Source organism: Chlamydotis macqueenii, chromosome Z, assembly GCF_036417535.1.
Source record: "Chlamydotis macqueenii isolate bChlMac1 chromosome Z, bChlMac1.mat, whole genome shotgun sequence".
In the NCBI taxonomy this organism is placed as follows: Eukaryota; Metazoa; Chordata; class Aves; order Otidiformes; family Otididae; genus Chlamydotis; species Chlamydotis macqueenii.
This window is the reverse complement of record NC_141593.1, coordinates 24,892,842-25,036,562: the sequence shown is the minus strand read 5'-3', so window position 1 is coordinate 25,036,562 and position 143,721 is coordinate 24,892,842. Positions and strand designations below refer to the sequence as shown.

The 143,721-nt window shown below is 41.2% G+C and overlaps 3 protein-coding genes across 3 annotated transcripts; 2 read left to right on the top strand and 1 right to left on the bottom strand.

The window, feature by feature from the left end:
* Positions 1–27,142: 27,142 nt before the first annotated feature.
* IQGAP2 (IQ motif containing GTPase activating protein 2) lies at positions 27,143–130,329 on the top strand. Its single transcript, XM_086770617.1, has 35 exons — positions 27,143–27,236; positions 68,254–68,410; positions 69,648–69,725; positions 71,462–71,538; positions 76,604–76,671; positions 77,003–77,116; positions 80,189–80,367; positions 81,018–81,105; positions 84,874–85,037; positions 85,569–85,729; positions 88,049–88,173; positions 90,185–90,348; positions 100,698–100,788; positions 105,222–105,383; positions 106,599–106,741; positions 107,738–107,908; positions 109,493–109,576; positions 110,229–110,300; positions 110,460–110,529; positions 110,867–111,075; positions 111,812–111,961; positions 112,720–112,883; positions 113,567–113,791; positions 114,390–114,530; positions 114,863–114,947; positions 116,174–116,406; positions 117,799–117,931; positions 120,060–120,162; positions 121,067–121,208; positions 124,574–124,661; positions 125,558–125,770; positions 126,836–126,996; positions 127,846–127,989; positions 128,909–129,017; positions 129,466–130,329. The coding sequence occupies exons 1-35, from the start codon at positions 27,172–27,174 to the stop codon at positions 129,577–129,579; spliced, it is 4,647 nt and encodes a 1,548-aa protein (XP_086626743.1). The 5' UTR covers positions 27,143–27,171; the 3' UTR covers positions 129,580–130,329.
* Positions 94,458–98,753, bottom strand: F2RL2 (coagulation factor II thrombin receptor like 2). Its single transcript, XM_010121047.2, has 2 exons — positions 98,546–98,753; positions 94,458–96,864 (listed from the first exon to the last, which is right to left on the bottom strand). Exons 1-2 carry the CDS (start codon positions 98,601–98,603, stop codon positions 95,777–95,779), a joined length of 1,146 nt encoding a protein of 381 aa, XP_010119349.1. The 5' UTR covers positions 98,604–98,753; the 3' UTR covers positions 94,458–95,776.
* A 3,410-nt stretch (positions 130,330–133,739) lies between the features above and the next one.
* On the top strand, positions 133,740–142,102 carry F2R (coagulation factor II thrombin receptor). Its single transcript, XM_086770638.1, has 2 exons — positions 133,740–134,027; positions 140,705–142,102. The coding sequence occupies exons 1-2, from the start codon at positions 133,940–133,942 to the stop codon at positions 141,898–141,900; spliced, it is 1,284 nt and encodes a 427-aa protein (XP_086626764.1). The 5' UTR covers positions 133,740–133,939; the 3' UTR covers positions 141,901–142,102.
* The last annotated feature ends 1,619 nt before the right edge of the window (positions 142,103–143,721 follow it).

Below are 143,721 nucleotides of genomic sequence, written 5' to 3'. Positions count from 1 at the left end.
CCTCGTCACTAACTTAGAAATCATGAGGTTTTACTGACAAAAATGCTGGAGGATATATGACTTTTGGTATTTTCAGGCCGGTATTGGCAGATTTTCCCTCAAAACACAAGGTCTAGAAAGGTTCATTTCCTCAGAACAACTTAAATGCAAGAATTTTAGCACCTTCTTACTTTGTTAGCTGCAGCTTTAAGGCAAACAACAGGAGATTTGCAAGTGGTAGAAAGATCAGAGATTTCTGACATTGAAGTAATTTCTCTAATCATGTTCTTTTTCAGCTGTCAGTGCTATACAAAACCACTCTTTTTTTGCATATTTTAATACCCATCTTCTGGTTTCTTTCTCTAAAATTTTGGCTTAAAGTTATCCACATGTCTGTTTTCCCTCCATCCAATTAACTATTTCTTTTGCTTTTAAAAACTGGGGTTTCAATTTCAAGATAAATAACAACATAATTATTAATTTTTTATTTAGATTGATGCCCAACAGAGCTCACTTGGGAATATTTCCAGCTACCTTGGCTCAGCCTAGCAGCCTGTTTAAAATCTGAGGAACATGTTCCTCTAGACATTGAGTTTCAATATTCAGTGTTGCCTCTAACTGTACACCAGGACAGCTCAGAAGTTAAAATCACTTCCTGAATGGGAAGGAGCCATTGCTATTGAGAGAGAGTGCTTCAGCACTTCTCTTCCAGGTCTCTATCTTACCTGTTGATTCAGTTTGCCACAGTATTTTGAATTTGTGAAATCTCACGTTTCTTTAGGATACTGTGACTGATATAGCTCCGGTCTAGCTTGAGCTTAATATACTTTTAAAATTAGGGTTTCTGCTGTGGCCACAGGCCCTCATTCATTGGAAGGGAAGAGCTGGGAAAAGAAAGGGGAGTGCTGGGTTGCACCGTAGTCTTTCCTGTCCCAGTGCTCAAGACAGGGAGCAGAGGCAAGCAATGTCCCTCGTTTGCTTTTCCTGAGCAGGGACTTACAGGCTCCCCACTGATGCTAGCTGTGGATTTTTTCTGGAGTTTCTGTTGCCAATTATGTGATGATGTATTTGTTTACTTACCTCACAACAGCAAATAATGCATAAGACAAATACTGTGCTGAGGGGGAGGCTGTAACCCAGCCTGGTTCCCAGTGCTGATCCCCACAGCTGATCCCCTTCCCCATAGAGGTGGCCGCTTGCAAGACCCACGGTACACCACAAAGGCAGCCGTGCTGGGGGGGCTCTTCCCAATTTTGTGGTTTTTAACATTGCCTTGAGCGCCTCTTGACCTTTGAGTTGGATGCATAAACACAGCAGTTGCGGCCTTTTCACTGCAATTTATGCAAAATTATTAATCTGGATTCACCTGGCATTCCCGCTGAAATCGTCATCAGCATATAGGGGGTCCAGCTCTGCTACAGCAGCCCCTTTGAGTCACTGTCCCTTCAGCCACCTCTGAGGTCCAGCAGCACTGAGGGGGCCCCCCCACGGGGTCCATCTCACCAATCAGGGAAAGATCTGCTGGCCTCACAGGGAGCATAAAGGATGGCTGGACATTTTTGGTTATAACACACTGCTCTAGGGTCTGCACCAGCGCGACTGTGGCAAGTCCAGCTCATGCTTGTCAGCCTTTAATTAGCTGCACGACTGAAACAATCAAAAAGGTCCTTTTCGTAACTGGGAGCCTACCTGGAGTGAATCTCCTTCTGTATTGTGCTGCACAGATTCAGGCTGACCCACCCAAGGAGCAGCTCTCTGCTCCCACTTACCAGAACGATCTTTCCAGCCCAGGCTTTCTCTCCTGTGAAAATAAAAAGGATATGGTCTTTCTCTGCAATGTCTAATAGGAAAGAAAAATAACCCTCTTTTAAATTAGCAAATGTAGTTTTCCTTTCCGTAGGAAAAATGCAACCAGCCAAGGCATACAATTTACCAACAAAATAAAGGTATTGTCACAGAAAAAGTGACATTAAAGCTGCTATTTCCAACAAAAAGCCTACTGTCTCTAATTACCTGCATGTACTTGCGTCACTGCTACATAAGCCACCCAAGAATTTCAAATATCAATATCCTTTGCCATATAAAATCCCTTTGTACACAACAGGAAACATGAAGTAGCAGAGGCCTCTGCAGTTTTTTTATCCAAGCGCAGGCAATGAGATGTAGGAAGGGTACATTTTCATCCCTCCCTCTTCTCAGTTTTCTGTCAGCATATTTCCCTGTTAGATCTGGAACAGCCCATAGCCACCTCTGAAAATACAGTTGGTATATTTAAATACAGCCCGTTCACCCCAGACTTGCTCCCACGTTCACTCCCTATGCAGGTGTGTTGCTTTGCTCATGGGCAGGTGCGGAGGCTGGAGCTGGACTGTTAGCAAGAATGCAGTGGGAAACACGTTATCCATGGCACTGTGTCCTTGATAATACGGTGAGGACATTGATCTTAAGCTCCATTAAAGGACCCAGAGTGCGAACAGGAAATGTTCACATTCAAACATTTACTCTAGATAGCTGCCTACAATGATTTCTTAAGCGCCTGCTGCCTAGTAACTATAGAAGTGAAGCCCTTGAGTACTTAAAAGATAATATGGTCCGTAGCCTTTAGGTCTGGTGTAGGCTGACTAAAAGCCTGTGCTTGATTTTATATCATTTCCTGCAAACAGATTCCCAAAGATGGTGGGAGAACACACAGTGTGCTGCTTTTCTTGCAGAGAACCACTCTGTCCAGTCAAGCAGGCACTGGGCACAGCTGCGGTGGCAATTTGGAAGGGGAAAAAGGAGGAAGGAGAGAAGGGAGGTGCAAAGGGGCTGCTCCCCCACCTGACGCGCGGCCTGGGGCAGCTTGCAGGGTCATGCTGGCACCCCTCGGCGTGGTTCCTACCAGAGGTGTCTAAATCTTCATGCCACAAACAGCTGACAGAGTTTGCTTTTCAGGCTGGAAAAGAAGACATTAACAAATCTGATGCAAAAGGTTGTGAGCAGACCCACGTGGCTGCTGCTTGTTACTCCAATATTCTTTTACCTGTCTCATCTCCTGCTGAGAGCATTGGGTTCCTGTTGTGCCTATTGTTCTGCGAGCATTACGGCGGTGACCACTGCCAAAAAACCACTCTCACTTCTCCCTACCCTGGCCTTTCATCTCTGCTGCCCCCTGCTCTGTGCTGGCACTCACCTTCAGAAGCAGCTGAGTGAAAGTGATGGAGGAACTGCTGGCCAAAGAAGTAACCCTAGCAAAAGAAAAAAACTTCGTTTTTCAGCTCGTTTCATAGCTGAGTCCCTATGTGGTGACAAAAATGCTAATGCCAGCCCAAGGTAAGGGGAGCCACGGGAGAGGACACGTGTGTGCAGGTACAGAGACTGAGAGACAAAGCCGAACATTTTCTTGGCAGCGATGTCAGTGTACGTGCATGTGACACCATGGCTGCACACACCCTTGTCTTTCCAACCACAGCGCATGAGGGAGCAAGAAAACACACCAGAGACCCACACCATCTCACAAAAATCCTTCAGGGCTTTTCCAGACAGTTCCTTCAGGAGAGAGACTCCCCTGCCACTGCGTCACACCAGGTCTACACGCTCTGTAGACCAGCCGGAGCGCTTTTCAAGAGAGAAGTGTTGTCATTTAAAATGTGTTGCAGCTCTGTCAAAAATAAGCTTTTTCAGGGGGACAAGGCTCTTCAATTTTAATCAGAAAGGATATTTTAAAGAAACCTTTGAAGTGTGTGATTTTGACTAAAGAGTAAAAGAAATTGAGAGAGAAAGTGTTCTTCAACATTTTCTTGACTTAGGCTAAGTATAACAGTATAAAAAGCAGTAAAAATGATCATTTAAAGCAAAGGTAATGTTTTCCATCAACTCAAATGCACTTTAAACTGTGGAAGCCAATGTCTTCATTTCCCTCTCAGGTTTGATCACCCACTTTATGAGAGAAGAAACAAGCAAATGGGTGATTGTTTAAAATTCCAGAAGGCCAAGTGCAGGCTGTGTCTTTGCCAGTGCCTGCATCGCAGATCTTTACAGTAGGTCATCATTCCAGGGCTCCCCTGGCTAAAGGAAAAGAGAGCACAGAAAATCAAGAAAAGTAACAATGTTTCCTATTGGATGTAATTTTTCTACTACAATTTTCAGTCCTTTCCTCTTGAATAATTCATATTTTAATTACTATCAGGAGTGTCTTTCTCCCCTCCCCCAGCACGTTCTCAACCCGTGAGCCATACCCAGCACAGCCAGAGACAGGGAATGAGCAACATGAAGACCTCACAAACAACCTACAGACATCCTCCACCCTATGGAAAACCACAAAGGACACTCTGGAGATCCAGCACTGTTTTATTTTGAAACAGCAATTACTGAAATCTTCCAATCTGCAAGCACCCGTTGAGAGTCACCTGGCCCCTGGCTCTGCGTTCAACCACAAGCACGCACAGGTGCAGAGTGTCCCACAGGCTCCGAGAGGCAGGCTGTGGCTGTGCACAGGCACCGTTTCACCTCCATCTTTCAGCAAAATTCATGTCAGGTGCTTGGAAATCGCTGACTCCTGCCCTATTCTACACCTCCATTTGAGAAACTCCTGCTCATCTCCAGGTGGATTTCAGATGTCACTTGTGGCACGAACCTTTGACCTGTGGATTTGTTGCTCTGCTGTCTGAAATCAAGCCCACTCTGAGGGTATCAGGGCACCCTGCAGGGAAGCCACAAACACAGGCATGTGCCCTGCTCCCTCACAAAACACCTTGGAAAGGGGCACCAACATGGGACTGGCACATGTGGGCACACTGCTCTCCAAAGGTGCCCTGCAGATTGCGGCAGTGGCTTCCTGGCCCAGCAAAGCTGCTGCTTGTGGAGGGTGAGAGTTTTTCAAAAAAGCAAATTTTTTTTTCCTTCTTTTTGCTTTTTCATTTTGGTGCTCCTTTCCTCCCCCCCCCCCCCCCCCCTTTTTTTTTTTCCATTTCTTTTGCTTTTTGGTTATATTTTGCTTTGGGGTTTTTTTTTGTTGTTTGTTTTTCTCTGCTTTTTGGTTTGGGTTTTTTTTTTCTTTTTCTGCTTTTTGATCTGGGTGATTTTAGTTTTTTTGGGGGGGGGGTGTTGTTGTTTTTTTCCTGCTTTTCTATTTGTGGGGTTTTTTTTTCCTTTTCTTTGCCTTTTCTTTTTGGTTTTGTTTTGCTTTCCTTTTCTGGCTTTTCTTTGGTTTTTGATTTGGGGACTTTTTTTCTCTTTTTCTCATTTTTGATTGGGAGGTTTTTTGCTATCTTTTTGCTTTCCATTTTTCGCTTATTTTTCCTTTTTAAATTTTTTCCTTCTTTTTTCTTTTTTTTTTCCCCCTTTGCTTTTCTTTTTGTCTTTGGTTTGAGGATTTTTTTCCCCCTTTTTCTGCTTTTTGATCTGGGCTGCTTTTTTTTTTTTCCCCCTATCTTATTGCCTCTTTTTTTTTCTCTTTCTGGTTCCCCCCCCCGCCCCCCCTTTTTTTTTTTTTTTGTTTCTTTTTCTTCCTTCCCCAGTTTCCTTTGTTTTCCTCCCCTTCTTTTTCCCGTCTCTCGCGCTGGTCCCGGCCGGCGGCGCCCCGCGGCCCCGCGCGGAGCCGCCCCGGGTGGCCCGGGCGCGGCGCGGGGCGGGCGCGGCGCTGGCGGCAGCGAATCAGCGGGGCCCGGGCCGCGCATAAGAAGGGCGGGAGGCGGCGGCTGCCGTCCCTCCGGTGGCGGCGGCGGCAGGATGCACCATGAGGAGCTGGCGCCCCTGCAGCGGCCCCGCTACGGCTGTGAGTGCGGTCGGGGGGGCGGCGGGCGCCTCGGGCCTTTTAATTTTTTTTTTATTTTTTTTCCCGGTCCCCCTCCCTTGCCGGCTTTCTCCGTTTAATATTAAAAGCTGGGCTTGAGGGAAAATAAAACCCCGCCCGGCAGACTGTGTTGCAGCGCGCAGCAGCGCTCCGGCTTGCTCTAGGCTGGAGCTCCGGCTGGGTTTTGAACAAGTTTTTCGTGAGGCTGGGTGTTGTTCTGAAACTTTCTGAATGGATTATAGTTGTAATTCCGCGTTGCAGCTTGGGAGTTTTAGGTCAGAGCTGGAGCTTTGGGTTTTAACTTTATAACTGAGGGTTAGAGGCATCGCTTTTACAACTGCAGTTGTGGCCATGGGTTCGGGTTGTAACTTTGTAACCTTTGGACTATCACCTGGGAATTTCGGATTATAAAATTAAAACTTTCCTTTCGAATTTTATAACTTTGGTTTGGAACTTCCTAACTTTAAATACTAACTGGGGTGAGGCAAGAAACAGTGCGAGTACCAGGCATCTCTTTCCAGAGGAGGTTTATTGACTTCTCAAGCCTCTGTGTAAGAAAAGCCCTGGAGCTCCTTCCCCCTCCTGCTGCAAGGCTCTCAGCGTTGCTGTGCCGAGCTGGGGTCCCGCACCGGGGTGTACTTTCTCCCGTTTCTTCCTCTGCCTCTCTCCGGTGGGCAGAGTAGTGCAAGCCCTTGGCTTTGCCACCCCTGTAAGAAACGCCTCTGGTATTTCAGGCGCTGCAAAATGTGAACATGCAAATCATTTGCAAAGTTCACGACAACCCTGGCATCCTGTGGTCTGGTGAGCTGCTCCCAAGGTCTTAGCACAGCAGCTTTGTTCAAAACGGCTTCTGAAACTTATTTTGTGAAAGAAGCACAAAACCCCTTGACGATGTTAGGGGTTGCCTCACTTCCACCCAGGGTGGACAGGAAAGGTGGTGCTTGGCAGTGAGACCTTCAGCTTGGAGGATGCTGTGCCCCCTGGGCTTTTCCTGTATTGATGCCCACCAGTTGTGGCAGCCTATGGAGCCTGCCTGTAGATTCTGTTTTTCATTAGCACTCTGGTGGATGAGAGACTTTTGAAGATGTGTTTATAGTTGTCAGTACTGATAACACTTTTTGGAGTGGTTACTGCAGACACAGGCTGTATGCCCATGCTAGCATGTCAGCAAAGGTGAATGTTTTGCCTGTGAAGCCCCGCCTCCCAATTTTCTCAGCTTGCTGTGCCATTGCCTGGTGCTCCAGCCCCAGGTTGGTGCTTTACCTACTTGCCTGACATGCAGAAACTTTCCAAATGTGTGTGGTGTGCCTATCAGTCCCTCAGCAATAGGGGTTGTCCTGTGCAGATCTGATCTGGCTATTGTCAGAACATGTGAGTATGGACTTGTGGTACTTACTAGTCTGCCATAAAGTCCAATATGGTCGAAGATGAGGCTCTGATTTAAAGCAAAGGGCTCATCATTTATGCCTTTGTTCCTGCCTGGGCACTAAGGATTATTTACTTCATTGCCAGAGCTGCTCAGAGTAGTTTAAGAATCCCGGGTCTTATTTACTGTGGTGAAAGAGTGACCACATTAAGGATGCTGAATATAGTTCTGAAGAGATGGTCTGTCCTCTCAGTATTTATGCTGTGCTGTGACAGTTCAGAGCTTTTTGCATGGTAACTGGGGAGAAGTTCGTGGTTTGAGTTGCAGCCACTCTCCTGGTGCTTGGTCTCCTGTCCCAGGCACAGGAGTGGATGAGAGCATCCTTCCTGGCTTTTCTGATGCCACCTCCTCTCTGACTGATGCTGCCTGCTTTCTCAGGCTCCAGTGGCTATTCTGTCCTCCCTGAGTGAGAGGCTGTGGCTGCTGTGCTGCACTGAATCTTTTTTTTTCAGGATGGATTTTTTTTTTTGCTGCAGGAACCTCTGAGATAACATTTCTGTCAAGGGCTTGGGCAAATGCTCCTTAAATGTGCCAGGCTGATGCTTATATTTAAAAAAAAATACATTGAAGAACTGCACGGAGAACTCCTCACACCAAAGAACAAACCTTGTCTGTAGTGATCTCACAACTATGGGTGTATGTTTGTTTGGTTTTTTAGCCTGTGTTTTGAAAACCAAATATACTTCATCTGCACTGTATTTCCCTGCCATTTTGGGATGAAGAGAGAAGCAGCATCTTGAAAAGGCTCCCTAACTAGAAAACCTATGCCAGCATTATCTGAGCTCTTATGAAGCCCAACATATGTTGTAGGTTTTTGGTATAACTAAAACTGCGCTTTGTATCACTGGCAAATAGTTCCCTATGTTGAACACCACATGTATGCTGGATTTCCTAGAAAAGTTAGTAAGTTGTCCAATTTAGGCTAGCAAATTAAGACTCCTTGTTTTAGCAGCCTAGTGCTGTTTTAAACATTTAGCTTAACTTGGACTTTTGACTTTGGCTTCAGGCTCCTGGCAGAGCTCCTGTGTTGCTCTGAGGAAGGTTAGCATTTTACTATGACAATTCTCTGCTAGGAAGTATATGAACCAGTGGATGATTATCAGTAACTTTTCATTTGCGTCATTAGAGAGGAAGACATATGAAAAATCTTGGCTACGTTTTGTAGCCTGATGGATACCACTGAGGAAAAGAGTGTGCCTGAGCCTAAGACCTTGTAGCACAAAGTGAGTAATTGGGAAGATGTATCCCTAACATAAAAACTAGCTTTGAATTATAAGTTTTGCTAATCTAGTAGCTCAAAGGTACGCATCAAGAAAAAATTCTTATAGCTGATTCATCTTTAAAGTCAGAAAGTAGCTGAATGAAACCAGACAACAGGATCTCTTTCTGTGTGTGTGCTTGTTTAGGATGAACATAGTTTATGGGAGAAACGAGAGCTCAGAGCAAAGTCTTTGCGCCTTCTCCTAGCCTATTAGGGCCAAAGCCTTGTGGATTCCCAGACTGCTGATTGAAAGGTGCCTCCAACTCTGCGTGCTGTCAATAGCTTAAAGATGAGGAAGAGATTTCTGTTGGTGCAGACTCCATTGAGTCTTTCAGATATGCGTGTCCAGCACGAACTTGTGTGAGATCACGCAAGTACAAGGAAGCAGCTTATACAGCAGAAACTGTGTTAACAGGCTCGCTGCAACTGAATGTACGTAGCTGGTTTACAGTATGGCTGCAACTGTTGCCTGGTTTATTTCTGAATCCCAGCACAGTCAGATGCAGAGGTTCACAGAACTGCAGAGAATTGGAACTTGTGGTATGACTCGAGGCATGAGCCATTTTACAACAAACATGCTTGCTGCTGTTGAAGATTAGAAGAGCAAAAGTGTAAATCTTATATGTGCCTCACAGATAAAATGTGAACATAGGAAGATAGCGAATCAGCCAGCAGCGTATCTTTGAGAACGGCTTTTTCCTAATATGCTCAGGTCCTTTATAGCTAACTCCCCCTGAAACCTGTGTGCTGAAACAAATACTTAAGTTTTCAAGAAATGTCTGAATAGCTTCACCGCACTTCCAGGAATGTAATAAAGCTACAGTGAGTGAGGCCGTGAGTGTCTGGATTTGCAAAGGATTTCAGGCATTTCCACGCTCAGAGTAGCTGAATTAACATACGCCCCAGGTCCCTGTGTACTGAATAGGAGAGAAACTAGGTCCTTCAGCATCAGCAAACACATCTATTGGAGACAAGCAGCTAAAGAAGTCTTAATCTCTCCTGCTGTAGCTGGAAAGCTAGCTTCACTGGGCATAGATGGGTACCTATGGGGGAGACTTGACTTTGGCATCCAGTGACAAGGGCACTGCTTATACTTCTGATCCTGGCTCCCAGGACTGCTTCTGTTTGGCAGGAGGAGTTAAGAGATGAGACAAATAAGTAGCATGAAGCTTTGTGAGGGAGAGCTGCCCTGCCTGTGGAGACAGGCAGGGCAAACCTAAAGCGAAACACAGCCTACACCTCTCTGTGAAACTGAACCTAGCTTCTTTCTTCAGCAGGATGTGAAAGCTTGCAAACTGGTGGCTTTTTGAAAAGCATTTAACTTCAGGAACTATAAATTTGTCTGCATGTCTATTAAGCACAAGGGAACAAATGGCTATTTTTCAATTTAAGAGAGGAGAAAAAAAAATATTTTGGTAAAAGTACCATAGGATTTTTCTAAGTGAAAACAGATGAGTTTTTTTTAAAGCTTAAAAAAAAAAAAAGCTTAACTGTGTCCTATGCATATATATTCTTTTGGGTGTATACTTTCTTGTCGTATTTGTGGCTTATGAGAACACTTTTCTTCTCCTTTTTTATTGCTGAGTGTAATTTGGCAACCAAATACACTGTTTATCTCTTCCACTCTTTTGTAGGTTGCTAATAATTAAACTGCTGAATGAGAACTTGAAAAGTTTAACTGCTTTGTTTAACCAAGCGCACGCAATTCATTTGGTAGGAGTGGTTCTCTGTGTGCTTTTTGTACAAAGCAGGCTCATCTCCACAGAAGTCTCTTGTTAAAGAAAGGACGGAGCTATGTTACAGCATGCTTAAAGCTACTTGAATGCTGTTGAAACAGGAAAATATTCATATTGTGCTGGAAACGGGATTTATAGCACAAGCGAGTGTGCTAGATCAAGCCCAATACTTGAGGTGGGGAATAGGCAGTATGCAGATTTGCAGCTCGCCTCTTCTGTTAAGTGGTGTTTCAGTTACCTAGTTGTTCTGGCTCGATTTGCTTGATAGTGCTGCTGATTCAAGCTGACTATGATTTACTGGGAATAATCTTACATGTAAGGTGGAAAAAAAAAACCCATGCCTGGTAGTGATAGGCAGGACTGGGGGGGTCACATTTCAGTGGGATGATAAGCGAGTGTGCTCTGCTCCTTGCAGGAAATGATTAACCTGCTGTGTTTGCTTCACTTGTTCGGGTTGTTTCGTGGTTTGTTGTTTTTTTTTTTTTTTTTTTTTTTTTTTTTTTTTTTTTTTTTTTTTTTTTTTTTTTTTTTTTTTTTTTTTTGCAACAGGTATCCTTGAACTGCCACATGTTGTGGAACGAAAGTGCAGGTGCTGGTCAGGGGAGAGGCAGTGCCCACTCTGGCTTGGGGAACAGGATCAGGGAGGGCAGGAGCTGGGTGCCTTCACCCTGGGGAGGGGAGGCAAGTGGCAAGGAGTGCCAGCTGCAGGCACCTCATTTGTTGATCCTTGAGGAGCTGGGCTGGGACATGAGCTGGGCCCTGCACGGCTTGTTCATGGGTCAGCACTTTGTGCACCTCTGCACTTGCGCTCACCTTCAGGAAACAACGATGTCCTCTTTAGCCTGGTGCCAGCTGGGCTTTGAAGAGGGTTGTCTGCAGGACCTGCGCTGCCTTATCCTCACAGCTGGGGGGAGAAGGGGGCTGCTGAGCAGTTTGTGTTGGTGTACCACACCTTGCCCCTGGTACTGCTCCAGTTGTGTTTTGCCAGCTGCTGTGGCGCCGGCCAAGGGTACCCTGGTCTGTAGTGGCCATGGGCTGGTGGGGCGGGCAGTGCCTGCAGGGTGCTCAACGATGGCTGAGGGCCTTGGTGGGGTGCCAGGTGGATTGGAAGTCTTTGGAGAGAAGAAAAGGGATGCATTGGTTTGGAGATCAACTTTCCTGCTACCCACCGAGGGAGATACTGGATCAGGTGGTGTTCATACAAACTCTGCATGGTTCCTAAATGCCTTTTGAAATGTGTAAGCAAATAAATACCCATTAAGAAGCTGTCCTGGGGGCAGATCTCAGTGTTAAATTACTGTTTTGTTCAAATGAGTATGCACTAGCAAGAAACACTTACCTGGAGGAATTATGTCAGTTCTTTGTTATCACTTATTGCCCAAGTTAAGAGGTCAGCCAGGTATAAATTCTTCAGGAGTCAGATTCAAGGATCACCTTAGAGCTCTGACTCACAACTGCTGGCAAACCGCTGCCAGCCCCGAAGGACCTGCTGCCTCAAGGCGTGGTGCCTGATCTGCCTGCCACCCAGGCTCCAAAGCTGGCAGAAACTACTGTCCTCATCCCAGCTTCTTCTGTTAGCTTGGATGTATCAGGCTAAGCAGTCTGTAGCTTCTGTTAAAGTTGTGTGATGAAGGATGTGTTTTCTGCCAGTCCTCCTCTGTGGACCCTAACCTCCTTCTTTCCAAGTGCAGTAAAAGCTCTCATGGCATCTAGCAAGGTGTTTAAACTGATTCTTACCAGGCTCCAAAGTCTGACGGGAAATATGTAGTTATGCATGCTCCATCCTCTACTGGCTGTTCCTGCTGAAAACTAAGGGTATCCTCCTGCATTTGTGCTTCATTTGTAAAGCTGCTCAGTACACTGCTTGCAGGATCAGAGCCTCACAGCTACTGGGAGCAGAGCAGATTAATCCAGGGGCCGCTGGAATGAGAAATGCCCAAACTGTACAGAATTGTGCTTCATTAAGGCTATCACTCTTTCACGGGGTTGTAATGTCAAACTATAGACCAGTAAATGTTTTACTTGTGTTTTTAAAGAATGTTTCGAAGGTATTTTGGAGAATCATAGATAAGCACAGGGGATATCTGTGTCTAACAGTCTGGTTGAAGTGATTAGAAACAAGGTAAAAATCTTGAAAACTAAACAAGGACACAGGTTTGCATTGCTGAAAATATGATCCTGTATCTCGAGTTATCCTCTTTCATAAGAGAAGTTGCTGGTTTTAACTGGTGTTAATTACATTGGGATCCCAGCTGCTGCCTTGCTGCAGACAGTTGCAACTGGTGAGGTTTCAGCAGCCTGAACTTACCGAGGTGCCTCCAGCTGCTCTGTCAGGCTGCTGCGGTCTTCACCTCTCACCAGCACTCATAGGATGGTACAGATGCCTAATCTGTCAGGAAGCTAATCTCTCCTTGCAGAGCTACTTTGTGTTGCTGGGTTTGCAGTCTCTTCAGGTCTCTGCAGGGACTGGCTGTAGATCTCACAGCTGTGTCTGCCAACCCAAGGTGGTGGGGAGTCTTCTGGCCAGGTGGGACTGTGGCAGCCAGAACTTAAATGTGTTTAAATTGCCCTGGAACCGCACCCTGAAGCTGTGGTTTCGCATGTGCTTTCAGTCAGCTCTGCTGGTGAAAGAAGCAACCTTGACTCCTTCTATGGGATTGTTTTTGGCTGGATCAGATCCCTGGCCTGGCGCTCAGCACGAACCCACAGGCAGGTCTGCCAACATGATGTTGTAGCTGGAGCAGGGATGAGCAAAGTGGCTGGGGGAACGGCAGCTCGAGTTGATTTGAGTTGTGTTACTGCTGCACACAGAGATGCAGAAAGTGTCTGTGCAGTGGGGCAGCAAAATGTGCAGGCAGCACATGAGTGTGGACCAGAACACGTGGGAAGGAGCAGCGTGCATCACTGTGGTCTCCCCACAGGTGCCTCTGCTGCAGTGCCGCTGCCACCCTGGGGCCCTGCCTGCCTACCAGGGCTGGGACTGCTCTTGGCAATCCTGCTGCCCAGGGAGTCTTGAGTTACAGAAATGTTTTTGAGGGAATTTAGTCTCCAGCGCTGTAGTTTCGTAAATCCGTAGTGTCAGTAAAGGCATGGCAGTGTTTGCCAGGCAGTGCCGCAGGGGTAAGGAAACTGTAAGAAACTGTCTAAATACAAGACTACTTGAACAAGAAAGAAAAATAAATGCTTTTTGTACATAAAGTAAGATTCAATTTTCCAGCCCTTTTCTGCTGGTAAAATTACTCTTGACTTGCAGGGTCTCAAAGTGGTAGGGATGAGATGTGATTTGCGGTGTGTGCTGCTTATTTCTGGGATTTTTAGTTTTTTGAGCCCAACTGATTTACCCAATTAATAGCTGGCTGTCTGCTGTTTGGTGCTAAACAAATCTTAAATTCCATATGTTCTCAATACAGTACAGCAGCATAAATAATACATTGAAATATCAGCATGGCTCTGTGCTGGTGTAAATGAAAAGGAACATGAAGGAGTCCTGGGGACAGCAGGGATTATGTTTAGATGAATCTGGGACACAGCTTTTACTAAAGGAAAATGGTCAGCCATTTTTATAAAACCAGGCACACAGCAACTGTGGTTTCACTACATCTGAGCTTAAAAGTTGTTTTGAGTGCTGCTTTTCAGACTACAGCAGAGCACAGATTTCCTCACTATGATTTAGTGAAGGCTGGGAGATGAACCAGCCTTGGTTTGGCATTTGAAGTTGCCTGGCAGCTGACTACTGAAGGTGGGTAGACATCTTACCTGCAAGGTTTGGATGTGACTGCCTGCTGCTTTGAGTTTACATCACCTCTGACTATGGTAATGATATTTAACAAATGGGTTAGAGTGCTCCAGAAAATGTATAGCTTTTATCACATGTAAAGCAAGCTCCTTGCTTGCGCTTCAATTTCTATTCTTCATACAGATCACGAGAACTAAGGCCACGTGGTTTTGCTGAAGATTTCACTGATGTGAGTTATTTTAGAACAAAATGAGTCAAATTTCTTAGTATTGTGGGTAGTAACAGGCAAAACAAGGGGTGGTGTTTCCTATAACAGTGAACCATGGCAATAACACTCAGTAGTTTCCCCTTTTTTTTTTTGCCACACTTAAACAAAACTAAGTAGCTCCATAAACGTTTACAGAGACTTCTGATAAAAATAGAGGTGGATTTCTGTAACATCCATCTGTATCCTTTTTCCGAAAACTATGGGGGGAAGGTGCTGACTGGCAGGCTGCAAATGCTGCGCATTGACAGGCCTATCTGGACTCCCCAAAAGGATGAAGAGAGGAGAAGTTGAGATTTTGGGGCTCCTGTAGAAGAATTGGTCTCTACTAGCTTCTTGGGCATATTTGAGACGCAAATCTACATCTGATCAAGTTATTTCAGTTAATGTCCTCAAGTTATAAAGTATAGATTTTCTTGGAAGTTGACCATTTGCATGAAAATTGTTACCAATTAGGTGGAAGTGCTTTAGTTTTGCTCTCTCTGGACAGCCTTTAGCGTGCAGGCCGGGAGAAGCAGAAATACTGCTGATGAACAAGGCTTGTTGTGACCCTGGGTCTCTGCAGAAATAGTTCCCATAGAGAACAGGAATGGAGAGACTCGTCTGGGCAAGATATTGCTGACCACAGACTGTGAGCTGGAAACCAGGGTGAAGCTTGGAGGAAGAAGCATTACAAGTCCTAGCAAAAGACTTGATTTTCAAGAAAGGAAACAGACCACAGCTATGCAAAAGATGATGAAAGTCAGAGCACAGCCCTTGAGGATGTGAATTTCCTTGTTTAGTAGAGACTTCAAAACTTGCAAACAAGTAGCTTAATTTGATGTTAAGTTTATGTATCTTGCTTGTACTATGGTTGTCGTAACAGTGATTGAAAGCTAGTTATACTTCCTTTATTTTAGTGGTCGTGGTTTTGCTATTTCAAGCAAAATGCTTGTTTTGAGGTGTTTACACAACGCCTTGGGATGCTTCTGGTATTTTATTAATGATTGATATTTAGCATTGTCACTGCAGGGCTCTCATTAGTGGAAATGGATTCAAGGTGGTGAAGAGGCTGTCCTGTGCTCAGTACTTGCTCCGTTAACCCAAACTTTACTTTTTGGAGTGGACTATGGAGTAGAGACAAGCAAGTAACCTGAAAAATTAAGTTATTCAAGATGAGATTGATAAAGTTTTGTGTCAGTTTAGAGGAAATATGAATTTGGTAGAACTAATGCAGTTACACTTAGAAACTCGTGACTGTATGATTTGAGTGAAAACTTATCTTGTGAGTGCAGCTGTCAGTGACTGCTTCTGGAAGTGGAAGTACTCAGTTTATTGATAAGTTAGGAGGAACATCTGGCTCACTACCTGTCTGATGATTTTGCAGTGATGTGTGCAATGGGAGATGTGTCCTTGCCACTCAGAGTGGTTTTGACTCCCAATATTTAGGTACCTGATGTACTGAGTTAAAGGGTGGAGTTTTGGCTTCTCTTTTCAAACCTTGCTCAAAAGTCTATGATTAGAGACTTAAATATTTCATGCTTTTGTTGTCTCCTGTGGTTCTAGCTCCTGATGAAGAAGAAATTAATTCTTACTACTAGGTAGCTTTGTAAATGGGAAATAAGGGCTGGAGCTGTCCAGAAGCAGCATCTGCCTACCTGTGTGGTGTGCTCCCAAAGTGACCGAGCAGGGAGCACTGGGAGGAGGTTACCCTGGAGCTGGTGGTGCCAGCTCCAGTAACTCTGCAAGCACTTGCCTGCCTACTGTGGGGTAGGCTTCACGTGATAACTGAGGTCATTGCTGACATGGGACTGCCTCTGAGCTGGTTACCTGCGTGGACACACTGAGTTTGCCTTCCTCCTGCAAGAATGCATCATCTCACCCTTAAGGCAGGAGCAGAGAAAGTGCATCTCCATCCTCTGAGTGGACCAGCAAAGCCGAGAGGTTTTAGGGTGAGATCCTAGCTTGTGAGCATCATGTTGAACAACAAAACAAGGACGGAGGTGCCTGCTTGTGCTGGGCCATGACAGCTGCTGAGTGCACAGTAGTTTTTGGGAGCTCTTTCATAAGCAGTTCAGCTGCCTTTGCAGAGGAGCCAGGAATGTCAGAGGGAGGGCAGGAACTGCCGTGGCTCTGTTTGGTCTCTGCCTTTGGGTGCCCAAGGGTCCTGCTCATCATCTAAACTTGCCATACCTGTATATTCATGTTCTGTATCACATAGCATTTCTTTATGTTCTTGTGAATTTCAAGCCATTTTTTTTGTATTAAAATTGTTCAATCTTATTCTATGGGTCTGTAGGTATAAACTAAATTTTCTGATGTATTATCCCTAATGCTTAAGTTTTTTTTCTCCCCATTAAGATTTAAAAAAAGGCATTGTTGAAAGAATTGGAATTGTAAACTTCAAAGATACTGTGATAATTATTTAGGAATGAACAGCAAGGCAGTCAGAGGGAAATGTGTTCTCCAAGTTTAAGGCTGCAAACCTCATGGCATGCACACTTTTGTTTTTTATTCACACGCTTATGTTTGTATTTTGAAGGAAAAATGTGCTGCAACACTTCAGGTGTGTTCTGGAGCTCCTTTCAGAGTATGGAGAGAGTGAAGCAGATTATTTGTTCAGACCTTGGTAAAAGGACTCTACACCGGACTTGCTGGGGAAGGAACAGGGGATGATGAATTACCAAAGGAAGAATTAAGACTAGATGTCAGGGCTGAGGGTTTCTACATGGCAGTCTTTCTCATGGTAATTTCAAATTTACTCAGTGCTTAGGTGACACTCTTGGTTATGGCTTTTCCTAGGCAGGTGTTTCAGTCCTCCTGAGTCTTATGGCTTCAGACCTTGAGACTTATGTAGCTCTTATCAGAGTTACTCAGTGACACTCAGACACAGCTTTCTCCACAGGTTCTCTTTGTCTTTCACTCCAGTTTTCCTGCTTGTCATCCTCCTTTTCTGTTCTTTAAGCTACACCTTAGCACATTTCTTCCAGCTGGTTACTGTACTATGAGTTTGCTGGTAGGAAACTTTTTGATGTCAGCCTCCCACAGATTTGACTATTGAATCCATTTGGCAACTGTTCCCTCCCAAACAGAATAGTGTGCTGGATGTTGTTCAGGAGGTGTGAGGGGCTTTTCCCTTCCCCTCTCTCTTACTCCCCCTCTCCCTGTTGTCTTCCTCCTTCTCACAGCCAAGAGTAGCCCCTCCCGAACCAGCCTCCAGGTAGTAGGGGTTTACTACAAATGAACTATAAATCACTGTTCTGGTCCCAGACTGTAATGTGAACGAGCTTTCTGACACTTTGAAGATTGAAAAAGAAATCAGACAAGGTTCTGTTTTAGCGAAAAATTCTGTGCAGCGTTTGCTAGGTATTATCTTAATTGGTTACTGTGTAAATGCCCATCAGTCTCTTGGATTTCAACCGAAGAATAACAACAGTGGCTGAAAACCTTAGTGTTGTGCACTTCCTTGTGGACTTCAGCTAGTTTGCCCTTTGAAGCATCAGTGGCTCTTGTCAGACATGCTTATCTTCTTAGGTCCCTAGAGTCCCCCTTTGCCGCAGTAAGCCTTGTACTTCATTCTGGTCCTGCGTGTTGGCTAAGATGTATCAAACAACTTAATTAGGGTTGTCTTAGCTGCTGTTTGCACAGCAGAGCATCTAAACTGGCAGCAGTAGAAGCATGATAGAGGTGTGGGTCATCATCAACATGTGCAAACAGATGAGGGCTGGACAAACCTGAATTTGGCTTTCTGGCTGCCACTGTGGTACATCCAGTCTGCACCCTGCCCTCCTCCCAATGGTCTCCAGCCCCTCTTTCCTGTTCTTCCACTCCACTTCTGCAGTGGCTTTCTGCCCTATGCTTGATCCACAAATGTTTACGGGTGGGGTTGCGGCCACAGGCGACGGTGGTGTGACTATATATAATGAAAGATGCCTTTGGGGTTCAGCAGAAGGCTGCAGGCACGTCTCCTTTTGCTGTTAACTTGTGCCTCTGCTTCCAGCTTCCTGCGTAGGGCTGAGTGCCTTTCAGATGAACTTTTTTCATAATCTCCAAAGTATTTTACCCTCTACAGGCCACTTCTCCTTTTATGTATGTGTGCGTAGGCATTTGACTTATTGATATACCTGCAATTCTTCTAAGAGAAAAATGAAATATAAACTTTCTAAGGCTAGAAATAAATTTGGTGTCACTTCTAGGCAGGAGACTTAGCATTTTTCTCCTGACTAAACCCTATTACAGGGTTGATACTGAGGCATGCTGTAGATGCTAACATTTTTCTGTCTTTCATTGTTGAGTAGTGTATTTTACTAGCGTAGCAATATTAAACTGTCCTTTTCATTATTTCATTTACACTCTGCTTGTGCTAAGTTGAACCACGACGAGGTCACAGTAGGTAAAATGTAAGGAAATGGAATCCATATGGTAAAATTTTGACTCTTTTATTGAAGATTGTTAATGTATATTGCTAATAAAAAGCAAACTGGTTAAAGTAATTCCAGTGAAATGAATGGACCAAATGGTAAATGTGTCAAAATACATGGCATTCAAATCACAAGACTTTATTTAAGAAAGCAGTGAATTATAAAGCTGACAGAGGACCCTTTCACACTTTACTATTTGTTTCCTCATGAATTAACCTCTGGAGAAGGAAAGCCTGTTGGAAATTCCTGCTGGAATGCGCAATATTATTTTGAATGCCTCGAGCATCCAATGATGTGCTAATGTGACCAACCAGCCTTTTCAAAAAAAATTGCTTTTTTTAAAGCCCAGATGAAAAAAAGTAATTCTTGCTGTGTGTGGAAACAAAGCAAACCTTCCAACGAGACTGACTGCTTGCCAGTGTAGCCTTTTCCAAGCTTCCTTCAAGCCTGGCCGTGTTAATGGCTTTTGGACTAGGCAAGTGGAGATAGGATGGCCTGTAAGGGAAAGGAATTGGTGTTCACTGCCTCTTCAGGATCCATCAGCCTGAGTGCTTTGTTAGGCCTGCGACTTTTCCAGGAATATAGACTGAGGGTTTGTTAGCAAAGAGTTTTAAGTCACCTGGTTAGAAAGAAGCTAGAATTTTAAAGGTGTTCTTTGAGCACCTAGATCTTGGGGAAACCTATTGTGCCTTGAGGTGACCAGCAAGCAAACTGTGAGAAGATAAACAGTTAGTTTTATTAAGGAGTTACATGAAGTATTGCTGGAAACAGTGAGACTGGAAGTTGAATGTACATGGAAGTGGTTGGGCAACAGGCTGATAAATTGCATTTCATGCTTGTAATTGTAGATGGCAACAATTGAAGCTAACTGAAATTGTTTGGAGTTGGATTTTCAGGTACTTTCTTCAGCTCCCTTACTCTGTCTTCTTGCTCTCCCAAACATGCGAAACAATCATACTGAAGTTAAGATAAAATAAACAGTGTTATTCTTCTGCACAAAGTTAAATGACTCTACTAGAAAAGAGATGGCCATGCTCTGGTACCATTATACAGTAAGATAACGTCAGAACTACTTAATGCCTTTTAATGTATTGCCTCTACTAAAGTCTCACTTGACGGTATTCTGGAAAGCCTGACGTTTAGAAGTGGAGTAAAAGATGTGTATATCTATAAGCTGAAAAATGAATGTTGAATCTTCTGGCAGTCATATGACTAGTTGCTGAAGGCCGAAGCTATCTTGTGTCTATGTAGTTAAATAAAACTTTTCCTAAACTTCATGGAAATTTACGTATCTTGAGATGTGTCTGAGGAGTCCTACAGCCTTCTGCTAGGGTCGGTGCTTGACAGACTGAAATCAAACAGTTTTAACACTTGGTTCTGGGAACATGGGCTGTGGTTGCTGTTGCATCATCGTCCCCTTGGTATGATAGTTCTGAACTCCATATGTTGTAATAGTGCTCAGTGTCTGTAAAAGGTTGTGGTCAGGCTTGCGGTAGCAGATACGTAAGACCGGAATAAGAGCTTTTTCAAGGAAATGAGAGGAGGAGGACTCGGGAGAGTGGATGCACGGGAATGAGGTGTTATGAGAAAGCTCAAGGGAAAGACTGGTTTAGCAAACATTTTTAATTTTACATCAGGATGTTTTTTAACTGGACTTCTGTTGTCAACATGCCCATGCTAATGTTGGTTGTTTGTTCTCCCTGTTTGCACAGTGTCTAGCAGTGAGATCTGGTCCAGAACAGTGACTTTGTAGACCCTGTGTGATTCTGTGAGAGCAGATAATGTTTGTCTGCTGGCCAGAAGATGTGTGTGTATTTTTGCATTAAAATCTGAGCCTGCACGCTTTGGCCAATGTAATAACTAGATTAAGAGAGACATAGATATTTTTAAGGGAGGGGGAGAATAGTTTAATCTTGGAAAGAGTTGAAAAATGCCATATTGAAGAGCCTCATAATTTAATAAATTGTATTAGTCTACTATCTCAAGTGAATCTGCCCCCCAAGTTCACAGCTGTGGGTAGGTTTTTGAGTGCTTGCAGTGTCTGCCTTTCTCCAGAGCCCTTTCTTAGAGCAAATGTTCAGGGAATGGACTGAATTCCCTTAACTGGAGCCATGGAAAAAGGCTCAGGCCATCTGATTTTATTGTTGTGGGACATGTGCTAGCTGCTTGTGTCTGTGCTTTTTGATAGAAAAAGACTATAGAAAGCTGTTTTGATTGGAGCCTTAAAATTTTCATGCAAAGATGAATGTCTTCCAGCATAACAATAGATCTGTAGGTAATAAATACCTTAATCAACACCTGTCATAGGTGTTTGGTGCTGTAAAGGCATTTTTTCTTAGTAGCCTATTATATGATCTCTGTTTACATAGTCAAAGCTGGCATATTTTCTTCTGCATATTCAAAAAAACTGTTGCATTACATACCTGTGAGTCAATATTGGGAGTGGAGGCTCAGGAGGGAACTCCTGCTTCTATAGCTTTGAGCAGGGTTTGTCTAATAATCTGTACATGTAATCCTGTCCATGTGTTTTCTAGCTGCCTGGCAGTGCCCTAAGCTCCTGCCCCACTGCAGTGAGGGCAGCTCAGGTGGCAATGGGTCTGGCTCAGAGCATTGCTGGCTCAGACCTGCTCCAGTTATGGGGGCCGACTTGTGCTGTGTTGGTGTGGTAGCAGCACCTGAATTGCCAACCTAGAAGTGACTGCAGAGCTATACAGCCCTGGGCAGGCGCTCCTGGGGTGCTGGGTAACTGAAAGTACAAATTTCACCAGGAATAAAATCTTGGCCTCTTTCACACTAGGACAAAATAGTTATATGCTCCCATATAACCTAAGGTTTTAAGTCACCTGGACCATCTAAAATGCAACTAGCATATTCTTGAAACTACAGCACTGGAACATGATGGCAAATGGTTCAAGTTAGCAGCTCGTGGTACAGCCAGGCATAACTGGGATGCTGCCCAGAGCCTGTTGTACTGGGCTCAGCTTTCACCAGGGCTGACTATGGCCAGCAAAGTGTCTGTCAGGAGTTTTTGTGCAAGAGGGGCTCGGCTTTTGTTTTTGTGTTTTCGGCTGTTACAGCATGGCTCTGTTAAATGCTTTTCAGTGTGCTAATACTGGGGATGTGGGGATGGGCTCGGGTGGAGGAGGCAGGAAGGTGTAAGGGGGGTGATATGCAGAATTTGCAGAATTTCTCAGCAGTGAACTGGAGCACTGCCTTGCCTACTGCATGGCCAGGATGGCACACAGCTGGGACTGCCCAATGTGGTTTAGCTAATGTTTAATTCAGACACTCTGGTGAAAAACCTTTATTCCAGCATTTCAATATTCACTCATGTATCTCTTTTTTCCCTCAGTTGTGACTTTACAAATTCTTTTCTGTCACCGTAAGAGGATTTTGTTCTCGCCGTCCCCTGTTATGTCCTGTGCATTGAGCTTCCCTGTTGCGGAGCCAAAAGAGCCGCCCTCCTCCTTGCTCACGTCTCACTTTCCATGGGAAAAAGTCTCTGGTGGCAGGAAATTGAGGGGGATTGGCCCTGTGAAATAAAAGCCTCTATTCCGTTCTTTGCCGTCTTCAGTATAACAAGTCTTTCGGTATGTCTGTGGCAAACCCCTTATTAAATGGTCTGCCTGCTAGAAGCAGCCACATGCTGCTCTTGAGCTGTTGCAGAGAGTCTTATGTCTGAGTGCAAATGAATGACCAGGAAGCCTTAAACGCTGCTGTATGTTTTGCAGGGTTTTTTATTTCCATCTTCAGTTTTTTCAAATAACAAAAACTGTCTGTGGGTAATTGTTATCCCTGAATAACTTAGAATTATGTCTTGTAAAGTGTTCCCTAGATTTGCATTCAGAAATTAAAACAAATGTTACTTTTCCTTGCATGCTTTTTGCTTACGTTTTATAGAAGTTTCAAGTTTAGCTTCATTGAAAAATACGATCCATGGATCTATGGGCTCATTTGAAAACTGTTGCAAATTAGACCTGTGAAACACCTCTTTAATGTCAACTCAAATATAAACATACTAACAGGAGAGATCTGGTAGGCTCAGTGTTGATGTGGATTATCTCCTTGACCCTAGGACCTTCAAAATCCTTGCCATGGCTGTGATAAGAGGGTTAACTCTGAACTTGGGCAACACTTGCACAGCCAGCACTTGTTCTTAAAATTCTTGTGTAAATTGAGCATATCTTATGTGAACCTGAAGTTTTCAATTTGTTTTCAGACACTGTTAGTGAGGTCATGGCTCCAGTGGCTCTTCCACACCTCGGCTGATTACTAGTTTCAGTAACTACAATGCAGCTTCAGAAGTGGTGGCCCTATTTCTGAAAACTTACTCAAATCCAGAAGTTTGAAATGCTTTTATGTTGTCTCCTAATGCTGAGTCAGACTTGGTAAATGCTGCTTGTGCCATGTCGACTGTAGGCATACGGAGCATCTTGGGTTGCCTTGGCAGCCCTGCGGTCAGCAGCTGGCAGAGCTGCAAGTATTTGTCAACTACTGGAGTGGCTCTCTTGTATCAAGGCACATCAGAAAGATTTTGCAATCCATAAACAAACTCCAAACATCCACTAGTACGAGCTACTGCCTTGCCTGTTCTTCTCCTTCTTCTGTGGTGGTGGTACACAGGACAAATATTTCAGATGAAGATGATGGTGGATCTAAGTGTGATACGTCAGCTGATGGAAGATGCTCAAGTTTCTCAATTTATGAACGTTCCCCGGTAAACAGACTTATTTTTGTGAGAAATATGTGGAAGGAGAATATGTAGGAAGTTGTGAGTAGAATGTAACTTTATTTCCATTGAATCAGTTGTGGGAAGAATTTTAGACACTTGTTGCATCATTCTGAGTGCCAGAATAAGTCTATTATCATGTTTGTTCAAAATTAGGTGCGGCAATTTAAGCTTTAGTACTGCTTATTGCTCCATGCAGTGTTTCCTAGACACTTTTCCTTTAGTGTTTTTCCATGAAGGAATATCTACGAGGGAACTTGGTATCTTAGTACACATGCTTTGTATGTACTGATGTTGGCTAACAGGGTGGCAACATCTAAAATGAATTGAAATAGAGAGCTTTCAGACTAGCTATACTGGCGTTTTTATTAGCTCTTGTCAGTAGTCTGGACGTACTCTTAACATTCCCTCTTTGAGGAAAGATATTTTTTTCCTCTTAATTCCAAATCAAAAGTCATAAAATTGATTCACTGAATCATAAGATGTTATTTTAGGTGCCCTTTTCCTTTATAGCTTCTACATAGCGTGCATGTGCCTTGTTCTGAGGCATTTGGATCTTTTCAGCTTCAACATTTTGTGTCTGCCTGGATGCTGCTTGGCGTTACCAGGTGAAGTCCAGCCCTTCTTTCTCTGCCCTGTAATATCCTTTATCGCAGTACTCTCTTCCCTTGTGAGTTGAGCACTATCAAGAATTTACTGATACAATAGGGTTGTGTTTATTCTTCCATCAATCTTCCCAGTCTTCTGACTAACGCTTGCCCTGTTACACAGAAAGACTGAGCTTTCTGTCTTCAAGCCAAACTCATTTGTGTGTTGAACTTGGTGTGGCTGGATTGATTGATGGAAGCAGTCATAGGGTATTCGTCTGAAGTTGTGGAAAGCTATATGCCTTTGCCAAAATATATTATAGTAGACTAGACTCTCAGGACTGAAGCCTTCAAAATAGTTTCCTCTGCAGCTCAGTCCTGGGGCCGCCTCTATCCTGTAGGTTGTCATTGCTGTTTCTAAAAGTGTCTGTAACTGCTTATTTGTGATAGGACTGTCGCTTTGAAGTCCATGTGTGCTGGAGGGTCAAAGCGTGTAATCAATCTTATCGGAAGCTGGTGTTGCAAGAGACTCCTCCCAGTAAAAGCACTGTAGGTGTTGGCACTCCCTGTGCTCTGCGTTTTTGGTGCTCAGGTATTCAGCCCAGAAGCAGCCACTTTGGCCCTGGCAGGGAAGAAGCCTAACTTCCTACTTGTGAGCTGCTGATACAGTATCTCTTCTAGAAAGGATCTGAATTTTCCACTTTTTTGTGTCTGCAGAGTTAGCTGTTCTTGCCTCTTGCCCTTTTCCCTCGTTATTGGAGGGTTTCTTAGGCAGAACAACTATTACAATCCCACAATATCTGTCAGTGCCTTCATTCACTCTCTGAATCAATCTTTGCAAATAACTTTAATGAGGGGTTTGAGGCTGACTAGGGCTGCTTGATCTTGGATGTCCTTGTTGAGGATGGGAGGGACCTGTGGATGTGTAGATCCAGAACTAGATTGTAAAGCATTAGTGTTATTCAGGTAAATTCCTAGACTGATACTTATCAAATGGGTTGTGTGGTTTTCTTACCCTTCCTTTCAGATAAGCTGCCTTTTTTGCTGTTTTGCTTATGGCTGTGGTGGGTTGTGTTTGGAGGGCAGGAGTAAATGGCTGTTTAATGAGCTAAGAGGAGCAGGGCATGGGAGCTGTGTCATGTGGGACGAAGGCTTGCTCCTGTGTCGGCTGTCCCATCCTGGCTGACAGGGCCATAGCCCACTAGGATGGTCAACTCGGCTCCTCTAATGGCACTTGTCTTCATCTACAGGGCACTCATAGCTGGGGGAGAGCTATGATGTTATAACTAATGAAGTGATACATTAAATTTCAGTGTGCTGGCTCATCAGTACTTCTCCCTCACTCTGGGGAGCCAGGACCCCCCCTGCATCTGAGGAGCAGTGTCAGGGAGCGGGAGCAGCCGTGCTGAGTGGCATGGGCACGAGCAGCAGTAAAGCAGCCCCCATGGACGGTTTGCTCGGTTGTGTTTTTTACCACCTCCATCTCGTGTTTGTCCCCAAACTGATGTTTTGGTTTGTAGCAAGTGATGACCTGATTACAGTATCGGAGAGCTCATTTTAGAGTGAGTCATGCTTACTGGAGCTACCAGACTTAAAGCGGACTCTCAGCAAGATATGTATTTCTTTTATCTGTATATGAAACTTCTGGGTAATTAGGAAGAGCCATCTTAAAAGCAAGTGAGATGAAAGATAGCGATGCTTGTGGTGATGAAAACTGAAACTGCGATGCTGAAAGCAGCTGTATGATGTTAACGAATGTGTGGTAGCATCAGTCCAAAATGTGGGTGAGTAGCGTGATTTCTTTTGTGTCCTCAGTAAATGCATGTTGGATGGCCTCTGTGTTGGATTTTTTTTTTTTGAGGTATAGCCTTCAAAGTAGACATGTACCTGTAAAGCCCAGTTTCTTTTATTATAGTGCCTTTTTGCTTGAGTTGCCTGTATCAGCTACTAGAAGATGTCTACACACTATGTGAGGCTTCTACCTCAGGGAAAAGCTGAAAACTTGCTTGCGGCATGCACAATCTGTGTGGCAGTTGAACTAAAAAAGCATCTCATAGTGCATTTGAGGAGGAAAGGGCTCCCCCCCCCCTTTTTTTTTTTTTAACTGAGGATGTTCTCAGCTAACCAGCCACAGAAAGTGGCCTGCCCAGCCCTGTGTTTCCGTCCCCTCCCTTGTGCCTGCACCAGCGTGCCTGCAGGTGCGCAGCAGCTCAGATCAGGGACCTGATCTTCCTAGAAGCAGGTCTCTTTGTAGCTATCGCTCCTTGGTGAGAGCTGCCCCTTGCCTGAGGATTGCAGACTCTGACATGAGAGGCGACAGGAGTATGTGGCTGGGAAACACCAGGGAGGGTAGGGCCAGCTCTTTTTGGCAGCCACTAGTGCAAATAGGGTGTCATTTTGGTAACTGGATTTTGCTGAAGGCTGTTTCCAGAAGCCTTGCAGGCTGTGATTGAAACCCAACACTGAACAGCACTACTGTATGGTCCTTCAGATGCATTACTAGAAACATTTGGAATAATTGCAGATTTGCTCACTGTACCCTGCAAAGAGAGGGAGACCAGTCATGCAGTAGTAGTTGTTAATAATCGGGGTCATTTGCAGCAGGAGATGTGCACAGAGTCATCCTTAACAGGATGGGAGAGTGCTTTTATGGGAGGTGATGCGGTTGCAGCAGTAAGTAGAGGTGTGAATACCACAGCTTATTCATTTCACTGCCACCCTCACCAGCCTTATCAGTGGGAGGCAGCTCGGTCTGTCGCAGTCTCACAGGTTGCTGAAGCTGCAGCTGGTTCCCAAGTTGCCCTTGAGGTATGTTTGTAGTGTATTGCTGTCTTAATCTCTACTGCTGAGGCTCTGCTTACACAGGGCTGCTCCTTCCACTGCTTGCTTTAAGCTTCCACATGAGAGTCCTCAAACTTCTCTGAGGATGTGCAAGCTGAAACTGCTGGCTTCCAGCCTCAGCCCGTGTTTGAGTGCTCCATCCTGCCTCTAAACCAGGTGGTGGACAAAGAGCAATACACACTGGTTTTGAACAAGTGAAACTTGAGGAACTCACCATACAGAGAACAGAATCTTCTTGGTGATCTAAATATGTTTGTACACCATGCTATAAAAAGCCTTTTTTGAAGAGGAGGAATGACTATTTTAATTCCTCTTCTGCAGTAATTTGCCTACGTTCTCAGTAAAATTGCTCTAGGAATCACCCTTGACTTGTGTGTAACTGGATACGTGTTTCTTTTTGCAGCTATTGTGGATGATGAAAGGCTTTCAGCAGAGGAAATGGATGAGAGGAGGCGTCAGAACATTGCTTATGAATATTTGTGCCACTTAGAAGAAGCAAAAAGGTAAGTAAATGAAAGCACTGGCTTTTAAATACAAAGTTCAGGCCTATTGTGTTCTTAAGCATTGTCACTTTTAATTCAACTTCTTGAATAACCTGGATTAACTTAATGTTGGAATTTTACAGCATTCAGTATGAGAAACTAATGCCCAGTGTGAACAGTTTAATTCAGAGAAGGATTTAGAAATAATCAAAAACAATCTTCTCAGAGTTACGGCAGTGACCATCTTCAATGAAAGGAGGGGCTGGGTACTAAAACCTAAAGCTGTGGTTTTGTGAGAAGCTGAGTCAGGCCTGTGTGACTAACTGGGGAAAGTCTTTTGTTCCTGTCTGCATGGCCGTGCTCCCTTCTTGCTGCTAGTGCTTGTGGAGCAACTCAGATTGCCAAGATGGCAGAAAATCACCTGGGCTCTTACTGGGTTAATGATCCGTATCATCTCAGAGTTTCAATGTTAAGCACAGGCAGGGCAAGAAGATAACCTGGACTCTGCTCTTCCTTTAGTTCCTCTAACCCACTGCTCAGGAGTACTCATTTCATGAAGCAACAGACTGTCATGAAGCACTGATCTGCAAGTGCGCAGGGATTTTATCACCTTTGTGCAAATGCACTGTGCTGTGTACACTTCATTCTCAAAACAAATATTCAACGATACTTTCATAATTACTGAGCAAGGAAACAAGGTGCAATATCCTTGTGCTTTTGGAGTAGCTTGGAGTGCTGCTATCATCATATGTAAAAGCATATTTTACATTCAGTCTGGCTGGAGTTTTTCAAAGATGCCTGTTGCACTCAATTTACTGCCCTAGGCACCACTGGTAAGTGTCTTGCTTCTGCTCTGCATTTGTTGATGATAGTGTTTTCAGTCCTAAACTTTAGTTGCGTAACTTTCCTAGGAATTTCTGTAAAGAAAAGGAAACTCTGATTAGTAGTGCAAGCTGGGGAAAGCTTAGTGCGATGACAAACCATACGATCTTTAGAGAAGAGTAACCCAGTGTACTTTAGTCAGAAATCAACTGTAAAGCAGTGGCCTGGGCTTTGTTTCCACACCGTTACCCGGGCCATCACTGCATGGCACTGATGGTTACCTATTTAGCAGCTGCAGAGCAGCTAGCTGCCAAAGATCCTGTCCCAGGGGCGTTGTTATAAAAATCATCCGTTCATACTTCCTGTTCACAATGCTGTCACTTTTGCTGTAGCAACCATTGCCTCCTTAACTCTTTCTTCCTCTTTCCGCTGCAGAGCGGTTCCCCATTCACTTATTTAAGATGGCAAGTGTCTTACTGCTGCCAGAGAGGACTGTCCTCCTCTGCACATGCCTGTTGCCTCCATCGTGCAGTTACAAGAGGTTGCCCTTGGTCAGCTGATTCAGCTCGCTATGCTGGCAGGAAATTCATAGCTCTTTTGCTGAGTTAGTTTTCTACTGATTTAGTGAGCTGACTGGTGTGATCAAGGGGTCAGAGGAGAATCAGTGCTGGCAAGAGGAAGGGGACTTGGGTTGTTGCAACTCGCCCACCTGCTGGCTTCTGGCAAGATAGGAATAACAATTAGTCTCCAAATCCAGACTTTTCTCTTCTATTATTATTATTACTAATTTATTTTCCTGTCTTTTTCCACCCTGCTCCCTTCCCAGGACTACCTGTCACTTTGAACTCAAGTTCTATAGTTTGTTTGAAGCATTTCCCTTGATATGTCACAAGGAAATGTGAAGTTTTTACAATTGATGACTTAAGTAAGCACCTGCTATGAGTAACTCCATCTTCTTTGTATTTGTTTTCATACTGGTTCATGCCATTAGCAGTTTTCTAGAAGAAATACTCCCTTAGGTCTGCCAGTGGATGATGCCGACTTTGCAGTTGGAACAGTCACGCCCAGGACTGTTAGGTACCTGGAAGCATTTCTGGATCTCAAATTGGAAAATTGGAATTTACTGGTAATGTTCAAGGCCAGTGCTTGCCACTGCATGAGGTGGGGATGAGTGCTGTGGTGTAAGGAGCCTTGTGTTTCCCCCACCAAGGGGTTGGGTTGCCATGGGTGGAGCTGATGGGGCAGCCCAGTGCTGCTGAATGTCATCCTCCTGTGCCTCAGTGCAGTGGCCCTAGCACTCCTGAGGGTGGTGATGGTGGGGGTGGTGAAGGCTCTGGGAGTGCTCTTGGGAGGACAGAGCTGCTGTGATGGGGAAAAGAGAGGGCAAGGGGAACTTCTCCCTTCACAGCAAACTGTTGGGATAACTCAGTTGTATCGTGAGACTTTGCCCTGAGACAGACTCTTGCTAATGTGAGAACAACCCCAGCAATGAACACGTACAAAAAAAAAACTTGCAGAAACAAGCAGAAATGCCTGTGCCTCATAGCTGTGCAGCCCCTAGCCTGACTTCCTCAGGAGGTGAGTAATGCCATCTGTGGGGAGCAGGCTGGTGGCAGGGATGGGCTGGGGTGGTGAAGATGCACAGCTGTGTTCTCCCCAGCCCTGACCTAGTGAAACAGTAGCATGAGAAGATGCTGTATCTCTTCTCGCTGCATGTTTATTGCCCTCTCTGTGTACTTGATTAGAAGTTAAACATGTTGACATGTGGCTTCTGTTCTGGGATTGCACAGTTACAGCATTTGCTTTGTCACAACAGAGCCTGAACAAAGCTGGGTACTCTGGAAAGCAAGATAGCGACGTCGGAGGGAGCAACAGGGTCATAATTCAAACTACAGCAAAGCTAAAACAGTGCTAGCTTGGGAGGCTTGGGTGTATGTGTAGGCTGCCTTGACAGCATGTGGCAGGTCCTGGCATTTAGCTGTGCTGACGATGCAATTTGGCAGGTGGCACCACCTGATGGATTGGCTTTTGCTGCTGCCGAAAAGGAGGAGTCCCAGCTGGGTGCTCACCCTGGCTCCCTGGAGCTGGAGCACCTGCCTTGGGATGCACAGGGCTTGGTCCTCGGTTATGTGCTTGTGGTGGTGGGGCTGGGTTGGAGGGGGCAGGATGGTGCCTCTGGCAGTTGCAGCATCTGGTGTTGCTGCCAGCTGTGAAACCGCCCAGAGCTGCAGCTGTTGCCTGCTTGGTCTGAGCAGTGCCCTGCTGAGCAGAACCTGAGAGAGTCAACTGCCTCTCTGACATGAAATCATAGAAGAGTTTGAGTTAGAAGGGGCCTTTAAAAGTCATCTGGTCCAACCCCCCTGCAAGGAGCAGGGACATCTCCAATCAGATCAGGTTGCTCAGAGCCCCATCCAACCTGGCCTTGAATGTTTCCAGGGATGGGGCACCTACCACCTCTCTGGGCAACCTGTGCCAGTGCTTCACCAGAACATATTTGATTTCTGTTTACTTTTGCAAGCTTTTTTTTTAATCTATAAAACCTCGGATGCATGGAGAGGTTTTATAGCAATGACAATAAATAGTCTGAAATGAGTAAAGCAAGGTGAGTTTTTCTATTGACTTGGCAGTTGCTGAAATGATAGCAAATACTGTTTCAGCTAATCAGCAGCATGCAAACACAGTGTGTTTTGGCCCATACTGAAGAGTAAGAAATACTGAAATAAGCAATAAATAGCAAAATATTTGGGCCAAGTATGGCTTTATGTACAGTACTGTGGCAGGACTTATGTTTTCTTCTCACCATAGTTGTAATAAAAACATTATTTTATAGCAGCTCTGCATTTTGAAATGCCAGAGTTAATTAAAAGCATGAAGAATGTGTACTTTCAGCTGCTTTTCAGACCACTGTTTCCACACTTGTTTCCTGTAGACCAGCTTTAATAAAACTTTCCAAGTTTTAACATGAAGGAAGAATCCCATCACTGGTACTTGATGCCTTTGCAAATACCTTCTGTGCTAGGCATAGGAAATTTTTTTTTAAACACAGTGAGCAGGTTTGTAATGTCTGCAGAGGTCACTAATGTTGAAATAGGGTGTTATATTTAATAATGGAGAAAGAACATTGTATTCTTTTAAATTACTGGTCCCTTTCCCCCAAAATTGCACATCTGATAAATTGAGTTCTTGGTTGCTCATATGTAATTTGGTTTATTACTTTTGTCTTTAAAGAAAGTTTATTGCATATTGAAAAAAAGGTAGAGAAAAATGGGTAGTCTCCAGTATCCTTGAACTCCTGAGAGGAATAAAATTAAAAATAAGCAACTAGGAGTAGAGACTTACTCACTTCAGGCAATGTAACCATGAGTGTCTCAAACAGAAGCTCTCCAGAGATTACACAAGTAAGTTTCCAGTATCCTTGGGAAATTCTTCCCTTTAAAATAACAAAGGTTTAAGGTGAGCACTAAGAGCTGTGTCACAAGCCCTAATGTCTTACTGGATTAGGTTAATTTTAGTGGATAAAACTTACTACAAAATCCATGTTTCCAAATATTATCTTTGTAATACCCAGAACATCAGATTCTGCTGTGAGTTTGACTGTTGGTGTTGCTTGTCTCTTTGCAAATGTGCAATTAGGTCGCTGTAAATGGTAATATAGATTTGAGGGGTTTTAAAACATGATTGAAGCTTTGGCATATAATGCAAATCAAGTTTACAGTAAATCTGTTGTGGCTGGATAGGGTTATAATCATCCGTGATTAAGCAGGTACTATTTCTCTTTGCTTCTTGGAAATTATACCTTCCTATGCTAAGCTTGAATTTGAACCATGGGAGGCCTCATTTTACTAACCTTGTCTCTCTCTGCATGAAATGGAATAGACTTCGTTTCACAATGTGTATGCTGCAATTTCATAACCGGAACTGCCAGCATTTGTCTTATTTCTTTTTACTTTTCTTACTGGGCCATTCAATAGGACAGGAGCTTGTGTGAGACGCTGGAGCTTTAGTTTCAATGTTTGGACAGTGAAGACACAGTGAAGGAAAACTATCCAGGAAATTTCTTTTTATAAACCATTTTTTACTTTGAAAGTGTAAATCCCTATTCTTTTTAAATTTCTTTGCAATAGAAATCCAAATAATTCATTTTAGGTTCCAAAACGTACCTCCTTCATTGTACTGAGTTGTCTTAAATTGGTTTGCAATGGCCAGTTGTGGTATTGGTCACTGATGAGATCACAATTGGAAGCTGCTTTGTAAAACTGTACATGCAATTCAATATACTTAAAAGGTCAACCCCTGAAGTGCTTAATTGGCTTCAGTTAAAGCTAACAGTTTTGCAGTACCATAGCACCATAGAAAGCTCAAGTTGCTCCAGTTAACAGGTTTGTGGGACCATGGAGGGTTGCTTTGGAGCCTCCCCTGTTCCTGGAGGTGGGTACTGAGGTCTTACAAAGTCTTGGTACAAGTGAATTTGGCAAAGCTGTGTGCTACTGTTTCTCCATGAGCAAAGCTGTGGTAACCATGCAGCCCTGGCAGGTCATGAGTCAATTAATCCTTCTCAAATGCTCTATTTTAAGTTCATTTCTTTCAGGCTACAGGAAATCTTTAAAGCATTGTGCTTAGAGGTAAATGCATAAAATCGTAAGACAGCTCTACAACTAGCTAGCTATAAGGAGAAAATGTTAAGATACTTCTTGGCAATCTGCTTAGTATAGGTTTGTCAAGAAAATAGTTCTGTGAGTGGAGTCTACTGATGCACTGTAAACGATGAACTTGGCCTCGTCTCCCCTCTCTGCCTTCAGCCTGATAAAGCACCCGTGAACATGGCTGACAGCAGATCTGTAAAGCCCAAATAATTGAAATTAAAATGCTTCAAGAGATAAAATTCTTGGAAAAATCCTACTTAGCCAGGATATACTCATACCTGAAGTAGCTCAGTCCACACAGAGGTACTGATCAGCAACGGTACTCATTGTTTCATGTTTTGATCCTCAAGGGTACTTACCTAGCAAGGAGACAGCCAACTATTGAGTTGAACAGGTTTTGTGGTTTTTTTTTGTTTTTTTTTTTTTTTTTTTTGTTCCAGATAGTTATACAATAGTGCAGATAGGCCAGAGTTTTCATATGCAAGTGTCAGTGATATCAATCAATCCAATAATTGCTTGGGTAGTGATATTTGCATGTGAAAAGTCTTAATAGTAAGATCTGAAGGAGAGAGAAACTTTTGTGCTACTATGAGAGAACTGCTGTTTCTGTACAGGATGCATTGACCTGCTCGCTGGGATGTTGAGGTAATTCATGCACATGTTATGGGTCATTGCTCAGTGTGTATAGTTGCCGGATAATGCTGCTGAGTAATGATGGATGTGACCTTTGTTTTTTGGAGACTAAACCATATGGCACTTATCCCATAGCATGCACTGAAACGAACTAAAGAAAACTAAACTAACTAAACTAAGAGCGGCTCTCTTTCCCAAAGTTTTCCACCTTTGTTTTAGGCACCACCCTCTTATAAAAGGACTTGTGAGTTTTTTGTAATAGAGTAACCAAATGTGAAAGTAGTTTATGCTCTGATGCCCTCATATTGGTGTACTTTGTAGGTTCAGCTTCACCAAATGAGCACACTACATTTTCATTTCTCCTTCACGTTCCCCTTTGCAACTTGAATTATTTGTGGTGCATCTCAACAGCCTGTTTGACTTTATACTCCACCTATAAGACTAGCTGTTTGTCAGGTCAAACTGATGGCTTCATTTTGCACCCAGAGTAGCTCCTAGTTAATACTAAGTGTAACCTGAGGTGGCTTCACTAAGGTGTCAGTAGTAGATGGGTCATTATGGTACTATATGGAGCACACCAAGGAGCAGGGAAGGAGGCTGACAGGGATTCTTGCACATCACCAGCCAAAACTTCCACATCTGGAAGGATGGTAAAGGGACACTTGAGACTGAGTTGTGCAAGGAGGAGCACAGCTGTGGGTATTCAAGGTAGCAGATGGACTTGAGGTTTGCACCTTGCCTAAGGTATTCCTATAGAGTTGCTGTTGGGAAGAACCTGTGGCAGTAACTGTGGGATGGAAGGGCACTGTTTTATCCTTTCCTTAGTGCTGAAGGGCTTAACTGTTGCTTTTAACCTTTGGGTCAGTCCTTCTGTACTGCTTGGACTCTAAGTCAGGGTGTAGTTCCTAGTCTTCTGAGAACAGCAAAGGCCTTTGCTTTCCTGTGTGTTATTGATGGAATAAATGACAGCATGTGTGCCTGGGCACATGTGCTGGATGCCCATGCTTTGCATACCGGGCTGCGGGCTGTGACAGTTGCATGCTACACTAATGGTATAGCTGACCATCAAGTGGTGCATGTACCCTGTTGTGCTGTAACCATAGTGTAGCATTCAAAAAGCTTGTTATGTGGTTGTGTGCCTGTTTGCTTTGGACCAGCAGAGGAAATTACCTGGGCTGATGGAATCTGCTTTTTAACAGCTCCCTTGCAGGAGTGTACTTTTCACATGCTGAGATCCTCCTTTCTCAACTGCCATGTCCTGGAGAGCTGTTGATCTTTGGAAGAAGTGTTTATTCAGGCTTTTGCAGAAACTGCTGTGGAGAGATGTGAATGGCTCTTCACAGATCAGGAGAGGTGCGGCAGCAGCTTTACTTAGAGACCTTTATAACACTTATTTGTCTAGACCACTGCTGCTAGTGGGGAGCCCACAAGTATGTGCTGGCCAGACCCCACTGCATTTGAAACAAGAAATTGAGTGTTTGCAAGAAACATACTTCTAGAGCCAGGAGGGTTTTGCTATAGCTTCGTGGATACTAGAAATCCAGGTCTCTACGATTTGCTTAGCTACAGCTTTGGGACTGGAGACTCTAAAATTGGTCCAGTAATTGCTGAGATTTGCAAAAGAACTGATGTGTCTCTATACCTCCAGTTCTGGATTGGAAAAACAACCTAGTGAGTGGAGGGGTCGGTGCACATTGAATGTGTAGGTGTGTTCTGGCTTTTGCCTTCCAGCTACTGCAGGCAGATACTTTATGGGACAAGGCAGCTGCTGAGCGATATAGGTCTGGGTTGCCTTAAAAAAAATAAATTTGGGGCAAATATCTCAACAATTCACTGACTGGAGAAGGAGCACTGTGACAGTTTGTACCTACTATCTTAAGTATGGAGCAATACTAGGAAGTACTTTGGCTGTTGCTCACTACAGACTGTGTGAATCCTGTGTGCTATTGCAAAGCCCACAGTGTTCCCCAGTACGAGATGAGTGTCAGCCCTGTGTGAAGGACTAGGTTGCTGATAGTTATGGCTTTGGAAGATGCTTTTTAAAGCAACATGTGGTCGGACTTAGAAGCGGGTTGGTTAAGTTGTAGAGCTGTGTGGCTCACTGTGCGTTCTGTCTGATGCTGATTGTGGTTGGTCTCAGTGTTTCGCATGCTTTAAGGAAGATGGCTTTCTACTCACCTGCATTTAAATTCAAGGACCTAGCCAGAGGTGGGGTACAGTAGTGTCCCAGGGTTGCTAAGAGCACATACACACCTTGTGGGAGCTTGGATATTTGAGACCTTCTCGTCTTGATGTGGAGCCACTGTCATTTGAAGCTGATAGTGTCTCAGCCTCCCACAGTTGCTGTTGGTATCTTTGTTGATAGATGTAGAGATAGGCATGCGCAGGCTTCTGTGGGGCCAGGTAAAACCCTCAAGCTCACCCCACCTCACTTGAGGTAGGGAGGGCTGTGAAGATGGCTCTTGGTGCTTCATTGTTGGCTTGTTTTCCAGCTGCCCATGATTCTTCCAATTGCTTATGCACTTTCTGTAGTGCAGAGGAGGAGAGATTTCGGGGTAATCTTTTCAACCCCAGATTTAACACTGACAGGTGAAAAGGTTCTTTAAGCCAAGCTAGTCTTTGGAAAATTTGTGATGTATCTGTTTTTCAACTGAGTTCGGGAACTGGCATGCATTCTCAAATTAGTAGAACTTTAACTTATTCAATTACATGTGCAAAGGAATCTTTTCTTTAAACTCAGACAAAAACAATTTCCTTGCCAAGGTTTTTATTTATGACCACCACATGAGGTGGTCAGAGGACCTCTTAAAGACCAGTGCATGTGTAGATGAGAAAACAATCCATTGAGTTACCTGTTTGTTAAAAGAGAAATGATGGTCCAAAACATCCTTGCTGTAGTTGCCCACTACATATATGTGTTCAGAATTAGCATTCTGTTAGCTGCAAGATAAAGAAGTGAGATAGTGGTTGTCTGTTTCTGCAGTGGCAACAGGACACGGCCTTGAACACTTAATGTATTTCACTGTTTCTGCTGCGTGCTAGCATCATTCTTGACAACTAAGGCCTAAAATTGGTTTCAGAAGTAGAGATTGAGAGCTGTGAATGGGTTTTGAGCCTGACAAATTTGAGTCTGGGGGAAGGGCTGCTAATGAATCCTCTCAGATGAATGAATGGAGCTGCTCTTGAGCTTGAAGTGCTAGGATTCACATGGCTTCCAGTGACTATAAATGCCAGGCAAGTCCTGGCTTGGAAGCAGAGACCTCAGCTAGTTGTGAGTGTAACAGCTCTACCAGCTTGAAAGGGAGAGAATCTTGCAGGTTTTTGTTTTCGTTTGAGTTGAGAAGTGTTGACAAGTGAGTTGTTATTGTGGCATTGAGGACAGCTTTATTCTGGCAGGATGATGGTTAACTGCATGCATAATTTTCCAGCTACTCAGAGGACAAGCAGCAGTAAGTCTAAAAGAAACTCTTGTAATGAATGAAATTCCCTTAAAACCAAGGCTTTTCATGACCTCTATCATTCTGCTCCGTAACAGCCTGCCTGTTGCAGGGCCAAAGGCAGAATTTGCATGTGAAGGCAATGGAAGCTGCAGTGGTTCCTGCAGCCAGGCACCCCTCACTGAACAGGAACTGCCCTGCTACAGCGTGGTTATGCTCGGAGCACTGGTGTGCTTGTTTCCCAGTGAGGGGAACAGGGAGGAGCAGCAGGAGCAAGGAAAGGGGAGGAATAGTGCACTTAAATTGTGTGACAAAGTACCACAGACTAGAGGCTTAAAAGTGGTAGAAATTCATGGAGGGCTATTGGCTGCTGCTCCTGGACTGGGAGGCTGGGTGGGTGCATGGAGGATGCTGCTATGTGCCAGCCACGCTTGCCCACAAGGCACCTTGTCACTGGCCTTACAGAAAGTGTCAGAGCGTCAAAAGCATCATAAGTCATGCTCTGTCGCAGGAGTGTCTTTAAAGCCTGGCTGTCAAACAGGCTCCTCCAAGATGGGTAAATAGCATAACTGACATCAAACTTCTGTCTAGATGTTGGGCTAAACCTCTCTCTCTGTTAAAGAAACAAAGCAATGAAATCATGTGGCATTGGTGAATGTTAAAAGTTGGAACGTCTTACTTCCCCAACAGCTTCCAAGCTGCAGATTGCATCACCTCCCTTGTCTTGGCCCAAGGAAAGCTCAGTGCATCTTCCTTGAGCGTGCCTGCGTTTACACGATGCACAGACCTGGTCACGTGGGATTTGCTTTGCAGCATGTTTGAGGGAGTGCCAGCCCTTGGTCTCAGCTGCACTCTTTGCTGGGACAGAGTTCAATAGGATTCATGACTAAAGTCAGGTTTTAGGGCTTCCTGTTTTCCTGATGAGTATTTGCAGAATAGGGAAGAGCCGATTTGATAACACCTAGTAACTCCTGAGCTGCACTTTATTCGGCTGCTTTCAAAAACAAAGAAGTGAAGAGTTTTGATTTCTGTTGAACATGAGCTGTTCAGAGAGCAGGAAAGGTGGGTTTTTTAGAAAGTATTGATGGCACTGAAAGAGCTTCCCCTACTTTTCCTCCACAAAAGTACTGATCTAACTTTGTGATTAACTTAATACTTTATACTTGGGGTGGTTACTATCTTTTTTTTTTTTTTTTTTGAGAGAGGGTTTATACTTTAGTTGAAGTCTTAGTAAATGCAAGAGTAAAGTATGGAATAGTATTGGCATATTTCTCTGTTTAGTTTATAAAGCTGGCAGATACTTTTTTAGTATTCCTGCTGCTTTCTGTCCTCACAGAGAGACCTTGATCTTTTTTAGCTGCTGCTAAATAAATATACTTCTGTTATGAATCCAATTTCAACATTTTCTCTACTTCCTCAAGGTCAAAGTGGCATCACATGATGGTTAGTAGCACATACTGTTTTCTGTAGTGAGAATAGGAGAGAACATACTTTAAAACAGGAATTTATTCCAGAAGGTGTTATTTACTTGTGAGCCTTATGTATTCTTACTAAGCTAAGGGCAAACTGGGAGTAGAGGAAGAGTTGATATTTTTTTCTGGCATCCTGTGTTTCTTTTATAGGTGTTTATCATCAGAGAAGTCTGTAAGAACGATGGGGTCTGCTTGAGTTTTCAGTGCCTGAAACTGGCAGGGACTGACCCATTTGCTGCTGTGGTTACTGGCTGAGATTGCAACAGTATTTTGAATGTCAACAGTAATTATTTTGCTTCTTAGAAAAACATGTTAAATAGTGTTTTCAGACCTTTGTAAAGATGTCACAAAAAAGATTGAACTTGTTCATTGCAGTGCAAAAAGAGACTAGGAAAGCAGGGGCAGCTGGAGGATTTATCAAGATTGACCTTGAGATGCCAAGGAAGAGGCAACAGACTGCAGCTGTTGAATTGAGACCCCCTCTGAAATCTGGAAAGGGGTTCTGATGTACTGAGCATTCACTGGGGTCAGCAAAACTGTTACTTTTATTTACTCGGCTTTCTAAAAGTTAGTCCGAAAAGTTGGCAAAAGATTGTATTTGATACAGGTTTTTGTTTGGATTGTGCTTTAGTGCAGGAAGAATTGGATCTGTCTATCTCTAAAGACTTTTCCTTTATTGTGGCTTCTCATTACATTTAAAAATACACAATTGAACTCTGCTGTTGCTTCACAGGCTTTCTAAAAGCTCTGACACCTACATTGCAGTGCAGAATTTCATTAATCCTGTTGCTTCCAGCAAGTTCAAAGATGGAACATGCATGCTGTACTTCTAACTGAACCTGTGTCGAGATCCGTGTGTTGCAAGAGAAGCCACTTTCGCAGGGCAGAGTTCACAGGTTTCTCCAGTTACTCCATTTCTGTGCTGTCTGTGAACTGAGTGTCACTGGAGGAATCGTATCTTCTGTGAAGATCCTGCTTAGCTGGTACTTTGGTAACATGATTAGATTAATAATTAATGCCGAGTGTGCTGTGTGGCCTTTCATGTAACCCAGGATGTAAATAAGCAGGTGATTGTTATTAAAAATTGTCTCTGCTTGCAGTGTATCAAAGGCTTTGGTTCATTAGCAACCAAAAAAGCAGAACAAGAAATGTGTAGAATGTTTTGTTTTAACCTGAGTCTTTTTCTTGCTTACAGGAATGGCAGGGAGTAGGGTTGAATTGATGAAAATAAAATTGGTATGAAAATGGTTTTCTAGGCTTCCAGAAGCCTTTAAGAACAGTACGCCAAAATAGCCCTTAAAAAAAAAAAAAACACAAACAAAAAGCCAAACAAACAACAACAACAACAACAAAAAACCAAACCAGAAACACTGAGAGTAACAGAATAAGATGAAACAGACATTTAATTTTTGTAAAGTAAATGCTATGACAGCTTCTTGTGCTTTTGGCAGGCATCAAAACCAGTCCAGTTCTTTGAAGAAAAAATTTTGAGCTCTTGGCTGATATCTGTGCTAAAAAGGCACTGGAGGAATGACTTCCACTTGTTGACTTTAAATCTCCCACTTCTTAGTTTCATATTAAGAGGCAGGTAAACAAAGTTCCTGGCCTTTCTCTGCTGGTCACTTTTTTTTTTAGCCATTTGTTTCAGGCCGGGTATTGTGCTGGACATGCAGCAGTACAATAGAGTGAGCATTTTGCAGGAGTGGCATTGGTTTTCTTGAGCATCTAGCAGAGCAGTGGAAGCAGATATAGTAGAAGAAGCTGCAGCTGGGGTTTCCCTCCTGCTACAGAAGAGGAACATCTGCTCTTCTCAAGACTGGCTGAGCAAGGATTTGGGAAAAGGGTGTACAAATTTGTTAGCTGAACTAGGTGTCCAAATATTAAACATGAGACATTCAAGATTTTGAGTACCCCTCTTAAAATAAGCATGTGTCTAGTGTAAAATGGCTATTATCTTGAAGCAGTGAATCCTCTCACATGGCTCCTTACTAGCAAAACTTCTGTCTGGGCAGCATTAGAGCATGCAAGTAAAACAAGAAAACTACTTTGTTTAGAAGTACAGCTTTGGTAATGTCTGATAAAGCACTTTCTAAAATAACAGTTGTTAGAGCTTTTGCACAATACAGCTTTCATCCACGTCTGACATTTAAATGTTGAAATACTATTGAGTCTGTGTTGCAGAATGTTTTTGTGATGACCATATTACTCTGAGGAGTCTGATCAAGGAGCCAAAAAACTGAATAACCTCAGGCACTTTTTCTCCTGCTGCATCATCTGTTGGGAAGTTTCTCTCAAGGAGTACATTCAAAAATTGTGAAGTACCCTGACATAGTATGGAAAGTCTAGAAAATGACTTAATGAGTTTAAAGTGCAATCCTGACTTGAACAGAGGTCATATTTTAAAGGTCAAAAGTGCTTGAGCTGGTGATAAAAATGAGCCTTTGTTGTAATTCACTTGTTACCTATGCTGGCTTATGGGTGCTACAAGTGAACTGCACTGGATTTTCTTAGAGGTAAGGCTGCAAACTACAATTTATTAATTGATATAAACCTATCAAGACAGATTAAAGACTTACTACTTGATCTGAATAAGTGTTTTTTTAACAAGTGCAAAAAATAGGTGAAATAGCTTGAGTTTCATGGTGGATTTTCAAGTTTGAAACTGGAAGAAGTGTTTTGAATTATAAACTTGGCATACCTACATGAGAGTTGAAGATGGACTCCTGCCACTTTCCTGAGCAATACCGTGTGAGAAACCCTCAGCAGGTGCTTTGTAGTGAACCCAACCTGTTCTTCCTGTCGCCTTGGGAAAGTGCCGGGATACATGAGAGGGGACCGATAGCTTTGTTCTGTTTGACTTGTTCATGCATTCAGCAGGCTTGACAGTTTTCCATGATGTGAATGGTAAAGAAACACACACCCAAGTTGCTAAGGAGCCTGTTAACTTTAAAAACGCAGTATCTTAGGCTTTTTACGTGTCCATCTCTGTGCTTGCCCTGCTGAAGTCAGCAGTAGCTCCATTCTTCTGGTGTGGAAGAATTATAGCTGGCAAATCTTTACTCTGATCCTGTGTATTGAAGGGACTAAAATGCTTTTAAAGTTACAGACCTAATGCTAGCTGCCAAGGTATTTCATGATCTTTTTTCTGACACTTCTTTCCTTCCACTCCTATTAGGTCTCATTAGAAAAGTGCTTCACTAATATGGTGTTACAATTGAAGATGCAAGTCTACAGATCAGAAGGGCTAAAGGTTCAGACTTTGACATAGTTAATGCATTGCTTAAATTTGCCTTTTATATAGGTAGTCACATTGAGGCTTGTCTTTATTCTTCTTTTTCTGAGTACTTGAGAAAATACTGCATTCCAGATACCCTGTCTGGCAGTGGTGTGTGCAGCCCTGAACTTTGAGTGACCTAATTGAATAGATTAGGGATGAATACAGGGAATATCCTGTCTCAGTGTCTATAAAAGACATTGCACAGTAAGTGTGGTGCTGCTGTAATGCACATAGCTTTCTGCTAGGCAGCTGGAGAACGAAGACTTTTGAACACGGTGAGGTGCAGATGGCTTAGTGTTGTAATTGTATGTGTCAAAGCGCAAGATCTGGAGAAGGAAATGGCAATATTTAAACTGGATGTACACTGGTAGAAGAAAGAAGCGAAAGATGTTCAGATGTTCTTTCTGATGGTATTGCAACTAAATAGTTTCATCAACAGAGAAGGAGGGAAGAGAAAGATGAAGTGCTTTGTTCTGGGTGTGAGGCTTGATAGGGCTCTTTGGTCGCATCAGCTGGATCTGAGGGTAAGGGACAGAGTCAGGGGTTGCACTTTCCTAGTCACTGCTGGTGAACCCTGTCCCTGAGTTTGAAGAAAGTTTGTCCTGATGTTCATCTGCTTTAGCCTCAGAGTGTGTCCTCTGGTTTTGAGGTGAAAATCAGCTGGCAAAGTTGTTGAATGGTCTTTATGGCAGAAATTAGACAAGGATGATGTCAGACAAACTGAAGCGTGAGCTTAAAGGAGAGGAAACAGATGAAGAGCAGAGGCAAACATGTGGCCTGATGGTGTGTGGGGGTAGAGTTGGCCCACGCAGGGAGGAGAAGAATGGCTCCAGCAAACTCCGCAAGTCTGTCCCAAGAGCCTGTCTCAACAGGATCACAGTCAAGCAGTCCAAGAAGCTGGAAAAGCAGTGAGGGAGTGGCTGGAGGCCTGAGGATGACTTTTCAGAGGCAATAAGCTGCCTTAGAGGATGAAAATAGATTGTTCCTTCACTGCCATAAAAAGGCAGGCGGGAGGGGGATAGACAGGAGTGCAAGGCTGTGCTGTTGAGGAAGGGCTGGTGTTTAGTGTGATTAGACTTGTCATCTTTCTCCACCTGCCATGAAAAGGATGGATAAGAATGTGGAGCGTAACCTGGTGTGCAGGGAGGTGGCAGCCTGGAGGAAGGTCAGGTGAAGCCAGCTTGCCCTTTGGTGGGCTTCTGGTGGCTGCCAGCACATGGTCATATGGGAACCCTCTCTGTCTAGCAGTTGGGGTGAGAATATTTTATGTAATGCTATGAACAGCTATATTAGTCTTGATTTGTTATTTTTTTAAAATTCTTCCCGATTTTGGAAATTTTGAATTGGTGTAGTTTAAGCATCGCTCGTCCCTCAGAACAAGTGCTAATGAGTGCTCGCTTCTGTAGAGATAAGATGATCTTTGTTCTGCTCTATCCAGATATTGAGCTGTACACTTTGTCTGCTCATGCTGTAAACAATAATTTGCATCTAATGATGAACTGCGTAAGCACACTGTGTTCCTTGCTTTTTAAAGGTGGCTTAGATGTGCTTTAACTATCAACATGTCTATGTTAGCTATGCAGCTCTTAGGGAATGCTAGGGAATACTATGTACTTAGCTACAGGCAGCGGAACAAGGTCAGTCCATCCTTGGCAATGGGTCTTTCTCTAGTTTGCACCTCTTGGGGTGCATAAGACCTGATAGTCACTGACCCCTAGATTAAACAACTTCTGAACATGTCAGAACAAACAGTTTCTATAACCAAGATACCTGACAAACAGTAATTTGCTATAGTAATTCTGATGGTTAAAAACAGGATGTTAATATACTTAATGTAAATGTGTTTTCTGGAAGAGTTTTTTTGTATTGAAGATGTACATTACAGTCAAGGATTGAATAGCCAGGACACTCAAAGTGAACAAAACAAAATGTTTACCAAAATAGCACTGGAAATAGACTTGTGCTGCTCATAGGAGCACACTTAAAAAGCCATTAAACCAATGAAGTAGTCTAGGGAATGGGGAGAGAAGACAAAATGGAAGAAGTAATCAGAACTTGGTATGAATGGAGTCTGCTTGGCCAGTAATATCTGTGACCTGTGAATCATCTAAAAGAAAACTCAGCCAGATAAAGCCTCATGTGATGTATTCCATGGGTCAGCTGTTCAGGATCACTCACTGCCTGCTGCTTAACTTTGAATCTACACCTGACTTGCTATTTGTCATCTCTAAGAAGTGAACATGAAACTTATGTTCCAATTCTTGTACTGTGGTTTTTGTCTTCACTTAGTTTGACTTTGCATTGGAGGAAAACTTTTTAGGCTTCCTGTAGGTGTATCTTGTGCAAACTCGCGCAATATTTCCTGAGTAAAACTTAGGAAGTATATGTCTTCTTTCTGATCACAGCAGTTACTCTTTACACTGAGAAGCAGAAATACAATCTGTGCAGGAATATTGAGCATTTCTTTATGATTTTTCTATTTTTCTATGTTTTCATTTTTTTAAGAAAGCCTAAAACCCAAGGGCTCAGTTTCTTACTTGCCATCCCCTGTAAGTACTGCAGTGCCTGCTGTATGCCTACTTCAAAGGCTTTCCCTAGCTGCTGTCTTTCCCATCTGCCTCAAGTTGGTATGCCTGGTCTGAAGCAAGCTAAAAATCTTTGACTATTTGCGAAGTGTCAGCAATATTTTAAAAGCTGCTTGCTAGCCAGCGGCACGCATGAAAATTAGTGTGCTTACGGAAGCAAGGATGCCTCATCAGTGGGAAGGAAGGTGGCTGCAGGGACGAGATCTTGTATTTTTCAACGTCTTGTTCCCAATCCTAGATGAAATCTACCTAGTGTATTTCTATTTCTTTTTTTTTTTTTTTTTTTTTTGAGGGAGATAAAAAGTAAGCCCAAAACATCCTAAAGTTTTCTAACTCCTGTTCTGCCTCCTCATCTTTGGTTTAAGGAAGAAGAGGTTTTCTTCTGGCTGCCCTACTACTATTCTCTCTTACAGCCAAACTCAGTTCTTTCATGCAAATCACGCTCGCTACACCCTAAGCCTCCCTGGCCTAAATAGCTTTCCTCCTCTTTCAGAGCTAAACCCCAGCAACTATGATACCACCTGGGAGAGAGGGGTTGTGGTGCAACCTTGGGAGAGGCTTCCTTCTCCAGGCTCCAACCACTGGGTCCTGGAGAAGGAAGGAGCTGCCATGGCACATCTGCAACTTCTGTGCCGTGCTCCTTGCTGGCTGGTGTTGTTTATCCCTGGAAAAGAGAATCTGTTTGGCTTCAGTCCAGCTGTTCGTTATTTTGCGCAGGGCAGATACTATTGCTGTGATGGTAGCAATGTATTCTGGCAAGGAAAACCCTTGCTGAAGTGAAGAAGGTGTGAGCCATATGTAGGTCTCCTTACAACAGAGATACATGGTAGGTTCACTTCTGTTTGTGCAGTTCCTGTTTCCTCTGTTCCTGCTGTGGGCAGCCTTGTTGAGAAGGGATAAGAGATCTGTTGCTAGTTACCTGGGATTTATTTTTAGCTAAGAAGTCATCCTGAAATGGAAATCCAGAGTCAAATTATATCTGCTCTTTGCTCCAGTGCTCCTTTGTATCTGTTCTGTGGATTATTAATCTGTGCAACACCTTTCGGCCCTACTGTGGGGAGCAGAAGGGAAGTTTTATTGATGACTGATTTTTCAATTGCTGTATTTGAAGGTAGAAACACCAGATACTTTTGGTTCAGCTAGTGATCTCCTCTGATCCTCAAAGGGTGATTTGATGGTAGCCAGATGTTAGTCATTGTTGATCTTCATCCCACATGTTCTAGGCATTAAAACAATGATTGCCTTTTATCCTTGAATTTGGAAGCTATTGCAATATGCTTGGTATTTGAGTTTAGCATTTGATGTTGGAATGGTGAGTGGTGCGATACAGTCAGTATGTTGGGCAGTGAAAAAAAATAGTGCTGGCTCTGGCTTTCATTTCATCTATAAATCAAGCTAACATTCAGTATTTCTAGGTTGTGGTCCCATCCAATCCTCCCCATGAGTGCAAGTATGCTTTAGTCCAAATACTCATCACTGACTTACTAATAACATGTTGTCACAATGAAGTAGGAAGTGTCTAAATAGATCCCAATATTTGGGGCATAGCCTTTCCTACTCATAAGTGATATCTCAAATAATTAAAGGAGCTGTTTGGCTTCTTTTGCTGAGGTAGTCTCTCATACTGTGGAGATCAGTACTAGAAATGGCAGTAGTGAGTCAAAGGTTGTAGTTTGTGGAAAAGCAATAATGAAACTTTATGAGAATAGCTTTCTACTGGATGCCAAGGTTTCTCCCTAGGTACTAATCACTTGCTTGAGGTTATTGCTGCTTCCATCAGGGTACTGATGGAGAGCTGGAGGTATCTCAGCAACCATAGCAAACTGTTCTAGATCAGAACGGGTTATGCTTAATTACTTTAGCTTGGCTGAGTAACCACGCTTGGTTAGAGACAATTGCCAAGCTCCTTTCTATCCAAGATTCATTTCCTCTGATGAAATGGATATATTAGAGAAGCCCTCTGTGTAAGCACTGTTGAGCAGATAAAAATTTATCATGTAGGTGTTGTTTTGAGGCTTTGAAAGGAAGGAAGAAACCCACCCAAGTTCTCCGTTTCAATCTTAAATAATTCCAAAGCATTAGGTTCGGGTTCTTAAGAATATAATTCTTGTTGTTTTAGCATTATTCCCATCCAGTATGCAACTAAATACCACTTGGTTACAATAAAAAAGGTTTAAGTACTGGTTAAGCATAAAAAAAGACATACATCTGGTGTGTTCAGTGATAGCGTTAAGTCATTTTATTGGAAAGCAGCCTTTGCACACCAGTGTGCTTGTCACTTGAAGGGGCAGTGACGGGGGCCACAGCCTTTCTGTACTTGTTCTCCGTGCTAAAGGTGGATGGGTTACACAGCTGTAGCATCTAACTTGCTGTGTCCAGATGGTCAACTTCAGATGCTGTGTTTGTGGCATGACTTTTTGTTGATAAACCAGAAATGGCCCATAAATACTAGGCTAAGAATGTAAACTTACCTTGAGCTGCACAACAGCTTAGCTGGCTCTGGCCGTTTGTGCCTTGAGGGCAGAGTAAGGCATTTCCAGAAGATTATCAGTACCACTGTTCTCAGACTCATGGCAGTGCCTAGGTTTGTAGAGGAGATGCTAATAGCAAGTGCACATAGAACAAGTATTCAAATCCAGTAAAACAGCTGACCTGTGAATGTATCTCCTAAAGAAACACACTGACCCCTTCAACAAAAAGCGAGCATGTAAATCTTCTTGAAGATGTTGGGGTAATGAGCTATAATTTGGTGACAGCCTTTGTTTTCCATGGAGCTGAGGAGCTGTCATCCATTGCGCTAGCCAAAACTGTTGAGCAGCAGCAGCTGAGGAGAGCAACTCAACTCTCCTAAGAATAATTAGACTAGTTCCTCTTAGTCATCTGTACATTCCATGTGAATGCACAGAAAAATGTCTAGACATACTTATTAAAAAAAAAAAACTATTGATTGAATTTCAGCCTGAAGTGGCTCTGTAAGTGCTATTTCAATGCCTTTGGAAGCAATCTTGTAACTTTGAGCCTTCAGTCCTTGGGAACGCTGCTTTTCTTATGCACCATCTGCACGCACCTGTGCGTTCTCAGAGTGCAACTGTTGAAATAAATGACTGTGCTCTCTAACAGCTGTTTGAACAGTGTCCAGTACTGGTTGTGTGCAAAGAATCCTAAATTGTTGTACCTTAAATTTAGGGCTAATAGTACTCATCACTGAAGCTAGCTACAAACCTGCTGCATTTCTTCATGTTCTGGTTATGCCTGTATCCCCAAGTTCTGCGTAGTTCTTATGAGTTGATCCTCTGAAGTAAGTAGTTCAGACAAATGACATTTAAAAAAAAAAAAATTGCTCTGTTAAGTTCTGAGAAATTGAAACTGGAAGACTTTTGAGACTAACTAGTAAGCATATTTGCATATCCTTGTTGAACATGCTGGGGAGCAAAGCGTAGAGCTTGGGATCTGTTGTCCAGCCTGTGTAACTGTCAGTCCAGTTTGTATTCTCTGGCATGCTTCTGATAGTCAGGCTGTTTTTCATAACAAAGTTTGAATTTAACACAAACGTCTCCCATTCAGAAGGCAACCTTTTAGACACAGAACTGGAATTGCGTTGAACTATTCGCTTTGAGTCTCTGGACAGTGTGCCTGCCTTGCCTGCTGTGTCCTGGTGACAGGAGGAAACTGCATTGCATTGGACTTGCTTTGTGAAGTCTGCAGTTAATTTTCACCTTTGGATACCGAGAGCCCAATACGCTTAATCACGATAACAGATCCTTCTCTGAGAGTGACTTAGGAATGTGAAATTAAGATACTTGCTCACATAAGTAGATCAGAACCTGCTCCTAAAAGTAACAGTACCAGATGTAGTCAGACAAAAAGTGCTTTTGTAAGTATTTTGAGAGGGTTTAACAATGCAGGCAGTAGATCTGTCTAGTCCCGTGGTTTGACTTGAGTACTGGACTTCAAGTGTAAGGATAAACAATACATAAAAAACTATGGAACACTTTATTCTCATTGATGAAACCCCCAAAATGATACTTCTGACTAACTTTTATAGATCTCTATTTTTTTTCATCAGAACTACAGTGACTTCCTCTTGTGGTTTTTACTTGTGTGTAGGTATGAGAGATTTGACTGATTAGACTCGACTCACCCAGCTGGGCATTGGTTATTGCTCCTTTTTCAGCTAGCAAGCAACCTGGGGGGCAGTCGCTCTTTAATCAAAGACCTGATCTGCCTAGTAAGAGCAGGAGTGATTGCTGCAACCAGATCCAGGGAGCACAGGAATTAGACAAAGTCATTCCTCCGTTCTGTTCCATTTTAGAAGAGCAGAGAGAAAACGAGCCCTGAATTTGTCTGTCTTGAAGCATTTTGCTTTGAATAATTTGATATAAAATACAGGAACTAGTAGGATTTCCTGGCATTAAAATGATTAATGTTCAGAAATCCTCATTTACATTTCTGTTAAAAGGCAAACGGTGCATTGGTAAGCCTGTTCCTCCCCCTGCATAAAAACACATCATCATGGTTTGGTGCAATAAATCTTTTTTTCTAACATTGAGAAGCAGGGATTTAAAAGCATCTAACTGTGGAACAGCTTAGCTCAGGGAGCCTTCATAGTGACTATTTTTTAAAAGAAATGTACTGCTATGTAGCATTCCACAGGCATAGCAAAATGTTCCCACCCAGAGGTGGAATTGAGGGGTTTTTTTGGTAGTTGAACATGATAAAGGACCCAGAACATGATGAAAGTCTCTGTGCTTCCAGCAACTAAATGTGAAGTGGCGTTAGTAGCCAGTGGGGGATGCTGGGCTGCTGGTCCTGTTGCAATGTGGGAGCTTTGCACTTCTGCAGAGGTTAGAGCTGTGCTGGTATGACAGCTTAGTACATGCGAGTTTTCTCTCGTATAGGTCTAAAGGCACAGATGATGAAGGCCCTCCACTGCTTTTCTGTCAGGGACACAGCTGCAGTGGAGAGGAGAGGTTGAGACTGTCTGAATGATGTCTCAGTGACTGGTGTGGAGTGACTCAGGGTTGGGTGGAGATGGGACAGGACTGAGGTGGCTTAGCACCAGCTTTGCTCTGTACCCTTCTGCTGAGGACTTCTTGGCCCATTGAGGGGATCTGGTACTTGTGTCTGAATACTGATCTAGCACCATCTGTCTGGGAGAAATCAATATGCTCCACAACTGGAACCCAAAATACTTCAGGATGCTGTGCTCTCTGCTAGAATTGAAAGAATATAGTGTAGCTTTGGCCTTTTCTTGACTAGAGGTCAGAGGGTGAAGTAGCAGGTGACTTAAAAGAAAGTGAAGCTCACGATACAGTACTGTAACATGCAGGTGGTTTTTTAAAATTATAATATTTTTCGTTTGTTAACCTCATGAAGAAGAGAATCACCTGCAAAGTACATAAGTTGAATATAAATCATAAAAGATGTGGTTAATTTTTAAGCAGTTGTTAGTACTTTAGTGACCAGAGTTAGAAACGTCTGGAAAAGGCCTGAGTGAAGATGATGTACACGAGCAGCAAACTGTCACAGCATTTCTGGTGTTTTCAGGTATGCCCATTATTTGGGAGGGGAGAGATTGTAGTTCGAGTCTGAAGTGGGGAGACATCAGTACAGCAAACCTGTATCTTCCTCCTGTATGCACCACTGCCTGCAATGACCAGTGCTCATTCTTTCTTGGAGTAGCTGTCCCCTAAAATTCCATAATAAATCCATCATTTCCATAGCTTACCATTTAAAGTGACTGATTCAGCGTGCAGTTGGCCTTCCCAGTTAGTAAGCACTCTGCAGTTGTGCAAGATCAAATGCTTCCAGTATACCTTGAAAGGTGTTAGTGTCAGATCTTACTAAGTTACAAAAATAAAAGCAAAAAGGAAAATAATATATGCTAATGTGCCCCGTCCTTTTATGTACAGACAATGTTTCTAGTGTCTTTGTCAGCTGTGGAGAGGCATTTTAATCTTCTGCCCCCATAGTACCCTGGTTCTCAAACTGTGTCAGACTTTGAAACAAAGATTGGCTTTACAAACAAGATCCAATTAGTGACTGAGGAGGAAACATTCTTCTCGGGGTGGATAAGTGTCTGGATTTGGTGAAGAACTGGAAACATTTCTGTAATAATTAACATTATTCCTCAAGACAGTCTGTGATGAGAAATTGTTTCCATGGTCTTTTAGGTCTCTTTCCATCTATTTCTCAGATTGATTCATTGAAGGGTTGGACGGTTGAGTACAGCAGGCTTGTTGTAGTCCTGTGGCCCGGTGTTGTGTGCAGGATTAGTGTAACTGCTGCTTACAGCTGTGGAAACTCTCAGCTGGCAAATGCAGGTAAAGTAACTTGCACCTCTGTGTGCTCACATACCTGCTATGCATCGACCATTAATAAACCAAGATATGCAAGCATGTGATCACATAACTTCAGTTTTTGGGACTGCACAATTGTATCTGCCTGTTAGCTTCTCGAAGGTGCTCCTTTTCATTTAAGTCAACAGTGAGATTAATTTTAGCTGCTCTTCTGTACTGAGCAGTGACTGAACTTGTGTGGACCCCACGGTACACTAAAACAATAGAAACCTTTGAATTGCGCGTTCTTCCCTAGTGTGGCTCTCCCCTTGTTTTGGAAAGTGACTCACAGGCTAGGCCTGCCATAGTTGCCAGAAAATGATGTAATTTGGATAATGTAATATCCCACTCACAAACCAAAGACTATTTAGAAATTGGACCGACAAGAATAAAAAGGAAATAGCTGCATATCAGATGCATATCTCAATTTTTAAATCAGGATAATTGTGAGTGCACTTATTAAATACAGAGGTAGTTGAAACAGCATAAAGAAAAGCTGCAGTGTTCCTTGAACTGTGATTTCAGATGACTGCAGGGTGGGTAATCCTGATCTCCTGCTGTCTGCCTTGTGCCAGCAGTAGTTCACACAGCCAAGCTGTGTCAGACCAGGGAATTGATCTGGTCAAGCACTAACATATGGATCTTGTAGTGTGGAATTAGTCCTCAGCAGCATCGGTTCGCTGGTGCTACTCTCTCCACAGCCCCTGGGGCACTGGTGTAGCCAAAAAGTGGAGGGAAAACGCAGGCAAGAACAAGCAGTGGAGAACAGGAAGGGGGGAAGCATGTTAACTAGTCCAGTGGCTGTCTATCTGTACCTTAACGTAACGCTAAAATGATAAAATCATAGAATCGTTAGGGTTGGAAGGGACCTTCAAAGGTCATCTAGTCCAACCCCCCTGCAAAGAGCAGGGACATCTTCAACCAGATCAGGTGTTGATGGCCTTAACCTCACTAGAATGGCTTGATGTAATTTCAGATGCAAATGTCTAATGATGGATTTATGAGATCATGAGATGTGTCTTTGTGTCTCCCTCCCCACCCTGTCACATGGTTCGAAAAACTGATGTTTGCTGATGATCCTTGTGCTGTTGGTGGAATGCGGGGAAGGGCTGCACTGGGGAATAGCTTGCCATCCCCAAGATTCCTTTGCTGAAGTGGCTCAGAGTGGCTGAACCCTCACAGAAGGCGTATGGGGCTCCTGGCCAGTGCCTGGCAGAAGCAGGTGAAATGCTGTGAACCTGCATCAAATAAGTCCTTTCCCTTATAAAATGGCAAAGGCAGAAGAGGCCAACAGGTAAGATTTGGTAGGAAAATAAACAGCCTTAAAAGGTCTATCTTTTTCCTTCTCCTTTTGTTCCTCTCCTGTTGCTGGCAGATGTATCAACTTAGAATTATGCTGCTTTGGGAATGTACATGGAATTTCATTTGCTACTAACCATCATGCTTTCAGATGTCTGACCCTGGCCTGGAAATGCAGTATACAGTGTATTCCCAAGATAAATGAACTGAGCAGCGTGTTTCTTATTACTTCATCTCTGTCTCAGTGTTCTGTATTAAAAACTAAACAGTGAATAAAAACTGGCATGTAAACTGACCCACCTGTATTGAGCACAGCCATAAGCAAGACAAGTCTACACGTTCAGCCTGTGCACTTCATTTCCCTGTGTGATACAGTGCTGGCTCTGCCTCTTAGAGCAGCGTGCTTTGGTGCTCTTGCTGCTCCTGATTATTGCAGCCAGAATACAAACAGATGTTCCTAGTAAGACTTAAATATAGCGTTGAACTGAAATTCATCATAATTTAAAACTCTTTCTGAAAGAAGTCTTTGCCCTTTAACTATCCCTACCCCAGAGATCACATCTTGGGCCTGTAACTTACAAGGAGTTAGAGGGGGTCATTGTTCATCCTGATGCAGATAATTGCTCTTCAAATGTAAGAAATGCATTGCCCAAGAGATGTCCACAATCCATGTTTTTAAATAGGTGCTAAAAATACCCACAACATAAATCAAATGTGTTAGGCATTAGGAGAGTAAAGTACTGAACTACTTGATACAGCTTGCCCAGAGAGGTAGTGGATGCCCCACCCCTGGCAACATTCAAGGCCAGGTTGAATGAGCAACCTGATCTAGTTGGAGATCTCCCTGCTCCTTGCAGGGAGGTTGGATTAGATGACTTTTAAAGGTCCCTTCCAGCCCAAACCATTCTGTGATTCTATGAACTTTTGCAAAACTAAAATGGGTTGCAATGCATTCCTCTTCTCAGTCATTTATTTTAAGCCCTGACACTGAGTCGCATCCACATTACTTCAAGATTTGTAGATGCTTTTGAGTGTCAGTAAACATTCTGTTTTCCCTTGACATGTGCAGTCTCCTCTCTGAAAACTCTGGCAATGCAAATTCACATGTGTTGAACAGAGCTGAAACAATTCCAACATTTAGACTGATGCTTCAGAGATTTGTGGATCCCAAACTGGGTAACTGCAGGACTGCTGAGCAGCTTTATGCATGTGCTTGTAAGGATACGTATTACTAATGGAAGTTAACTGCAATAATATAAATTTATTTTTAGTCTTGGTAAGTTAGCAATAGACTGAGTCAAAAATTCTGTAAAAAAAAAAAAAAAAAAAACCAAAAAAACCTAAAACGTTTCTAGCTTTTTGAGAAGATGCAAGTTGAAGGCAGTGGCATTTGCTGAAAAGTAAGAAAGCAAATAGGATTAAGATTTGTTGTGCAGGTATTTTGTTGTAGAAAACTAAGTCCCTTTGACAGAGGACCAAGGAGAGACTGAAAAAGACTTCCTTAAACCAAAGAACTACAATTCTTTACAGGTTAGTTTTTGTTCTTACATACAGTGCTGCTATTTCCTCTAAGTAGCAGAAATGGATACAATACAAATAATGACATAAAGGGAGTGTTTGAGTTTTGGCCACTGTTGAATGGTCGTAACTGGCAATTCAAAGACAGTGTTTCAGTTTTGGTCACTATCATTTTCTAATAAAACTCCTCATAGTAAATGTGTGGTTACTGCTATATAGCAATTACTCTGATGTGTGGTGCTGCCCCTTAAGTAAGCAAATATCTTCATTTTAATTTAAAAAAAAAAGTGCATGTAAAGTTTGTATTTGATTAGGAGCCTCACAGAAATGCTGTGCAAATTTGCATATAGGAAGGTCTAACCATAACATCTCAAGAGACTGAGAGTTGATAATTCGCCAGTAAGCACTGCCAGTAGTAGAATACACATCTAATGAAATTAGTTTTAAAATACAATGCATGGGAAAAAAAAAATGAAAACTTGTTGAAAAATCTAACTTGAGTTTCCTTGACTCTTTCCTGCTCCACACAGTTGGTGTTTCTCTATCCAGCTGTTGTAAATACTTCAGCCTGAGAGGTGGTGTGCTTGTCATACAATGCTGCAGTAGCAGGAGAGTATTTTTTTTCCAAAGCAATCCAGAATGGAGCAGAAAGGCAGTGTTTATGTAAAATAAGCTGTGTGAAAGGAGTATGCTATAATTCAAGAATAACATATATATTTACAAATGTAGAATTAAGTTACTCAGGATTTTGCTAACAAGTTGTTTGTATCTTAGGACTACATCTGCCACCAGAGTGGTATTGAAAAGAACAGCTTATCTTTCATTTAACATGTTTGTAAAAGAATCAACTGGCAACGGAAAAAAAACCCTTATTTCTGAAGGATAAATGCTTACACACTTTCCCTGGCCAGCCATACTGAACACAAGGTGCTTTTGTGCAGATACCTAGAAAAGAGTAATTTCCAACTCTTTGTCTGAGCAAGGGAGATGTCTTTGAGTTAGGATATTATGCTGTGTATTTGCTGGGCACATTCTGCTATTTTTCAGTAAAGTTTAGAAAAGTAAAGACTATGTACTTACAGCAATCATTTGATGGACAAAATAATTTGTCTACGATTTCTGTCAATGCTAGGTTCACTGTCTGTTACTGTGCATAAACGTAATTTACACTTGTCGAATAACATCATAGCTATAAGAGCATTAGTGGAAAAACAGTTGCTGTTAAATACTTCAGTTTCCAGTAGCTGTCAAGTGATTCATCAAACTTGCTGCTCAGGTATAAGTTGTGCATATCTCATCCATCCTACTTATTTCCCATCCCCATTTGGCTCATTAGACTGTATGTATATTTTCCTTTGCTTTCATATGCTTCCCCACACCCCACATTTAACTGTCGCCTTGATGTGCTTGCAGACTGCCTGCTACTCACAGCGGTGCCCAGCAGAGGTATAGTATGAGTGACAGATGATGGTCAGATGTTGAGTCACTGGATGGGCAGCACTTGGGGTTTGCTCAGCTTTTGAATGCTCTTTGTCTAACCACTTGCTTTGCTTGACTGCTGTGCCTCAGATATTTGTGTTGTATGTTGGCGTAAAAATTCCTCAAACGTCTGTAGGTGTATATCTATAAACATCCTTCCCACCTAGATACTGGATTTTCAGTTTATGCTAAAGAATTTGGTAGTGCTGTTTTTGGTTTCTTATGTGTGAATGCTTATTAGTTTCCTTCATGAGGAGCCTATTTCTGACAGATCCATAACAGCTGAAAAGTGGTTTCAATTTATTTTTTTAATGAAGCTTTTAGCGTGCTACTGCATAGTCTCAGTAGGGCTTAATCTAAGTGCAGTTTTGAGGCAGGGCAGGGGAGGGTACAAGGAATGACACATGCAAGCGTCTTCTGAACACAACTTCCGAATTTCAAGGGACTGGACATTTAACACTGGGATAAACCCACAGTCCTTTAAGACCAAATATGTTGAAAGTAGATGAAAGCTTAATTATAAGTTTGTATTCTGTTGCAAAGGTTTGGGTTGTTTGAGAACTTGATGCCTTAAGAGATTTGGTCACTTTGCCTTTTGGCAAGATATGACTTGGCAACCAGATGGAGAACTGCTTTTGTACTTTTGAGCACCTCCCCTTACTGTAGCATGGTGATGAAAACGCTCCACCAACCTAGGCAACCCGGAAATGGCTATCTCAATAAATGTCTCCTGCTTGTAAGCTGGTACTAGAAGCAGCTGAAGTTTTAGTAGCTGACTCTATTATGAAGGAGCAAGAATGGCAAGAGTAGAGAAAAGGTGTTATGAGTTTCTGAATGAGCCTAGTGAGAAAAAAAAATGATTTGCATCTCTGCACAGGAAAAATCTGTATCTGTGAACATGGGACTTCAGCTGGGCTTCAAGTGTCATGCTCATGTTCAAAATTAGGAGCAACGGAGCTATTAAGTTTCTTTGAAAATACATATTAATTTTCCTGGAGAGGAAAATTAATGTAGTATGGAGATATTTTGATTATGTTGCATCTTCATATGGAAAGCTGAAGTAAAATATGCTGTTTAAGGATTTGGCTGGGTATCAAAGTGTGCAGAAGTTCTGCTAAACATACTTTTAAAATCCTAGATGAAGGCAAATGTCTAAAGATGAAGGCATTCTGTGTCAGATTTAGTACTGTGTATTCCTTAGTTTCAAGTTGTATCTGTTAATGTAATTGTGCACAAACTCCAACGCTCTATTTTGGGCTCTTCCTTTTTTTTTCATAAGAATTTCTTCAGCAATTTTAGATTCCATATTTCAGCAAATTCTACTCTGACCACAGGCAACTCCCCTCCCTTGGTCAAGCACCTCTTCCCATGCCCATATCCAGACTTCTGTTCAGTTGATCTGACTGTATGGATCTTGTGCATTCCTTGTATTTGGGCAAATCTTCCTTTTGCTGGGGTAGTGCTGCATCCTGTTCTTGACCTGGCCTAAGGGACACCACCCTTTCACAGCCCCTTTCAGACCTCTGTCAACATCGTCTACCGGACTTTCTCTTCCCCACTGTAAATCTTACTATCCTGGCATCCGTCCTGCTGGTCCCTCTCATCTGGCTGCTGCTGTGGTTGGCTCTTCCTGCCCATTTCTCTTGTTGACAGGAACTGTGTGGCACAGTGACAGTTGCACTCCTCTTCCTCTCCCTCATGGCAGTTGCTTTCCCAGCACTGGTGGATGACTAGTATCTCTACACTCTCCGTTGCCACCTTGCTTGCCACCCCACAGGCTGGCTGATTAGTTACTTGTGTTGTTTTTTTTTTTTAAATATTCTTGGCTAAACTTTCAGCATGCTGCAGAAGAGGTTGCTGTGAAAGCTGGTAGCATCTCTGTGGCCCTCTTTTAGAGGAGGACTCGTACTACCCATGGTTGTCAGGCTCTGCAGGCTGCAGCTACCAGTAGCTCAAAATATGCAAGCCCTCCTAAAACCATACAAGAACTATACAAAAACATGCCCTACAAATGATAGGAGGAAGTGGGGATCCAATTGTAGGGTTGTGTGGCCTTCGGTTGTAACTGCAGCAGCATTACCCCAGCCTCCATGGTGAGCATTGTGCAAGCACTGTACTCAGTTTGAAGGAAGTGTGGAGAAATGGGAAGAGAAAAAGGAGGAACAAATTCACAGGTGAAAATAGTAACCTAAGTCACTTAAGGTCTCAGTGTAGGGTTGAGAGTTAACAAGCTGTGATTGTTTGCTGATTAACTTGATCGAAGTATCTAGGTCATTAACAGGCTTGGCAGCAGGGTAAATTTTAATGTTTGTTCTCTCTTGATCTATTAATTTCCACTTCAGTAAATATGGTTGCACTAAGTGTCTTTGTAGGAGTCTCAGTATAATAGTGATGTGTCATCTTTTTAGTGTGAAATTGCATGGTAGCCCCTTATGTCTTTTTAAGATAGAGTAATCTTTTTGTGGCAACTGTAAAGTGAGCTTTACCAGCCTAAAAATTAGTTTCCTAATGAAAGGGGCCTGATGAGGATGCCTGAGTGCCTGTCCTCTATAGAGGTTTTCATATTAATTCCTGTGTCTGAAAGCACTTGGAAGATCTTGGGGGATGTGGTACAGGAGTTTTTCCAAATAGAGCACTGTGGTGTTGGAAGCAGTTTGCACCAAGTTTTTTTTTTTTCCATTGGGCCTCTCTGTAGTTTTTGATTTTTCATAAAAATTACTTCTATAGTAATAAATGAGCCAACCGTTCTCTAGGGCTCATGCACCTAAAGGTGTGCTAGATGGTTAGAGCAAGCTGAAGTATCTCTGGAAACACAGTTGTTGTAGTACATAAGCTCCATAACTAGTTTGAAATAGTTTCCAAAACTCGTCAAGCTGCTTCTTCTGATTTCAAATTTCTTATTTCTATAAAAATATTTCTTCTTCATGCATGAACAAGGAAACAAAGGAGCACTTTGTTTTACTTTTACCATTTCACGTAAACCACTGAAGTTTTCCGTAAATAGCCTTAAACACCCAAAAGTGGATTTAATAAGACCTTTCATGCATATGGCATCTTGTGTTTAAACATGGTGACCAGTAATAGCTACAGCAATCTGGCTGGGATTGTGCAGCCCCTGTGTGCAATGCTGTTGGCTTGGGGTACCACTGGCAAGGAGTTGCCTGCCTTTTTGCTTTTCTGCTGGTGGTTGACAGGATGACACTGAACATCCAGAGACATTCACAGCTTGCTCTTAGTGGCAGCCACAGCAGGAATGGTGTTACAGGGCAGCAGAGCCTGGGTCAGCCATGGACGAGCGGTGGTTGTGTTACAGGGTGAGTCAGCCCATGCACTCTGCCTGGGGGAGTCAGACAATGGCTGATAGCTAGTTTGCCCATTCAAATTAATGAAAAATTTATTTTTTTTTTGGTGGGATAGAAGACAGTATTTTTATGCAGCTGTACTTTAAGTCATGCAATAGTGGGGTTCTTGGTTGGTGCTAGATGCCATAAGCCAGACTTGATGTACCATTGACCTGCTTGTTGCCTTTAAATCAAGTTGTGTACCAGTCGCTTACTTTCGCAGGACCTAGTATCTTGTCTGGTGACTAGCAGGCTCTTGGCTGATTAAGTATTTCTTAAACCTCTCTTACTTTCTTGAGTAACTTGAATACTGGGGCATAGATGGTAGATTTTTACCACTTGGTGGCTTCTCAGATTTGGCTACCGTTTATTTGTGGAGGTGAGATTGTCTTGTGTGTGCAGACGCTGGGAAAACTGATCTCAAAACCCTTAAGCTGAAGTGCTGTCACCAGATACTGGGTATTTGTTACAGGAGATACTATTAATTACACTGTTAAATTTTTACCATGCTGATTGCAATCAGTTTTTTTCTTCCTAGCCTAGTCTTTGAACTACAGCTTTGCTTTCACTCTGTCCTGTTGCTACCTAAGTGCATTAATATAAGCTGTTCCAAGGGAGTATTGTAGAGTTTTGCAGCTAAATCAGTTTCTTCTAACACTTGGTCTCTCAGATCCATTTTCTTAAAGAAGTGGTTTTATTCCTGACTTTTAAATACTGTCTAGCAAGATGTTGGAGATGTCCATGACTATTTTATGCAGCTTTTAGTCATATGTTCTCAATAAAAATTCCAACTTGCACTGACAAAATTATAGCCAGGTCTTCACCAAGAGCTTGTGTCTACATGTTGAATAAAAATCTTGGATATTGCACTTGGTGTAAATCAGTGTTAACTGGTTGCCTCAGCTCTATGTAGAAAACACTATGTAGTTCTGAAAGTGGGATAATTATATGGTCCTCGAGGATCCAAAGCTTTTTTCAACAATTCTTAGTTTATGTTCTGCTGATAAAGGTCAGGCTGCAGAGCACTTGTGAATTTTTTTTCCTGTTTTCTGTTATAGAACGACTGCTTATCTTCACCAGCATAAAGCAATACCATTAATTTCTTGGGTTTTCATTTCTTTGTGGATTATTAAAAGCTGTTATACTGCTGCCTACATTTTTCTTCCTTACTGCAAGTCTGATTTGTATGCATATGCTTATCAAAATTGTATAGGTTGTTACTGAGTAGGAAGGGGAATACTATCTCACCAGCCACTGAAAGTGGAAATGATGGAGCAGAGCATTGCTTGCATAACTGTGGAAAGAAAACAGAAAAAAAGTAACTGTAGGTGCTCTACATGGAGTTTCTCACCTAAATGCCTTGGTTTTAACTTTGTTCCTCTGTTTTGTGTTTCTTTTTGACATGGGACAAAATTTAAACTTTGCAAACTCCCTCTTGTTGCTGTTTTACAGTGTTTACATAACATTAAATGCTTTTAACAACAGTTCAGCCTTTCAGAAGCTGGCTCTTTCAGTCTTTTCACTACTTTAACATCTTGTTCTCTCATCCACGTCTTTTAATTCTTGCTTGGCTGCTGTCCTGCACCTTTCTTTAAGAGTCCCAGCTGCCTGTCTAGTTGTTGTACTTCTTGGGTCCTTTTTATGGTTTCTGTACCTACATGCTTGCTGCTAGTTGCTTTCACAAAAGTAACTTTTGTCAGATGTTGGACAGTAAAACACAAATACCCTGAATCTGATCCAGTGGATTTGAAGTGGTCAAAGAGTCAGAACAGCACCCTGCCTCCTGCCGTGCTTGAGTCTGGTTTCTTGCTCTGCCATAGGCTTCTGGTGTGGCCTGAACATGCTCTTTAGTCTGCATCTCCTTTGGGGGTTTCTGCTGATCCAGCTGCATCTGTTGCCAAGTAAATACGCAGGTCTGCAGGTCGAGCTGTGTCTTTCTGTTGTTGGTCTTTAATCATGGACTTGGCTTTAACACCCGCACGACATACAAGCTTTTATGCTGAATCTGCACTAGAGGTGCTTCCCTGGGTCATTTTTCTACCGAAGAAAAGTGTGTCAATTATAGACATGGTGGTAATGTTTACACTTGTCATCTTACTTACAAAGAAAGGTAATAGCATACTCTTCTTGACAGCTGAGAACTAATATTTGCATGGAAGGCACTGTGTAGGTGTAACAGGCAAACACATAAAATACCAGATCTCGGTGTAAAAATTACTGCGTCATTCTGATGTTTCTTTAGCTGTTCTTCCATGTATGGCTGCTAGAAACAGCTGCTAGAAACAGCACATCTGGTGATGCACTGGAGTTTGGGAGAGGGTGAACAAAAGACGCAGGTTCCCGGATGGACAGGCTTGGCTCAGTTTGGAAGTTGCTTGGTCAAAGTCACTGTTGGATAGATAAGTCACTTCGTAGAGACTGCAGCTCTGTTTTCTGTGGGTTTGAACACTAATTACTGTGGTGGCAGGGTGTAGACTTTGGGTAAAGCCTTACTGTAACTGTGACTTAAGGTTAGTAGGACTGTTGCCTGACAGAAGTGTGAAGGTCATCTGAAGGTTATTTTACTGTAACTTTTTTGTGGCTTGCCAAGGGCATGTATCTTCTGCTACTCTTCCGCTCAAGTGGGTTGCTTGGAGGACTATTAGATTATGCCAGGCCAGAACCCTTTAAATTGGTAAATCTGAAGTACTATATGCTGGGGTTTTTTTGAGAGGGTGCCTCAAATTGTGTTGCTGTACCACAGCTGTATAAGACATAATAGAGCAAAGAGTATTGCAGTAGCATGTAGCAAGACAGTATAATGTGCAGGCCTAAACTATGATCTTGGAATCTGCAATCAGTGTTTTTCTAAAGCAAACATTGTGTGTTTGGGGGAATAACTTGTTTTGAAACATTTCCACACCAACAAATGCTATTCTGTATAAAAATGCTTTTATTGTTGTGTCTGCTTCTGTATATGAAATCAATGTCTATATGGACTGGTGACATACTAAATTTAGATAAATTCACATGCCAAATTTGGCTTCCCTTCTTCTCAGATAGAAGCATTATTTGATTTGTAGGATTTTGAGGGAAACCCTTTGTGCTTGCATGTGGGACTTGCTACGGAGCTCGAGTCTGCACTACCTGGAATTTCGTTAGTGGTTTGAGTCTGTCATCTGTCTGAAATTATGCTTTCCAGAGGCCAGTGAGCCACCACTGTGAGACTAACACAGGAAAGACTTGTTTCTGCTGCTGTGGTCTCTGCTGCTGTTGGAGAGAGGGCTGTTAAAACAGGTCTGGACTCTGTGGCTGGGTGATGCAGGTCAATCTGAATCCTGTTAACTTAGTCACCCAGAGTTTGCAAGGTGTTTAGGACAGAATTGATCTGTTTCATCCTTTTTCCCCTTTTCAACCAAAGGAGAAATCAATTCTTCTTGTAAAAAGGGATACTTCGCCTCACATTTTTCCCCAGATACTTCTGAACACAGACTTAATATTTCCACCTCATTTGCTCAGGTCACCTGTTGGGTACTCTTCTTTCTGCTGAGAAGATTTAGGTGAGGTTTCTCAGGGAGAAATTCTCACTGTGACAGCATCGAGCAGTGCAGCCAGCTCCCTTCCTGGTGCCGTGTTCTCCCCGGCCTCCTTGGCGTTTGTTCCCAGCCCCTGGCAGCTTGAAGCTAGGCCAAGAGCAGGGGTATGAGGTGAGGCATCCCTGTAACCATCGGCCTGGGCTTTGTTAGCCTTGGCCCCGGCTCAGCCCACCATCTCACAGAGCGGTTGTCGAGTTTGCGGTTGATAAATCTTTGTGTCTCTGCAAACAGAGAAGACAGCGAAGCAAAGCCTGTTCTGACTGCAAAGGCCGGGGGCCTGTCACGAAATGCAGGCGGGTCTGCTGCTCTTGCCTGTAGTGGTGTTGGTGGAGAGTTTCTAACTATTTTTTTTTTCCCCCACCTTAGAAGTGCTGAATAAACAGGAGTTGGCTGCTGCCAGGTGCCCAGCAGCCTGTGACGACCGCGGGGCCATCAGAGCAGGTTTCCTGTGCAGCACCTTGCCTTGTGGACTTTAATCACTGATTAACCCACATAAGGGACGCCCAGAATAAAACAGATTAAAACAACAACTGGTATCTGTGCTGCCATCTTGTGAACCAGAACTTTATAACACCTTTAAGGTTATTTTGTAAATAATGGCAGCATTGCCATGGCAGCAGAAATCTGGTGTGGAAAAATGCTGCTGAAATGATTTATTGCTGGTTTAGTGCACTGCATGGGGTGGGAAAGTTGTCACTGCTGCTTACTTCTGCTCATTTACATTGAATATGAAATGCATCAGAAGGGCTTTGATTAGGGAAATAAATGTTGCAACAAACTTCATGCAGGTGTCCACAACAAAACAAAATGCAGTAATGAGCAGTTAGATCCATATTACTTGAATACTCATGCGTGAAGAATCCATATGTGAATGTTTCTTTGGTTTTGGCGCAGCTCTTACTGAAAGTCAGTATCTGTCCTGGTGAAATCATAATCATAAAAGTAAGTTGAGATGCTGCTAAATCTAACACTTGCTGGAGAACTAGAGATCTGCAACTTCAAATTTGAACAGACTTATGGAAGGGTAAAAAAATAAGAGCACTGTAAGTTAATCCAAAATCTCTTGCTAAAGGATTCAATACTCATTATACATGCTGAAGGTCTGAGATCTTACGCAGCCGAGTCAGTTATGGTGTCTTTCACAATGCTATCTTCACGTTACCTCTTGTATACAATGTAAGAGAAGTGGTGACTGGCATGACCTGTATTCCACCTTCCTTCCCCATGCTGCTCCAGTGACCCATGATCACAAAATGCTGTCCTCTTTCAGACAAAGTATGTTTTTAGGATGGATAAAACTTGAGATTCAGTAGAGACTGTCCCTGGAGTATGAATCTAAAGCCTCAGATTTAGAAGATGTTTCCAGGGTGTTTGGCTCTGGGAGTAAGTTGGCAGCAGAAGGCTGTAGCTCAAACTTGAGCCACGGCTCCCAACTGTAAGGAAGATTTGGGGCTGAATTCACCAGAACGTGAGAAAAAAGGTCTGAAGAAAGTAGTTTTTCTCAGCTGCCTGCTCTGTCACTGCTCTCCACAGCCTCTAAGTGGAGCCTCCAAGTGTGTGCAGTTTTTTCATTCAACTCATACTTCTTGCTATGATGGTATTCAAATTGTCTGTATCTATTTTCATGGAATGGCTAGAAATTTTGCATGCTTTTGCTCTGGAAGTAGCATGCAGCTGTTTGAAACAACCCCTTCCTAAGGTATCTGGTTTAGGAGATGTATTGTGCTAAAGCTTGTAGTCTAATGAGAACAAATTCCAAAGTTAACATGCTGTCTTTCCTTATAAACAAATCAATGCTGCCACCACCACCACTCTTCCTCAGCCAAGCCATACACCTAGCTTGCTTCTACTGCTCTCGCCCTTCTTTTTAAAAGCCCTGTTTATGGGACTCTTGGTGGAAAAAATGTATATCTCTTTTGCATTGAAAAACAGAAGCAAATGGAAGATTAAGAACTGTGATTTCTTAACAAGTTTTTCGATTCAGAAACTAGAGACGTAATAATATGGAACACTAACTGGTGAGTTCCCATGCTTAAGACTATTGTATATTTCTAAGTATCTTCAAATAAAGGTTTTGATTTTAAAATTATCTCCTCACTTCAGGCATTTAGAGTTACAATATAACATTTTGCTTTGGCACTGATTGTTATTGTTATTTTCTAGCAAGAGGATTTTTTCACCGTTTGTTTGGAATGAGATGGCTGTATTGTAATCTCTAGGTCAACAGTCTGTTTCACTTCCTCACAGTGTGCGTGTCCTGAACGAGACTGAAAGGCTGTGGTTGTGAGCCAGGGAGGTAGTAAATGGGTGGTAACTTATCTTTACCTTGTCTTCACTATACCTTTTTCATAGTAGCATCCAGTGTTCTGAGTTTTGGCTCTGCTTCTCCAAAGTTCTGCTTCCCAGGAGGTAAAAACTTCATACCCTTGGATCCACATCTTCCAGCATAAATCTGAAGCAACAGGGGCAGCGCAAGTATGAAGTTTGCTGCAATATCCAGTATGTGCTAAAAGTGATGGGCTTTGGGTGGGTTATACAATGTATTCTCTCTTCTCTGGCTCCAGCATTTCCAGTTCCTTAGCCAGTAGCATATGCTTCGCTGATCACAGGCTGTCAATGACAACTTTATAACTGGTTAAGTTCATAGTGCAGCACTGGTGCCTCCGGTTCCCTTGACCCTTGCTTTGAATGAGATTCAGAAGTTAGGGGTTTTTTTTGCTTTTAAAGTGCAAGCCTGAGCTCATTATACTGCTGTTGGTTTGCGTGGTCAGATGTGGAAACTGGAATCTCTTGGTGAGTAGCGTGCTGTTTACTGCTTGTGGGTCTGGCACAGAAGTCATCATTGTTATCTTGCCAGAAATTCGCTGCTGAACAGCTCTGCCTCAGATTGCCAAGAGTCAAAACAGAATTGAGCAAAGCAGAAGGAAACTGTACCTCAATACTTGCTCCTGGCAGATTTTCCAGTACTAGGTATTGGGATTAAAGTTTGGGAGATTTATTTCCATTGATCAGGTCTGGGTTTGGGTTTTTGTCTAAGGCAAATCAAAAAGCAGTCTCTGTGCTGACAACTACTGCAATATCACGAAAATAAAGGCAGATTGTATTTATGCATACTAGTATATGATCCTAGGTATCTTTCTTCAGGAAAACGTCTGTTTATGCATGCTTGAACCCATATGATAAGACTAAAACTGGCATGGGTAGCTCTGCAGGGCTGTTACAATGATAGATAATAATAGATAATTTTTGACAGTGCTACCCAGGACTTCAGGGACATTGCATGTTTTGGTCCCTCCATAAGGGAGTGGGATTTGGGCTTAGCTTAAGAGCAACCAAGTCAATCGTGTTCACCACTGTGGCTGTTTTTCATGGCATACCTCTATCAGTAAGTTAAGGTTTTTAAAAACACAGTATTAGTTATGGGATTGCATTGTAGAAAAAGAAATGGCAGAAATGCACATGCACATTTTATAGCTGTAATAGTGTTATTCCACAAGCTTCATCCTTAAGAGAAACATACTGTCTAATGTTGAATTATAGGCCCTTCCTTTTCTATAGCCACAGTATTCACTAATTTTTGTGAGGAACAGCTTCTGCAACAGACTTAAATCTGGTGCTGATGCTGCAGTACTGTGTGCTCAGGAAAACAGTGGGTGAGCCAAAGGCATGCTGCTTTTTTAGCCTCAAAAAAAAAAAAAATTGCTCCAAAGGTACCTATAAATCCTTACTGTCAAGTGGATATTCTCTGTTTCACTTAAAGAAACAGAAGTAGGAGGATTTCTGTTTTTTCAGTCCAGTCTACTCCTGCTGTCGGCACCATGTTGTATAATAACTTTCATAACCGAACTGTGTCTTAAAAACCAGAACCTCACAACCTTAAAGTAATGCTTCTTTCTGTTTAAAACCACAATTCCCTTTCAACTGGATCAGTGTAAAGGGAACAAAACTACTGCAATTGCAAGCACTGGGGAGGAAAGTGCTACAAATGTCTCAATAAATGCAAGGAGAGAGAGTAACAGAGTTAGGCAGTTTTTTGTGTAACTAAAACTTACGAGGTTGTTTGTATATTTGCAGGATTTCATGCAAATCCTGAGGCTTTTCCTTCCTCTGACTAAACGTGCAAAATGGAGTAAATCCTTTCACAGTAGATCTTGTTGTAGCTAAGTTCTGCAACTTCCTGACTTTGGTAAAACCCGTCTTACGTGTAATAGAGGTGTAGCTGTGTTCTCAGTCTTGAAGAGTGATTCCCAAAAGTTGTAAGTTACAGTTGCCCTACTGCAGACCTGTGAGGCTTTTCTAGAATGGATATCACTTATAGATTTTTAGCTATAAATGGAAACAAACTCTTTGCCTTGTTCAGGTCTGCTCCATTTACTTCTCTCTATTTTTTTTTTTCTTTTTCCACTGCGTTACTAACATTCTCCTTCTAAGAGAGACTTGTTTGCTTGTATGTTTATCTGGACTTGTTGGATTGACAACTGTAGTCTTCATTACCTTTTTTTTGGCTGTTTTATTTGCTTCCTCATATTGTTTCCTCTTTGTGCCAGAAGGGCAAAGAGCAATTTTGAGGGGCACATGTGTGTATTTTCAAAGACTGTTCCAATGTAATCTTTTTTTGGTGCCTCGGACTGAAGAACTCAAAAATATTTTCATAAGAAAATGTGAATTAGAACTGTAAAGGATCCAGTTCCAGGTACCAAATGCTACTCTGGGGGCATATGGTTCATCTCACTGGAGATGTTCCATGGGACAAGAGTCTGCTTCAGCTTCATACCTCCTGTGGCTCAGCAAGCTCTTTCTGCTATGTGTGCAACTCTTTCTAGAGGACCCATCTTAGGATCTAAATTCTATAGAAGAAGCTAACTGACTCAGGTGAAACCCACATTTGCTGGGAGTGCTCTCTGCTTTGAAGAAGACAAATGTTGTGACGTTTTGCCTTAATGTGTATATCCATTTAAGCTATAAAATGTTATTAATAAGAATGACTTTTAGGACCCTTAGCATGGACACATAACACATGAACATGCAACACAGGGACGGAGCGGGGAAACTTGTCAGGGATACGATCCTCCTCGCCAAAGCAGCTTTTATACTGCAAAATACAGTTCTGCTAATGATGCTCCCTCCATGCAGTTCTGTGTAATACTGTCCCAGATTTATGGCTGGTGGTTTCCTGAAGAGCTATTTGGGTCTTCAGTCCTTCAGTGAAACAACTTTCATATGTCCTGTAACAAATCCAAAAGTGTAATGGAGTAGGTCATTTGTCTTGAGTTTTAACGTGACACAAAATGATGTAGTGAGCTTTTTTCTTCTCAGTGGTAGGGGAAAAACTGGCTCATTTTCAACTTGGATCCCAGCTTTCTGGTTTCTGAAGTCACCACTGTGGAGGTGGTGTTAGATTTGTAATGCTGTCTCATGCAGCATACAGCAATGCTGCATTAGTGACAGCGAGTAAAGCAAACTAATACCTTCAGCTTTGTTCTTGTCTATTTGTGATGGTATTAATGTCCTTGTAACAACAGCAGAGATTGCCTAAGCAAAAAAAAAAAAAAAGTTGGGAAAGAACTAAGCAGATTTATAGCTCTTGTAATATGATTTCGCTGCTAGAAATAAGAATAATATCACAGAGCCAAAACATTTAGACCACCAATGTAAGGAACTTCTGGTCCAATGATTAGGACGCTAACTTTTTTCAAGAGTGCTTTGGTAGCAGTTTCTCTTGGCTATCTTATCCAGTAAACATACTGGATAATATGGTTTTATATCTGTTACTGGCCTTCTGAACTTATGTATTGAATAATTACTGGTTTCGGTCTGGTACAGTATCTATCACACCCAAGTATCAAAAACATAATTAGTTCACTACCTTGAAGGATTTAGTCGCTGTTTGACAAAAAGCCATCCCACCTTCATGGGTGACGGGAATGTTTCAGCCAACTCACTGCCAGGCAGACCTCAAATGCATAAAGTACCTTGAGCTGTTTCAACAAAAAGTTTAACTTGTTCCTCCACCACCAGCGCCATGTGTTTCACGGGTGAACATAGCAAGCTGCTGTGGGATGCAGGAGGAGGATGAGCTGCGGGAGCGCTCTGTACCAAGACGAGCATTGTTGCGAGCTTGGGTTGCACAGCACCTAGGCTGTAGGAACCAGTGTTGGCCAGCGCATTGTTGGCCTTGATGCTCTTGTGGTTCAGCCCTGACATAGCTATCACAGAGGTTTTTAAAATGCAAACACCGATAATACAGTGTTCTGTGTTTTCTCCTGGTTTCCGTTTAAATTACTGTCTATTTAAAAGCCTAGTTCTGTTCAAAAGATCTGAGCATTTTCACATAGCAGTTTGAAAACACAAAATAAATAAAACCCCTTAGTGGATATATACTTCAAAGCATGTTGTTTGGTTATTGATGGGTCACGACCGCACAGTGAAGATATGATTCTCTAGTCATTTTGATCTGGCATGTGAATGAATATGAGAATTTTCTCCTTAGCCTGCACTATTTTCTCTTACTGATTATGATTATATTGTGGTAGTGACATTAAAAGTACAATGGCTGTGGGTGAGAGACATAACTTCCATTAAAATCACAAACAATGTTTCTCAAATTATGTCTCTGTAGGTGGATGGAGGTCTGCTTGGAAGAAGAGCTGCCCCCAACTACAGAGCTGGAGGAAGGCTTAAGAAATGGTGTTTACCTTGCCAAGCTCGCAAAATTCTTTGCCCCTAACGTGGTGTCAGACAAAAAGATCTATGATGTGGAGCAGGTGCGCTATAAGGTAATAACTTTTTCAGTTCTTTCACTGACAAGACAGAAAAATGTAATGTCTGTCTTCCAACTTTTAAAGATACCCAAGCATGGTTGGTTAACTTTTTTGTAAGACTGTCAGGACTGGATGGAAGACACACAGTACTAAGAAGCCAGCATAATAACTTAAAAATGTTTTATTCTTAGAAGAACTATGGTAGTGTCATTTAATGTTTTTAAAGCTGAACAAATTACACTTCTGGTTCCAGGGAAAACTTGAGATTTACCATTTATACAATTACTTCTCATTAGGAATAGATGGCAAAAGCAATTCACTAATCAAACTTGGTAACTATTCCAAATTTTCGTAATCTTGTATGGGAGGACATTCACTTCGTTAGACCTGTGTGTTTACTTTACCAAATTTAACACTGAGAAGCAAAAAACAAACTACCAGTAATTAAGTTTAGCTTACTACCTGTAAGAGCTGTTAATTAACTCAAATACCCTTAATAATACAGAAATATATACATGCATATGCAGTAGTCCCACTATGGAATACGTTACCTCAACATGTAGAGGGGGGCAGAAAAAAAAAGTTGAAATTGACATTTTTAGGGTGCGATCACTGGCTGCTGTTTGCGAGTTAAGAAATTAAGCTGTTCTTTGTCCCATATGGTTAACAGAACCATGGTTAAGAATCCTGGTTACATTTAAATGCTTCTTTTGAAAATGTGCAGAACTTGAGTTCAGGCTTCTGTTCCTACTTTACCTTGACTCTTTAAAAATTAAAAAAAAAAATAAAATACTTCAGCACTTTGTTCTTTTAACTGCTGCTTGCATAGGTGGTAGGGGAGGGTCAGCTATTCAGGTAGTTCTGAAAAGTGACTAAGAGCTCCTCATCTGTTCTCCTTCACAGTAGTGCTGAGCAGTGTTACCACTTTTGTATTTTGGAAGTAGTGGTTCCTGGTATTTGACAGCCAGCCTTTATTCCCAAAGACTACTGAGGGGCTGTACAAATGGCAATTTAAGTCACAGTCCACACGGATGGGTACAAATCTGGCTTATGTTACATAAAAGAACGAGCTGGACAGCATGGGACTGTTATGTCTTAAGGTACTTCATTAGTAGGATTGCAGCTGTGACACTTTGGTTTCCAGATTCCAACAAGGGAAAATTCCCTGAACTCGAATTCAGGATATAAAAGGAGGATCAATAATTAGAGAATTTGCAGTCTTTATAATCTTTTCCTTCTATGTTTCCAATAGAGATCTGGCCTTCATTTTCGGCACACTGACAACACTGTGCAGTGGTTAAGAGCAATGGAGTCCATTGGTCTGCCTAAGGTAAGCCTTTACATTTTCAGCAAAGAAGCTGGCTCAAGGCACTGACTCACTGAAATCGTCTGCCTGAGTGTAAATGGTTGCTTACAGTAAGTCAACGGGAAAGGAGTAATTCAGGAAACAAATCCAAAGAGAAGGTAATGCTGCCGGTGTGCGTGGGCTGAGGCTGCTGTGGGTGGAAGTGCTCAGGGTGCTTCTCCCGTGGGAACACAAATGGGGATGCTAACAGTGTTCTAGCTATATCTTATTGCTAGTACTGTCTCCATGGGGGCCTGAAAGGAATATGGTTTAAAACAGAAAACTTAAATATTTGCTTCCTTTAGGTTACTACCTCTCATCGTGTTTCTTGCTGCTTCTTCCTCTTAATGTATGTCCCAGTTTCTCGGCCTCTACCCTGTTTCCAGACTGTCCTTGCACGCTCCAGTGCATCTGTGTAGCTGTGCTGCTGCTCCTCTTCCACCAGCTGCTTTCTTGGGTCACCTCTCATATTTACCCTCCTCCTTGCGGGTCTTCGCTTGTCATCTGCCTCCTCTGCTGCTGTTTCTGGGCACCAGTGAGTCTTTTTTGGATGGAAATCCTTTAAGAAAGGGCTGCATAGAAGCATCTACTCTTATTTTGACATTTTGGCACCCATTTTGGCAAGTAGTCCTTTGCACAGGCTGCCCAGCAGCCACCCTAGGGTGCCTGGCTGTGGGCAGCCCTGGTGCTGCCCTATGTACTGCGGTTGGGCACAGTGGGGATGCTCAGAGGGCTACCTGAAGGGCTGCAGGGACTAGTAGCCAGTCACTGTGAGCAAACTCACTGCAGGTGCCCATAAGCAGAAAAGAGCACCCGTGACTGCCATCAGAAATGCCATAGGGATGGGGAGACTCCTGCCTTTCCAACATCAGGGTCTTTTTTTGTCTAACTTGAGTTCTCCATTCAGCTGGCTTATTTCCACTCTGCCATACCTCCTCTGAAGGGTTTTGCTTCTGTTGCGAAAGATGGTCATGGCCAAAAGCTTTCCCAGGTCTCCTTCCCAAAGTTGTTGTGAGCAAATGATGAAGAGTGCACTGTGCTCCTGGCTTGCTCAGTCTTGTCCTACTAACCATGTGACGGCACAGCCTTGAGTGCCTGGCCTGGGCTAGAAGCACACTGCCAACTCTCACGGTTAGCTAAGTCTTTTATTTTTGTGGAGAAACAGTGTTTAGTGACTGGGAGCAAGGCCAGGAACAAATTAGTGGTAGAACCAGAATTGGAACTTATGATGTGACTTTTTGGCTAAATCACTTAATATTCTTCTCTCTGAATATCTCTCTCTTTAAATGATGTATTCACAAAGTTAGGGGTGCTGGCAATTAGAATTTTGCATTTTTAAACTATACTTGATAGGTTTGGTTCACAATGAGGCTTTGCAAATTGTAACTGCATCCCAGGTTTTAGGTGCCTGTAGGAGGACAAGCCCTACTGGCTGAGCTTGTGCCAAAGGACCTTTTCTAAAAGTCTTGCTGAAATGCTGTCTGCTTATCTTCCTTTTTTTCCACCTCATATCAAGTAGCTTTTATGCTTTATTAAATTCTTCCTTATGAAAACTACTGATAAGTTAAAATAACATCAGAAGAGACTTGATTCATAGCTGTGTAGAAGTAACAGCTGAAATCCTATAAGCTTAAGGTATGGTTCTGCAGAGAGCTCATTTTAACTACTTTTCTGCTCAGCAATATGTCATCTTCTTTAACTGTGTGCTCTTTGTTTTTCAGATCTTTTATCCAGAGACTACAGATGTCTACGATAGGAAAAACATCCCTAGGATGATATATTGCATTCATGCTCTAAGGTAACTGGTGATGGGAGTATAAGTTAAAGTAACTGCCAAATCTAGGAGTGTAAGTCTTGAAATGGCTTTAGAATAACCAGTATATCAAAATATGTCAGAATTTACAATGCATTAATTTAAAGTCAGAGACAAAAGTTCAACTTTGTCAGGACTATTGGCCAAATTATTTTCAAAATATAAATGAATTTAACATAGACATCCCTCTCTCAATGAGTATACTCCCTCACAAAGTGGAGATACCATTACAAAACGCTGCAACAGAAACCAAATAAATGCACAAAAACTTAGCAAAATATTAGTATAACTATGGGGTAGATGTGCTCATCAGAGTGAAAATGATGATGAACTGACATCTTTCTGTCCCAAAAGAGGAATAAGTAATTACTGTATTCTGAAGTCATTCATGTACAAAATAACATTTTCCAAGAATTTAAAGTTCTGAACAATTTGATTTTGAATGTAAGTCAGGAAGGCTTTGACCACACCACTGAAGGTAGAGATTAATTTTTTTTTTATGTCCTGCCTTAAGGATTTTCCTGATGTTTAGCACTAAAAGTAACAAACATCTGCCTCGTGCTGTCCCTGGTGTGAGGGACAGTGGTGGTGGCAGACAGCTCCTCCCTCTTGTGGCTCTCCCAGCTCATTTCCTGCACATGGAGCCTTTTCCTTTCATTACTTTCTTGCAGCTAGGCTTGTAGAGATCATAATTAACTTACGCCCCAAACTCTCTTCTACTTTCCTAGCGGTGTTCAAAGGCACACCAGGTGCTCCAGGGCTATAGGTCAGGAACTATTACACACTGTAATTTAAACTTTTTAAGGTCTAATCCTTGAAATTATGTGCTTGCACTTGCACTCTCTGTGCACTCATTGCCAATAAATAGGGCATACCACCAAAGTTCATCATATTTCTTTCAAATGCTGGATGTTCAGAGTTGGCAGCCCTGGTATTTTTTTCTGTCAACTTTGACAAGTGTTGCCACCTGAAATTACTACACCTGGTGTAATATTAACTGAACAGTATAACCAGCACTGTTTAAGGGTGGCTCTCACCTAAAACTTGGTGGTGTGGTCTGTTGTGTAAGCTTGAAGTTATTTCCTGACATGGATCCATGGGCCTCTGATATTAACCAGCTCAGACTGACATAGTGTGTCCCTCTGGCCACATTATGGTCCAGCTCAGATGTTTTGCAGGAGGTGGAGGAACACAATGAGGTCTTCCAAGTCTTGCTTTCTCATGTATGGAGGAGGAGTTTGTCAACTATAGATTTGAATTCTATGTGAACAATAAGCCCATGAGTTAGATAACTTCTTAAGATCTGCCTGGTCATTGTAATGGCAACAACACTTTTCATCTTGAACTGAATTTTGCAATGGGTTGACTTTTGGTAGAAGTTTTCCTTTCTCCATCTTGATGTGCCCCAGTATTTATGCCAGTATCAGAATTAGTCTGTGTTGTCTCAGCTTTCACTTCCAAGTTTGTCTGGTTTAAAGTACTTTTCCTTGCTGCATATCAACACAAAGCTATAACTCTGTACTTACAAGCTATTATTTTAGAAGCAGACTTCATATCAAATGTCATGCCACACTGAAGGGTAACAGGCCTGCAATGCTTTCACTTATGATACTTTCACATGAAAGCGTAGGGACCTCTGCCTACATCCCAAACAGGACATAAGAAACAATTGTTGAGCTTCATTTATTTCTATGCCTTTTCCTAAAATGCATGTTGTAAGTCCTTCATTGGTGTCTTTCAAATCAAACTCCAGTGTCAGTATTGAATGGCACACAGCATACACAGAAAACAGACAGAATTAAGGACAAGGCACTTGCTTGGCCAGCAGTGTTTGGTTGGGTTGGCACCAGAGGAATGCTGAGCTGCAGGAGCCCATTTCTGTAGCCTTCTGCTGTTGTAACTACAGAGCTGAGTCTGTCCCTCTGGCTCTATGCCGTACACCCCCCTGCTCTGCTCTCTGGGTTCATCAGGGCATCCTCTCCAGGAAATCAGTACAGGGTTCACCAACCCTGGAAAAATTAATGTCCCTGTTGTTCTCAGGGTCCGGTACCACAGCAGTTGCAAGCAGGCTTTTCATCTTCGCATCTGTAGATACGGACATGACCACTACATGAAGAATCACTGTTGGGTTTAAATGCTAAATTCTAATACATCTTGGAGCACATGCTCAAAATTCAGTCTTATAACTTGAGAAAATTGAGCACTTTTTCAGAGAGGTGAGGGGTTGACCTGTTATCAAGTCATTACTCCAAAACCACATGATTCTTGAGCTTTCTAAAAAAAAAAAAACTATGTAAATTTAACATATGATATTTTCTTATTCTCGTTCTTGGAAATACTGAAGCTATTTTTGGTAGAGGTGTTTCCTACATTAATTCATTTATGCATAGCCAGTGTGCATAACAAAAGTGCTTAAAATTTATAATATTTTTAATTGCCCCTTTAAGAAGCGTGGAATAGCCTTAACTGTAGGTAATAAGAGCAAAAATCTCCATCTATCCAAAGGATCTATTTGACATCTGAAATGCTAACATTTCACAGGGAGAGTCTTTGGTTATTTGGGGTTTTGCTGATCTTTGAGCTGCTAGAGGGCTTGAAAATAGACAATGACTATAAGTAAAATTATGTAAATATATTTTTAGGATATGTCCTGGATCAAGTCTGAAATGAAGACCATTGTACTTACACTGTGTGGAACAACTTGCATTGTCAAATACAGCCCTTCTTCAGCTAGGAAGGAGTGATGTAGCAAACAATTTATAGACTCGTGTTGAATATAATTACCCTCTTGCTTTTCTCCTATTGAAACATCAATACTTAAAGCCTGACTTGAAAAATACAAAGGCATAGGTCTCACTTCTTGCACCATTTTTCTTGTAAAAGCTGATCTGGATTTGTTCCTGGTCTAACTGAAGTTAAGAACCACTTCGTTTAAATTACGATGCTAACAGTGATTCTTCATAAATAGTAGTGTTTATGAGATTTTTTTTTTTTGCTTGAAAAATTCAGTTTTCAAATTCTTTGCAAGGAGCTCACTGCTGTATCCTGGACAAACTATCCCTCAAGCAGGACGGCTGCAAAACATTTTCTTAGTAAGCAGCAGAAAAACAAGCACAAATCATTTAAAAAGCACACTATTTTCAGATCTGTTTTTTATGGCTTCTTATACATGAGCTAAGCATGAAACAAGATCCCAGAAATCTCTGCCTGCTATGAACTGTAGTTCTGCATGAGCAATGCAAAGGGAACTTCACCTGGGAACTGCTCTTTCCCCTTTGTTTCTCCCCTGTTCCTGATGCCTCACTTCCAGCTTTCTTAACCCCAAGACCCCCTGCTTTTGATTTTATGTGGGGTCCCTGAGGTTCAGGTTATGCTATAAAAGTGTTAAGCAAGCTGTTTCCAGTGAAGTTACACCTTAATACAGAGTGGAAGTGTCTTTGTGTTCCCTGCGAGACTCAGAGCACATTTCCAGCACCACCTGGTGGTAAATTAAGTTTATCCAAACAAAAGAGCTTGGGAAGTAACATACATGGCTCAATATCCTCCTGGAAGTGCCAAACAGCAAAAATATGAGTCTCCAATGTTCATACTGCTTCTCCCTTCTCTGTCTTTTTATTGTGATGACCTCAGAAAAAGCCAGTGTAGCCCCGTGATGCTGCTAATCTCCATAACTCTTTTTATGACACCCAGCACTTCAGCCAGGACTGTGTCCCTGTCTAAACTTGGAGTAAAATCTCTTTAAAAGCCCACAAGGTAAGACTGTCAGGTAGATCAGGGTAACAGAAGAACTTGGTTCATTACTACAGTCGCATAGGTTTTTTTCTTGCTGTAGCTAACTTGCATTTAAGACTGCTTTGAAAGGTGAGAATCGCAGCAGTAGTGATTTTGAGGGGCTGCAGCAGTCAAAAAAGCGTCAACCTACTTGCGATGTGCTGTTGTGTCCATCTAGGTCGTGACAGGGCAGAACAGTAGCTGTGGTAGCATAAAAGATTAAATGCTGATTCTGTGTGCTTTGAAATAAATGTGACAGCTACAAATACTTGCTTTGAAATATCTTCCTGTAATTTGCTGATTGGGGGGAAAAAAAAAAAAAACCAAACAAAAAACAACCAACCCAAAACCAAAACACAAAAGGAAAGTGTGCCCTCTAGAAACAAAAACTCTAAGCCACACTGCAATGTATGAAGTTGGGGTGAAGTCATTGAAAAAAGAGGTGCAAAATAATCCTTTTGGAGGCATGTGTTATTTAAGTTTGTTTTTTTTTTAAAATTTACCTTTTTGATCCCTGCTTGCAAAACTCACTTCCTTATTGAATTTTGCTGATAAATTACAGAAACACTAGTCTTCTGTAGATAAACACATGCATTGTGTTTGGAAGATTTTGAGAAAATATGGATGTACTCAGCGTTTTTTTCAGATAGCACGCCAGAGCTCTAGGAATAATGAGTATAGATATTTTTCATGCTATATTGAAATAAAAATACATATTATTGGATAGCACTTTAAATTGAGCTTTCTTCATTTTCCAAAAGCTAAACAGCTAGTTACAAATATATTTGAGATGGGCTTGGATGGGCTTACAAGTCCTTGTTCCTCTGCTCTTAGTAAGAAGGGTGTCAGTGATTTGTGTGTCTTCAGCTATCAGTTACAGGGATGCAATAACACAAGTCAAAACAGTACGTAGATCCAAAGCTATAAGCTGTACTGAAGTGCATTCACATCTTGACTTTTTTTTTCCCCAATACCAGCTTTTATTTGTTTAACTGTCTTCCACTAAGGTTTTCTATTTGTTTACACATTCACTGTGATCCGAGATACGCTGAGAGTGCCTCTCTCCTAGAGATGCTTCTTTGAAGCATCAAGTTAAGACTTCTCTTTCTTTGAAACTTAAAAATACAGCATAAGGAAAACTGTAGAGTTAACTTGTCCCATACTGACCATGAAATTCAAGGGTTAAAATACAAGCTTTATAAAAGCCCTTATGTCTTGTGCAGAAAGCAAATACCTCAACCACATGCAGGACATTAAATTCTAATTTTCTTCTTTGCAGTTTGTATCTGTTTAAACTAGGATTAGCACCACAGATCCAGGACCTACTGGGAAAAGTAGACTTCACAGGTAATAAACTGCTTATCGAATCACGTGTTAAATGGTTTCTTGACCCAGTAAATCTGCTAAGATTGTACATATTTTTTATTATGGTCTTTCTCCTCCCGCAAGGTTGTTATGAACACATCCTAATTAAATAGGTGGGAGGCTGCTATTTTTAATGCATGTCAGTCTCTGAAGGACAGAAGGGAGTGAATTTGCATGGAATACTTGCCGTATCTTGGATTCCTGGCCACAAGTGCTTTCAAAAACATTGCAGCCATATTTGTAGGTATGGTGATTCATAATGAAATTTTTATGCTTTTGTTCTGATAACATTTCTCTTTTTTTATGTGAACAGAGGAAGAAATCAGCAACATGCGAAAGGAGCTAGAGAAATATGGTATCCAGATGCCGTCTTTTAGTAAAATTGGTGGGATTCTGGCCAGTGAATTATCAGTGGATGAAGCCGCATGTAAGTGCGGCTTTTGTTCTGTTTTCTACTGGGTAATTTGACAAAATGCTAACAAATTATTTTCTGTGTTTTAATTCACCTAGCTTGCCAGCTCTTAATAAATAACAAGAAAAGCAAGCAACTTTTCACTGACTATGACACTGCACCATTATTACAAGACCTCTTGCAATTTTTCAGTCTGCATTTTTGAGCATCTCCACTGAACCATAGGAGTGCTGCCAGAAATAAAGATTTATTACAATCTTTTGTATGGGTTTAATGTTTTGGTAGCTAGTGCTCCTCTAGAATGACTAACTGAGCTCTGCATGTGCCTCTGCACTGTAGGGGGTACAATGGAGACAGCCGTGGGAACAAGGTGTCTTCTCTGTGCCTCCTTCCAGTGCTGGGCTCTTGCGGTTTTCCTCGAACACCTGGTCAGGTTGCTGTGAGGACAAGGCACTGTTCCACTTAAACAACTCTCTCGCACATGGCGGAGGGAACTGCTTGCATCCATGGGCTGCTTTCAATCTGTCTGACCACTGACTTGTGACCCACAGCATGGTAGGACCCTGCTGCAGGGCACGTCCTGCTGGTGCATCCAAAATAAGCTTTTCCTTTTTAGCGGGATTGATGCACAGTTATGGTCCTTTTGATTCTGTCTTGAACAGCTTCCACTCAAAACGAAAATTAAATGCTTTTTTTTTGCTGCCTAAGCCTATCCATCTGTAAATGTTTTTTGTAGAATCACAGAATGGTTTGGGTTGGAAGGGACCCTTAAAGGTCATCTAGTCCAACCCCCCTGCAAGGAGCAGGAACATCTCCAACCAGATCAGGTTGCTCAGAGCCCTTCAACCTGGCCTTGATGTTTCCAGGGATGGGGCATCTACCACCTCTCTGGGCAACCTGTTCCAGTGTTTCACCACCCTCACTGTAAATAATGTTTTTTCTCCGTTTCATTTTTATGGAATTAAGTGATGTGTTTAAAAAAAAAAAATGCTATGAGATGAAGTGTGTCCACTTAAATCCACACTCGAAGTCTAGTTATTTTGTTCAAAATCCTAGCCTTTTTCAGAGGGGCAGACTGAAGAATGGAACGGCTGGCTTGAGGATGTTCAGTCGTTGATACAAACCAGTATCACAGTAGCACAGACTGTACCCAGGGAGGTGGGAGGAATAAAAGCTGCGTTATAAATAACTTCTATTGCAACTTTGTTATACCTTGCAGAGTAGCATAATTGAAACAAGGTGATTCATGATCTTAGTGTGCTGAAATTTTCAGACCTTAACTTGGAACATACTTCCTCATGTTGATTCACATTGTCTGTGTTGTGTATTTAGGAGCCTCCTACAGCTTAACATGTGCATGCTTTTGCAAAGCTAGCTCTTAAAATGCTACCTTTGGAGGTGAGGGTAGTTTGTCTCCTTCCTTTATTTTTTTATTCTTTTTTTTTTTTTTTTTTTTTTAGCAAATTTTCAGAGATTTAGTGGCTACCAAGCACTTTTCCAGGGAGCCTCTTTCCTTTGCTGAACATGAAAGGACTGCAACTTCCTTCTGAAAGCTTATTATAGTGTGTAGGGTTTCCTTTAACTTCTGAAGTGTTTTCAGTATTCCACAGAAAAGTGGGGTTTCCTGTTGCTGGTTTTGTCCCTTTGGGCAAGGAGTGTGCTGTAGATGATGTGCCCTGCCCCAGATCAGGAAACATCTGCTATGGGAAGCCTCACGTACCACTAGTGAGGCTGGACATGGAGATCCTGCTGGAGGAAAGGGTCTACCACCCTGCTTCCTAAGTGGAGTAAGGAAGAGGAGATGAAGTGAAACAATTGCTGATGACTTCTCCAGCACAGCAGGAGTCAATAGTAGAAATCAGCGTGTAAAGAGTAAGCTTAACTGCTTTTAAAGCAAGCTTATTCTGCACGTAAGCCTCTCTGTTACTCCATACCTCCAGACTACTCTTTCAAGTCCAGTCAGGTTTTTCACTGTTTCTCTTGGTAGATGGGTTCACAACATCCACCAATACCTGTTCACATCTCTCCTAACTTTGAACCTATCTTTTGACTACTTTTTGCTAGCTCTTTTTGTGGCCTGAAAGTCTAGATAAACTAGTTCTAGTGAAAGTCCTTCATCTAGACTGATCTTAGGGCCAAAAGTGTGTAGGGAATGCCTGGGAGGTGTGTGTTAGCCATTACTCTACACCTAATTCAGTGCAAGTGGTTTTGATTTTGTACATTCATGTAAATTTGCTACATGGAAAAACATTTGTGACTCTTAAAATCTTGGAGTCAAGCATTTTTTCAGTAGTTGAGGTTTTCTTGTTTTCTCAAAGAAAAGGTTTAACACTTAAGCTGGTCAATGGCTGTATGAGTCCTATGGCGCTCTTTCCCCTTTTCTTGTTCAATAATGTTTTGGGAATCCAGCAAAGCCCTCTGGTTGTTCTTTCCCTCCATTTAAAGTTTTCTGTTCTGTGGCTTTGCAGGTGACAGAGGTAGGGACCACTGCATCACTGTATCTCTGGTTCCCCAGCTGCTCATGGAGATCCTTAGTTAGGAAAGGAGCCAGTTCGTCCCAGGCAGGCTTAGATGTGGTGTTCAGGACTGCTTCCTGCCTGGGGAGTCTTAACTATGTTTTCTGGAGGACAATTTCATGGAGTGTGAATTTCCTTATTCTTGTGTAGTATCTTTCAGGTATAGTTAGTTTAGACAATACTTTCCTATGTCTTGTATCTTTACGGACACAAAAGCGGCTTTAAGAGGAAAAACCAGCAAAAATGCTTTAGATTCCTGCATGTAATTGCCTTCAAAATGATATAGGACTCGAACAATAAAATGTAACTCATGTTTTATTTTCTGTCAGTAAAATAATAACCCCTAGTTGAGAGAAGGGCAAACGTGGAACAGACAGCAATGTGCCACCTTTAAGCAAATATTGAGTGCTTTTGTTGCTGCAGTCTGGGGGAGATATTAGGAGTGGGATGTTGGAAGGGGAATACGTAAATTGTTGAACATAAACACTTAATTCAATTAAATCAGAAGAAACAGTGACAGTTTTGAATATGTTTTCCTTCCTGAAACTTAGGATTCTGCTTTTAATTACAGTGCATGCAGCAGTAATAGCAATTAACGAAGCTATTCAGAAGGGAATAGCTGAGCAAACCATTGCAACTCTGAGGAACCCAAACGCTATGTTGCTAAACGTGGATGAGGAACTTGCCCAGGACTATCAGAATGAACTCTTTGAAGCTAAAAGGAGAAAAGAATCAAATGCAAGACTTAAGGTAGTAGTATTTTATTAGGACTCCTAGTATACATGTTCCTTCATGTTACTTCTCATGCTGTAGTATTATTGTTTTAAAAATTAAATGAAGTTTAAAAATTAGTACAACTAGGAAAAAACACCTTTAAGCTACATAAGATTAATAATGGTAATACTGACAGCCAATTTTATAAGAATATGATTACTATGAGTATGATGTAGCTTAACTTTGACCAAAGGATAAAATATGAGAAGACTAAACAAAAAAAAAAAAAGTCTGGTTTTCCTCTATCATTCCAGAAAAAAAACAAATTCTATTTTAAATAAGTTGCAAAAAGAATGATACCTTTTTTAAGCATAAAGTATAACTTCTGCGACAGGTCTTTAATGTGAAATTATTTGCTTTGTTTTTTACATGAGGTCTAATACTTTCTGTAATTGAAAAATGCTACATTATATTTACATGTTTGTTTTACGGGAAGCAGAAAATACTTTAAATATTGCTCAGCCAGTACCCACGCAGAGCTAATTTATTTAGTTCATATGGTCAACAAATTCCTTTGCAAATACATCCAGCAAATATTTCATCTGATGCAGTTTTAACTACTCTCGTGAATAGCTTTTCTCTCTGCAAAGTTTTTGTGTGCGCTAGCAATAATTTTGTTTTCCTAGAACGGCACAATCTCTGAAGAAGAGAGAGACGTCTACGAAGAGCTGCTGACACAAGCTGAGATTCAAGGCAATATCAATAAGATAAACAGTAAGCTGGTTTGGATCTTATGGAAGTGTGCACATGACACATGATCTCCCACATTCCAGCTGAATACAACTTGAATCCACTTGAACAAACAAAATATTTCTGTGGAAACTTATGAAATAAGCAGAAGTAGCTAATGTCTGTCTACAACAGTTTTTTCTTGCTGCTCCTTCTCTACTAATCTTTTGGGGGGCTAATGTCTGTGTTTGTGGTTTTTGCTGTAAGGACTCCTCCGTTCAGAATCAAATCATTTATTGCCTGCTCTGTTTCCTAACATTTGAGTTCTTTTGTGTGTAGAATACTGTAAATTTTGACCCCCTCTTCTATATAGAGCCAAAATTCATTCATAATCTTCCAGTTAGCTGTTGTTGAACGGCTCCCACGTAGGCTCGCACAAAGCCAGAGACTCCTATTGTAGGATTGGTCTTGAAATAGGTAATCCTCTGCTGGACAAAGATTGCCAACCCAGCTGGCTTTACAAAAAGTCAGTTGCTGACAGCAACAGACTTATTTTTGAAAAAGCATATTTACTGTTTATAAGCATTGTTTTCATTTCAGTCCACATAGCTTTAGTTCGAGTGAATGAGGCTATTGACCGGCAAGATGAAGTGGCACTGATGGCAGGTTTGAACCATCCTGCTCTGAGCCTACTTGAAGTTCTGCCGCAAAATCCCTCATGGTACCTATTGCAATTGAGTGATTCTAAAGCACAGAAAATGCAGGTAATTGAATGGAACAGGTGCTACACATCAGTTTGCATTTTTTTAGCTGATTTTAATTCAGAGATACATTGCCTTTACTCTGCCTTCAGTATCAATTATGAAAGTTTTGTAAAGGGTTTGAATAATTGATGTACTAATCTACACCAAATTAGCTGCATTTGCTCTAAGAGCATGATGCCCTTATAAGTAGTTACTAAGATATAAGAAGAAAATTTGAGATATAGCATTCAGACCCAAATACTATATTTGCTTTAAAAATGAGTTATAACTTCAGTACAACAAAAGGTGATACTGAATCATTTACAGTAAATGAAAGCCATTTGGGTCTTAAGGAGAAAATCCATCATTTTGAGTCAAATGAAAATCAGAGGGAAAGATTAATGCTGTGTTTACTGTGATGTTGTATTTGATGCACAGGGGATGGTACAATCAAATCCTAGTGTCCTATCAAGGGGTTTTATCCCTTAACTCCCATCAAACTTAAAAGCGTAATTAAATCTTTTTTTTCTGATCTGTTAGATAGCAGGGGTTCCAAATATGCTCGACAAAACTGAAATACAGAGAGAAGTTAGTGTTGCCAATGCGGAAGCTGAGGCTCACAAGCTTAGTGAGTAACTGTTTTAATACTCATTTTTTTTATCATCACCGTTTAATTACGTTAAGCCAATTAATCAAATCCACCATTTCTTGCATGTAAACAAGGTTTCTCAAACTGAAACCATACGCTTTGCATTTTATTTTTGTAACTGTTCTTCTCAGTGTAACAGTTGCCAAGTCACCAATCTGTGCTGCATTGGCTATCCTCTTACCTGAGGTAGCTAACGCTTTTTTTCTTTGAATAGCGTGAGCCACTAGTAAATACATTGGCTAAAACTGAAGACAATGCATGGCTTGATGGCTTGAACAAATATTTATTAGTGCAGTATTGATCCTCAGTTGGGAGCGATGACCATCCTTGTAGAATTAAAACAGAATGATCGCATGGAAGAATATTTTGCAATCAGATCGTAGAAGAAAATTGTTCTCACTTTTAGACACACTTGTCTAAATCTAGCCTGTTCTTAGCCTGCTAAGACCGTCACAAGACAAAAGTTATAGTTTGTAAAAATATAGTTAAGGGGGATCTAAATTTGCAGTGCATGCATTGCTGCTTTTGACTGGAAACTTCTTTGCTAGGAAGTTCAGCTTTGGTTAAACTGCTGTCATTCGTGCTACATTTGGGCATGGCTTAGTGGCTGTTTTGTCTCTGGTATTTCCAATGCTTTGAATCCAGGCTGATTGCTTTTGCAATGTGACTTAAAGGCTGTACTGTGAGGTCAACTTAAGCCACAAGATAAGTTTGACTTGCTGCCTTAGCCTGTTCTATATTGGTTAGGCATGGTGAGCAGTACCTTCTCTAAAAAAGTTGTTCATTGGTAAAGGAAATGAGGAGGGAAAATGTCATGTATGAAAATCAGTAACAGCAATCAGGAGAGCAACTTATTTCTTATGTTTGGTTTGAAAAGGAAAAAGCAGGGAGTTTTGTTACTGGAATGTGAACAATGTAAAGTGTGTTTTGCAAGTTGCATGCTCAGTTCCTGGATTAGAAATCAGTAGCTTGGTTATTGACTACAGAGCTTGTCTAGTCCATTTGTGGAGTCACTCTTTTCCTCTTTGCTCTTATCTCTAAAAAAGCATGCACGCCATAGCTTTGAGAGCCTTTCCTTTTTCTAACCACAGGAATAGCCAATTGAAAGACCCTTCAAGAAGAACATGGCCCCATATGACCATGCTTTAAAGCAATTGAAATGAGAGGTGGAGGGCTTTTTTAGGTACGCCTGGTTACTTAGGAAGGTTTTCAAAGTCTTCGTGTTGGATAATAAGATCTGTGTGTTGCTGCATACATGAGCTGTGGATGGTGTCTGCTGTACAGGCAGTCTTGTTCAGTCAATGCTGACTAAAACCATTCCCTGTATAATGGTATACAGAAAAGCTGTAAGATAAGGTGGAGGAGATGGGGATTATTTTGCTGATGGAAATGACATTTACATAATTGTCATTCTTCACTCTGCCACATGCGCTTTAACTTCCAAGGTTGTTTCCCTTTGTGAAAGACGAGAGCAGTCCCTTGTACAACATTTTCCTGGGTGCGTCCTGGCCTGGGTTTCTTCAGAGTTAGCCCCTCCAGGTGTGCAATTATTATGGTGGCTGTGACTAAGCTAAGGGGTGTTGTAAGGCTTCTGCAGCTGCCCAGGCGGGAAGTGTTTTTCAGCACTTTTCTGCTGGCATTCAAACCTCTGCTGAAGTCTCTTCAGGAAAAAGCAAAACAGATGAGTTTTTCAGGTATCAGAAAGGGTTATGCTCATACTCCTCTGTGGCGGTCTGTTTAATTTGAAATTTGAGCTGTAGAGAAGGGCGTCATTTCTAGAGGGCAGGGCTTGTGAGGACTGATCTTCCACACTGCTAGACAAACGAGCCAATGATGACATGCAGAGAAAGTCCTAGAAGCTGTAGCATCTGGTTTTCCATCAGTTCAGCTACTGAAAACCCCAGCCCCTCAACGTATTTGGCTGATTTCTACCAGGCCTCCTGTAATGGACAATGTCATTGGTGTTGCAGGACAGGTCTGTTCTACCTAGTGGAGTTAGGTCCTGCCGAAAGGAGGAGCTGAGGGAAGAAACAGAGCATGAAGGAAAGGAGCATTTGGGGCAAAGCAAGGCTGAGGCACTGGAGCTGATGTACCCAGCAATATCTGCCACAGCAAACTCAGAAGGTCTTTTTCCTACGATGGGCTCAACTCTTTGTTTTGGGTTAAAGGTACAATAAGGAGTCTCTAATATCCAAAAGTCCAGGAACTTAAGTCCTCCAGTCAATTATTTGCTGCATACCTTTGAACAAAGTTTTGCAACATTCAATGATTGTGTCTTGAAGAATCTCACAAAAATATGTTTTTTTTTCTTTAATGACAGCAAATTATATTCTTTGGAATAACCGAATTGTCATCTACATGGTATAAAGAGCAAATGCCATATGAAAATTAATAGGCTTTTCTTTCCCTGCTGTCCTCTAGAACTTATAGCAGTTGACAATATCAATACTGCAATTCGTAACTGTGATCCTAGTAAAACACTGGTTGCACTGATGAAACCGGAGGCGCAGCTTCCTATTGTTCACTCATTTGCCGCTGCTGTCTATCAGACTGAGCTGTTCAACCTCCAACAACAGAATGCCGTGGTAAGAGTGAAAAGCTTACAACCTGCTCACTGATGTTACATAGTCAAACCATGAAAGAGCACAAACATAGCATGTTGTTGTGTAAAATCAGACTTAATTCTCTTGCCATGGTGTTATGTATTGCATGAATGTTTTTGGTTGAATAGACAATACTGAATCACAGAATTTGTTTCTTGACACACTTTGCTCTGGCTGAGCTCCTGTGTTGCAACAAATCGACTGACATTTTTTTAATTGTTGCATGCTCTTAATGAGTACTAACTGTTTTATATATTGTGTAGAAAAGTAATCCCCTGCTTATAACGGTGAGACCAGATAGATGGGATTATGGGGCAAAAGAAGGAAAGGTTGAAGGGTTGTGTAGCAAACCCAGTACGCTCTACCATCAGTGTTATGTTAATCTGACATGCCTGTGACTAGGAAATTTGCCAGGCTTTTTAAATCAAGTCCATCTCCTTTATGGTATGTGTAACTCAAATATGTTACACTGCTTATTTAGCTTCCTGACTGCAGTACATTATTGTCCTACAGAACTACCTGGCACACGATGAACTGTCTATTGCAGTAGAAATGTTGTCAGCTGTTGTGTTGCTAAACCAGGCCTTGGAAAATAAGGAGATCCTAATGATAAAGAATCATCTCAGAAACCCATGCATTGGCTTCAATAATCTGGAAGAGGAAAACTTTCAACGGTAAAGGTTCATTTTGTCTTGTCTGGATGAGACTTGGCAACTTCTGCAAAAGGATAAGTAGGCATTTTACTAGGTGGGATGTCTTGTGTTGTGGCTATGAAGTTGAAAGAGGTGCAAGATAAACATCTGTGTTCTAAGTCAATAAGGGATAATGTGACAATTGCTGAGCTAGTTGTGTATCTACATATAAGCAATCACACAATCTCAGATGTTTGACGGCAGAGGATGTGTGAGGTGCAGGGAAAATACCCTCAGAAAGCAAACCTGAAAGAATTTTTGTAGATGCTAAAACACGAACCAGCTGTAGCTGGAAACTGTTAACTAGTAACCTCTCTGCAATACTGAAAGCAGATCTTTGGAACAAGGTGGGGTTTAATGCCTTGAGGTCCTGGAGGTCCCTTAAACCACAGCTGACCCCTTTTTTTTGTGTGAGAATTGCAAAGTTCTGAAAAACATAGCACAGTCCTGCTTGCTAAAAAGCTGAGTACAATGCTGTGGCACATGTGCATGTTCAATATTAAATTACAGCTTTCACTCAGCTGCCAGCTGCTTGCACTGCCATGTACTGCTACCTCTGCGCGCCCTCGTGTATCTGTACAAAATGCCAGGCAACACTACAGTTTGTGTGAGACCTGAGCCCCCAGCATGTGGGGGAGAGTGGGGGAGCATGGACTGGTTCTTGCCTCTTGGTCATGGGTAGTAGAAACCTCCATGTGCTACTGGAAGGCATTACTCAGCAAAAGGGACAGCAGTGGGTGAAGATCTTCACCAGGCTGCCAGGGGACAAGAATCGGAGTGACCCTTTCAAAGTGTGTCAAAGCTGGAAGGAGGGCAGTCAGGATAAGAATAAGAGGCCAGTGTTTCAGTTAGAGGGAGAAGAATGCCATAAGGTGGAGCAAAATTAATCTGCCACTTGTCCTTTGCTAATGTGAGGTGGTGCTTTTGGGAAAGAGAAGCAACATTATAAATATACAGAAATAGACCCCAAAGTGTCCAAGTGCAGCATTTTGTGCAGGTGTTACTGTGACCTGATCTTTAGATTAAACTGCCAGTTAATGTAAATGAAACACTGGGAGTCAGTTGGAATAGAAAATAAAATAAAATTTTCTTATGCCATTATGTAAATCTGTGCTGCTTGAATATTGCAAGAAGCTTTGACTGCACACTATAAGAAGGAATACAATAGAGCTAGAAAAAGTTATGTGAGGGAGATGGCGTTCAATGACTTTCTACCAGAAGAAATGAACTTCTTAGGAATGTGTTTCCTAGAAGAAAGAATTTAGGGAAAACATGACATAAGTCTGCAAAAGTGTACATGTTGTGAGGAAGGTTAATAAAAGTTGCTAGCTTCTCTTATAACTTTAGCTTTTATTTTGTTATGAGAATTGGAGTGAGAAAAGATTGGACACTATCAAATATCCAGTTTAAAATTTACATAAGGAACTGCCGTCCCCTTATAGTGGGACTCATTCCTCAAGAATGTAAAAGATTTCAAATTAGGGTAGATAAATCAATGGAGTACAGCATTGTTTGCAACTATTAAAGTGACACGTAGCCTCCAGCTCAGGAAGGCCCTTAAATGCAGGCTGCTGAATGGTGAGAGGCCAAATCAGAGCAGGAAACAATGATCCTCTCCTGTGCCTTTTCTGGCAACCGTTCATTTCTGAGGCTTCTGCTAGAAACAGAAGACAGGTACTTGATCTAACATATTATGGCAGTTGTATGCTTGATTCAGGAATATGAAAAACATTTAATTTATACATGAGTTTACCCTACTGTGAAGGTTTCCAGCTCATCTTGATCCATGAACCCTCTAAGAAGAGTAGACACAGGCTACAGAGCCTGTGCTTGGAGGACCTTGAGTTGTGGGGAGAGGAGCATAATTTTTTATTCCCTTCCTCTGCACTTGGCCCATCATCCTCCACATGGAGGGAGCTTGGAGGCAGCAGGAGGTGCTGCAACCTGATGCTAGGGCAGAAATTGTGGTCCTTGACTTAGTACAACACGAAGCCAAGCATAGCTTCTCCTGAATTTATCTGTAGCACTATACAGCATAGTTTATGTATTACCATCATCCCACATTGCCAAGAAAAGTCCTCTGAGTACAGGACTATTTTTTTCAGATCCTGAAATGCATGCATAGAACCAGCAAGGTAGCTTGCATGTCTGCATAATTTCTAGCAAGAGATGAGTTTGTCTGAAATTCATTCAGTGAAAACAATACTAGGCACTAAGTGATGGATGATACATCTGACTAATTCTTTATGGCAGATTATCTTGTACATGAAATACACTTACGTATTTTATGTCTTCTTATAGTTATGCTGATACACTGTTGTCTATTAAGTCAGAGGCTTCATCTCAAGGCCAAGATTATTTAAGCTGGAATGATATCCAGAACTGCATTTACATGGTTAATATGCAAATTCAAGAAGAAAATGAAAGTAAGTAATTCTTCCTCTACATTGACTGCAGAGATGATAGTCTGGTCCTTGGTACATAAGTTTCTGTGCTGAATGGCCTTGTACAGACACAATTCAAGAAAGAAGAGCATTAAATAATTTTGAACGCCCATTGGTCTTTAAATGTCCTTGAAGTATTCCTGGTTATGTTTTGGCTGGCTGAAAGATATTGTAGAGTTACAAATGCCATGGTTCTGCTCGCTTGGCAGTATCCTTCAGTATTTGTGCTGGATGGTCTCACTTTGCAGATTTTGCAGAAACTGGAAGCAAAGAGCATATTGGGAGATAGGGGAAGAAATTACAGGCAGTGTCCTGTGGAAAAGAGTTTTTTAAATGTTAAATTATTTCCAAGCCCTTATTTTTCACAAGGTGTTGGTAAGAAGTTATGCAGTGCAATTATCTGTCCTGCTTTCTATTTAGGTGACTTAATTGCCTATCTGTGAGTAGTTTCTTATGCCCAATTTTTCTAATATATATGGATTTAGTTTATTTTTGAAGCTGAATGTAACTACATTGTCCTAAAAGGGTGATGTTATATTAAATGTGATATTTGGTCATTTGGGTTCCAAAAACTATAAAGGACCAAGTTTCTCCACTGGAGATGTAAGTGCAGGGTTTTTTGGGGTTTTTTTTTTTTTTCCACTTTGAGACTATGAAGTTATGCCTGATTTGCTGGAGCAAGGAAAGGAGAGGGCAACTTTCAGACTGTTTGCCATTTGGGAAGCAGCCTGGAGTACAGTTTGAGTGCCTTTGTAAGGCGCAGGCTGTTGCCAGGGTGGCACTGACGCATGGTGCACGTGGCCTTCCCATACTGCCATCAGTGTCATGCATGCTACTGTTTCATACTGGTAAGATAAACTTTATATTAGAGAAATACTAAAACTGACTGGATCGTTGCTTCCTAAATCTACTCAAATGGTTGCCATGGACCCTTGTGACTAGCTCACAATGTGTGCCCTCCAGCAGGACAGGATGCTGAGCAGTTCATTTGACTGACATAATCACTTTTTTGTCTGAATGTCTGCAGTCACTAGGAGTTGAAACAGGCGAAAGGTGGTCTTATATTAGAAGAGTCAGTCTTTAGTACTAAAATAGCTGCATTTGGTTTCAGTGACACTGGCCTCTGCCTGGGGATGGTTATTTGGGGCAGAAAGGGGAGGAAGAAGGGTGGCCTCTCTTTCCATAAGCAAGCCTGCAGGTCTGCATGGTATCACCCCAGAAAAATTGGAGTGGGTCATTCTCAAAGATTTATGAGGGCGTGGATCTGTGACCCTGACAGATGAGCTGTGATGCCTCCGGGAGAAACTTGATGAGAGATGATCTGCTGTCAGCAGGTATGCCATCCCTCACAGGTGATGGGGGAGCCCTTCATTGTTGCCCTTCTGAGGTGGCTTTAGGGAGGAAGTACCCAGAGCAATGCATTTCAACACTATTTGGGAACAGGAGGAAATTAATTTTTAAATGTTGAGACCAGCCTGAAGAAAATGAGTTAGAGGTTTTCTTAAATACATGTTACTTGCTGACTGAAGTCCTGAGTGCCACTGGTCTGAACAATTAAGTGATTTCTCATAAGGTTGACATTATCAGATAGACTACTTAAGGTGAAATTTAAAGAAATGAGGTTAAGTTGCTATGTAATGCTGTAGCTGGAAGGTCAGTATGTATGTATTTGTCCAAATCAGGGTTTCAAATAATCTGGTCTGAAGTCACTTGAAAAGAAGTCTTTCAGCACTGTGAGCAGTGAGTAAATTTGATTTTTATGAAGAGGTAGATTCAGATGGATCAGTAACTGTGGCAGAAAAGAAAACTATACAACTTAATAGCTTCACACAAGTATTTGAGCAAAACCAATTTTAAATCAGCTGCTGTTGCTGCCTCTGCTTCTTGTTACTTGATTTTTCTGTTCTTCATGTTATTGCCTTGTTTGTACATGGTATTGGATAAGTTTCAAATTTCTTTGATAACGTATGTCTTTAACTTTTCCGTTTCATAGGAATCATTGCAATTGGCCAAATTAATGAAGCAATTGACCAAGGAAATCCTGAGAAAACTCTAGAAACTCTACTGTTGCCCACAGCCAAGCTGCAAGATGTGAGATCGGTAAATGCAAGACATTATCAGGACGTTTTGCACTACGCCAAAGCACAGAAATGCAAGGTTAGAGCTTTAACAGTTGCTGTTTGTCAGAACTGAAAAGCTAGTTCTTTTCACTTACACATGTGTACCGGTCCTGTTCCCCTGATGTTTGGATTAGCTGTGACAATGGGGTTGTAAATAAGTCAGTAACAACAAATCAACACTAAGTAATTTTTCTCTACAGCTTACTCTAACTGGCAAAGGGGATTAATTCTTAATGTATTAATACTAATTCTGCATGTGTGTCACTACTGACTTGACAGAACCTTGCTTATTTTTAATTCTGCTAGGTTCCTGCAGCTATTACAAAATGTGGGCAGCAGTGGCCCTGGTGTAGTAATGAATTTGTGCAAGGATCTAGTTATAGACTGTGTCAGGCAGGTAGTTACAATATGGATGGGAATTGAGGTTTTTGCCAGAAGGCAGTCACAGTCATGCTCAGGGAGTCATGGTGTTCCTTAACAAACCTCTGGGCAGTGCTTCAAGGAGTCTCCGTTGCTTGAATTATAACAGTGGAGTTTTGTAAGTTTTGTTCGGAGTTTATCGTGCAACAAGCTGGCTGTCTTATATGTGTCTTTAGTTTAAACCTATCTCAGCAGGATATTGCTATCTGCTTCCCAAAACCAGTGCCCTGGTTAGCATCACAGCTCAGGGAAGCATAAACAAAGCTTGCAGGATGTGACTGAACACAAGATTAGCTAAAACTACTAGCACAGCACTTAAAATGTCCAGTGTTTCACATAATGCCTTCCTAAACTAATATGGTCAGCTGGAGAAAGCCCCTGAACTTTGAATTATAAAAGTATCTTATAGATATCTTGCCACCCCACCTGTGATACCTGCTGTGAAATGGTGTGTTTCCGCAATCAAAAGGTGTTTGCACGTCTCAATTGCTTGCATACCCAGGTGAGGGCTGGTTTCATAGAATCATAGAATGGTTAGGGTTGGAAAGGACCTTCAAAGGTCATCTAGTCCAACCCCCCTGCAAGGAGCAGGGACATCCCTGACTAGGTCAGATGCTCAGAGCCTCATCCAGCCTGGCCTTGAACGTTTCCAGAGATGGGGCCTCCACCACCTCTCTGGGCAACCTGTTCCAGAGTTCTATAACTCGCATCGTAAAAAATTTTTTCCTAATTTCTAATCTAAATCTACCCCCCTCTATTTTAAAACCATTACCCCTCGTCCTATCACAACAGGCCCTACTAAACAGCCTTTCCCCATCTTTCTTGTAGGCCCCATTGAGGTACTGGAAGACTGCTATCAGGTCTCCCCGGAGCCTCCTCTTCTGCAGGCTGAACAGCCCCAACTCTCTCAGCCTGTCCTCATAAGAGAGGTGCTCCAGCCCTTTTATCATCTTCGTGGCCCTCCTCTGGACCTTCTCCAACTGGTCCATGTCCTTCTTGTGCTGGGGGCTCTAGAACTGGACACAGCACTCCAGGTGGGGTCTCACCAGGGCAGAGTAGAGGGGGAGAATCACCTCCCTCGACCTGCTGGCCACGCTTCTCTTGATGCAGCCCAGGATGCGGTTGGCCTTCTGAGCCGCAAGGGCGCATTGCCTGCTCATGTTAAACTTCTCATCCACCAGCACTCCCAAGTCCTTCTCCTCAGGGCTGCTCTCAATCCATTCCCCGCCCAGCCTGTATTTGTGCCTGGGATTGCCATGACCCAGGTGCAAGACCTTGCACTTGGCCTGGTTGAACTTCATGAGGTTGGCACGGGCCCACCTCTCCAGCCTGTCAAGGTCCCTCTGGATGGCATCCCTCCCTTCCAGCGTGTCGACGGCACCACACAACTTGGTGTCGTCGGTGAACCTGCTGAGGGTGCACTCTATCCCACTGTCCATGTTGCCGACAAAGATGTTGAACAGGGCTGGGCCCAGCACGGACCCCTGAGGGACGCCACTCGTGACCGGTCTCCACATGGACATTGAGCCGTTGACCACCACTCTCTGAGTGTGGCCATCCAGCCAAGTCCTTATCCACCGAGTGGTCCGTCCATCAAACCCATGTCTCTCTAGTTTAGAGAGAAGGATGTCGTGCGGGACAGTGTCAAAAGCTTTGCACAAGTCCAGGTAGATGATGTCAGTTGCTCGTCCCTTGTCCACCGATGCAGTCACCCCGTCATAGAAGACCACCAACTTGGTCAGGCACGATCTGCCCTTTGTGAAGCCATGTTGGCTGTCACCAACCACCTCCTTGCTCTCCATGTGCCTTAGCATGGTTTCCAGGAGAATCTGCTCCATGACCTTGCCAGGCACAGAGGTGAGGCTGACCGGCCTGTAGTTACCTGGGTCTTCCTTATTCCCCTTTTTAAAAATTGGGGTTATGTTTCCCCTCTTCCAGTCATCGGGGACCTCACCAGACCACCACAACTTCTCAAATATGATGGCCAGTGGCCTGGCAACTTCATCCGCCAGTTCCCTCAGGACCCGCGGATGGATCTCATCAGGACCCATGGACTTGTGCACCTTCAGATTCCTCAGATGATCCCGAAGCTGCTCTTCAAGTACAACGGGCAGTTCTTCATTCTCGCAGTCCCTGCTTGCACCTTCTACAGCTTGGGCGGTGGGACAGGAACTCTTGTCGGTGAAGACTGAGGCAAAAAAGTCATTGAGAACCTCAGCCTTCTCCATGTCCTGGGTAACCAGGACACCAGTTTCCTTCCGGAGGGGGCCTACATTTACCCTGGACTTTCTTTTGTCCCCTACGTACCTATAAAAGCTCTTCCTGTTACATTTTATATCCCTGGCCAGATTCAGTTCTGCCAGGGCTTTGGCCTTCCTTACCTTATCCCTGGCCACTCACGCAGCCTCTTTGTAGTCCTCCCAGGCTACCTGTCCCCACTTCCACCCTCTATAGGCTTCCTTTTTCACTTTCAGTTGGTCCAGGAGCTCCTTGCTCATCCACGCCAGCCTCCTGGCCTTTTTGCCCGACTTGTTTTTCATCGGGATGCACCTCTGAGCATGAGCATGTTTCACTGAGCCCTGGATCTCCTCTCTTGCCATGTGTGCTGAAGAGGGTTTAGTGCGTGCTGACTACTTTTTACCTGTCTTGGAAGGGGCAGGTTTTGTATTTGCAGGCAAAGAGTGTCCATCTGTGCAGCTACTGGCCGTGCAGTGCTGACTTGGGACATGCCAGACCCCTCCTGCAGGTGTGGCAAGCTGGGATGTCCCCAAGGCAGAGACCCCTGGCCCACAGGCTCCCACACGCGGGCATGCAGCAGCCCTGCCCTAGCTCACTCCTGCTGCCACCGCCGCTCCTCAGCCGCAAACCTGGTGCGTGCTCCTGTCCCTGTGTGGACATGCTGATAGGAAACAAATAGGTGTCTCCAGGTGCAGTCTCTTTCAAATCTTCTTGTCCAAAAAGTTGTGATGTTCCTAGAGACTTCTGCTGGCCTTTCTCTCCTGAGGTATTTTGCTTTTGCAGTCCTTAGACAACTACTTAAAACATCTCCTCTGTTGCTCCTGTTTATGAACAGAGCAAGACTCTCTACTATATGTGCTCCCAAAAGAAACTCACATGCATTAATCTGACTTACTGTGCTGGTCAATAGCATGGACATCACCATTCTTTAGGTAAAGATATTATTTAGATTGAACTTTCTTTAAAAGAAAAAATCCAAACAAAATTGAAAAGCTATTGCAATATCTAAAGTTTATCTATTCTTCACTTTTTCTGAGCCCTGCTTATAAAGTAGATCTGCCTTTAATTATATTTAGCATGTTTTAAGAGTGAGCTGTGGTAAAAGGAAGTATTTGATTTACAAGGATCAGATAGGTCTGCCTGTGAACTTCCTGTGTTCCCCGGTGTCTGGAAAAACACACGAGTCAAATCTGCTCGCTTATTCTAACCAGCCCGCTGTCATGTCCCTGTCGCTGTGGTGGTTTGGGGAAGTAGAGTCTGCACACAGATCTCCCAGTACTCGTTACAGGTCACACATACTTGTTTCTTGCTTGAAATTGAAAATGCACACCTGGAATTTATGTATTCTTGTAACCGTAAACCACAGCTTCTAACAATTCTCAAGGCCATTTCAAACCAAGTGTATTCAGGTCCCAGTGAAGAGAAACCCTGTGTTTAGGGAGTGTATTATGGATACCTGGAAAGTTAAGCAGATGTGCCAAACTCTGAAATAGTCCCTGTGCTGCTTTATTTTTTTTGAGTGATAGGCACACAGGTTTTACAGTTAGGTTCACAGTTTTTGTATTTACAATAGTTGTATAACATCTGGATTATTCTAAAGTTATCTTTAAAATCTGTTCTTGTGCATGTTGAGGGAAAGGCATGATTAAAACTTAAATTAAGAGCCAGAAGAAATTGAAGAGAGGGAGTCTTACTAGGCTGCCAATTCCTTGAAGACATTTTCCAGTGCAAATTATTTTATTTAAGTATTTTTTTTTTACAATACTATTATCAAAATTATGTAAAATATTTCTTCTCATCACAGTTAAAACTACAAATGCCAACCACTGAGCTCATTTTGTAGGAACTTATACTCAGTATATATATATCTTTTGAGTTTCTTTAAATGTAAAAGCTGATCCTTTGCTTTATTAATGCAGACAATCAATCATAACTAGCTTCAGTATTTGTAACACTGTAGGTATTTCCTGTGAGGATGTGGAAATAGAGAATACTACAAAATAGCTTCCCTGTTTTGCTTACCAAGCAAGAATGATACATGCCTGGATTCACACTGATAAGGGTTGGCTCCCAGCAATCCCCATGGGCTGTGGAGGAGCATGCACGCTGATGAAGTGGAAGAACAAGTCTCCAGTGCAAAGCTGGTCAAGCAGCCTCGCAGAAACTGCTGCCTTGGAAGCATCAGGCTCCCTGTCTATGACAGTAGATTTACTGTCTCTTGAACCATCAGGGACTCTGGCTCTTTATTTCCAACATCCAGGGCAGTATTTGCTCTTGGCTGTGTGACAGGGAGCTTCCACGAAGCTCGACAGCTCCTGAGCACGTAGAAGGTGCTTTTGCATGTTCCCATTTCCACTGGGCCAAAAACTTGTTTTCACATCACTGTTCCTGCAGTGATTGTGGGCTGAGACCTAATTTGAAGTATTTAGAAATCATGAATGGGCCTAAAAGTGCTGTTCAGATATCAGTTCATCTTCTGGTGTTCAGAGGCTGTGGTGACTGATATTCTGGTTTCTTCTCTGTGGCTGTGAAAGTGATCTTCTCGGAAGGAAATGGAGGTGCACAGCCACTTCCGTGAATCTAGGTACACCAGATGTTGCAATACACGTGACAAACCTGTAGAGCTGGAGAACTGTATTTCTGAAGATATTCCTTGTGTGGTGTGTGGAAGGAAGTAAATTTTACCAAGATTGTGTTTTTAACACTTCTTAGTTTTTTAAGTTTAATTGTTGCACCTGAGGTTTGTTGCCACCTGGGTTAATACTATACAAAATCATAATTCCAGTAATATAAATATAGAACTAAACTTAATTTTCCCTGGATATTTTAACCATTGTTAGATAAATATTGGATTGACTTCTAATTTTTGACATCAGAAAATAAAGGAAAGGATCAAGACAACTATTTAAGCTGCTAAGGCATAAAGCAATTAGATAAAAAGAATACAACCCATCTGTGTTGTGATAGTAATAGTTGATGTGATGGATAATAAGGATAATATTGCTTGGCACAAAGCAAATGGCAAAGATGGTAAGGATCAAAAGGCTGACTTTAACATACCAGAACCATTCATGAGTCTTGAGTGTTTGTATAATTGAGACATAGCAGAAAACGATAGTTGCAAGAGGTATCAAAAACCCGAAGATAGCTAAAGAAACGTAGTAGTAGAACTGGAAGGAAGATAGTGTTTCACAGGCGTTGTGCACATCATGGCAAGTATAGATGTCCAGTTGTTTCACGTAATAGCTTTGCTGCATTATGCAAAGCGGGAGCATGTACAAGAAGACAATGGTCCACACAGCAGCACAGACTGCAATGGCATAGGCACGTTTCGGCAGGCTCTTGTAGGTGAAGGGGTGAACGATGGCCACATAGCGGCTGACACTGATGCACGTGAGCAGCAGAATGGAGCAGTACATGTTGCCATAAAACACCGCAGTGGTAGTTCGACACATCATTTCCCCAAAAATCCAGTTGTTCCCATTGATGTGGTACGCTATTTTGAAGGGCAGCATGATGCAAAAGAGCAGATCCGAAACTGCCAAGTTTGTGTAGAGGATGGCAGTGCACACGGACCGGATCCTGAAGAGCAGCATCCATAAAATGATGGCATTAGATGGTACACCCAATAAAACAGCACTGAGGTAGACAGCGGGTATTAGCTTGGTGCTCAGAGAACTGGTCAGGTACTCCAGTGTGGTGTTGTTCACTTCTGTTAAGGTGGAGTCATTTGACTTTTTTGAAGAGCATTTGTGTTCTCCGATATGGATGGTCGTTGTCTCCCCTTCTATAGCATAAGGGGGGATGTAATCGTAGTCTCTTGCTGAAATTCCACGGAAAGTCTTGATAAGAGACACGGTTTTAATTGCAGAGCCATTGAGAGAAAATTCTGAAGCTTTAAAAAAGGTTTAAAATTGTTAAAAAGGGCAAACTCCTGGATTAGCAATATAATTCACCTTCAGGTACAGAGAAGGGTAAACATCTCCATACGAAAAGCAATGTACATTTAAAAGATTTGGTGGCATTGTCCTTTGCTTTGGCTGTTCATATCAAATGTTCTCAAGGACAATCTTCGCTTTATTTGTCATCTCACACCAAACCTTGAAAATGTAGCATTAATTTAGTGTTAAGCTGACCTTTCTGCATTTTGCATGTTTTCAGTAATCTTTGGTAAAAATTATCAGACACTTGCGTAATGTTTATCACCTGTAGAGGGTTTTTCCCAGTAGTAGCAATGTTGATAAACCATCATGTAAGCAGCAGCCTTGGTCTACGCTTGATCAGAATTTCCAAGGCAAACAGCAATAGTATCCTTGTCACTTCATGGGTGAAATGCATGACTGCAAAAAGCGCTATCTTGTCTAACACAGGCTGAAAATTTCAAAGTAAAAAACTGAAATAACCCTCAATTTTTTGGTCTCACATGTCAAATTAATGTTATTCTTCAATTTCTGACTAAAGCAAACCAGATCTTTTCAGCTTCTCATATGTGAGGAAGGGCAACTAGTCTTGAGAACTGAAAACAAATGCTTGGGCTGATGTTAGATTGAATTTACTGGTAAGTGAATAAAACTTCTCATGGAGTAGGAAAATTTTCAGTAAGTAAGTATTGTTAGCATGTGGGCAAAGCTAATGATGCCACTTCTATTAATGCCTGTTCCTCAGTCTTTATTAGAGAACTTTGTAGAGACACTGACATTTCTAGATGAAGCACAAATGTGTTCAAAATACTTTCCAAAACCATGTGTTGCAAAATAGATTTTGCAAAATAAACAGTTGTGTAATTGTGTCATTTAAAAACTTCCTTAGCTGTGTTTAATGCAAAAAGACTTGGTGTAAAGCTTAGAGCACGCATTTTGAAACTGGAATTCAGAAGCAAACAGGAATTTGGATGAAATCTTGTGGATTTTTCTTTTACCCTTCCATACGGGAATAAAATATGGAAAACAGCTTTATCAGTACTTACTGGTAGAACATTTTGAAATTGTAATTAATAGACTGCATCCCTTTTAGTAATTTTCTGGATGGTTAATCCAGAAAATGAATTTTAGTCACTCTTTAAAAGATGTATATGTGCATGTATATGCATATATTCTTTATGAATATAAAATGACTTTTTAAAATGAGCTTGGTTTGAAAAGCACTTTAATTCTAGTGAGAAAAAAAAGAGATTATTTGATCATTTCCTTTGATTATTTTTGTCATGATAGTTATCTGAGAATTTCCTTCTAATAGCACCATCTGTGAAGCTGTAATTCTGTTGAAAGTTTTAAAGCAGAAAGAACAAGACTCTACAGGTTTAAGATTATCATATCACTACAGAAACACTAGAGACAAGATGCATCTTCAGTAAGCACAGAAAGACCCTTTAAATAAAAGACCTTATAGAAGGTGACTGGGGGAAGGTAAGGTGTCACTGAAATGGAAAAATAAAAATCTACCTTAAGTGAGACTTCCTATAGTTTTCTGTAATGATGCATGTACAATCCATTTAAGCTGGTGAAGTGCTAACATTATTTAAAAAACCCCTGTGTTATTGACTAAAATATGAAATAGATAGAGAAAGGAGGACTCACCTGTTGTGAAAAGACTGGAGGTAAGAGAGAGCAGTCCAGTGAAAACCAGTATCTTCATTGTCGTAGGTGAAATCTAGCTAGCCAAACAGTGATGCTGTTCTAGTTCATCTCAACGGGCGTTTTGTGGGGGATTTTTTCCCCTCTGGAAGGGACTAAAGAACGATTTATCTGTGCTCCAGAAACATCCTGTAGGCATGAGGTTTATGGTAAGGAGCTAGTTTGTTCTTTGTCTACTACAGCAAGAGGGTGTGACGTATCCAAATATGCACACATGACTCAGTTGCAGCCACTGCCCAACACAGAGATAAAATCACTTTACCACAGCAATTTAACCCTTAATTTACCACAAGCCTGAAGCCGACATGGGAGGTTCTACTGGAATTTGTGCATAGAGATATTTGGGGTAAAAAGGTGTTTTCTGGAAAAATCAAATGGTGTGTTTAGTAAATCCTCAAGGGTCTCATCCACAGATCAAAATGTCATGTTGCTGAACTCTGTGATCTCAGTTTAGGAAACACAAAGGTGAAAAGCAAGCCACGTATACAAACCTGCCTTAAGAAAACCGTGCTCTGCTTTGCCTCCTGCCTCCCTACCCACCCACTGTTAGCTGTTGATGCTCCTCCGATCCGGCTGCTGATTCGGCTCAGACGCTTCCCACCCCTTCACAGCCTGCAGCCTCAAAAGCCTTTCCTCTATTTTCATCTGCTGTTTTGTTGATCCCTTCCTTTTTCTCTGCCTGGCTTTTTCTTTTTCCTTTCTTCCCTCAAATGCCAAATAACAATGGCTTGTTTCAGCAGACAAAACTAGTCCAAGTCTTAGTCTGGCTTCCAATGTAGCAGTGAGGCTTGCCATAAGCTGTACTTGGCTCCAAAGCAGTGTTTGTATCTGTTCTTGTATTTAATGTGTAAAAGCTGGACACCAGATAAGGAATTATTTTCAGTTTCTCAATCCTTTTTGCAAAATCATCAGCTGCAGTTTGGGAATTTAGTATACACTCTCTCAAGTGTTAACTCGAAGTTTCTTGTTAGAAAAACTTGCAGTGTGTGTCCACTGCCATGTGATTGCCTGACACTTGATTTTATTTAGATACTGTGATACCTTGTTTACATGTGTGATGCAAACTGAAGAATCTGTCTTTACGGGTTTTTACCCTATTTTCTCTTCGTAATTTCTCTGGATAACAGATTTAGTGTATTTTTTTGCCTGGAGCTGGGCACAAAACCAGGGATATTCATTGCAAAGCTGGTTCTTTGTCCACACTGTTTTAGCTTAAGAGAGTTTTGGGGATTTTTTTCCTGAAATATTTGTGTGTATGTACTCCAAATCTGTATCAAATCAGTACATTCCAGTTTATTTTATCATTAGTCTATTATAGATCTGGCACTCCTATTTCCTCTGTAGAACGAATTTTGTCCCCCACCTATTGGATTAGTTTTTAAATGTCACTTTATCTCCAGAACACTCTTTTCTCAGCTGAAGTGTGGGTTCACCTGTGAACCTGGGCAGCCAGAGCAGGGTTGATCAGTGGGGATGCAGAGCCCCCACTTTTCTGCACCTTCTGTTTTAACTTGGATTTAATACCACACACTGCTAGCCTGTAGAAGTGAGACCTGCTCTGCTGCTTAATTCCTGAAACATTTGCCACCTGAGCTAAGTCATCATTACTAAACCTGAGCTGTCTTTCTATATCAGCTTCTGCTGTTATTTTCTAATGTAATGTGCACTTAGGTGTACACGTGGATCCTTTCCAAATAAGGGATTCTGAAAGAAAGCCAACTTCCTGCAGCTTTCTTCTCTGTGCTCTTTATGCTGCTTTCACAGTGCTGCCTGACAATGTGTGGTTTTATTTGACACTCAGATTATTTTGACTACTTATCATGGAAAGGAAAATGTTTCTAGCTTCACTCAAAATTTTTATTACTCTTTAGCAGCATGGTGTCTTCTGTACATGAAAACTTTCAGAGCTTTATATTTGAACAGGAGTTTATTAAAGTTAGTAAATAGCATATGAACACGTTTTATTGCAGATTTTATGCAGTCATATTATTTTCAGGGTCCAAGGGCAGATTGTGTATCAGAGCTCTATCAGTGTGTTCAGACAACTTTTGTTATAATTCTATTTTTTCAAGACTTTTCTCTATCCTTTTTCCAGGAATCCCAAGATGAATCAGCGCTTCTGTGGCTGGATGAAATACAAAAAGGAATCAGTGATGCTAATAACAATATAAAAGAAGCAGCAATCTGTAAGCATTAACCTGAATCTGCATTGCTCTTGTTTTTCTTAGTCTTGAAAAACTGAAATTAGTAATAGAAGTTTTCCACTTCAGGTAAATGTGGAAGCCCTTTAAATACCTCAAAAGAAACATGCATTTTATTTGTCATACTGAAATTAGGGTGACTTAGATCCGCAGGGTGGTATTTGCTTTATCTAAAGAGGTAATCCTTAATGCTTGACTAATAATTTAGTGGATTTTGTTATACAGGTTAACATCATGACCAAGATTTCTAGTGCCAGTGTATCTTCATACAGCTGTTGAAACAGAAGGATATGTGAATGAGAAGGGATATACTGTTCAGGAGCTTATTTTGCATCAAGATTTTAGTCTTATATAAGCATATTATAAGAGCAAATTCTTATATGCTTACAACTCTGCTTATTTCTCTTTCATTATCGTGCCTTTTATTAAGTGCTAACAAACAAAAAGTAGGAGTATATTAACTTTAAAAGTAGTGCAAAAAGAGCACTCGACCTTTTTGGAGAAGGGTATGCTGTTCCAATCTGTAAAGAGGAGGAAGTCAGTGGGGAAAATGCTGAGGCTTATCCTATCAGAGCTTTGTGTACTGGATGTGCTCAACACCTTCTGTCAAAGTTTGGATTGAACATAGTAATTTTAGAAAAATATTGATAATACATAATAAACTTTGGGAAGTTATGTAGAAGCAAGTGTATGTGGCATACTGGAGAGCACTGTGGCGTTCTCAACCTAATCCATCTCTGCCTGGGGCCAGCACAGACTAGTGAGGCTGTTAGCTTGGCATTGGGTATTGGTTCACCTTCTGCTTGACTTGGCTTCGGGTGAGTCAGTGTTGCCTCCTTTTGCACCCGAAGAGCTTGTGAATACAACTGCTGAAGTCGGTGCATTCCTGCAGTGCTGCACTCAGCCTTGGTTAGGTCAGTGTGGCAGCCCGTTTATTTATTGGCGAGCTATGTCAGTAGGGGAGTTCTGGGTGGAAGAAAACACACAGAGCTAGCTATTACAAAATCTTCCATCCCTGTCACAGAAACATTGCATTTAGTATTATTGATACTTTAGAATTTATTTAATCAATTAATACAGTCTTCATGTAACCAGTTGGATACACTGAAGACACAAAGTATTTTTGTAGGTCACACATCTGCAGTGAAAAGCATGTGTCTTGTATTTTCTGAGACTAGGTCAGACACACACACACTGTCCCAGCAGAGTTCTTGTACTCAGGAGTGCAAAATGGCTTCCCATCAATGCCGCTGAGGCATGAGGAAGCATCTGAGCACAGAGCAGGGAAGGACACACATAGCTTGTAGACAGATATGAGTTAAAGCTAAAAAGTGACTTGAAAAGTTCTCATTTGTGTCCACTGGTGTAAATGCATTAAGAGTATATCTCATAAATGGCCTGCAGAAAAATCAGCATTATCCACGTACCAATACTCTGCAATGTTGCTTATGATAGGCCACTGCTCCATCCATGAACTAGTTGTTGTAGTAGAATCTTTTCATGTAATCTATGTTTGTAGTAAACACATAGCTTTTCACAGTTAAGTATGATCAGCAGAACTGTTTTAACAACTCACTTGTGGAAATAACTACTAATCTCCTGTACTCTGCCCTCTGGGTTAAAAGGAAGCAGTGTCAGCATAGCACATTCTTCAGAAAAGCTCTAAGGTTTTGCAGCTAAAAACTGAGATTTAAAATTTCCCCAAGGCACAGAACTTGATATTTCCTATAACAAACACATCCTGTCTCAGGAAGTTAGCATGTTGTGTTCATGTAGTCTAAACTTAAAGTTCAGCTTGATCTCAACTTGACAAAGAACTTTTATTTTTATCTTCCTCAGAGACGCTATTTTTGAAAGACAAACAACTCCCCACATCTCACTCCAAAACTTTTGCAAGGCAGTCAAAGATTTATTTCTCAGTCAGCACAAAATGTATTTTTGACATTGCTGCAGTAATGGCGATAAAATAAGAAGAAAAATAAGAGAAGGTACTGACAGCTGTACTGAAACAGTCTTGATCCCTTTCAAACTATTTTTTATGCTTTATATAAATATTAAATACTACAGTATTAAAATTTTAAAAGGCTTTTACCAACTGTCTACTCTGTCAGTAAAGGATTCTGTATCTTTTATCTCCATTTAGGAAGACGTGTTCAGTAAATTCTAGTGCGCTTCCTAAATCTTTGTGGTATTTGCTGTGCAGTTTGCATCACCTTGCTTCACTTCTTGAATCAACTCAACCATTGTACTCCTTATCTAAGTGGAGGACAAAATGAGATTTGTCAAATATCAGCTGTGTAGCCTTCAGGAACAGACACTAATACCAATATTAGTCTTGCATGGGAAGAGTCCATCTGTCAAAGCAGGATCTGTCATGAGAGGTTCTATATTACAGGAAAAAGCTGATCTTTGGCCTTGTTTGACAGTTCAGCCTTATCACACCAGACAGCTGCATCGTGGTATATCATAGCTGTTTGAAGGGAGAATGGGTGTGGAAAAGAGCCCTTCACAGGGCTGATCTGGTACTGGCATCCCAACTGCTGCAGGAGCAGACTGGAGCCCACAGTTCTGCTGCAGTTGGGGATGGGGAAGCTCCATTTAGCTTACAGTCTTCAGGGTTCACATGGCCCTTCTTTAGAGCAACAGCCGCAGTGTTAATTGATAGCACTTCAATGGAAAGGAATAATTTATGTTGAATTGGGTTTTTTACCTACTAAATATTTTTATTACATTTTCCTTCAAAAATAAAGGCAGAATTAATTAAAAGATGAGAAAAAGCCAGGCAGCAGGGGACCTACAGAAACAATTCTTAGCTAGGTTGTGTGCTCTTTTGTCTTTATAACAATAGCTTCCAGCACCCATAACTACAGCATGAAAAGGAGGAAGAAAAGCATTCAGGTACTAGTGCCCACAGCTGACAAGGCACATGGACCTGTGTTATGAGTAGGGCCAGTAGCAGCAAGCTGGTAATGTGTGGCTTCCCCGTTTTTCCCCCCTTCCTTGCTGCTGAGGCTGGATGCCTGGGCATCACGATACCACAGCTGTGGTACAAAGTCATCTTCTGTCTCATGGGGAGCACATGTGTGCTTGGCAGGGGTCTGTTTCAAAGCACAAATAGCAGGAATACTATCTGGTAGAAGTCCAGACAGTGGTGGTGTGTGTTCAGTTTGTTTTTCAGCTGGCTGCTAATGTATTTGGAGATTAACCATCTAGCCAAAGCTACCCATTCCACCTTAGTCAAACTAACCACAAAGAAAAACTGTTTCTCTTGAACTGCGATCCTGTTAGCTCAGTTTCATTCAGTGCCTCCTGTAGGTTGGTTCCTGACACTGAGCACCTTTCAGGTCAGCGCTGTGTAGGCAGAGCACCGAGTGTGGGAGGGACCTTTTTTATATTGATCTGGATATACACAAGATGAGGAAAAGCGCTTGGTGTTGCAGCATGAAGTGCAGCTGTGGGATGCAAAGGTAGCCAGGTTCACTTAAGCCAGTCTATAATGTATATGTTCTAGTCGTATGTCTATTCACTTGTCCCTCTGTGCATGGATCTTGAATTTAGATGTGAAGGAGCACCATTAAAGAACAGAGCAGCAGTTTCTAAAGCAGTATATACCTCTAGAGCGTAAGGCACTCTGAAGTGGTGCGTGCTGTCAGGTGTGGTGGTATCAGCTCCTTCGTGATGGTGGGGCCTGCGCAAAGCAAAGGACGCTTAGGAAGTCCTGAATCGGAGTATGGGTAAATCATATAACCACAAAGTTTGAACATGATTCACCGCATCACCTCTCAGGGCACTTATGTGCTCTGGAAGCAAAAGCTGCATCTCTGGCAAACTCAAGGGCATGAATTCACTGCATTGGCTTTAAACAAGCTCCTAGGGGGTGAGGACAAGGAAGGGTCGCTTTGTGATCTTGATTAGGATGCTGCTAGATTTTGCTCAAGGCAATCAGTTTTTATTTCTGTTTTGTACAGTAAAAATTAAATGTAAAGGTTTACATCTTGTAACCTAATGAGTTCATGCATCTCTAGAAGGCTCCCAAGTGACCAGCAGATGATGGCCTATCTGTTAGGGCAGGCTGAGTTTGGGGGGTACCTGCCATCTTTGGCCCCTGCCCTGGTGCCGTCTGGTGTGTCTCTGTTGGGAGAGCAGCTATGCCCTCAGACTGCTCTCAGTTGTGCTATGGCTGCATACCAGCCTGGGCGGAGTGCACGCTTTCTGTCTAATAAGCTTACTGCTCTCTGAAATACTTGTCCTTACAAGCATGAAGGAGGCTGCAAATGGGTGAAGCACTGAGTTGCTGTGTATATCATGCTTTCTGTGTGTGCCAGCCTTAGAAGTCCATTATCAAAGTTGCTGGAGGCTAGAGTGCAGGTACATAGAGTGTAAACCAGTTAATTTTCTATGTCATTATTTTATCCTAGTGGCTGTTGGAGCATCAATGATTAACAAGAGCTTGGAGAAGGGCGATTCACAGCCAATCCTGATGATACTGCAGTCCAAGTTTGGATTACGCGTCATTCCTGAGTGTGCTGAAAACTACTTCAGGAACCTCTCTGAAGCCAAGAACCTGAAAGCTAGAGAAGGTAAAAATCTTCCTGAATAGGACAGTTCCACATGTCTGTATCACTGAGGCAAGTGGAAAACTAGCACAGAAGGCTTACTTAAAATCACTGTAAAGTGAGGAAGACAGTTGCTGGTTTTAAGTCTTTTGAGAAATGTTATACTTGCCCAACTTGATGCTGGACTGTTGCATATATCATCCAGACCCCACAGTACGTGCTGAGAAACAAGTATAGCTATTTCCAGAGTCTAGCCAAGACTTTCTAGAGTATCAAACTGGCCTCTGAGTGAATTTAGGGCACCTTCATTGTGGCTGGTCAATAGACTAAGTCCATCCTCTCAGAAAACCATATTACTCTGATTTTTTTTTTTTTCTTTTTCCCTGTTAGCAGTTGCAGACAAGGGTTAGGCTGCACGTTTCAGCCTTACAATTTACTGTCAAACCAGGCTCTGCTAAACTGTCTGTGGCCCATTTATGGTCCCTTGTGTATTGCCGGAGCAGCAGGGATCAGCAAAAGTTGGGGCTAGAATCTGCCCACAGCAAGACAATGGGATGTTTTGTCATGTTAGAGCTGCAAGCTGGTCATAGCTAATGCAGCCAAGATTAGCTAACAATTAAAAAAAAAATGTTACTATCATTGTAGTACACTTTCTTACAGCAGATGGGCATGCTCTATCCTGCAACATGAGTTTTGAGAGGGCATTTTACACAACTTGACCTTATCGACTTTACCTTGGGGCCTTTTGTCCATGAGGAAATGAGGCTTTTCCTGCCTGTCAGGATACAGCTTTGTTTACCAAAGCACTAAACAAGACAATGATGTGGATGTAGGAAACGTCCTGTGTGAGCTGAGTGTCAATAAGGCCAGCATTTGTCCAGAAGACAAGAGCAACTTATTTTTATAAACACAGTCTCAGTTCCACTTATGGGAGTGATGATGGAAGACAGAGCACACGCTGCTTCAGGAGCAAGCACTAACTTGGCACATTAGGGTCTGGAGAAGCTGGCAGTGGATCTGTACTAACCTCATAGCTGTTTCATTATAGAAGAATGATCTTGATCCACGTAACAGGATATTTTGAAAACATGCTTACTACAAACTGGCCCAAGATACATAGCAACTTTACATGTAAAATGGTTTTGTAACAAATGTTGAGATAGGAAATGGGTAGGGAGAGCTGTAATTTATCAGCGTAACAGGGCACAAATGTGTGCTGATGTTATGTATTGCTTTTAGATTCTAATGAAAGTCCATGGATTATACTTGTGATGAAAAACATGTATGATTATTATTACAATGTGGAAACTGAGGAAGGTACCTGTGTTGCCCCTGAAGGCGTTCTACCAAAAACTTCATGGTTAACTGGTGAAGAAATCCAGGTAGGTGGCTGAAATGTTTGCTTTTATTGCAAATGCAGCATAAACATTGGACAGAGAGATAGCAAGACATGGCAGTATCAAGGGAAGAATGTGCTGGCTGAGACTGAAGATCACTTTAGTTCAGTATCTGCTTCTGATAATAGCAGCAGTTTAAGTCTAAGTGGACAGTGATAGCACAGCCTCCTGTCTGATGTCTGGCAATGATTCAGGAACTTCCTAACTGGAAGTTACAGCATGCCTTTTAACGGCCACCAGCAGATACTGGTGGAGGAAAGTCTGATTGCTTTCATATCCTTTTGTATTTTTTTTGGACTTTGCATTGATGTATGACAAGAATTTCATGATGTATTTGGGGGCAGGGGGAAGCACCGTTTTATGTTTAAATCTAATAATCTTACAGTATTCTTGTATCTTCAGGTTCAATACGGTGAATGTGATACTTAAACTCCCTTGCTGTAGAGGTTTTGCATTAGTGTGAAATATAACTTAAAACTAAGTAGATCACACAGGCTTCTGTCCAATTTGTTTTTTTAATGCTGATGCAGCCCATCTGGGTTACAGGTTTACTCTGCTGCACAAACAGCTTAAGTCACAGTGTAGTTCCTTTTGAAATTCTGACTGGAGGAGTACTTGAGTGTGCTTCTCTGTAGAGAGCTCCCTGATTCCGTTAGTATTTCTAAATTACTTCTACAAAAATATTGTAAGTATTAGGACAGCAGAACTCTTCTAATGTATAAAAAAACCCATTCAAAATAGCATATCTAGCTGAATAACTGAGGCTTGAAAGGAGTTCTGTTGCTCTTCATGTAAAATTCAGTGGTAGCAAAGTAGCTCTTCCTTGATACTGGCTAAAATCTAGGGGTAGGTCAGAGGGGCTTGGACAGGATGAACATAAGCTGTATGGATGATGGGGAGAATACAGACCAAATCCCAAGATGGTTTTGGCTTGAGGTTTTTTTTGCTTTTAAATGACCTTTTTCCATTATTTCTTAACAGAACATTGTTGGGCAAGTTACAGCAGATTACAATCGAGAGCAGCTGTGGCTTGCTAATGAAAATCTGATTGTTCAGCTGCAAGCCCAAGCAAGGGGATTCTTAGTCAGAAAAAATTTTCAGGAGAGGAAAGCATACCTTCAAAACCAGGAGCCATCTGCCATCAAAATACAGGTATTGTTCTAGAATAAGAAGGTAACATAGCCTGGACAACTTTCTGCATGTGACAGGTGATGTGACTGATCACTACCACTGATAAAATTCTCAAATAGGGCTGTCTCCCTGTTTTCATTAGCAGCAGTTCAAACTTCTACACCTGCAAATATGTTCTTGTCCTCATTGGAGTAACTGTGCTTTTAAATAGCAAATACTCAGTTTTAAAAGAATGGATCATATTCACTTGCAGTCTAAGTCACTTCAGTGGGAGAAGCTCAGAAGCCCTGGCTTTATTCTGAGGTACCTGGGCTTTGCGTGGTATACCTAAATATGCACAGTACAAGATCAGAAGATATTTGTTGAGTATCGAAGGAAAAATTCCTTGGCAAAGCATGACTTAAGAAATACATTCCTTTCTAGACTATCCCCACTTCTGCTCCATGAAGTCATAGCTGGGTAGGGAGTGGCAGCTGCCTTGGTATTCTTGGACACGGGCAGTATTTCTTGGATGTCCTCAGTTTCCTGAACTCTGAAAGGAGTATAAAGGAAACTTTCTGCTGAGACTGTGAACACTGACAAATGCATGCACAATGGTTTTAAATGGTGAAATAACCATCTCCTATTAGAAGCAATTTATTCTAGTCTTGAAAAACAATCAATGCCCCTGCTTCAAATTACAGAAAAATGTACAACTGGTTTTTTTCTTTTGGTTTGTGGGGTTTTTTTTGTTTTTTTTTTTTTTTAGTCTATAGTAACTTAATTTAACAATTCATGATTATAAATACCTTTATCACTAGCAGCTACCATTGGAATTGGCTTTTCATTTTCTGGCATGGTATCTGAGGCCAGTAAAGGACTGTATTGTCCTTTAAGGAATTCAGGGTCTGTGAAGAGGTTCAAAAATATGGAGAAACGTAGCTTAAATGAAATTATTCTCTGTTTTCTATGGGCATTGAAATAGAAATTACTTGTGAAAAGACAGCAAGTAAAGGACAAGGCTGGTGTCACTAGCTGGATAGAGATGAAAGGCAAAATATGTTAAAGGGTAATGAGAATATCTCTGTCCCTGTCCTAGGGTTCCTTGTCAAGAGTTTCCTTCTGAACCAGCCAAGGGGGAGCCAAGTGAGGGAACTGAGATTATCTGTGGTACAAGATGATCCCAAGTGATTCTGGAAGACCAGAGACTTGGGAAGGAGGCCAGGCCAAGAATAATAGGGGCCCAGCTAGGTAGGGGCAGCTTTTGGATGTAAAGGGCAAGAGCTCTGAGTCTTCCCTCTGTGGGATGAAGCTAGTGACTGGGACACTAAGGATGTGGGTGTACTGGTGATAAGAGTAAGGATGGCTTCAGGGGAGGGAAGGAAATGGCATTGGACAGTAAAGTGTTTTTGTGCTGAGGTTGGCCAAAATCAACATGACATTTATCAGGCCACCTTAAAAATAAAATGGTAATCTTACTTTCACCTTAGTTAGCTTTTTACCACAATGACAGTTTTTCTTTACAAGATAAACACTGTTATTGATTTTAGTGTGTGTATATATGTAGGTTTTAATAAATATTAGTTTCTTATTAGTAATAATGGTCTCCTGCCTTTTACAAAATAGGCTTTCTGGAAAGGATTCAAACAAAGGAAAAGCTATGTTGACAGATTAAAGGTGCTTCGAGGCAATGTTGCTGCTGTTGTTAAGGTAAGAGCCCACTGTTTTGGGGCCTGAGTATGCTTTGTCCCTTGTCTTGGTCCTCCACCACCTGCTCCAGAAATTTGCATGGTGTTGAAAGTTATCTGACAGCTTAAGTACATTTTTTCTTGAAAGCTCTGTGTTTGACTTGTATCAGGCTTTGCTGAACTTGAGTGGCTCTATAATAGAGATTTCCTTATGCTTCCCTCTCCATAATACTAAATTAGAAAACATTTGAGCTGACATTGTGCTATCATTTCATTAAAAGCTGTCAAACTTATCTGAAAAGTGTTCACTTTTCTGAGATACTAATGGGATACTGTGTCATGAATAGATCATAGATCGCAGATGGGATATTGATCTCCTGTCTCCAAAGGAGAAGGTTTACAACTGAGAGCTGAGACTTGAAGGTGGAAATTACTTCCAAAGATAATGCCACACACGGGCAGTAGAGCCTTGAACTCAACTTGCTATTTCAGTTGAAGCCCATTAATCTGGTCACTCGATTGAATCACTGGTCTCCTACCGTCATCTATGGCTCCAAGCATGTGAGAACAGCATGCCTGCAGAAGACAACTGTCAGAAGCGAGTTTAAAACACACAAACAAAACAGTTCGTGCCATGTGTGTTAAGTTTTTATTTAATTTCATTTAATTTTCAGATTCAGTCATGGGTCAAAATGTGGCTAGCAAAGAGAGCTTACAGGAAACGGCTGCAATACTTCAAGGATCACGTAAGTCCTTTTTCTCCATTTTTAATGTGAAGCATTGAAGTAGGATAATGTGACTATATGGCAGTTTGAGGAATCTCAGGAAAGAAGGTGCAGGTTCTGCATTGTGTTTCTGAGCAGTGTCACAACTAGATTCTTTTGCCTAATCTTGGTCCCTTCCAGAATGACGAAATTGTGAAGATACAAGCATTTCTCAGAGCAAACAAAGCCAGGGAGGACTACAGAACACTAAGTAAGTGGTAACAGTTCAATGTTGTATATTCGGGAAGAAGTGTGTTACTGTGTTCAGTCATTTTTTAATCTTTTTTTTTTTTTTTTTAAAGCTTTCACTGGGGATTTCTCAGTCTCCTATTCACCTTCAAAAGCAGGTGCAAGTGTTGTAAACCAATTGGTTTACAGTTGAAACTATTTTTGATAGCCGTACTTACACAGTATGACAAAAATATTACTCTAGCTGGTATGAAATTTCTCTGCAGTTTCAAAATTTTCTACACAGTGATCAGTTTTCTGAGGGTTTTAGGGGGGTTCAATATTATGTCAACTAATAAGCCTATTTACTTCAACTATAGTTGGTGCTGAAAATCCACCCTTGACTGTCCTGCGCAAATTTGCCTACCTCTTGGACCAAAGTGATTTAGACTTTCAAGAAGAACTAGAAGTAACAAGGTTAAGGGAAGAAGTGGTTACAAAAATTCGATCCAATCAACAACTGGAGAAGGACTTGAACTTAATGGATATAAAGATTGGACTGCTGGTGAAAAACAGAATCACTCTTCAGGTCAGCAGGCTCTGTTCAGGCTCCCTTGGTAGCATGCTCTGAGCACTTCCACATGTTGAAGGAGTTCAGGATTACATGATCACAGCACAGTTAAGGCTGGAAGGGACCTCTGGAGGTCATCTGGTCCAGCCCACATGCTCAAACAGGGCCACCCAGAGCAGGTTGCCCAGGGCCATGCCCAGGTGGCTTTTGAATATCTCCAAGGGTTGAGACTTCACAACCTCTTGGAGCAACCTGTGCCAGCACTTGGTAACCCTCAATTAGTTAAAATACTCCTGGTAAATTAAGCACTTTCTTTGTGTATCTTAAGTAATCTTGTCAAAATACCTTGTGGTAGAGGTTGTTCTGTTGTCCTGAGTGTTATGTCAGTTTGCTACTGAATGCCACTCTGTTTGCTGCTTGCAGACAATAGTAATTGCTTGGCAGATTTTAAGCATCTTTTCTGTGGTAGAATGGAGTAGACTTCTGATTATATTTGAGACCTTGTTGACTGTTAACTAAATGATTAATGAGTCTGAGATCAGGTTTCCCAGACAGTCATCGTTAGCAAGCCATACTGGTGACAAAATAATGATGTTCAAAAGACTAGCTAGTGAATAGAGCAGCAAAATATACAAAGTTGATAATAAAGGCCCTTGGAGGAATATTGCACTTAACATGCCTGGGAAAATGTTAATTTTTCCAATTTGCCTTTTTTGTGAGTATATAATCTAGACTTTTGATGATCTGCCTGCAGGATGTGGTACTACACAGTAAGAAACTTAACAAGAAGAGCAAAAGTCAGTTGGAAGAGATGGTTATGGTTGACAAACAGGGTATCAAAGGTTTGAGTAAAGAGAGAAGAAAAAAACTGGAGGCTTATCAACATTTATTCTATCTTTTACAGGTAAATCTTAAAGTAAAAATCAATGTGGCAGCAAATTGCTAAAGAAAAACTAGAAATATATTGCCTGCTTTTCTTGTAGTGATTACAAAAAGATTTCCATAGTATGCAGACTGCAACAAGTACTATGATCTAATATTTGTAATTGAGAAAACTCTTGCTGTCTTTAAACTATGCAAGAAATATAGCTGGTTTTTTATTGATAATAACTTCAGTCTGTACTAAAGCCAAGTCTTCCTCCATATATCTTTTAGTCCATGTAAACTACTGTCACTATTTCTGTGCATTGTATGTGGTGGAAAGGAAGTTGTCTGCTATGCAGCTGACAGCATATAATGCGTCTGTTCTTGTGCTCGGTTTATCTCATCTCACTGAAGTTTTTCTAGAAGAATGTTAGATCTTCCCAGGGCAGGTGCACTCTGATACTTAAGTGGATATGTAGTATGCAATGTCGCCTTGGTATAGTCATTGTCATTTGGTAAATTGTCACTGTCATCGGATACATAGACCTGACGCACAGAGGTACTATTTGGAGACTGCAAATAAAATCCTTACCAGTGCTACTCACAGATATCTAATTGTACAGTATTCAGTGTTTCTTACGCAGTAGGATTTGGAAAAAAGTAAAACTAGTGTGGAAAAGTAGCCTATATAGGAATGAACATAAATTATTTTGGTATTAACAGAAACGTAGAATGCGCTGCCTCGCAAATGGGGGTAGTTTGTTCTGGACAATAATATTTAAGTCATTTGTTTTGTAGACTAATCCCACATATCTGGCGAAGCTGATTTTCCAGATGCCACAAAACAAATCAACCAAGTTTATGGATACAGTCATCTTCACTCTATACAACTATGCCTCCAATCAACGAGAAGAATATCTGCTTCTCAAACTCTTCAAAACTGCTCTAGAAGAGGAGATAAAGTATGTGCACTCAAAAGAACACTAGTTAATTGTGTTGCAGACAGTTCAATGAATACTTCATACCTAAAGAATTTGATGGTTAATCTTTAAACTGCTGTAAAATTGTATACATATTTTTGTTACTAGAGAAACTTGTTTTCAGGGTAACTTATTTGTGTTAACTAAAGCTATTTCCAATTCAGGCAAGAAAAAAAATCTTTCTAAGGTGGACAATATTTTTGTATTAAAAAACTGTTTGAAAAAAAATAGACACTAGGGTTTCTTGCTTGAGTTTACTTGTGCTTGAATATTTAAGGGTGGCGAAAGTTTTGGGGTTTTTTTTTTGGGTTTTTTTTTTGTTTTTGGGGGTTTTTTTTTGTGTTTTTGTTTTGGTTTTTTTTTTCCCTCTCCTCTGTGTTAGATGTATGTTCTGTAAGTGGAGAGTGGTGGCTTATCCTGAAACAATAAAATCTTGGTATTTGCTGAACAGGTATTTGGGCCTGAATCAGGTATATATTAGCTGTCACTAACTATGCTATGTTCCAGGGACATTATTATATCTTATTTTATATGAAAGCCTAAGAAATAGGAGGTATAAACATGTTTCAACATAGAAATAGGATAATTTTAAGAGCCTGGGTTTTGGAAAGATTGGTAACTGCATACATAAGTCATATCTGAGAACTCTTCTGTTCTTGATACAGCTCTAAGGTAGATCAGATACAGGATATCGTTACTGGAAACCCCACTGTCATTAAGATGGTTGTCAGCTTCAATCGAGGTGCTCGTGGACAGAACACTCTACGCCAGCTCCTGGCCCCAGTGGTGAAGGAGATCATGGAGGACAAGTCCCTTATAATCAACACTAGTCCTGTGGATGTGTACAAGTCATGGGTAAACCAGCTAGAAATGCAGACTGGTGAGGCCAGGTGAGTGAGGAATCTGGACACACTGTACCATTTAAATACTTGAGGGTTCCCTCAGTTCTAGTCTCCCTTTCCTTCTCTGACAAATTGCACTTGTTCCCATCCATCCCTTCCCCATCCTTCTGCAGCACAGTCAGGGTTTTTGGGGAGAGGTGCTTGGAAAACAGGTACTTTAACCTTTTTTGAACAACAAAGGGATCACTTTCCTGGTTATGAACTTTGAAAGTCTATTACTTAATCTTTGAGTGTTTTCTATGCCATGGAAAAATTTATAGCCTGTTTCCCAGGTTTTATAACAGCATGTTGTAGTGTCCCAGGCTTTTGAGGAGCTATGCTGTGACTGCGATGTGGAGATGCATGCCTTAAATTAGGATTCCCTATTTGTAGTTAGGGAAAGGTACATGATGGCATGTGCACTCCCACCTAAACAAACTGCCTTCAAAAAAAGGAAGCTAATGCATCTGAGACTTTTGGTACTTAGCCAACTTCAACTGTATTTGACATTTTTTTCTGTTCACTGATGGCCCTTAAGAAGCAAAAAAAAAAAAGTATTTTCTTCTCAAATACGTTTAGCCTGCTTTAATATCTCTTTGCTTTGCAGCAAGTTGCCATATGATGTAACCACAGAACAAGCATTAACACACACAGAAGTGGTCAACAAACTGGAATCATCGATTCAGAGTCTGCGAGCAGTAACTGACAAAGTTCTCGCGTCCATATTCTCTTCTCTCAATATGATGCCGTAAGTGCTGAGTTAGGACTCTCCAAGCTGCAGTTCATGTGCATGTAAAGTTTCACTTGAAACTCAGCAATGGAGATCCTTTCAAATTACATGCCTTGTAATACGTGCCTCTCGCATGACAGTAGAGGGAGTGGTTTCTCCAGTTCAGCTCTGCTTTAGTAGCCTCGTGAAAGTCTCCCTGTACTCAAAACTTTTTGTATTTTCCATTATCATCTTGTTTTGTGTTTCAAGTGGCTGGGGAAAAAGCCAATAACTTGGTTGACTAGAATGATTGTTTTGTGTTTCATCTAAGTCTTTCCAATATTTTTCCTTTTCATCTGTTCTACGTGTAGTTATGGAATGAGATACATAGCCAAAGTTCTGAAGAGCTCGCTCCATGAGAAATTCCCAGATGCAACAGAAGATGAACTATTAAAGGTAGACTTCTGAGGGCAAACTGCCAGCAGCTTGTTCTTTTAATGGCAAAGGGGATTTTTATTGACGCTAAACATTCTAAGGAACTGAGAACACCAGCATTTACTGAAGGAATTTGGCATTTCTTGGATTGGAAAGGTGTGGTGCAAGGGGATGAGAAGGGAACTCTGTTGCCACAACCTACTTATCTTAATCTAGGTGCTCAGCAATTCTTATGGAAGAAAGTGCTCAGCCTGTTTTGGATAGTAACTCTTCTTAGAAGGTTGGAGTTTATCTGAATCATCTGGGGTTTTGGTTTTGTACTATGGCCCTTACCACAAGCAATCCTTTCAGGCAGAACACTGTGGTCTTTATTTTCACTCCTCTTTCTAGAAGTTGTTAACATAGTAAAAAAAAAAAAAAAAAAGGATATTTTAAATTGTATTAATATTGTAATTTAAATGCAAGATCCAATTAGCCTCAGCTTATGTGACAATACATAAGCTGAGGCGAATTGCAGAAAGAAAAGTCCTGCCTGTTTCTGAGATCAGGAATGATTTGAAGCCGCCATCTGCACAGTGCAAGTTATTGTAACGTTGTAGAAATTGCAGTTTGGAAGATCTGTTCTCCAGTGGTTTAGGGCTGCATGCAGCCCTCATGAGAAACTATGGGTCCCTTCTCAATGAACGGAGAGCCTCTGGAGCTGAATCTTGCAAAATCTAGAAGAAAGAAGAGTTGTATTTGTCTTTATGTTCAACTCAATGTCCTGCATTAGCTGACCTAAAGCCAGCACCAAATTGAAATGTAGTTGTAAAAGTCCATAACTGGTGTTCACAGAGGTGTTTTAAGAGGCACATCTCAAAGACCATTGGCTTTTTCAGTTAGCCACACATGTAACACGTGTGTTTTCTAACACTAGTCTACGGTTCCTACGGTCTAATGCAGAAGTAGAATTGCAGAAACATTAGGATTGGAAGACACCTTTAAAGGTCATCTAGTCCAATCTCCCTGCAAGAAGCAGGGACATCTTCAACTGGATCGGGTTGCTCAGAACCCCATCCAGCCTGGCCTTGAATGTTTCCAGGGATGGGGCATCTACCACCTCTCTGGGCAACGTGTTCCAGTGTTTACTTGCATTTATACTTGCATCATGTCTACTTGCATTAGATCCAAGTAGAAATGATTCATCATGTTTTATAAAATATAATTACTAGATGCAAAGGGAAAATCTCTATTTTTTTTTCTTTTAGATTGTCGGCAACCTACTGTACTATCGCTACATGAATCCTGCCATTGTTGCTCCTGATGGTTTTGATATAATTGATATGACAGCTGGAGGCCAAATTCACCCTGACCAGAGAAGGAACCTAGGTTGTGTGGCAAAAGTCCTTCAGCACGCTGCTTCTAACAAACTCTTTGAAGGAGAGAGCGAACATCTATCATCTATGAATACTTACCTCTCCCAGACATACCAGAAGTTCAGGTATGCAAAGCCCTTACAAACACCTACACAGTAAGAGCTCTCCTCTAGATAAGTAAGGCAGTTGGACTCCTCTTTTATAGGAATTCTCTGCTCAGAGTTAAAAATGTTGAGTGATCTGTCATAGAGAAATTCTCACTGCTGAGGACATTAAAGCGGGAGTAACAGGTTGTATTTCTGCTTGAGCATTACTTTGAGAATTTATCATCTCTGGCTTGGTTGCAGTAAGGCTTCCTTATTGTAAATACAGATTGTGAGAGAAGTGTGGGGTGGTTCATTATCCAGCAGAAACAATGTGTTCTTTGGGTCAGGAGGACAGCTGAATGTTTTATTTGAGGTAAAAGCTTATTGGTCAGGAAAAAGTTGTGGTTTTTGTTTTTATTCTTTCATCTTTGCCAAGACATTCCACCAAGATTTTATTCCTTCATCTCGCACAGTCATAGGAAATTACATGTTTTGCTACACTCTGCGACACAAGTTCTTTGGGATTATTGCCCATCTTTTTGGGTGATTGCTATTATTAACTTGAACCGTTCCTGAGTCTTGCAACAACACTTTCAGAACTTCTATCTTTAGTGTCTGCCCTTCATGAAAGCACATGCATTGCTCACATAATGGGTTTTCACATAATGGGTTTCCTTGAGAGACCAGCCATGAACACAAAGATACTTAAACTCAGTCATTCTGTTTATTGAGGTATTTAAGGGCATGACATAGATATGAAGAAACAATAGGGTGGAAAGCGTTATGGCAAGAATAAAAAATGCTAATGAAAGAGCAGGCCTACTTTAGTTGACCCTTTGATCACTACAAAAGGAAGAATCCTTCTCCTAATTAAGCGAACTTTATACAAAACTGAGTCTCTGGGTGACTGCACTCTGTACTTTAACTAAACCCTCCTTAGACACCAAGGGCAGCTGGTCTCAGCTGCCTGTTCCCATTGTACTCACCAACAACAGCAACTGCAGTATTAGCTATGTTAAAAGCTACCAGCCCTGCCTAGACCTTTTATTGTGCATTTATGACTTTGTGCAGGAATATGTCCAAACTCCTCTTAAACTTTGGAGATCATCTGCCTCCACAATCTCTTTCTGTAGCAATATTTAGAAGTTTGCTACCTGTCAGTTAAAACAGTGCTTCCTTTGATTTATTTGAAATTAATATTTTCCTGCTAGTTTCATTGCATAACCAACCCCTTGTCCCATTATTTTTGGGATTTGATGAATGAATTCTACACCCACTGCAAAAGGTTCCTTCAAACATTAAGTGTTGATTGCAGATGATAAGAGAAACACCATTTATATTGAAGACTTGTGCGGTTTTTTTTTATACAGGCTAACTGAAGTGAGTTTTATAGGGGACAACTATTGAAATATTTCTCTTTTTTTTTCTTAGGAATTTTTTTCAAGCAGCATGTGATGTTCCTGAACCAGAGGAGAAATTCAATATTGATGAATACTCTGACATGGTGACCCTTAGCAAACCTGTCATCTATATCTCCATTGAAGAAATTATCAATACCCATTCAGTAAGTCAATGAAAACATACCTAGTCAACAGATTACAGTGTATTGATTATTAAATACTTGCAACAGTCAGTCTCTGGAGAAGCCTTAGTGTTCGTTCTTCCTTTTGAAATAATTTATTCAGTTCATCTCTGAAATTGCCTGGAACTAAGTATTAGATTGCATTTTTCCTAGAAGACTGCTTCCATGTAAAAGCATCATCTTGAATAGCAATTAGAATATAACACTTTCTGATGGGAGGGAGGAACATTTTTGTTCTTAATCTAGTGTGACATTTCTAAATTATTTACACTTAGAAATACTTTGCTGTCTTGGCTAAGAAAGTGGCACCAGTTTGAAGAAGCTCCTTGACTCTGGGAATAGCGAAAAGTTCAGTGTATTTCGTGACTCTAGCATTCTGTCATGTTTTGTTGGAAGCAGATGCAAATATCTGATCTAGAAGGACTAAAGCTGTGGCATCCTGCCAGTTCTTTATTGTGGATAAAGAACAGATTAACTGTAGTCTGTAGTATGACTCACTAGCGTGTAAGTTAAATGTCTACCACATGGTCCTCCTAAAGCTGGGACATTACTATCTATTTCCTAGCTTGCAAACTGTCCCCTGCCCACCTCACTCCCTCAAAAAAAAAAACAAAAAGCCCCAAAAAACCCCGCACCCCTCAAAAAAAACCCACAGATAAGCTCCACAAATAGCATCAGATACACTAAGGAAAAGGTAGAATACCCAACTTCCAGTACACCACATTATAAGTTAGCTTTATTCAAGTGAAAACAAATAGCCATGTCTGCTAAAATTATATTTGCTGTATTGTCTTTGTGCCTATTCTTTCTTAATTTTTTAAGACCTAAACCTATGCCTGCATGTTTATTGTCAGTGTTTACATTTAAATGCTAGTCTTGGTCAAATATTCCTTTTAGTGGGTCTGTTGCATGTCTAATATGTTATTTGATCCTAATGTGGCAAAATATTAATATGCAATTTTATATTAGCTGATAAAATACTCTACAAAATATGAAGTAATTTAATGCCAGTAAATTGCCAAACAAAGGAGATCAAGTAGATTCTATGATTCTATGATTCTATGTTCTTTTTTGATAATATGACTATGCTCACTTGCCTGCCTAGAGGAAGAAAGCAATTAGGTCTGAAGACTGTACATTATCTGTGTGCAGTATATTTATCAGGTGATCTTCCTTGCCCTGTGCCAGTTTGAATAACAGGAGATGCATAAACATTTTGTCTGCTGTCATGTGTAGCCCACCTGCAGAAAAAATTCTCAAATCTGCCCTCTGTCATCATCTCTCATGGCACTTGCCTAAGCTTAATTTTCATTGCACACCTCTGTAGGATGTAGCTGGAAAGAGGGATCTGTTGCATTCATAAGCTTTGGTTTTTGGTGCTTCCCCATGTATCTCTTGTCTTTGCCCCAAAGTTGTCCTGTGAATATCTTTTTCATTCTCTGCTTGTGCAGCATCAAGCATGGTGTTTTAATCAGGACACACCGTGTTTCTCAGCTGTTCTCACAGTATCATAGTCAACATTACATACAGTGTGAGGTAGCTGCTGCATGTAAGAGAAACTTGTTTTCAACAAGTAATGATTATGGGCTTACAACGCTCACTTCTATCTCCTAAGTATGTCTGAAATGCCTGGACATAGTCTTTTTAGTTGTCAGTAAGTTTCTAGTAACCAGTAATTTTTGACTGATGAACTCGCAGTGTTTAAAATCCTGGAATTTTTGCCTACTCTGTATGCTTTGCTGTAGCTAAATTTCAGTGAAGCTTAGTCCTAAAGGCAAATCTTAAACTTCTGCTCAGCTGTGATGTTCAGCACTCTGGAGACAATTGCTGGAGGAGCACAGCAAGCTGTCTCACAGCAAGAGCAATTCTAAACACATAGCCGAGAACTGAGCGTGTTTCCCCCTCTTGAGTCCTCCATAATCCTGATCACGCTAGGTCTATGTTTTCCAGAATTAGTCTGCAGAATGATTTACAAATATGAAGACACTAAGAATGGTTTGTTGGTTGGTTGTTTTTTTGGTTTGGTTTTGTTTTAGTGTTTTTTTTGTTTGTTTGTTTGGTTTTTTTGGGTTTTTTTTTGGACAATGACTTCATTTACGTTTGTTTATAGCTACTGTTAGAACACCAGGATGCCATCGCCACTGAGCCGAACGACCTGCTGAATGAATTGCTGGAAGGACTGGGACCTGTCCCTGATGTAGAGTCTTTCCTTGGTATGTTGTTCTTCACCTTTATGGTTAACTTCATTCTAGGGGCAGAATTAAATGGGGGCTTGATGTAAATACTCTTGTGTCTCTCAGTGGCAGCTTCTTCATTTACCACAGAATTCTTTTCTGAAGACTTTTTGTAACATCTCTCCTCATAGCTGAGCCTTCTCCTAACTGCAATACTCACTCTAAACATTAGTGATGTGATAAAAAATTCAAACATTAAGAATGTTTCAACCAGAATGAGCCAGTTGTGCTCAAATTTGCAGATAGAAAACAAGTGATTTTTAATAACCTAATCTTAAGATTTGCTAGTGTTGGCTAGAAACTTAGAAAAAGTCCATGGCGAATTCTTAAAACAGACACTTTTTATTTTGACACATAATTATCAAAACAAAAAATGAGCTTTAAAAATTATGTGAATTTATTAGAATGTTAGAAGGAATAAATGTGGCAGATATTTAATTTGCCTTAATTTTATTAAGATGTGAACTGTTTAGAAAGTAGCTAGGATGTTGTGGATAATACCAGCTTCCAAGCAAATAGCCTGTTAAAATAGCTGCTACTCTTTCATTTTTCACTATCGCTGCATGTTAAGGCAAAGGATGCTAAATTGTTTGTGTTGTTGTTTGAGAAGAAGACATGTGAGTCTCTTGAACATCAGTGGCTTGAAAAGCAAGAATTGGTGGCATTTCCAAAATATTCTAACTGAGCTTATAAATAACTTCCTTATGGTTTTGATTGTTCAATGTACAAGAATAGACTGCTTCTGAATAGTAGGAATGGGTGTGCTATTTAACAAACTTAGTATTTCTGATTATTTACAGTGATTTATCTAGGTTCTCGTTTGCTTCACGCATTGAATCACGGGAAAGTTTGCATACTTGAAGTAAAAGATGTTTCCTTACAGGGGAAGGAACTGTTGAACCCAATGACCCCAACAGGGAAAGCACACTGAATCAGCTTGCAAAAACAGAGATTTCACTGTCTTTAACAAGCAAATATGAGTTACGAGAAGGTGAAGATCAGGATCTCAAAAGCCTGATGATAAAGTAAGTTTTGCTCAGAAATCTATATTCTGGCAATGCTTTTGTTTGGTTGGTTGTTTTTGGTTTTTTGGTTGTTTTTTTTTTTTTTAAAAAAGAAGTTGCTGCCATGCCTAAGTGTGGTTTTGAGATGCTCAGTGCGCTTAGTTTTCAAAAGCCAGTTTGTGTTTGGTCCTGCTTAAACTTTTGCAAAAGTCAGAGAAACTGTCAATTCTTCCAGAAGGCTTACAGAAACATAAACATACTGTCATTTGTGTTTTGCACTGTAACTGGATCATTATCTAACCTAGTAAGTGCTTTTACATTAACTTGTAAGTCATTCTGCCTTAAAACACCACAGCCTTGGGAAAACAGAGATGAAAAAGCTGTCTAGCCTTGTAGGGGATGGACAGTATCACACTGCCCTCTCTTCCCCCTCAAAGAAAAACACTTCTGTGACATACTGCCGTCAGGCATTTGAACAGGATGTGACAGTCACTTCAGCAAGAATAGAATAGTGCATGCTTTTATCCAGGGAAAGAAAGAAATGTTTAGTCAGTGAGCAAATTAAGAAATGGCTACTGGGATACAGACTACCTTATAGGTGAAAATATTTTCATAAAAGCACTTAATATAAAATTATTGGCAGCTCTCTTTTGAAGCTATTTCAAGCTGTCCAGAATAAGGATTGACTTATTTAAGATTCTGGTGCTTCCTGAACAAGGAGGAGAATGGGATGCTGCTCTCCTCTATTACTATGTTTATTTTTACCCCACAAGGGTGAAGGTTAGAAGTTGACTTTAAAGGGGAATACAGCATAAGGATTTTACACATTTGCAAGCATTAGCAGTGTAGATACAGGCTGTAATTCAACCCTAATCTGTTAATACTTTTTTTTCCCCAAATAAAAAATCAGTAAACTTTATTTATTATGTAATATGTGAAGTTTTACTTGTGAAGAAATTTCTTAACTAGAATGTCTGTAGTAAGTAGTACAATTTCTACAAAAGCCCTACGTGCCTGTTTAAATTCTGGGGGGAAAAAAATCTAACTTTAAGTGCAAGAAAACTCTTTCCTAAAAGGAAGAGGAGTTTTTCCACTGTAATTGTGCTTATTTTATCTGAATCTTAATCAAGAAATCACTGAAGTTTTTCTGTAACTTGTTATCACATATCATTTGAGATCTAAAGGAAAGAGACTGCAATGACAATATCAAATGAAAACTGTGTTAGTCTCTTGGTATACCAGAGGCTAAGGCTCTAGAGCTGTTCCCAGGCTGATTTTGTAATAAGAGTATGCCTATCATTGTCCCTTAAAAAAAAAAAATCTAAAATGTGCTTCCTGTCTTTTTTCCTCTATGTGGGAGTAAAATGTTACTCCTTAATGGAATCCCTAAGAATATTCAAAATCAAGGCCAAAATAAATTACTTTAATCCCTTAATCCTTTAATAATGGAAATATGTTGAAACAATAGCATGAGAATTCATGAATGAATTTATCTTTTCTGTTGCATAAGAGCATTCAAATGCTTTTTTCATATTTTAAGGAAATTTAGTTAAGTAATCTGACCGAAGAATAACTAGCAACCTGTGATAAAGTGCAGCAATACCAAAAGTTAAAATACTTACCACTACCTTTTGCACAAGAGATGTCTAAATACAGATGATTAGCTTTCTTACCTCAGCTGCAGAGAAGTCTTTTACTACAACTGTGAAATGTTAGGCACCTGGCTAAAATCCATCCCAGCTTATTCACTCACTGTTCCTTGTTTCTCTGCAAGTGACATGCCTCTTCTATAGAAATATCAACATATTTGCTTTTTAAATGGTTTTGTTAAGGCTTCTGTGAAGAATCCTAAGATTTGCTGGTACCCCTGTCTAGAGGATTCTGTAAGGTGCCTGGTCTGTGTGGTTCAAGTGCGCTAGTGCCTCACGCCAAATGCCAGGTGGAGGGGGGGGCACCCAGTCCCAAGTGGGATGTTTCTGGAAACAACCAAGCTAAGCGGGCTTGTTATCCAGGGAGAGGAAGCAGAAAAAAAGCCTTGTGTCATATCAGCACCTGTTTCTAAGGCAGTGCAGAAAATAACGCCATGCCACATATGTTCATGTAGACAGTGGTGTTGACCACCAAAGACTGGCAAAGGTTGTGTGAGAAAGCCACCAATGTGTTGATGTGGCTGAAGTGAATGAGCTTCAGGAAATCTTTCTGGTTTTGTTTTGTTCCTTTTTTTTTCCTGGAAAGCTGGTAGGGATTCCAAGAGAGTTTGTGAAGGAAAAATACATTCAACAGCTTCTGAAGGACTGCTGTTAAATGTGCTGGAACCTCTCAGTGCAGTTAACCCCAGCTCTGAATGACCAAACTAGTTTACAGGAGGCTTAACAGCTTGCATCCGAACACAGAAGGAGCAGTACTTCAGGTATGCCTGAAGTCATTCCTACCTTGCTGCCCCTTCCATGGAAGCTTGGATCACACCCAAATACTCAGTGGTTTTGGACAGTGTTGCCTGCAGATGAGTAAATCTTTAGTCCTATTTCATTCTGTTTTTATGAGAACTTCTGGTCCTGAAAACACCAACAAAACCCTCAACTTTATGTAGGTAAACGATCATTTTAAGCCAAGCCATAAGGTTTTATCACAGAAGCCTTGATCATATTTAAACATTTTCCTGGAAAACTTAAGCTGCATCTTGAAGTTTCTGTTAATTGTTAAGAATAATGAGCTATATCTCATTTGTAACTGTGTCCTCTAAATTAACAGAAGTCTGTAGCAGGATGTTCTTGGAAGTATTATGGATGAAGAGGCAGCAGGAATGAGATAAATTATTAACAAAAAAAGAACTGGTTTACATATCGGGGTGTAGCAGCTTCCCTTTTTCAGCAAGGAAATGCTCCTTGTCCGTTGCCACTAGAGAAATATTTGCCCTTAAGTAGTGTGTCTAAATACAGTGCGTCAGATGTAAAGTTCCTTCAGAAGTTCAGCAGTTTTGAGCACATTTCCACTTTATTAAGTAAATATGACCCTTAATGGAACCATGCATATCTCAGGCTTTGCAAAGATTACATTCCTATCTGCTGTTTTGTCATGATCAGAACTAAAATCCACATGAGTCGTTGCTTGGATTTTTCTTACATTAACAGTAACAGTTTTACTGTTTAACTATTTTTTAAAATAAAAAGGGGAAGTATGCATGTATTTCTCTGTTCAGATCTGTGTAGAAGCCGGATGTTCAACGTTATTAACAGAAGCTCTGAAACATAAAAAGCTAGGAAACATAAACATTACCAAGTATCCATAATAAAAAGGGAGCTTGCTAGTTTTATTGTTGAAGACATGAAATGCACCAGTTAGCCAGTGACAACTGTTTTGTAATATCTATATATCCTTTTCAAAAGGACCAAAAGACTTATTGTGGATGTGATACGAACACAGCCAGGGGATACGCTCTTAGAAATATTAGAAACACCAGCCACTTCACAACAGGTAAGTGTTATACTGCATCCAAATAGGGAAGAAAGTACATATGTTGTTATAGCTATTTGAAAGCCTTAACAGATCTCTGACAGCTTTTTCCACCGCTTTATAACAATGAAATAATTGTTGCTGGGTTTAGACTATTTAGATATAGAGCCTTCAAAATCTGAGACTTGCACATTTTCTTTTACTATATACTTGGTAACAGCTTCAGAGGAAAACAAAAATCTTGCTGTCAACTAGCACAACTAGAATAAAGCTTTTTTCTTTACCTTTTTTTTTTTTTTGTAAACACGGTCTTTTCCTATGTTAAAATATAATCAAATAGCCTGAGATGAATCCTGCAAGATATTTTTTTTTTCCTTCTGATCTTCAGTATCTTAACTCCAGTTCCCTGACACCTAGTTTATTTGCATAAGCAATAAGACCAAATATCTGCCTGGAGAACTGCTGCTATCCTTAGTATGGGAATTGAGTGGGAAGAGCTTCCAGTTGAAGACTTCCCACATGTAGATACAGACACACAAAGCTACACCTCAGTAATGTGCACATTTTAGCTTACCTCGTTGTGTATGTAGGGGACACCTGCAAGATCTGGACAGTCTTCCCATAACTAAGTGAAGGCATTGAGTGATCTGGCTGATCTTAGGCATGTTTTAATTCATCTAAATACATGTCTAGGGTGTTGTGACTAGTTACTTAAAGTTTGTCAAAAGGTATAGTAAATGGAGCACTTTCAGACCATGGAATATATAGATGAATATTTATATTTTATATAAAATATATAAAACCTGTACCTTGATTCTTTCTAATCTCCTTTGAGAATTCAATGTACTTGAATACTTAACTGTTATTCTTGTGAGCTGGAAAATAACTGTTCTGGATTTTATTTTTTTTTCACTCAGGAATCTGAACACTTGAAACTTGTAGAAAAACGTGCCATCTTAGATTCCAAAACTCCAGAGAAAATGAAGCACAGTCAGTCTCTTTTTGAAGATGGGCAGCTACCAATAGAACAAAAGAAAAGGAAAATTCAGAGAAATCTCCGGACATTGGAACAAGCAGGACTAGTGTCTTCAGCAACTAAGTACCAAGAAATTATAAATGAGATCGCTAAGGTAAATGGAATATGCTTCCCTGTATATTTAAGTCTTGTAGGCATCTAGCCTAAATCCTTGGCAGCTACAGATGTACAATATACATTTTCCAGAAAATGCTACACTAAATTGCTGAAGTACTCACATAAGAAAAAAATCATCTTTGCTGACACAATAAGTGAAAGACAGTACTCTCATGCATAACAGTCTGAACTCAATAACATACCACTGTAGACTTTGTTATCCAAACTCAATATTGATGCTGTTTTAACTTCTCCAGTACGATGCATTTCAATTTAGCTTTTTGTATTTTAAATTACCCATCAGTGTTTCAATTAATAATTAATGTCGTCTTGGTAAGGTTTAGAAAGACTTAAACCCAAAACATTCTCTAATTGGTATTGATACTGATCTGTAGTGGTTGTCTAGGTCACAAGGAGAATAGTGTGCCAATGTGGTGCCCATCATGGTGTTGATAAAGCACTGGGCCTGTTGTGTATGATCCGCAAATCCTGTTCTAAATCCACACCTAGTACTGATTGTAAGCATCTTAGTGTACTGGATTATCTTTAATTACTCATGAGTACTGTTGGATTATCCTTACGCGTGAGTAAATTACTCATAGCTCACATGAGTGACTTAGATATTATAAATATGTATTTTTAAAAGTTGCAAATATATTTTAATATATAAATTATATATATCATTTATAATATATTAATATATATTAATATATATAATATTTTAATGTATAAATGAGTTGCTGATGTGAGTTAAGTCTCTAATATAATTAAGTATGTCACGTTTCACCTACTCTGAAGTGCCTTTTTAAAGCCCTGCTTGGTTCAAGTGTCTGCATCTGCTTCTACTTGAGACAAAACCATTCAAAAGCATGTATTCTGTGCCCTATTCTTCTTGATTTCTTATCTGTAAGCCCATATGCTTTGTTTTTAAAATTAACATGACCGTTCATGCTTTCTCCCAATAACTAAGTCAGGTTGTGTAATTACAGATTTGAATGGTAATAAACTGAGACTTTTTAAAATACCAAATTAATAGATCAATTACATTAATAAATTTATTTAGGATATCCGGAATCAAAGAAGATACAGACATCATCGAAAAGCTGAACTCGTGAAACTCCAGCAGACTTTGAATGCACTTAACTCCAAGACAGCATTTTATGAAGAACAAATTAATTATTACAACACCTATATAAAGACTTGTTTAGACAACTTAACAAGAAAGTAAGTTCAGTCATCTTGTCTTTTAATATTTCAGTATGTTTTATCTGGAGGGAGATCAGGTGTTAATCTGTAGTTGAAAGTTTTGATTCGAACAGATTGACAATCCACAGATTAAAAAGTCCATGAGAGTTGTCACTATGACCTGAGTCAAAACCTGGAAAGTAAAGTTCTGCATTTATTTAAAACTGCCGTGCAGAAAGAGGCCTGTGATGTACACAGGTTCTCAGTGTATTTAATTGGTGCTACTTTGCAGATCCATTATGCATGCTTAAGTCAGGCAGCTTTGGGAATTACTTATTTTTTTCTTCCTTCATTAAAAGGACTGGGTTTTGTCTTTAGAATGGAAAAGGGGGAAATAAATGCCTAAAGAATTTTACTTTTCAGGTATGATGCAGTTACTCAAGAGCAAGCCCCACTGCCAATGCCACTGAAGTGTCAAAATGAAAACATTTTACTGGCATGAACAGGAGCTTTCCTAGTGCATACCTCATTGATCCAAAAATGAACTCTAATGGCCAATCCTATTTAACATCTATGTCACTGAATGCTTAGAAATTGCTATTTTGTGATAGTGATGATCGTGGACTCTTTTGGATCAGGGTTGCAATTCACGATAGAGTTCAAAGAAGTGCTAAAAAACATTTATTCAAAATCATTGCCAAAATGTTTAGACTATTCAGTGTGTGCTAAAAATCCCTCTAATTCTTAGATTTGTTCTGAATGTTAATTCTGTTCATTTCTGCTCAAGAAAGCAAAGAGTGAAGGAAAGCTAAATATGGCTAGAAAAGCAGTTGAAGTATAAAAGATTTGGTAGATAATCAAACGCCATTTTTCTTTTTCTCTTCCCAGAAATTCACGGAGGTCAATTAAACTAGATGGAAAAGAGGAGGTGAAGGGAAGCAAAAAACTGAAGCAGGCTTCATTGAAGTACACAGCTGCAAGACTGCATGAAAAAGGTGTCATCCTTGAAATTGAAGATCTTCAAACCAATCAGTAAGTGTGGTATCAAGCAATTCAGAGCATTTTATAATCAACAGCTGTTTAAGGGGCCTGGCTTTTGTTAAAAGAAATCTTTGCAATTTCCTGTGCCCCACCTAAAATTACCTCAGACTTTTACATTCAGAAGAATGAGCCTAATTGTCATAATTAATTTTTTTGTACCTTGCTATATGATTACCTTGGGAAAATATTTGAATATGCCTATTTTGGCATTAGCTTAGATGGAACCAGTATAAGCCTGGCAGCACACTCACTGCGAATGACTGACTTATTAAGCAGTTGTAGCAGTTATTTGTTTCATTTACTGACCGATCACTTTCATGTAACTGAGTAAACACCTGGGTTTCTGCATTTCCTCACTATGGCAAGGTGAAGGGATGTGGTGGTTTAACATCCCTTTCATATCTATCCATTTTGAGGCCACGGTAGTTAAAATCTTCCATCCTCTGCACCCTTCCATCCATCTTTTGCATAGAAAAAAAATTTTCCAAGTTGCAGGTTTGTTTTTTTTTTTCCCAAGTTGGTTCATCAGGCAGAGGAAGCCACCTCAGGCAAACTGAAACCAGAGAAGAATGTGTATGCACTTGCAAGGAAACACTTGGGCATGGCAGAAGGAAAATCTGGCTGCCCTGTTCCTATGCTTTGGAGACTTGGTCATCTTTGTTCCCTGAACTTCCCAGAGCCTATTATTTTTCCAACATAAAAGACTTCAGAGCTCTGTATGCCATACTATATCACCAGAAAGTTTCCAAGAAGACATTGCAGTAGGGATGGAGTGGTTCATTTGACACCATCTACACTGCTTACGGTCAAAGTTCTTTTGTATTTTGCAGACTTTTCCCACCAAAACTGTCTCTGCAGTATATAAAACTGCACAGTATACATAATCAATTACCTTTCTTTTTGTTTCAAGGTTTAAGAATGTGATGTTTGATATCACACCTGGAGAAGAAGTGGGTGACTTTGAAATCAAAGCAAAATTTTTAGGGGTTGAGATGGAAAAAGTGCAGCTCCATTTCCAGGTAGAGTTTGAATTTTGTTACTTTGTTATATAGTCACAGTTGCATTTCCTCTAAATATAAACTATTTCAGATTTTTTAATATGTATTAATGAACTATTCAATCAGCACAGAGCAGCAGATCATGTGGGGAACAACTATATAACTTCCATAGGATGCTGGGCACTGAGTTGGGATAATGTTTATATTAGGGCAACTGCATAAAACCAAAACTAAGAGAAAACAAAAATAGAAAACAGTATTTCTTCTGGTTTGCTGTTACTAACAATCTGCAATTTGGGATCTAGAGGCCATGTAATGTTTTCTACACCTATTTAATAGTTGCTTGTAATTGTTTAAATTGTGAAAGACCTGGAGTTTGAGATGGTTATCATATGATGAAAATGATCCCATCTTGTTGCTGTAAGGTATGGATTCAAATAGAAACTCACTATTTTATTTCTGATTACAGGATTTGCTTCAGATGCAGTACGAAGGTGTGGCTGTAATGAAAATGTTTGATAAAGCTAAAGTGAATGTCAATTTGCTTATATTCTTGTTGAATAAGAAGTTCTATGGAAAATGAGTGTCTTCAGATATCATGGACTGCATCCATCAGTGGGAAGTCTATTCAGTATTTTTTTTGCTTTTGAAGATTTTTTTAAAGTTTGTTGGACACTTTTTAACTTGAAAAAAAAACCCTAAAACACCAAATGTTCAGAGGAATGTACACAGTGCCTTTTTAGCATTGATAATGAAGCGGAAAAATAGGAAATAGATCCATTTAAGCAGTTACAGATTTCAGTGGTGTTGGTACTTTCAGATCAAAATATTGTTTAGGACACTCAGCTATTGTGGTTGTATGGATTTTAAGGTAGGCAGAAATTGACTTTAGTTGAATATGTAAACCTTTTCCTATTAAAACATTTTAAAATGACCTCAGATATATAATATAGTTCTTATTAGACTTTAAGTATTTACCAAAAGAAATCCTAATTTGTTTCTGGGGATAGTTTAGGCAAATATGTAGTTACATACTAAGCCTATTTCCTGGCAGTTGTCAATTGTAAAGCAAACTTATTGTGCAATTCAAAAATTTTTATAGGTAATTATAAAGTGACAATAACGTCTTACTGTACAAAAATATATTTTGTGATTCATTCCTACTAAATGCACTACTGCCTCATGTAAAATGACATTTTCTACTTTCACAGCCTATGGAGTGGCATTGGGGAAATCTAAATAGTGAACAGTCGTTCAGTTTGAAGTATTTGAATGCATAAATTGTGCCTGTCTTTTTTTTTTTTTTTTAAGAAAATAAATGCAACAAAATCAGTATTTAGATTGGTTTTTTTTTTTTTTTTTAAATATTCTTTGGAGATTGTTCTATGTAAAATAAACATTACTTAATTAAACTGGTTTGGTTCCTAAATTTGATTTAAAAGAATCATTAAAGCAGCAATCCAAATGGTAGTGAAAACTTCTTTCAGTACTTTTACAAAATCAAATCTAATTAAGCTTGATTGTCATCACAGTACACTTTGGGAAGGCTGCAGAGCAGTGAAGACTTCATGCCCTTTATGCCACCGAATGTGGTGATGATTTTGCTGATGAACCACCAGTTATATGTACAGAGCAAAAGTGTGTACAGTAGGTAATGTGATAAATACATAAATGAAGAGAAAATACTTCCTACTGTCACTTTCCTCATGACAAACATTTCAAAAGATGAACAGTGAGGCATTCTGGAATGCATTGTAAAAGCAAATATTAAACAAGTATTAATTCTGAAGGTGAAATAAAACAGAGTAAAGTCAGTGGGAGATACATGAACTACAAGCTTAGTTGGCGTACTGACCTGTGGTATTATACAAGCTGAAAAAAATGATTACACTTAATAGAGGTATTTATTTATGTATGGCATTAAATCTGAACACTTTGTTACTTTAAAACAGCCACTATCCCTAATTAAGACAAACAGCTCCTATGTGCTTCCTTTTTTCTTCTAGCTAGTTACGTATAAACCATTTTAATATGATATAAATGCTGCAGTACTAATACCGTAGTTCTCTTAAAATAGCCAGATGGGCAGTCGAAAGCAGCACTTGAATCTTGTTTCCAAAGGAAGGAGTGAATTGTACTGGAATATGAATTAAACTCTCAATCTTTTGTCTCTGTTTTCCTAACAGACTTTAATCCCTATGTATTTTTGACAAATTCTAGCTGAGCAGAATTGAAAGTTGGCATAGGTGCGATGTTGATCCCAAGACCAGACTTTTTGAGACAATGTGCCAAAAGCTTGGAGTTGGGTTGGTGAGACATACCAGAGCCCCACAGACTTTGTGGCAGTCGATCACTCCTGGATATGCTGTTTTGTGTAACACAGCTGGCACATCTAGTGACTGCTTAGTTCTAACGTGAACAGCTTGTTCCTCAGTTATTTCCTGATGTACGCAAGCTTAGGAAAGCTTATTTGGTTCCCAGTAATGACACGTATAAAAGGTCCAGTCTGTGTGCCAGCACTCACCTTTTCCAACCATTTCTTGGGCTTCCTGCTCTTCTAGTGCACATCAGAGTAATTTCCATTTAATTTCTTTAAAACCCTTTAGAAGATTTTTTTTTTTCTTAATTAACTAGTCCCCTTTAGGACCTTGTCACTAAACAAACAATGAACCCTGCTGAACAAGACTGACAACGATGATTCCTACCTAAATATAAGATTGATGGTAGTACCAAGTACCATGCAAATGAGCAAAATAATCTGAGCCCACATACTGCTGTCCTATGCTGCTGACAGCCTACTAAATACAATAAAGAAAGGCTTTTTGGAGGTTACTCCAAAATTTAGGGTCTTGAATAGGGTCTTAGATAGGACTTGATGAAACCAGTTTCATTCATGAAATAGTCTTGTGGAAAGACTTGCATTGCTGGCGCAAAACTTGAGGGAAAAGCCAGTACAGCTGAATAGAGCCTATGTGTCAGTTGTCACCACAAGAGAAAATGCATCTTTCTTTGAAAGACTTGCCTGTCTCTCAATTTTGTCTTCTTTAAAGGGTGGTAGTGAAAAGAAATTATAATAGCCAATAGTCTTACTCTGTTAGCCTCACAGTTAGCATTTTTCTACCGCATGTCTTTAGAGCTGACTAAGAGTGCTTGACAGCTAATTTAGTTTATTTTTTAATTTACCCATTTTTCTGGAGTTCTGAAACTTCAAAACTATACATAAAATTGCGGAACAACATATTTCTGCTGTGACAATCACATCCGATTTAAAAAAGTTTGTAACTAGACAGACAAGCCTCTTCCTGGAGGACTGATTTTTGCACCAGGGTAATGTGTGTTAAACAGCAGAAAGATGGCTTCTTCCCCAAACAGTAATGATGTAGCAATCTTACTAGGTAGCTGTAGGCTTTTTTTTTTGCTAGACCTACTGTGCTTAACTGGAATGAAGTTTTGTCCTGTAATATGCCTCTGCCAAAAAGCTGCAAGAAGCAGAATTATAAAGCAGGAAGTGGTAAAAGCTTTAGAAGTCATGAACTCTTCACCTCTATTACAACCAGTTTATCTAGAGAGAACATAGCAAGCTGACTTGCATAACTACAAGATGTAAAAATTAACATAATTTGGTTCCCATATGCAGCAGAAAAATTTAACAGTTTAATTCACTTGCTATATTCATAGTAATCTAACTTATGAAGATGGAAGGACATAGCCCTATGACTGTTTCTTGTATTCGTAACTAAGGTACTCCTTGCAGATACGATCTGAGTTTCCCATCATATCTTTCACCAGCTCTGTAGACTAGTTTATCCCTCAAGTGTTGGCCCACTGGTTAAGGCTTCTTGAAACTTCAGTAATACAAATACTGAAAATGTATGCTTTTCCAAGGTCTGGCGTAACATTTACAAAAACACATTTATTTTAAGAGAGACTGATATTTAGTTCACTTCTGCTTTGGATTTAGAAATTTTTAAGTGTTATCTTTGGGTATGTTTACAGAGCTGTGAGAGCACAGGAATGCCCAAGAACAGCTTCATTTTTTCTACCAAATAGATGAAAAGAAATTCTCTCTGATCAAGGTATTTTCTAAGTAGATGAAGAATAGTTAATGATTAAGTGTAAGGTGGTCTGTGTGAGTTCCCTTGTGGTTTGGGGGTGACAGAGCTGTAGAAAGGCTGGCCGGTGCTGCCACACGTTCCTGAGTGGTACCACCTCCGACTTGGTAGAGGACTACTACCACTCCCACTTAGACACAAGGACTGGAAAGACGGGAAATGAATCGCTTTTTGGTTGTCCTGTCTTTGTCGAGCAGTTGGTTTACTGAACCCATGCGACCCAAGCAGGCTTTGGCATTGTCTACCTCATACAAAGCAGATCTGCGTATTAAGGAGCTTTTCTGAATAAGCGTGACCTTCCAGTTATGAGTAACGCAGATATTTCAGCTGGCCCTGTAACTGTGCTCCAGTGGGGCACCAGCATCTTGGATTGTGCAAACAAAAAAAAAAAAAAAACAAAAAAACTGGCGAATTTAGCTGAGAATAATTCCTCGAGAATAGCCCTTTGTTCTGCGCCTCCCGCCTTCTCGCCCTGCCCCAGCCCGCCACCCCGTCCCCCTTCTCAGCGGCGTTTTCGGGAGCTGCCAGCTAGGCAGTGGCGGGCGGGGGGCCGTCCCGCCCCTCCCCGTGCTGCCGAGGCCCGGCTCCCCTCCCTTCCCCGCCCCCGGCCGGGCGGCGCGGTGCCGGCGCGCAGCCCCCTCCTCCGCCGGGGCGGCGCGGCAGGAAGCCGCCTCCGCCTCACCTGCTGCCGGAGGAGAAGCCCTGGCCGCCCCGGGGTGGCCTAGCCCCAGCCTACCGGCGGTTGCCAACTGCCACGCTTGGGCTGCGGTTGCGTCCCCCCGCACTGGCCGGCCAGACGGAGGGAGCTCCCCGCACCCCGGCGCGGCAGCCATGGGGCCGGGGGCGCTGCCCGCGCTGCTCTGCGCCCTGGCCGCCCTCGGCTGCCCGCTGCCGCCGCCCGCTGCCGCCGCCCGCCTCGGTGAGTGGCCGGGGAGGGGTGGGCGGGAGGGGCGCCCCTCGCCCCGCCGGGCCTGGGCGCTCCCGTCGCGGGGTTGGTGGGGTGGGGGGGTCCCGGGGAAGCGGTGGGGGGGCGGCCCAGCTCTCTGGCGAGCTGCGGGCACGGCATCGTTGGCCTGCGCGTAGCCAAGGCCCAGGGTCTCCCGCGCTGAAGTTGTAGCTGGAGCTCACGATCGAGTTTCGTTCGGCGTTGTGAAGCAGGGCTGTAGGCTTGTGCTCATAGCAGCGGCAAGAGAACGGGATGAAACACAGAGTTAGCCTGGGTAAAGAAGCGTCAGACAGATACTTTTTGAGAACCGTTTTTTTTTTAATAAGGGAAATGCCATAGATCCGAAATACGCAGATCTGAGAGAGAAGCAATGCCACAGGTGAGGTTGTTGATGGCGAAGAATGGTTTATGTTCTTCCCATGGCAAAGGAGGTGGCCGGGCAATAGCAAGTTAGGATGGAAAGAAGTGACCAGGCTGGCGAGATACGCTGGTGGACTTCCTTAAAAAACTGGCGTTGCCTTTCCTTAACAACTTCAGAAGATAAGAGTGCCAGCTGAATTTGTAGGTAGCGCAAGGCTTGAAAGATCTGCCAACACAAAGTAATTCACCCCAAGTAGAAGACTTTCATCGTTGCTCAGCTAGAAACAGCCCTGACAGCAACATCAGTGCTGTAACTGGTAAGACCATGGATCCGTCGAGCTCCAAGCTTGTCTGACAATGCGGATGCTAAGGGAAGAAGGACATGCATACATGTAACCTCCCAGTTTCTGGTAGAGGTACAACAGTACAGAGGGCAAGTTTACGCATTTAGAGATTAGTAACAGTTTTTTCTTTTTCCTGTAAAATTCAGTTTAACATTTCTTTCAGTCACATAGTGATCTTAGTGCTGCTGTACAAATAACTTAGCCCCATGAGATGCCTGCTGGGAAGACTCAGTCCAAGCTCTACCTACAGAAAAGGGCTGATTAGAGGAACATCTAAGGGGAAATATCAGACTGTGGTGTACTTTGACTACTAAAATGAAGGCTGAAAGGGGACAGAGCTCATGTTTGTAATTGTGCTGGGAGGGAAGTACCAGAGAGAGCAAATAATTTTGGCTAAACAACTTTTTGGCACAGGAACAAGTGGGAATGAAGAGATCACAGTCATGTTTGTATTGGAAGTTTAAGGAAAATGTCCTTAATTAAAAAAAAAAAAGGAGAGAGTTGTAAAAGATAAACTATACAGGTTAACACTAGAAAAAAAGATTGTGCTGTTGGGTGCTATTCTTCTAGTTTATGGAAACATTCAAACTTGTTCTCCTGCCTTTTGCAATTACAGTCTTCTTTAAAGAACACCCTGAATTACACTACGCATTTGCTGCTTCCTTAGGAAATAATGGTTGAAATAGTTACTGTATTACATCACTAGGAAAATAAAAATTCAAAACAAGTTACTTCATGCACAGTAGAACTAATAAAGCCTAGCCATCTTAACATGTCTTCTGCTGTCCTTGTGCTCACTCCCACTGAAATAATATCATTTCCCCACTGTCCTGAATAGCTTTCCCTGTTTCCACCACAATGTACTTAATTCCCATCACCTGAACACTGCTATATCCCCAGGTCTGCCTTGCCCTCACACCTCCAGTTTCTCCCGTGCTTTCCCCTTCGTCCTTCAGTATCCGCAGTTAACCACGTTACAACCTGCGCTGGTCCTGCGGGCAGGTGAGAAAGCGATAGCTTGGCAGTAGGTTGGCACTAGGTGCTGCCCAGGTGGCTGGCTGGGGTCTGAACCTGCCCAGGCTTTTCCTGCGCTGGGACACTGATAGCCAGATAGAGAGATGTTATCATTGCTTGAAGCCAGCAATGGTGAGAGAGACTGAGGAAGGAAAGCAAAAAGGAGCAGACATCCGCTTGCAAGAAAACAATACCTTAGGAAAATGTGTTCACATTGTTACTACATCACTCATGTAATACAGTAACGAATTCTGTATAAATGGAGATGTGGGGTAAATAATTTTTTTTAAAGACAAAGTGTTTATTTTTACAAAAGCAAATAATTGTTGTCTGCCCTATAAGATTGTGTCTTACCTTGTTTATAAAGGTCTCAGGCATGCATTTCACTTTCTGCCTGTGGGTACCTAATTTATAGGTTACTGAGTAATTTACATTATAGAGGCTTATCACTGCAGATTATACAAAAGGCAGATAAGAGAAACCAACTTTTTGTTACAAGTGAGTCGTGTGGCTGCAGCTGTTGTCAGTAATGGCTAGAAATCAGTATTAATTGTTGTCCAACAGCACATAAAGAACATATAATTGCCTTGAGTTGGAGCCTATTCTTTAGTTTTCCACCTCACAAAGATATCCCCTGGGACATGAACATTGCCAGTTTGTAACATCCTGTCCAGATTTATGGGTCTATAAAAGTACTTTGAAATTTTCTTCTGGAGCTCAAGAGTACTTTTTAAGATTGGTTGAAGCTGTTATACTTTTTTCCTCTCTATTTCTTCTTTCACAGAATAGTATATGGAATAGCCCCTTGCTTATGAAAGTAGACGTGAAATTATAAAATAGCTCTGGGTTAAAAAAAAAAAAAAAAAAAAAAGGCAGGCAGCAGTGTCTTTCAGGGTAAGCAGAAGATGTGTATGCTGACTGTGAGACCAACAATATGTAGTACTTGATGGAAAACAGCACAGCAGAGATTGTTTGATTTTAACAATCTCAAACTTAATGCGCTTTCTACATCATGTCTTTATGTTCTTGTTGGATAATCAGAGGAAAGACCAGAGGCAGTAAAAGGCAATTTGAGTATCATACTGATTCTATGTAATTTTTGCCTTTCAAAGTCCTTATTGGCAGCAAAGAAGAGACTACTATTAGTCATAGAAATAGTAATCCACCAGGTTTGACGTATTCCAAAAGGATCAGATGACAGCCTAGCAAAAATAGGATGACTGACCGAACATTTATGATCATTATACCAGCTTTACCTCTGTTTTCCTATCAAATTATTTGTATTATTAAAAATCACTTAGGCTGTAGTGAAATACGTTGTAGACAAATGATATCTACAGCTTTAAAGCAGCTAGCTACAGATGCTGGTATAGCTGTAGCTATGTAAGAGTCGTTTTAAAATCTTTTCTGTAGAGCTACTGAATTGGCTCTCTTGTACTATCTCAGCTTACAGGTAATGCCTGTTTCCCATTACTGCTCTTTATGTTTATTGTCAAGGTTCATTAAGATCTTTTGAAATAATAATGACATAATTTCATCCTCTTCCCTTCTGTGTATAGATGTCTGATCATCTGCTCTTTCAAATAAACACTGACTCGGAAGAGTTCCAGACCCTTAGGGCAGTAACTATCTTCCTTTCTGTTTCAGAAAGCATGAAGTGCGTAATTGTTTTTTCTAATAATACACAGATGCTGTGTCACCCAAATATACAAGCAACTTTGCAAAGGCAAATAAATGATATGTGGCTATCAATCTTTTAAATTAAAATTAAATTTAATTTCATCAAGAAAGTTTAAGTTCTCACTCTCTATATTATCTAGTGGCAAAGAAATAGCAAGTTTGATGTCTCATTCCATTTTTCCTTAGAGCTGGCTTTCACGTAATGCCTGATGTCATCTAAGTTCAAGGTGGAGACATGGACTGAGCACAGGACACAGCATGCAGGTGTTGCTAACAGCATCAAGGTTGAGTTTAACTCTGAACTTAGAAAGCCTTTGCTTATATAAAGAACACATAGTTTTCACCAACTTCAAGTAGTACTCCAGAGGATTTTAACTAAACTAAAACTATTTATGCAATGTTTTTGTCCAAATTATTGTAATAGGATTCTACCTTTAGAAAAGTTTGATAACAGATTAATACAGAGTCTAAATCCTTTCATCTAAAAAAGCTGCCAATAAGTTAGCTCCAAGAATTCAGGATATAATTAAAATTATCAGCAATGTTCAAGTAACTATAAGCAATAGCTAAGACAAAGGTCAGCATATTTTCATACTGTTCTAAGTTAGGAGTCACTGACGAGAAATGGGTCAGGTTACCGCCGAAGGCTTCCACGTTAAGTGACTTAACTTCAGTCATTAAGGGTCAGCAGCTCTGACTGGTTTGTTCACTGATCCTCAAAAAGTGAGGCACTGTAGCAGCACTAGCTCAGGTGAGGCAGCACAGGCAAAACCCTTCAAAGTTCAGGGATACTGGGATGAGAGAGCTGCTTGCTGGAAGCACCTCAGTTACCATGTCATGCAGAGCTCGCCTTGGCAACACAGATCCTGACTGCAGACACAGGTGCACCCTCCCTCTCATCAAGTCCATTTATATTTGTGTTCCCCAAAAACATGCCTTCCTTACATGAAACCATGTCACCTCTTCATATGGTTGTCTACACTATTCTTCAGTGCTGAAGAAACCAAGGACATGTAGACCCTCGGGGACTAGGATCATCAGTGTCTTCTGTTTCACAAATTTTCTGATTTAGAAATGGCATTGGAAGAAGTATATATTCACAGCATTCAAAGTTTTGAATTCATAAAACTTGTCTGTACTGGAAATACCAGAGGTACTGTTCAAGATATTTTGTCACTCTTACTGATGTCTTTACCATGGAGATAAGCCTCTGGGCATAAGAAATCATTTTTTTTTTCATTCAAATATAATTACAATCCTCCCAAAAGAGATGAATATCAGTGGTGTCACTTGTGACAGATTTCTATTGCAATGATCGTTAAATACTGGAAATCATGTGACTATTTGACCTCAGACACAGGCTGGAGTTAGAGGTATTAAATATGACTTGTGCTGCTCCTGAACTGCTGAACTAGGAGCTGACTCCTTGAGCCATCCAACTGCTTGGACTAAACTTTTAAAGTAAAGTTAAAGAATAAGGATCTATAGTTTTACCTTTTGTTAGTGTTCTCTTCTTAGATGGCAGAATAGACTATTTAGTGGGGTTTAGTGCCCTTCTGTGCAAACACTGAATCTCACATACTTTTGTGCATTTGTGTTTCAGTAAAAGTACTAAATTGCTCTTACTGCAGCCTATGCAATAAGCTTCCAGGCTAAAATTTTCATCATCTTTTTTTCTGGCCTGCAGAGGTTGCAGTCTAGGCACTTTGCATATGAAAACTATGATCTCAGACACTTCCCCTCTTTTGTCCCCTCTGCCCCTAGAATGCTGCTGTGACACAGCATGATACGTACAGCACAGCAGCTGTAAAAAAAATCCCCAAATTTCCTTACTGCTGCTCTGATCTCCCCCCACATTCAAGCCTCAATTTCACCAAAATTCAAGCCGAGCAGAGCCCTTCTCACACAGCCTGTGCACAAAGGGAGGTAACTGCCTGTCTAAAGCTGCAGCCACTCCTCTCCTTGCCATCTGTCTCCTTACGATTTTTTGTTCTCATCTGCATTAAAAAAATGGTTTGAATTACTGTAGAACAAATAAGTGCTTCTAATGAGTAGCATCTTAGACGCGTGAATCATGCCTATGTACTTTCAGCTCAGTGATTTAAGCTAACACACCTTAATTTTTATTTTAATTGTCTAGGATTCAACAAAGGATCAGTTGCACAGCTAAGCAGATTAATGAGTACTTAAATAGTAGTAACTCTCTCACTTTTGTCTGCCCATAATGTGTTTGAATTATCCTATGCCTAACTAGCTTAAGCGGCAGTGGAAAATGACAGTCTTGCACAATAAGTCTCCATAGAAACAACTTTTCTGAAATAATGTCTAAAGCTCTTCTGATTCTTTAGGGGTTTTTTTTGTTGGTGTTTTTTTTTTTTTTTTACATAAATACACCCATAGCACACATTCAACACTTTGTAGTGCTCAGTTCCTAATGTGTTACAGCTGCATTCAAAAAGCAGAGATACCATGTCCTGACACTTTTCTTCTCAGTCACAGCTACCAAACCATGCTGCAGAAGACCCTGCTGTAGAGGGAACACTACTGGCAGGTTTCAGAAGTGCCTGTAGGGCACATTGGATGCATACATGATGCATGCTGTGGGGTAGGATAAGTAGAACTGGAGAAGTGTTTCAGTGCAATCTGTCTGATTGCTACCTGTCTGATAAAAGCAAAAGGTTCATCCACGTCTGCCTTGAAAACCTCATGCAGACATCTGTTGTGATGGAGGCCGTTGACTAAGATGTCTCCAGAGCACACAGGAATATTTCAGTAACTTGATGTTTTAATTGTGCCTTAATGTTTTGTTATTTTGGTGACAAGTACTTCTAATGAGAATATTGTGTATGAATACTAGTATTTATCCCAGCACCTAATTACTTACAAACTGTAGGAAGGGTCTGGCAAAGACAGTTCAAGGGTGGCAAATTCACTGCTGTATTTGTGTTAAAGTAGCCAAAAGAGAACATAGATGAGATTGGGTCCTTAAGCACAAATAGCATCCGTACCATAAAAAGCTTCTAAGCCAAGAGATAGGAGTCAAAGGAGGACACCTTACCCAAACTTGTAACAGGAGCTAAAATAAAAAGGATTGGACTAACATTTGTGGGCAGTCTGCTCTTTGAATCAGAAATTAACCTTATTATTTTGTGTTGCTAATACAATCTTAGCTTTCCTTTTTGAAAGATGTTTTTGCTTCCCTGTAGCATTTTAATATTTGCTAATTAATCTTAATACTTTCTTATTTTTCAGCCTCCCCATTTAACAGCAGCATACCACATGTCAGAAGTTTTGTACTCTCTTTTGTAAGCCACCAGGATGACCCTATACCTATTGAAGGGGATACTGAAAATGACACGGAAGTTGGACCAGGAGCCACCAATCAGACTAGATCGTTCCTACATGAACAACGAACAGTGTCAGTGCAAACGGCAAGATACCTCACTAGTCCATGGCTGACGCGCTTTGTTCCTTCAGTTTACACTTCAGTGCTTGTGCTGAGTCTCCCTCTGAACATTACAGCAATACTCGTTTTTCTGAAAAAAATGAAAATCGAAAAGCCAGCTATAGTCTACATGCTGAATTTGGCCCTTGCGGATGTCCTGTTTGTAAGCGTGCTTCCTTTTAAGATTGCTTATCACTTTTCTGGAAACAACTGGGTTTTTGGACCTCAAATGTGCCGTTTTGTCACTGCTGCCTTCTACTGTAACATGTACTGTTCAATAATGCTTATGACAAGCATAAGCGTCGATCGCTTCTTAGCAGTGGTGTATCCCATGCAGTCTCTCGGGTGGCGTACGTTAACACGTGCCTCACTGATTTGTTTCATCATATGGCTTGTAGCGGTAACTGGGGTTATACCTTTTCTCATCAGAGAGCAAACAATGGAAATACCCAAGTTAAATATAACTACTTGCCACGATGTGCTAAGAGAATCTGACCTTCAACACTATTACCTTCACTTCTTCTCCATCTTCTCTTCTGTGTTTTTTGTAGTGCCATTTATAATTTCTACTGTCTGCTACGTGTGCATCATTCGATGTCTTAGTTCTTCTACCATTGTTGCAAAACAAAATAAGAAGACACGTGCCTTGCTCTTGTGTGTGGCTGTTTTTTCTGTTTTTGTTATTTGCTTTGCACCAACAAATGTCCTCCTATTAATTCATTATATCAATTTTTCTTATGACAACAGCTTAGAGTATCTCTACTTTGCTTATTTGCTCTGCATGTGTATCAGCAGCGTTAGCTGTTGCATTGACCCCTTTATTTACTACTATGCTTCTTCTCAGTATCAGAGACAACTTTTCAGTCTCTTCAATTGTAAAAAGACTTTCGATCCTAACAGTAGTAATAGCAGTGGCCAGTCAATGTCTACCACTAGTAGAAGGGCTACGTGCTCTACTAATGTGAATAACAGTGTCTACAGGAAATTACTAGCAATACATTGAGATAATGTCTCTTACACATGCTTAATTTTTAGACGATTTCTATGTTATATCCAAGAAATGCAAAACCTTAAATCAAGTTGTGGTACAATACATAGTTCTATGGATTCATTATAGTAATGCACAATTCAAATTATAGCTGTATATGTATATATATTGTATATGTAAATACGTTAATATAAAGGGGAAAAGTAACTTCTTAATAGTTGTTGAGTGTTTTTCAAATAAACGCCTTTTTTTCAAACAAATCATTTGCATTGTTAGTTCAGTTTATTGCAGAGGTTTTATGAAATCCCATTTTAGGATTTTTGAACTATATCAGGTTGATTAAATTCTTACTTATGGAATCACTCCATCTATTCAGAATGGCTTTCCAGAAAATACACTGAAAAAGCCCTATTCATCCTCTTCTTTTGCAGGTTACAAATGTGTGCTTCCCTGCACGTGATTAATCATCATGCATGTGCTTAGGACTTGGAAATATCCTTTCTCCCTGCCAAGTCTGGATGTTTTTTTATATTTTACATTGTGTCTGCATCTACTAAAATTGCTGTGGTGCAGAGCCCAATAATTAACTTCATTGCGTGTAGTATTCTTTCACTACAAGGGATGCTAAAGCCAAATAACTGGAATTCGGTTTCAGAAACGAGCGTGTATGTGATAAGACTGTGCAGGAAAATGGAGGAATTTGGTTAATGTAGTATTTGCCATAAGAATCTGCCAAGAAGTACAGCAATGGATAAAAGCTGTCTCCAGTCCAGCACAAGTGATAAGAAATGTAATCTTTCTGCATACAGTGTGACAGTGAGAAACTTCTTTCTAACCATGATCTCCTGTGTCTCTTCTCAATGGACTTACGCATAATTAAGTATTGCATTACCAGGGTCTCTCTAGGTTTTTGTTCTCAAGTATTTGCCACTTTCTAAGTACGTGAGCACTAAAAGTACACATATATGTAGTTTGTAAGGCTAAAATTCCACAAATGTTTATGAGATATGCTCAGTGACAGTCTTATTTTGTTTAATATACTAGGGATGGTTTTGGTTTTCGTCAAATTCCAAATACATCTTAAAACTACGAACATCCGCTTCTTGTTGGCAGAAAAAATTACCTCTGCGCTCCCTGCAGTTACAAGCTGAGGGACTGATTTTTGTATCTGTTACATAGCTGGGATTTGTTTCAATGTTGTGGTATCTTGTTTCACTGTATTGGTTTATTTTTAGGGAGTCAAAAGAGACCATCTAGTCTGCTTTGCAAGGGACAAAGTACTACATGCTAGGAGGGAAAGAAATATAAGTGGAAAGTAGCTCGGCAATCACAGTGGTTATTTACTTCATTTTGCTCTGTGGTTGGTTGGTTTCACTTGTGACCTCTGTGTGTTCAAGAACATTTGCAAAGGAGCAGCTTCCTCCTACATTGTAGGATGAAAAAAATGAGAGGGATGGACGCAACTGTTTATCCTAATGGCTAAGAGCATCAACAAAGATCCTGAATAAGAAATTTTATGCATGTTTGTAAACCAGTATCGCAGTTCTGCCACACATGCTGCTGAAGCTGGGTTTGCTGATGATTCTGGCTTGCACAGAAATGAAGAAGGAAAAAAAAACAAAGAAAAACTGGAAAGGCAGTTACAGCACAGAAACCCTAAATAAAAAAGACTCACAAACCTAAGTAGACTTCTTGGTAACTAGCTAAAGTGCCGAAGTTGCCCTTGGAATGTATTTTTATGTTGCCTAAGCATGTTTGAAAATAGAGCACTTGACAGGCTTGAGGAGTGGGCCCATGCAAACCTCATGAGGTTCAACAAGCCCAAGTGCAAGGTCC

What these genes read in the sequence shown, in the direction of transcription:
- IQGAP2 (XM_086770617.1), top strand. Translation starts at nt 27,172, where the DNA reads ATGGATGAGAGGAGGCGTCAGAACATTGCTTATGAATATTTGTGCCAC. An exon ending in ATGTTGCTGCTGTTGTTAAG is followed by an intron (nt 109,577 to 110,228) that starts GTAAGAGCCCAC and finishes TTTAATTTTCAG; the next exon opens with ATTCAGTCATGGGTCAAAAT. An exon ending in AAGTGCAGCTCCATTTCCAG is followed by an intron (nt 129,018 to 129,465) that starts GTAGAGTTTGAA and finishes TTCTGATTACAG; the next exon opens with GATTTGCTTCAGATGCAGTA.
- F2RL2 (XM_010121047.2), bottom strand. Translation starts at nt 98,603, where the DNA reads ATGAAGATACTGGTTTTCACTGGACTGCTCTCTCTTACCTCCAGTCTT. An exon ending in CTCCAGTCTTTTCACAACAG is followed by an intron (nt 96,865 to 98,545) that starts GTGAGTCCTCCT and finishes CCTTTTTTAAAG; the next exon opens with CTTCAGAATTTTCTCTCAAT.
- F2R (XM_086770638.1), top strand. Translation starts at nt 133,940, where the DNA reads ATGGGGCCGGGGGCGCTGCCCGCGCTGCTCTGCGCCCTGGCCGCCCTC. An exon ending in CGCTGCCGCCGCCCGCCTCG is followed by an intron (nt 134,028 to 140,704) that starts GTGAGTGGCCGG and finishes CTTATTTTTCAG; the next exon opens with CCTCCCCATTTAACAGCAGC.